The 144,179-nt window shown below is 41.5% G+C and overlaps 1 protein-coding gene across 2 annotated transcripts; it reads left to right on the top strand.

Moving 5' to 3' along the window:
* The first annotated feature begins 2,631 nt into the window (after positions 1-2,631).
* On the top strand, positions 2,632-78,358 carry FAM81A (family with sequence similarity 81 member A). Of its 2 annotated transcripts, none has more exons than XM_025472638.3 (9): positions 2,632-2,790; positions 21,395-21,462; positions 22,956-23,229; positions 45,817-45,935; positions 58,760-58,889; positions 60,775-60,881; positions 67,301-67,436; positions 69,152-69,347; positions 72,967-78,358. In XM_025472638.3, exons 2-9 carry the CDS (start codon positions 21,416-21,418, stop codon positions 73,089-73,091), a joined length of 1,134 nt encoding a protein of 377 aa, XP_025328423.1. In that variant the 5' UTR covers positions 2,632-2,790; positions 21,395-21,415; the 3' UTR covers positions 73,092-78,358. The 2 variants fall into 2 exon arrangements, with proteins under 2 accessions (XP_025328423.1, XP_025328424.1); XM_025472639.3 differs by having other exon boundaries at positions 2,633-2,790; positions 21,395-21,491.
* Positions 78,359-144,179: the final 65,821 nt, after the last annotated feature.

The following is a 144,179-nucleotide window of genomic DNA, read 5'->3' on the forward strand; positions in this document are numbered from 1 at the left end:
AAGTAATACAAAAAAATCCATTTCCTGTAATAAGTCACGATCAATGATTCTGGATAGATTTTGAAATTTAGCCTACAAAAATAGTGGAAAAAACGTGGATAGACTCAAATCATTGCGAACTAAATTTTGTCTTCTCAGGATTCAAAACAAATAATCTGAAAAGGAAAAAATAAAAGTCATTAAGTGGGAAGTTCTGGGTCTGATTCAAGGTTACTGTGAAACTTTGGGATTCCTACTGAGAGATTCAGAGTTTGAAAGAGCTACAATTATTTGTTTTCTCCATAATTAATCCTAAAATTTTGGATTTTACTTATATTAATTGATATGATTTTTTAAAAAGATTTTATTTATTTTAAGGGGGAGGGGCAGAGGGAGAGAAACTGAGCATGGAGCCTACAGGGGCTCGATCCCACGACCCCAAGATCAGACCCAAGCCAAAACCAAGAGTCGGACACCTAACCGATTGCATCACCCAGGTGCCCCTTGGTGTGATTTTTTTTTAAGATTTTATTTATTTATCTATGAGACACACACACATAGAGAGAAGCAGAGACATAGGCAGAGGGAGAAGCAGGCTCCCTGCAGGGAGCTGGTTGTGGAACTCAGTCCCAGGACCCTGGAATCATGACCTGAGCCAAAGGCAGACGCTCAACTACTGAGCCACCCAGGTGTCCCTCCTGGTGTGATTTTTAAGAAGGAAGTTAAAGTCAGGCTAAATAAAAGGGTGTATATATATATATATATATATATATATATAGCCAGGGCCCTTCCAGTTCCAGCCCCTCCCTTTCTTTACCCTTGTGAATGAGGGAGTCTTGCAGCAAAAGAGCATCAAAATTATGCTTTGATAGGCCAGCAGAAGTAGCTGTGGGGAGTTTCCCCCTCTACTGTATAGGTGCTTTACTCTGAGGAATAGAAGGGTCCACTGCCCCCCTCCTAGGAAGCCAGGGATGGGTGCCCTGAAGCTCTGCTTCAAGGAGCAGTGGCAGGATGGAGCTGGAACCAAGGAACAGAGTGGAATAGTAAGCAGAGCGGGGAAACGAGACACGGGAAATGAGAACTTTCATGTGCCCATCTGAGATGCACGCCTTACACACTGGAAGGCAACCCAATGGGGACGGGCAAGAAACATTTCGAACCTTTCTTGGGACTCTGGATGGTGGGCTCTGGGTTCGAATGGGCACTCTCCAGTTATACCTGCACACCCTTCCAGACCCAGTGGCAAGTTATATGTGAAAGTCCACTAGGAAACTGAGTGATACTGTGACCACCATGACATAGGATTCAATTCCATATACATCTGCTGAATGCACACCATGTGCCAGGCAGTGGGAATCTAAGGAAGGAAACCGAACAATAATCATTGAGCCTTTGCAGCCATAAAAGGATGCTGTTAGTCAAATCTCCATATCCGAGATCTCAAGGCCATGCAGTCTCCTTATCACAATGGCAGTTTCACACATGTCTGTGGTTGTTTCCTTACTGCGTGTCAAGCTGTAAGCTCTAGGAGTGCAGAGAGCCGTGTCTTCCTCTTCTTTACCGTTGTGTGTTGGAGCTAAGCATAGATTCTAGAATTTGACAGGCATCCAGTAAATATTGATTGAATGAGTGTTACCATGTATTAACCCTTTGTGTGTGTGTGTGTGTGTGTGTGTAGGGGGGGGTGTCATTATCCTTTTTTATAAGTGGGGAAACAGCCATAAAATACCCCAGACCACACAGAAGTAACTGATGGAGGATTCCAGAACAGTTCAGGCTGACTCCACGACCCCGGGGGGCCTTTACACCGCATCCCGGCCCGGGTTGGGGGGGGGCTCCAGACTGCTGGGCAGGCAGACAGGACCGGCGCCCTGGGTACGTACTCGCGACACGAGAGAGATGGGGACCGGAGGCGGTGAGGCGGGGGAGGTGGGGGTCCCCCACTCTGGTTAAATCCCGCCCACTCAGAGGAAGCAAAATTGAGCGGATCGGCTTGTGCCTCCAGCTCAGAATCCAAATTGAGAGGAAGGTGGAAAGAGTTAGGACGCCCTGGGAAAGGAGCGAGGGAGGGGGGAGGGGGTGTCTGCAAGAGGGGTGGCAGCCGTTCCTCCCTGCGTCGCGTCTGCCGCGGCGCAGCGCGACCCGGGGGCCCAGCGGGGCTGTCGCGGCCACTGGTGGCCTGGGCCGGGGCAGCCGCGAGGCCAGGTTCACCTGCACAGGTGGGGCGTCCCCAGACGGTGGCCCCATCAGAGAGCTGCTCCCCGGTCTGCAGGGGGTGGCGGGGAGCGAGGGGCGCGGGGGCCCCGGAGAGAGTCGCAGGGCAAGCACCGAGGCGGGCATCCTCCGCCGGCGCCGTGTCACCACCCCTCCCTCCAATCCCTCCAAGTCGTCCAGCCCCACCGCGGGATTTATTTCCCGATGAGCGAAATCCCCGCCCGCCAACTCCGCGCGGCTGGGCTGGCAGCTCGGGGCGGGGGGGGGGGGGCAGCGACGCGGAGAGGCTATTTTGGGTGTGGGAACGCGGAGGGAGGAGGGGCGGCGCCGCCGGGCTGGGCGCGGGCGCGCGGGGAAAGCCTCCAGCTCGGGCTGCCACGGCAACCGCGTCCAGGCAACGCGCCCGGAAGCCGCTCGGGCGGCGCGAACCCGGCCGGGCCGCGCGCGGGGCCAGGCGGCAGGCGCGCGCTGATTGGACGGCGCTCCCCGCGGCGCGGGCCCGCAGCCGGGCGCCCCGCACAGCCCGCGCCTGGGCCGCCGCACCCAGCCGCGCCCGCGAGGACATGGGCAGCCGCGCCGCGCCCGCCCCCCGCGCCGGTGAGTGCCGCGCCCCGGGCGCCCCCCTGCAGCGCCCCCTGCAGCGCCCCCTGCAGCGCCCCCGCAGCGCCCCCCGCCCCGGCCCGGCGTGCTCGGCTCCCGGGACGGCCGGTGACCTTGGGGCAGCCGCCCGGGCGGCTAGGCGGGGGGGCGGGGGTGGGGGTGCAGCGCCAGGGCCGCGCGTGGCCCCCGTGACGTGCTGCGGGCGAGGGGGCTAACTGCATGCTGACGCGAGGGGATGAAGTTGGGCACAGAACGCAACTGGCATCGCATTTCTGCGGGGGCCGGGGAGGGGGGAGTTGCGTGCTGGCACACCAGAAGCCGGGAGCGACTGTTTGCGGGAGCTGGGGTGGTGCACAGATTGCCGGGGTGCGGGGGGGGGGGGTGAAGCCAGCCGTCCCAGGACTCGGAGCTGAGTGACCTTGGACTGGATAACCTCTCTGCCCCCCCACCCCCACCCCTTCCTCATTAAAACGCGGAGCCCCGGCTCCTCGCAGTTGCCCAGGGCTGTGTGCCTTTGTACTGTGAGCCGAGAAAGGGCCCTAAAGTATGATTCCGCAGGGGCAGGGTGCACAGGACCTAACCGTGTTCGCTCTGCAAGCGATTTCCACTAATTGGCTCTCAGAGTGGCAAGAAATGGTACCGTTTTAGGGGAGATTATGGACAGAAAGCAGTGGGTGGTCCAGAGAGCGGCTTCCCACGATCGATGCCCCAGTTAAAACCTCTTGGGTGCTCTCAAAAGTCATGAACAAAACCAGGGTTCATAGTCCCGAGTTGTTCCCTCCTGTAGTTGATCTCATAGGAAACTTTGTATCTGAACAGGTAAGATCAAGACCCAGTAGTGGCAGGCAGCAGCAAATTAAGTGAGTCATGTCTTCAACATGCACGAGGTTTTGTGTGTGTGTGTGTGTGTGTGTGAGTGCGTGCGCGTGTGTGCGCGTGCCCGGCTGCGCTCACGCTCTCATCTTAAAGTCCGCGTATGTCAGTGTTAGAATCTCACAGGAGTAACCAGAAATAATGCTAAAGGGATTTGGATCCACGGAAGTGCAGATCTCCCCGGGAAGCAGGGGCAAACATTTGCAGCTTGCTCTTTAAATAGGAGTTGGGTTTGTGAAAGTAAATATGTTCTCCCCCCCCACCCCCCCCAGAACCATCCCTCGGGTTTGCCCATTGTGGGGGCCTTGTGGTGGAGTGTGTGTATGGGAGGAAGGTACCCCCAGACCCGGTAGGCTGTTGTGACACCTCTTCTATTTTTAGCACCAGCTGGTACTAAAAAGACACTCAGGCCCCTTTCTGTATTCTCAATACTTAAACTTCCCTCTTCCAAGGAGAGGGAAGGGAGGAAATGCCCTGTCCCTCTCATGGGCCCTTGGGCTTGCCTCTTCAGGCTTCCTGCTCCAAAGCCACCCTTAAATGTTCATTCCAGTCTGCTTTCCTCTATACAAAAATGTGGGTTGGGAAGAAAACATTTTCGGTGTTAATGAATAAGCTTCTGTAAGCTTGTTTACCTGCCGCTTTAATAATCTTTAATGGTTTACATGTTAGAAATCTGATAGCATTCAGACCCAAGAATATTTCCTGCAGGAATTCAGCCCACTGAAGCCCCACAAATCTTTAATGAATCACACTTCATTACACTCGGAAACCTCGTTGACAAACTATTCCACCTTCTGTCTCTCCAGTCTCTCGTTTCTCACATCCTGCAGCCATACTCCTGAATTTTCCTTTTCTGAAGCTCAGCCCATCTTCTGTCCCTCCCCTAGCACCAGAGCCTGAGTGAACAATTTCCCTCACCGGGAGCAGGGATTGGATTTCCTGCTTCTCGATGCTGCTTCCAAAGCATTAACCCTGCCAATAACAAGATCTCCAGTTTACAAGGTCATGCAGTCTGCTCGTGCCCCATCCCCTCCTCCTTCTGTTCTGGATCAGTGCTTACCAAACCTGGGGGGGCTCCCGAAAATCGCCCGGAGTATTATGAAAAATGTGGCTCTTTAGACTCTCTCAAATACACAAAATGAGAATCGTCAAGATGGGCAAGACCTACAAATCCTTACTTTAAAAACAAACCCAACAAGAAGAAGGAGGAGGAAGGAGGATGGGGAGAGAAAACAGAGTTCTGTGGGTGATTCTGATGTACACCCAGGTTTGGCAAGCACTTCACTGGATGCTACAAAAAAGTAACAGACAGATAAACATGGGCAACTAGCTTGGTTCTCGTCTCTACCTTGTCCTTTGCCCATGACTTTGGGGTTTATGTTGAGGCTCTATTAACTCATTGACCTTGAAGTTCCTCAAGGTCTTCAACCATCGACTCCTGTGGCCTCAACGTCCACTTTACTTTTCAACCCCTCACATTTTGGATTTGTTAAGGCTTGGGAATCTTTTTCACCTTCAAGATCTGATCAGGGCTTTGGCCTGCTCAGCTGGTTGTCTCCATTTACGGCATTTGATTTTAACCATTATTGAGGACTCTGGTCCCTTAATTGCTTGCTGTTCCAATCCCTTTATGGCTCCATTTCTTCACTTGGAGTCTATATGTTGCCAGCCATTTCGGTTCTGTCTGGAATCTTTATTCTTAACATATCGGGCTTCTCATATTCCAGTCCTCAATCCAAAATCACCCTCATTATCTACTTTTTCTTCTCCCAGCTTGCCAAGTTATCCAGGAGAAAGTCACAAAGACCTGTGGACTGGTTCCATTGCAAATTTATGCTGGCTCTAATTTCACCGAGGTCTTGCTTTTCTGTGAAAAAAAAAAAAAAAATCCATCTTTTATTAACTCTCTACTGCATTCCTTTAGAGATTGTGCCAGATTTTCCCATTCCTTCCACTTCCAGTCAATTTCCTATCAGCAGATAGCCTTTTTTGCATTGAAGAGATGAAGGATGTCCACGTCCTGGTTTACTGCCCTCTGCCTCAAGATGAGCTGTCATCCTACCCACCTCGCCACCCCAAACATTTTTCTTTACCCATCTTCGTTCTTCTTTATTTCCTCTTTCTCCAAGGGAAAAAAAGAATGTCTACAAGTCCCCTCCCCATAATTAACCCACATACACTGCACACTCTCTGTTCTCTGGACTTTTTTCTATCCTTCTTGCCTCACATGGGAATTTGCTCCGTTACTCCCTTTCTTTGGTTTCTTGGTCCCTCCTTACTCTGCCCAGCTCTCTCCCCACCATATATGCCAGTCATCTTTCTCATAATAAAAAACACTGTGTTAGAGTCCCAGCTCTGTCCACCAGAACTTTCTGCGATGATGGGAATATTTTGTACCTGTGCTGTCCAGTATGATCGTCACTAGCCACTTGTGATTACTGAGCACATGAAATGTGGCTAGTGTGACCGAGGAACTCAATTTCTAGTTTTTGTTAATTTTAAAGATTTTATTTATTTATTCATGAGAGACACACAGAGAGGCAGAGACACAGGCAGAAGGAGAAGCAGGCGCCCTGCAGGGAACCTGATGTGGGACTCGATCCCAGGACCCAGGGATCACTACCTGAGCCGAAGGTAGATGCTCAACCACTGAGCCACCCAGGCGTCCCTAATTTTTGTTCATTTTAAATTAATTTCAAGAGCACACGGGGCATGGCTGCGGTGTCTGGCGGCGCCACCGGGCACCCGCTGCTCTGTTACACTGTCCTCGGGGTTCCCTCCTCTGACCGCCCACTCGCTTGTCTGGCCCCACCCTTACCTTTGTGCTGAAACTGCTTTCTTGTAGGGCTCCCGCAGAGGTGTCCTGGTTGCAGAGCTGAGGCCTTTACTCTCCCTCCCTCCTTGATCTGCCCCGCCGCCTACTGCCCAGACCTCTCTCTTTCCTTGTCACTGTGTCACTGGTTGTCCACGTGCAACTTGAACCTCATTCATCTTGTTTTTCCTCCTGACTTCTGAACGTGGGATTCAGTGGGGTCCCGTCCTTGGCCTCTCTTCCTCTGCCAGCCTCCTGTCTCCTCTCCCTCCCAGCTGTCAGCTCACCTTGGAGCTAACATTAGCTGTCAATGCATGGTTCCCCGGGGCCTCACCACGATTCACTTGTATCCTGTCCTTCAGTCCTTGCGCCGCCTCTGTGAGGCAGATACTCCCATCAGTCCTATTATGTAGGTGAAGAACTTGAAGCAGAGAGAAATGAGAATAACCTAGGTAAGTGGTTGTGAAGGAGCAGACCTGTGAAAGGAATTGGAGCAATCTGACCTTACAGCCTGCTTTAGGTTAGCCTAACGAGGCTTTCCTGAAGCCTCCAGACGCCTTCAAATCTACATTTGGAGCCTGCCTTCTCCCAGATTCCATTTGGAATCTGTTACCCAGAACCCCAACTATTTGGTGTCTAAACAGCTCTTCATCCTGGCTTCCTTAATCACTTTCCCCTTTTTAACTTATTTTGAAATAATTCAGATTTACAGAAAAGTTGCAAAAATAATTTAAATAATTCTCCTCTTTAATCCAAATTCTATAAATATTAACTATTTTCCCAGCTTGCTTTATCCTTCTTTCTCTATATGCTCTCTCTATACATACACACACACACATATGTTGTTATGGTTTTTCAGAACCATTTCAGAGGTAAGTTGTAGACATGATGCCCCTTTACTTACCTCCTCCAGTACTTCAGTGTTATTTCCCAAAAAACCAGGACATTTTTTTGTATAACAAGCATCCAAAATTGAGACATTGTCATTGAATCTGTACTGTTGTCTAATCTACAGACCTTACTCACATGTCACCAGTGGCCCTAATAATGTCTGCTTTTTTTTTTGAGATTTATTTATTTATTTGAGAGGGAGAGAGAGACACACACACACACACACACACACACACATATGAGTAGGGGGAGGGGCAGAGGGAGAGGGAGAAGCAGGCTCTCTACCCAGGGGCCTCCATCCCAGGACCCATGATCTGAGCCAAAGGCAGGTGCTTAACTGAGCTACCCAGGCACCCCTAATAATGTCCTTTATAGTAGAAGAGAAGGAAAAAAATCTTTAAATCTTTTGCTCTGTTAGTTCTCACCCCTCTTTAATCTCCTTTTGTCTGGATGGTTCCTTCGTTCTTTGTCTTTCACGGCCTTGATGCTTTGGAAGAGTATAGGCTGAGATTTTGTTCTATATCCTTTAACTTGGTTTTGCCTGTGTTTCTCATGGTGGATTTAGGGAGGCACCCCATGGGGGGACAGTATGCCCCTCTCACTGTGTTCCCTAATGATTTCTGTGCCTGTTGCCATCCTCTGTAACCTGCTCTTGGTCGCCAGCGTTATTCTAACTTCTCTTTTCTGCACTCCCACAGGCAGTTGGTCATTGAGCATGGAGGTGCTCCCTGCACGGTGTCTCTCAATTACTCTCTTCCTTTCTGTTCCTACTGCTTCTCTCCTGTCTCAGGAGTCCATGCCTCTGCAAACAATCCCAGCGACCCTCCCAGCCTTTACTTGCACTGCTTTCCAATAGGAACCCCTGTGCTGGGAAATTTCACCAGTCAGTGCGTCCTCTGCTTTGCCCTCCCTTCACCATTTCTCATGCTGCCCTGTGTTTCCTTAACCCATCCTTTTGAGTGTCCAACTCAAATGCTTTTCTGGATGGCCCAGTTCACACTGGTCCTGCCTTCTGCCCAGAGGCAATGCCTGATTTGTACCACTCACGGGGCAGGTTACCAGCCTCTCTGCTCTTGCATGGTGGCCTGCCTGTTTTATTTCCCTGTTGAATTGAAGCTCTGAAGTGTGGGGGCTGTGTCTTGTTCAGCACTGTAGAGGCTCAATGAGTATTTGCTGACTGGACTCATTTACTTGATTAATCATGTAGTGAAATGTGCAGGATGATCTTAGAATTGTCAGCAAGCATCCAGTATGTGATAGTGGGTGTGAAACCCATGCCATACTCCAGGAGTCAGGTAGATGTGGGTTCAAAATAGAGCAAAACGGTGGATAATTCGAAAAGGTACTAACCTGTTATAAGTGCAGTAAGTGATTTTCCCCCGATGACACCTAAGCCTTGGGTATATGTGTCAAGACAAAGAAATGGCATATTCAATTTTAAAAAAAGAGTGAAGAAACCTAACATAGCATATTAAAAATGGCCCATCTATTTCTTCACACCCCAAATGAGCAGCTGCATGTGTGAGGAGCAGTTTTCTCAGGCTTGCATCCTCCCTGGGAGCCCTCGGACCACCTGTTTCTCTCTTCATTGTCTAGCCGCCTCTCCCTCCTGTCACCCATCAGCGCTGCCTTTCTGCCTTCACTCTTTCCCTCTGCTCCTTTGATTCTCCTGCCTGTTCCTTTCTCTTAATAACTCTTCTGCTTTCATCCCTCTCTGCATGCATTATTTTACTTTTTGACTTGTTGGATGTGATTTTATGTTCCATGCATTTTTAATATAAAAGCAGGTGAAAAAAGATAAGACACTTTTGATTTTTGTGTTACTACTCCGTGATCTTCTGTTGTCCCTCCCCTCCACCCCCATTGGTTAAGTGGTTCTTGGTATTTTAAGAACATGGTTAGCAGTGATAATAAAATGGTTTATTGGGGTACCTTTCTGGTCCACCAGGAAATGACTGGGAATGTGTTGGTTGACAGACCTCAGAAGGCCTGAGTTTTTCAGTCTCTGTGAAAGCAAAATTGGCATTTGAAGTCAGTAATCAGATTTTAGGGTGGTGACTTGTTGAGCTTGTTGGAATGACAGTATTTTTGCTTAAGGCGTGCCTGCGCTTGCTGGCTGGTGGTCAGCTTTTTTTCTCATTCTTAAGAGAATGCTTTTGTGCAGATGACATCTTCTCTGGATAAAGTAGCTACCGAAGTGAAGGCAAGAGATTCTGCTGCTTGGCTGAGTGGGGCTTACATACAAAGCGTGTTTATGTGGGAGAGAATGTGTGGGGGTTGCTTTCACATTATGGAATTCTTAAAATTGTTTAACCGGGAAGATGTTATTCAGAAACCCCTGGTGCCTTCAGCTTGTTTTTTGTTGATTTCAGATTTCTTTTTTTTCCCCATTTTTAATTATCTCTGGAAGAGCTCAGGAGTCCTCCCCTGCTCTCTCTAAAATAGTTATAAAATTAATGCACTGATGTCAAGTTGTTACTCCAAATAAAAGAGTCTCTCATAGACTCTTGTGTTCAGCGGAGAAGTCCAGCCCCCTCCTGCTGCGTATGAGAAAAAGGGCAGAAGCTGGAGGCTGGATATTTCTTCCAGGGCCAAATCCTTAGCTTTTCAATCACAGACGCATATAGGGTAGAACCCGGGAGTCGCAACTAGAGTTCTGTCTACACGAATGTACAAAGTCATGCCTTCCTTTCGATGGTCCTTGGTGCATCTGGGGGTGTAGGTAATTTAGTAGGTAGAAAGTTTACACCAGCTTTTAGAAATATTTTTTCTGTTCTGTTGCATTTGGCAGATTCCCTTTTTTAACATTTGGTAATGTGTCTTCTCTAATGCTAGAAAGAAAGTTGCCAAATATAGCTGTTGAGCATAATAAAACACCCTGAAAGTAATATTAAGACACTTCTTTTTGGTGTGGGTGCACGGATGTGTGAGTGCCCGTGCACACTGCAGGGCAACCTGAAGGAATCTGCCAAGCTCACGGCTGGAAGGGATCTTGAGTCAGCAATCAGTATGTCATCTGGGCAGAGCAACTCAGTAATTAAAATGATGGGTCTTACCAAATTAGAAAAATAAGCAAATAAACAAATGTTTATGAGTGTCTGTGAAGAGGTGCTGTGCTGGGCTTCATGGGTGTTACAGATGCATATGGTAGCATGTCTCTGCTGCCCCAAAGTAGCTTAGCTGGGGAGACATAATCCATGAAAATTCAAATAATAATAGAAGATTTAAATAGTATTTCAAAATAGCTATTATTAATAGATGGGAACAAAAATGGATGTGTTTTTGCAAAAGTTCTCCGGAAAACATTAATATTGTTCTAAGATATGGAGAGTGGATTAAAGCCACATCAGTGGCCGTTCTGAGGGTTTTAGGGGTTCAGATAATTCCAGACCATTTGTGAATTCATCTGGACCTGACAAAGGCCACGTGTATGTTACAGATTTACTGGTAATCCTTGCACTTGCTGGCAGCCACCATAAATGTTTTGAGCATTTTGAAGGCTTTTTTGTTGTTTGTTTGTTTGTTTGTTTTAAATGGGTCAGAAATACAGCCCCTCTTCACATTTGCAGAGGGAAAAGAAAACAAGGCTTGCAAAGTGGAATCAAGGCCATTTTCACAAAAGGCAGAAGAAATAGTTGCCTTGGGACCCTGTGGAGAGACTCACACACCGTCTCTGGAATCTAAGACTTTTGGAATGCTGTCCTGGCCGTTCCCACTGATGGCAGCCACTGGACCTGTATACAGTGCCTGATTCCCTACATAAGGGCAATCCAGGGCTCTGATGAGGGTTTCAGCAGGGGGACTGGGCTCAAGCCTCATTATATGCCCACAAGGGAATGGGGTTTGGGGAACAACTCATAGGAAAATGGGAGTTGTTTGGTGAGTATAGAGTTTCGGTTTTGGAAGATGAAAAAATTCTGGAGATCTTTACACACCAGTGTGTATACAGTTAACACTACCGTACTGCACATTGACATTTTTTAACGATGATAAATATTTATTTATTTATTTATTTATTTATTTATTTATTTATGGATTTTATTTATTTATGAGACACACACACACACACACAGAGGCAGAGACACAGGCAGAGGGAGAAGCAGGCTTCATGCAGGGAGCCCGATGTGGGACTGAATCCCGGGTCTCCAGGATCACGCCCTGAGCTGAAGGCGGCGCTAAACCACTAAGACACCCAGGCTGCCCAGTCTTTTTTTTTTTTTTTTTTTTTAAGATTTTATTTATTTATTCATAAGAGACACACAGAGAAAGGCAGAGACATAGGCAGAGGGAGAAGCAGGCTCCATCCACGCAAGGAGCCCGATGTGGGACTGGATCCCGGACCCCAGGATCACACCGTGAGCCTAAGGCAGATGCTCAACCGCTGAGCCACCCAGGCATTCCAAGGATGATAAATCTTGTGTTACCTGTTTTTAACCACAGTAAAAAAAAAAAAAAAGAGCCCAGCAAACTTATTTTAACTGAGCATGTCTTTAACATAGCATATCTTTTAAACCCAGAATCAGGCTTGTCTCTTGGGTTTTGATAACTGTAAGTGGGGAATTTCTTTCTTTCTTTCTTTCTTTCTTTCTTTCTTTCTTTCTTTCTTTCTTTCTTTCCTTCTTTCCTTCTTTCCTTCTTTCCTTCTTTCTTTTTTTTTTTTTTGCTTTGTTTTTGCTCATTGGTTTATTCTTTTATTCAAGGAGTTTTTATTTAGATTTTTGTCATTGTGAAAATAACATTCAGGTATTTTGAAAATAAGGAAAAGTGGAGTATAAATGTACCCAATGCCACTATTTATATTTTGATATATTTCTTTATATTGTTATAAAAAATATTATCATAGGGGCACCTGGGTGGCTCAGTGGTTGAGCTTCTGCCTTCAGCTCAAGTCGTGATCCTGAGGTCCGGGGATCAAGTCCCACATCGGGCCCCTACTGCTCGCTCTGCCTATGTCTCTGCCTCTCTCTGTGTCTCTCATGAATAAGTAAATAAAATCTTAAAACAAATTATAATAGTACTTTTAGTTCTGGAACCCCTCTCCCACTCCCCTCAGGACAGTTGAATGATTTGTGCATTGCTGGAATTGGAAAGAAATGTCAAGGTGTGTCAGGTGAGATTCACCTGCCATTGATTTAAGGTGTCCAGAGAAGGACATTTTGGTGTGAGGATGCCCAATGACTTAGAGACTCTGTAAGGCCTTATAACATTCCTTCTTTTGGTGACTTACCCAAATTTCTCCCAGATCCACCTCATAACCCTAATGCCATTTCCATCCCCAAATGTGCTAGTCCTGTACATTTCTTGCAAGCATGGCTCATTTAATCACCAAAATTCTGTCCAGCTTTAGGGAGAGGGAGCTGTCTATTAAGGAGACAGGATGTGCTTCTTTGAACGGTTTTATTTTCTTTGCACATAGTTTGGAGGCACGAATCTTAACCCTCAGTCTTCACCTGCTGTTATCCATGGTCTTTCTTTGGCCGTCTTTATCAATCTAATACTTTGGGTTTGGAATAAGTCATCCCTGGCCTCAGTTGCACAGCCCTCTTCATCCTACTTGTACTGAAAACAAATGATTTACCCTGATGCCAGCTATTCACATCACAAAGCAATGCTAGCCATGTGGCACAAGGTAGGTTGGGGGAGTGGCATCAAAGGTAGCCACAAGTCAAGGAAGTGTCCATTCATGGAGACAGAGCCCTGTGGTGGGTCAGATAGGAGAGGGGAGGGAGGCAGGTAAGAGTGGCCTGTGCACACAAAGGGGTGGTGATTGTCTTGTCCTTGACCACTCCATCCATCTCCATGGGCCTAGGGTCAGCTGAGCTCCTCACTTTGGGGAGGAGGAAGAAAAAGGAGAGGATGGCAGAGGTAGACCTTAAAAATTGACAGGTTCTTTAAACTCAAGTTAAAATGTTTTGTACCATCTAAATTGTGGTGCCATAGAGCAAAGCCCTGGTTTCCAGGTCCTGATTATGGTTTTATATAGCACTATAAATCCTTTTTCAAATCGTGTTCTTTTAAAAAAAAAAAAACCTTAACATTATAGCTGGCATATAAATATTTTCTATGTTACTTCATAGTCTTTGTAACTATGATTTTAAATAGCTATTGATATTCTCTTAAGTGGATGTGCCATATTTTAATTAAGTACTCTTTTATTGTTGGACATTTAACCAATAGCCATTTATAGGAATATTAACATTTAGATAAGATCACATATTAAGTATGGATAAAATGCTTTATGGCTAGAGATTTGATGAAGATTAGTTACTGTTCTAATTTCATGGTCCTTGGAACGTCTAGGGCAAGACTGAGTTCTGGGTGTGTGTGCTGGAGAGACTAACACTTTGACTTCCTTCCTCCTCATGGTCTTTACATGATTGTTTGTGTAGGCGTGGGAGTAAGTAATTTTCTTTCTTTTTTAATGGTACAATGAAAAATTAAGAAGTAAAACATCATTCATTTAGTTGAAACCCTCTGTATCCATATGTCTAATCCCCTCTGTCTCTTGTGCATCTTCAGCTTTACTAGATATTGAAGATCGCTTTCCAAAGTAGTGGTACTGATTCACATTCCCATCTGGTGTTCGTGTTGTTCCATATATATTCCCGTCAATACTTGATCTTGCTGCACTTGATTTTTGCCAGTCTGATGGGGTGAAACGGTATCCCTGCGACTTTATCTCTTGTGGCAAATTAGATTTATGTTATAATTTGTTTTCACTGGCCAGCACAGAGCCAGTGTTATGAAAAAACTTGTTAGAGTTCTTATCCTGGGCAGCCTTGTTAAAGTTCTTATTCTGGGCAGCCTTTTTCTGGGCTCAAGTGGTTTAGTACTGCCTTCAGCCCAGGGCCTGATCCTGGAGACCCGGGATCGAGTCCCACATCAGGTTCCCTGCATAGAGCCTGCTTCTCCCTCTCCCTGTGTCTTTGCCCCCGCCCCCGTGTGTGTGTCTCATGAATAAATAAATAAATAAAATCTTTAAAAAAAATAAAGTTCTTATCTTTCTGCAGTATTTTTTTGAGATTTTTTAAAAAAAACATAACAACCATTTGGAAATTTATTAAATGACTTGAAAGTTGGACTATAAAATAAATAATCTCTTCCCAGTGAGCAGAACTACACCTTGTGTGATTTGGTATCAGAATCCTAGGTGATTACAGCTGCCAACTGTGTACAGGTGACTGCCATATGACTGGTCTCTGGTTTATTCTGTTCGTTAGGAGCATGTTACAGATCCCACCATACTCCAGGGGTGGGGATCATACAAATATAGACTCCAGGAGGCAGGGATCATGGGGGCCACCTTACATACTAGGCTGTCCCCCACAATAGTTACCATGTTGTGATCATCATATTTCAATGTCATAGGTTTGGATGTTTAGCACTGCTACTGCAGTCAGAGACAGTCAGATTTCAGGAAACAGACTCGTGCAAGTCTGGTTTCCATCACAGTGAGAAAAGTAGCTGGCAGACTAGGACTTGTGCTAATTCCTGCATGATCTCCTTTTATACACATCCAAATGGGAAGCTAAATGAAGTGCTTGGTGAGTGTGGGCTCAGGGCAAGAGGAGTGAGCAGGAATATCTTAGTGGCTAATGTCATTGGACCATGAGAACTTTTTTTTTTAACGCATAACTTTTTTTTTTAAGATTTTATTTGTTTATTCATGAGACAGAGAGAGGCAGAGACACAGGCAGAGGGAGAAGCAGACTCCCCGTGGGGAGCCCGATTGGGACTCGATCCTATGATCCTGGGATCACGACCTGAGCCAAAGGCAGGTGCTCAACCACTGAGCCACCCAGGTGCCCTGGACCATGAGAACTTAATGCGTTCCTCTCCATCAGAGAACTCTTTCTGCTGCTCCAGATTCTTAGATTGTTGGAAACACTGAAACATTTTGCCTCTGCAAACTCTGCTTTTACTAGACATGCTGTGTATACCATCCCCCTTTCTGGTTGCACATTCATTCTCTAGTCAGAATATAATTCATTTGATTGAAGTCGACATTATGAAATGTCTTCATTTCTGTCATCTGTCCTTGAGATTCATTTATCCAGCAAACACTCATTGATCATCACTGTGCCAGATGCTTGGAATAAAGCTGTGGAAAATACAGCTCTTCATGGAGCCCACAGTATGGAGCCAAAGACTGACATTGAACCAGTAATCACAAGTGTGACGACTGTTTGCCCTGTTTTAGTTGTGTCAGCAGTATCTCGGATTGTTCTTAATGATCCACTGATTTTAATCCCATCTTGATTCTTTAGATTTCATTGTCAGAGTCTCACTTTAACCTTAATTTTGAAAGTAGCTTGCATTCTGTCCCGCAAACTTTTATACTATCTACATCATTTTTTTAAAGATTCCATTCATTTATTTGACAGAGACAGAGCGAGAGAGAGTGAGAAAGAGCAGGGGAGCAGCAGGCAGAAGGAGAAGCAGGCTCCTCGATCAGTGGGGAGCCCGATGTAGGGCTCCATCCTAGGACCCTGTGATCATGATGTGAGCTGAAGACGGATGCTGAACCAACAGAGCCACCCAGGCGCCCCCTACCTGCATCATTTCATAAAACAAAGGAAAGGAAAGGAAAATAAGAGACCAAAAAGTTGAACTGACTCATGATTTAAAATAACATTTCAGTGTAAATGTTCATCAGTAAGAGGCTGCCTAAAAATTTAGTGTATCCATTCAGTCAGTGTAATATTATGCAGGCATTAAAAATCATGATGTGTCTTTATATATTTAGATGGAAAGATGTTCGTGATACAGTGCCAATTAGGGAATGCAGGATACACATGGTATAGCGTATGATCTCATGGTTTTTCAAAAAGGAAAATGTATCCCTGGAGAGAGATCTTTAAAAAATGTAAATTGATATATTAACATCATCAATTTCCAGTGGTTTTCACTGTATTCTTTACGCCTTTATGTAGAACTTAAATTTTAATATTATATTAATCATTGAAAGCACTTTTCAGTTTAAGAAAAGGTGTTTCTGGGGATCCCTGGGTGGTGCAGTGGTTTGGCGCCTGCCTTTGGCCCAGGGCGCGATCCTGGAGACCCGGGATCGAATCCCACGTCGGGCTCCCGGTGCATGGAGCCTGCTTCTCCCTCTGCCTGTGTCTCTGCCTCTCTCTCTCTCTCTCTCTCTCTCTCTGTGTGTGTGTGACTATCATAAATAAATAAAAATTAAAAAAAAAAGAAAAGGTGTTTCTTAACATGTTTCAAATATCTTCATACAAAATATGTATGTTACAAATTGCTCTTTTCACATGATGTGCCCTGATTAAAAAACACAAGTGACAGCATTGCTTCAGTGTAGCGAGCGGTAACAGCAGCAACACATGCTGATGCCAAGAGGAATAGCATTGGCCAAATGAAAGGGTTAAAGCAGGTACCCAATAATTTCCCCACTAGTCCCACCCAGGAAACAATATATGTCCTTAAACCAATAAATGCTACTTGCTGAACTATTTATATAAAATTTTATTTTTTAAAATAGGTGTATTTTCTATCAGATGTGCATTAGCCAGAGAAAGGAAAGGAGCCAGCCCTTCCTGGGAGCATATGGAGTGCCCTAAGGCCAGACAGTGTTCTGGATTCCCCATGGTCCTCCTGTGGGTTATGTCTGGTGAAGAAGAGACCCAAGGTTCAAATCTGTCCTCCCTCCTTTCCTGGCCACGTGTGGTTGGGCCAGTTGCTGAACATTTTAAAATATCTTTCCTCTGGGTAAATGGTGATGATAAGAGCATTCCTTCACTGATAGTGAGGATGAATTCAACTGGGGCACATGAGTGTACTCCGGGAGCATCTGACACTGGTAAACACTTGGTGAGAGTGAACAGCTATTATTTATGTGGTCCCCAGCCCAACAAGCTAGGGCCAGCCTGCTAAGATCACATTGTTAACGGGGAAGCTAGGATTCAAAGAAGGGTCTTTCTGACTTCACCGCCCATGGTTTCCATGCTGGAGAAGTGTGCCTGCGATTGCACAAAGCATGAGTGGGAGAGGAGGGAGAGCACAGACATTAGGGGGAAGATAAATGGACAGTGAGAATGGGAAGTTAAGAAAAAGGAAGAGGCAAAGGAAAATGCAGGGAGAGCCATGAGGGTTAGGAAAGGGAAGCCAAGAGGCCAGGGAGTGGAAGAGTGGGGAGAGGGAGAGGAAGGAGAGAGGAAAGCAGAAGCCTTCCCTTCCCCCCCCCCCCCCCCCCAGAGTTCCTGGTGAGTTTGTGGTTAGTTCTTGGTCCTGGGACTTCTTCCCTCTTCTTTGCCTAAGGCAGTTTGCTTTTCCCAGTTCCAGCTCTGGCCCCACCCTCACTGCCCCAGCACTGCCCCAAGGACAAAGTCCCAATCCCTGAGCGTGGGTTAGAGCTGTAAGTTAAAGCACGACTCCCTCCTACCTAATCTTTCTAGACACACCTTCAGCTGTTCTCTGCTCTCTATCCTTTCCCTCTATTTTTAACTATAAGAAAATAGACTTTATTCCCCTACTGCCAGATTACAACCACTTTATTCATGAATGCTTTGCCTATTTTTAAAAAAAGTTCTGACACTCAGCAGAACACATCAGTGCTGTATTTTGATAGTAAACTGAAAAATTAACTTAATTTTTATATAATTGGTATTTAATTTTTCAGTAAAAACTATCATTATCAAAATGATGTATCATTTTCCGTGAAATGATACTGTAGTTATTTCTACCCAGTGTCATCTTAGTGATTTTCTTTAAAGATTTATTTATTTATTTTAGAGGCAGGGGAGGGGTGGAGGAAGAGAGGGAGTGAGAATTCAAGCTGACTTCCCACGGGCTGGGAACCCAAAATGGGGCTCTGATCTCACCTCCTGAAAAGCATGCCTAAGCTGCAGTCAAGAGTTGGAGACCTAACAGACTGAGCCATCCAGGCATCCCCAGTGTCATCTTACTTATAAAAATATGATAAGAATCCTCACAATCACAGAAAGTTATTTTGGTTTAGAGAATAGCATATCCCTTTGCTCTTTGGTGAACTCCCAAACTGTATTGATATATTGCACGCTGTAGGCATTGTGATACTTTTTCTTATTTCTTTCAACTCTTCTCTCCTTACTTTACCTACCTGTCCCTTCCCCTAATTTCCCCAAGTTTTTTAAACTCATAAACTGGAGATGAATGTTATAACAGCAAAATACAGCACAAACAGACCAGCATACAACCCAGATCTGCCTAATAATGTCGCAGACCAACTTGCAGTGCTAGAGCTCAGATTTATAAATGTGTAGGAACTGATGACCACAGGCAAAATAAGCCAGAATTGACAATGGGAAGATCTGGAAATGGTCTTTGAGAAGTTATTTAACCCAGTGAGTTATTTATTTTTAATATTTTTAAGCCTTATTCCTTTGTGACATAAGCCCCATTGTTCTAGCAGACTCAGGATACTAGCCAACCAAGCAAGCTAATAAACAAGTTCCCACCACATTTCATGAAGAGGGCACCAGTTCTGAACAGACCTCAGTGTGTGTTGTGAGCTCATGCCATGTGACATTTCCTGTCATAGAGAGTGCATAGTGCTTGGTAATAGGTTTGTTATTGAAAGACAATCTCGGACAATGCATAGTAGATAGAATCCTTTTTCAGGAGGTTGATGTGGCTGGGCTTCTGTACCTCCAGCAGGAAAATTCTAGAAGGGTGAAATGACCTTCAGAAAAGGGGATTCTGGGCACCTGGGTGGCTCAGTAGTTGAGTATCTGCCTTCAGCTCAGGTGTTGATCCCGGGGTCTGGGATTGAGTCCCACATCAGGCTTCTCACAGGGAGCCTGCTTCTTCCTTTGCCTATGTCTCTCATGAATAAGTAAATAAAATCTTTTTTTAAAAAAGGGATTCCAAAAGTGTCCATTCATTTATAAATCTTATATTAAGTGGCTGTTTGGGATGCAGTCTTAGTAAAGAACTATACTTTTTAACCAAAACATTCTCTAATGCCTTCATTGCTGCAGTTTCTGATACTGGAATGCAGGTCATGCTCCCATTAGCAGACATGTATGGACTGTTCTGGGTCAGCTCTATGTCTATTAAGATTTGAAATGTGCTCTTATGGAACATGTAGTTTAATAGAGAAGACAGACTATTAAACAGCTAAAAATAACAGTATAATAGGTAGTATAAAAACATAGAATAAAGTGCTGAAGAAATACAAATGAAGGAGCTATTTTATTGAATTGAAGGGCAGGTGGGGCCTTAAAGGATGAATAGGAGTTTTCTAGGCAGGAGGGATGAGAAGCGTGTTTCTCATAGAGCTCACCGACAGAGGTGTGAAGGCAAAAGAGTGCATGACATATTCAAGGACGGTGGCGGGTGGAGTGGCAGTGGGGAGGATTAGCATTGGCTGGAGTGGTACCATATGGAACTGGAGGAATGAACTAGGCCAGAGTGTGCTGAGAGCCTAGAAAGTAGAGGTGATGTTGGAGTGTTGAGGAAAGAAGGTGTGGAACAATCTTTCTGTTTTCTACTTGTGGAAATCTTACTCATTTTCATTAGTTCCTCCCTGACCTAGCTGCTACCTGGGAAAAAGTAAGGCCTCTCCTTCTTTCCTCCCCATGTGTTTTTGTTCATAGCTGCTTATCCCATTGCTTCATGCTTGGCTGAGATATATATCTATCTTTCTCTGTAGGCTGTGAAGCCCCTGAGGGGTTGGGATTTTGTCTTATATATTTAGGTTACTCAGCTGCATAATAGATGCCAGATAAATGTTTCTTAGACTGGGCTATTCCATAGATTAATATCTCAACTAAGGTATATTCCAACTTTAAAATGGTAAAGATTCTATGATTCTAAATCTTAATGTCTTCCACACTGGCCTAATTTCATGTAGTCTAAATGACAGAGATTATTATCTTAAGAATTGAAGAACTCCTTTGGCATCATCACTTGTTTGGCATGAATCACTTTTTTTTCTTAAATGTAATTTGTTTAAATTCAAAGTTTTTTTGTCTAGGAAAATGAAATGTTCACATTTTGAAACTCTAAAAATAACATACTGGAAGAGTTGGTGCCAAAACAATGGTTTCAATCAGAAATGCTCTGTGAATCTAGCATCTAAATGAGACCTAATTACTGAATCAGATCACGGTTACTAGGCATTCATTATTTTAAGGCAATTAACATCACTATTGAGAAACCTAAGTGATGAAATATTTTAAAAACTCTCCAGTTTTGCTCCAATTTCTAATGTGTTAGGATGACCAAATGCTCTTTATAGGCGAGATAAAATGGCAATGATGATATCTTTTAATAAAGCTTTAATAAATATCAATCTTATTCTATTTGTGGATAGATAGGTTCTCCTGAATCAGATCCGGTTGATTACGTATTGATTTAAGATGGATTTAGAAATAAGTGCTCTTAATTTGCTATGAATTCACTAAATTTGCTGAGATCATATTTACTAAGGTAGTTTTCTACCTTACATGATTGAATAAGCCTGTTAAACTATCTTGTTTCTGTAAAAGTGGTTTCTCAAGCTTAAAATGCAGTTATGGGAGGAGGAAACTTCAAAAAAATCTGTTTAAGAGTCCTCGTTGATCTAACAAGGCTTAGCAGTATTTTTTTTTAAGATTATTTATTTATTTATTTATTTATTTATTTATTTATTTATTTATTTATTCATGAGAGACACAACACACACACACAGAAAGAGAGAGGCAGACACACAGGCAGAGGGAGAAGCAGGCTCCATGCAGGGAGCCTGATGTGGGACTTGATTCCAGGACTCCAGGATCACGCCCTGGGCGGAAGGCAGGCTCTAAACCCCTGAGCCACCCAGGTGCCCCAAGGCTTAGCAGTTTTAATTTTGATTTTTCTTGATCCTTTTCTCCTTATTTGCTGTTTATTTCATGTATAGGATATAAGACCTTTAATAATATAACTGATCAGTATGTCAGCATTAATATACGATCCACTTAGTAATTTAATAATAAACTTTAGATGTCATTTAAATTCCAGATATAAACTGTTAAATAATTTAATGCTTTCTTTTTTCCACAGATGTGAATTATTAAAAAGAAAATGGCCCAACGGAGCACTGTATTTCCTTCTCTCGTCACCGAGGAAAGGTATAATATATGGAAAATATGCATCTAAGGTATACTTTTCCTTTCCACCAATCCCCTGAGGGCTGCTAGTGGGTGTGATGGTTATTATAAATGAAGCCTTGTGGCTGTTACATTACCCAAGGATGATTTTGTTCAAGGGCAAGAGAAGTACAGTTGCGCCCCTCTCCAGCATCCAATTTGTAGGATCTGCTCAGTGATGATAAGTGGAGACTTCGTAATAGCCCTACAGTACAGCTGTACCTCTGGTCACTAGGAAAATGCAACTCTGGACGCTTGGGGGCTAATGTCCCACTAACCCTCTTAAATCAGAAGTTGCAGACTGGGGATCCATAGACCAGAACTGGCTCATGGAAGCACGTTGTTTGGCCTGCATTATCATATACTTCTTTTTTTGTATATATATTTTTTGGATTCAATTTGCTAACTCATAAATACTTTTTAAATGACTTGTTAACATTTAAAAATCAGGTGATTTCACATACAAGTCTGAATTTCCTACTATTCTTGAAATAAGAGATAATCTGGAAAAATAGACCTGCATTCCCCATTGGTCATTCATGGATGGAGCAAAACTGTGGCTGCTTTAGTGGAGGAATGCCCTTTCCAGGTCTCCAAGGTCCCCTCCCTGTCCTATCAAATATGATATGCATCATTTGTTTATGTCTTCTGCTTGACCCTTGTAGGCATTTGAATTTGTTGTTATGTTAAAAAATAGCTGTAGGGGAATGGAGGGGAGGGCATGTCAGGAGACTTTGTGAATAGGTGTTTTTTTTTTTTTTTTAAGATTTATTTATTTTAGAGAGCCTGTGCATGTGTGAGTAGGGGGAGGGGCAGGAGGAGGGACAGAGAGGGAGAGAGAAAGAAGCAGACTCCCCACTGAGTGTGGAACCCAAACTAGGGCTCCGTTTCACAGCCCTGAGATCATGACCTGAGCCGAAGTCAAGAGTTGGGACACTTTTTTTTTTTTAAGATTTTATTTATTTATTCATGAGAGAGACACAGAGAGAGGCAAAGACACAGGCAGAGGGAGAAGCAAGCTCCATGCAGGGAGCCCGATGCGGGACTCGATGCGGACTCGATCCCGGGTCTCCAGGATCATGCCCTGGGCTGAAGGCGGCGCTAAACTGCTGAGCCACTGGGGCTGCCCAAGAGTTGGGACACTTAACCAACTGAGCTATGCAGGTGCCCCAATAAGGTTGGTCTTAAGAAGCTTATATTGGAATTGGGCATATCTCTGTATGTCCAGTTCCACCAGCCTCTTGCTTTTGGAGGCCATGGAGCCTTGTTATCAGCACAGTTAAGTCTCTGGGTATCACTGTTTAAAGATAACTGGCTCCCTGAGAAAACTCTTTGTGGCAGAAACCCGGCCTCAAACCCCATTTAGCTTGTAGGGATAGATAATTTGCATTTCCTTCTTTGGGAAGTTTTGAATCTGACTTTGAAAATTACCTTTTCCCAATTGACAACCCTAATAATGTGGCTTCCTTCCACAGGCGAGTTAGAACCATGCCCCGACATAGCCAGTCCCTGACCATGGCACCATACTCATCTGTAAGCCTAGTGGAACAACTGGAAGATAGGATCCTCTGCCACGAGAAAACAACTGCAGCCCTTGTGGAGCACGCCTTCCGGATTAAAGACGACATCGTCAGCAGTTTGCAGAAAATGCAAAACAAAGGTGGAGGTGACCGCTTGGCCAGGCTTTTCTTGGAGGAGCACATCAGAAACATAACTGCCATAGTGAAGCAACTCAATCGGGATATTGAGGTGAGTTAGGTGTGTGAGAGTCAGGGTGGCTGCGTTCCTCCTCACAGACCTGCTCCTCTTCCCCACATGGGGTCAGCAAGTCAAGTTCCTGCCTCCTAGGCAGTAATGCATTCACATCAGAGCTTTCCAGTCTTGTGTATTCTAGTGATCACCAAGGAAACAAGCTTGAGCAAATATCCTAATTAAATTTATTTCAGTATTTGATAGCAGTTACTGTCAGTGTTATTTATGTTTAATCTAAATTTACCTTGCTGACTATTAAATCACTTTGTTTTGTTTGGCTCTCAATGGAGAAAGAGAAGAACTAGTCAAATAGTTTCTCTGTAAAACCCTTCGTATCGTCGAAGATAGCTATTAAGTCCATTACTAGGTCAGCCTTTGCTGCTTCAGATGAAATGTTTCTAGGCCATAATGATTATATATATAATACAGTTTATTACTCAAACAATTTAGGGATTTGAATTGCTTCTCAGACTTTCCTTTTATTGCTTTATTTTTTTTTCTCTGAAATGAGCCCAATAAAAAGCCAATATTGTCTAATTTTTAAAGTTTGTAAATCTGCTATTTATTGAATAATCACAGAGACCACACAGTTTAGTTCAGAAGCGTAATAAGATCATTTAGGGCTTGGGCTTTCATTACTGAACAGTGGTAATATCCTTCTCATGTAATTTTTAAATATATATAAATAAAAGGTATCTGGATAGATTAAGGAAAACCTTTGTTCCAACTCATAGAGATTGTATCTGAATTATGCTTCCTGAAATTAAGCCTCATTTTTTTTTCAGTGTCAAAGTGTTTATTCATTTTTTTAACAGCTTTATTGAGGTATGATTTATAAGGCACAAAAATCTACCCAGTGTAAGTATATAATTCAATATTTTTAGAAAATGTATAGAATTGTGCAACCATCAACATAATTTAATTGTAGAACATTTCCATCACCCCCGAAATTTGTATAGTTCTGTCTGCAGTCAGAACTTCTACCCAAGCAAGGCCCGGGTAACCACTGATCTGCTTTCTGTCTCTAAATGTGTCTTTTCTGGGCTTTCCAGTTTTATAATATGAAGTCTTTTGCAACTGACTTTTTTCACCTCGGATAGTCTTTTTGAGGTTTAGCTATGTTCTAGCACGTGTCAGTGCAGGCATACCTCAGAGATATTACAGGTTTGGTTCCAGATCACCACAATAAAGCAAATATTGCAATACAGCAAGTCAAATGAATGTTTTGGCTTCCCAGTGCATATAAAAGTTATGTTTATACTATGCTGTAATCTATTAAGCATACAGTAGCATTATATCAAGAGAATGTACATACCTTAATTTAAAAACACTTTATTGGAGGTGCCTGGGTGGCTCAGTCAGTTAAGCATCTGCCTTTGGCTCAGGCCATGATCCCAGGGTCTTGGGGTTGAACCTCACATCAGGCTCCCTGTTCAACGTGGAGTCTGCTTGTCCCTCTCCCCTCTCTTCCCCTCCACTCATGCTCGTTCTCTCTCTCTCTCTCTCTCTCTCAAATAAATACATAAAAATTTAAAAACAATGGCAACAACAAAAACCACTATTGGGCTCCATGCTGGGCATGGAGCTTACTTAGAAAAAATAAAAAATTAAAATAAATAAATAAAAATACCTTATTGCTTGAAAGTGCTAACCATCATCTGAGTCTCCAGTGAATCGTAATCATTTTGCTGATGGAGGGTCTTGCCTCTATGTTGATGGCTGCTGACTGGTCAGGGTGGTGGTTGGTGAAGTTGGGGCAACTGGGGCAATTTCTTAAAAATAAGACAATAAGATCAATCAATCAATCAATAAAAGTTTGCTCCATTAATTGGTTCTTGTTTTGTGAACAATTTCTCCATAGCATACGATGGTGTTGATACTATTTTACCCATAGTAGAACTTCTTTCAAAAGTCTTATCAACTACCTATTCTGAATTTTTTGTTGTCATTTCAATAGTCTTCACAGCATCTTTACTAGGAGTAGACCGCATTTCAAGAAACCACTTTCTTTGCTCATCCATAAGAAGCAGCTCTTCATGTTTTATCATGAGATTACAGCAATTCAGTCCCATCTGCATGCTCCACTTCTAATTCCAGTTCTCTTGCTATTTCCACCACATCTGCGGTTACTTCCTTCCCTGAGGTCTTGAACCCCTCAAAGTCACCCATTAGGGTTATAATCAACTTCTTTCAAGTTCCTGCTAATGTTGATATTTTGACTTCTTCCCATGAATCATGAATGTTCTTTACAGCATGTAGAATGGTGAATCCTTTCCAGGGGGATTTCCAGAAGGAATCCTGATCCCTGGTAGCTGTAGCCTTGTGAAATGTACTCCTTAGATAGTAAGACTTGAAACTTGAAAGACTTGAAAGTACTCCTTGATCCATGGCTGCAGAATGGATGTGGTGGTGAGCAGGCATGAAAACAACATTTATCTCATTGTACCTCCCCGTCAGAGTTCTTGAGTGACCAGGTATGCTGTCAGTGAGCAGTGATATTTTGAAAGGAATCTTTTTTTTCTGAGCAGCAGATCTTAACAGTGGGTTCAAAATATTCAGTAAACCATGTTGTAAACAGATGTGCTGTCATCCAGGCTTTGTTCCACTAACGGACAGCACAGGAAGAGTAGGCTTATAATTCTTAAGGGCCCCAGGATTTTCATCATGGTAAGTGAGCATTGGCTTCAACTTCAAGTCACCAGCTGCATTAGCCCCTAACAAGACAGTCAGCCTGTCCACTGAAGATTTGAAGCCAGGCATTGACTTCTCCTGTCCAGCTATGAAAGTCCTAGATGGCGTCTTCTTCCAATATAAGGCTGTTCCATCTACATTGGAAATCTGTTGTTTAGTGTAGCCACCTTCATTTGTTATGTTACATAGATCTTCTAGATAACTTGCTGCAGCCTCTACATCAGCACATGCTGCTTCATGTTGCACTTTTATATTATGAAGATGGCTTTCTTCCTTAAACCTCATGAACCAATCTCTGCTAGCTTCAGATTTTTCTTCTGCAGCTTCCTCACCTCTCAGCTTTCATAGAATTAAAGAGAGTCAGGGCCTTGCTCTGAATTCGGCTTTCTTTGGCTTATGGGAATGCTGTAGCTGTTTTGATCTTCTGTCCAGATTACTAAAGCTTTCTCTGGATCAGCAACAAGTCTGTTTGGCTTTCTTATCATTTGTGTGTTCACTGGAGCAGCACTTATAATTTCCTTCAAAAACTTTTCCTTTATGTTCACAACTTGGTTAACTCTTCGACACAAGAGACCTAGCCTTTAGTCCATCTTGGCTCCGAACATGCCTTTCTCATTAAGCTTTATCATTTCTAGCTTTTGATTTAAAGTGAGAGATAGAGGGCAGCCCTGGTGGCTCAGCAGTTTAGCGCCGCCTTCAGCCCAGGGCCTAATCCTGGAGACCCGGGATTGAGTCCCACATCAGGCTCCCTGCATGGAGCCTGCTTCTCCCTCTGCCTGTGTCTCTGCCTCTCTCTCTCTCTTTCTCTCTGTGTGTCTGTCATGAATAAATAAATAAAATCTTAAAAAAATAAAAAAGTGAGAGATATTTGGGGTGCCTGGGTGGCACATTCAGTTAAGTGTCCGACTCTTGGTTTTGCCTCAGGTCATGATCTCAGGGTTGTGGGATCAAGCCCCATGTCAGGCTCTGAACTCAGCATGGAGTCTGCTTGAGATCCTCTCTCCCTCTCCCTCTCCCTCTGCCCCTCCCACTCATGTGCACGCACGCTCTCTCTCTCTCAAATAAATAAATTTAAAAAAAATTAAAAAGTGAAAGATGTGCAACTCTTCCTTTCCCTTGAACATTTAGAGGCCATTTCAGGGTTATTCGTTGGCCTGATTTCAATATTGTGTCCCAAGGACAGGGAGAAAGATGGAGGAATGGCTAGTAGGTGAAGCAGTCAGAATATATGCACATTTATTAAATTCACTGTCTTATATGGGTGCAGTTTGTGGTGTGCCAAAACAAGCATGGCAGTAACATCAAAGGTCACTGATCACAGATCTCCAGAACAAATATAATAATAATAATAATAATAATAATAATAATAATAATACAGTTTGAAATATTGTGAGGATTACCCAAATGCGACATAGAAACATGAAGTGAACAAATGCTGTTAGCAAAATGGCAGCGGCAGACCTGCTTAGTGCAGGGTTGCCATAGACCTTCAATTTGTAGAAAATGCAGTATCTGGGAAGCTCCATAAAGCAAAACACAATAAAGCAAGGTATACCTGTAGTTCATTTCCTTTTGTTTTTGAGTAGTATCCTATTGTTTGGTATACCTCATCTTGCTTATCTGTTCATTTATTGATGGGCATTTGGATTGTCTCCAGGCTTTAGCTATTATGAGTAAAGCTGCTATGAAACTTGTGTACAAGCCTGTGTGGACATGTTTTCATTTCTCTTGGGTAAATTACTAGGAGTGGAATTGCTGGGTCTTAAAGTAGCTTATGTTTAACTTTTTAAGACATAGCCAAATAATTTTCCAAAGTGGCTATACAGATTCTACAATTTCATCAACAGTGTGTGAGATTTCTTGTTTCTCCACATCCTTGTCAACACTTGGTATTATCTCTCTCTTTGATTATAGTCGTTACAGTGGATGTGTAGTCGTATTTCACTGTAGTTTAATTTGCATTTCCCTGATGACTAATGATGCTGAGCACCTTTTCATGTGCTCATTGGTCATTTGTATGTCTGCTTTGGTGAAATGTCTACTTATGTCTTCTGCCCATTTTTTAAAAATTAGTTTTTAAATTATGGCAAGATATTTACCATTTTAGCCGCTAAGTATACAATTCAGTGACATTGAGTATGTTCACTGCGTTGTATGCAACCAACACCATTTGCCACTTCCAAAACTTTTTAATCATCCCAAACAGAAACAGTGTTTGCATTAAACAATAATTCCCCATTCCACACCTCTCTCAGCTCCTGATAACCTCTACTTTACTTTCTGTCTCTGAATTCACCTATCCTAGGTATGCTATACAATATTTGTCCTTTAGTGTCTGGATTATTCACTTAGCTTAATGTAGCATATACCAGAACCTATTTTCAATTGGGTTGTTTGTCTTATTACTGATTTGTAAAAGTTCTTAAGATAGGCTAGATATAAATCCCATGTCATCTATGTGATTTGCAAATATTTTCTCCCTTTCTGTGGCTTATATTTTCATTTCCCTAATGGTATCTTTTGAAGTACAACATTTTTTTTTCATTTTAATGAAGTTCAGCTTACCAGTTTTTCCTTTTATGGTTTGTACTTTTAGTATTGTGTCTTAAGAGCTATTTGATTAACCCATGTCACAAAGATTTTTTCCTATGTGTTCCTAAAACAGTAAAGTTTTAGTTTTAGTTCTTATATTTAGGTCTATAGATCTATTTTATCTTCCTATAAAAAGTGAAATAAAGGTCTAAGTTATTTTTTCGCCTGTATGAGCACTCAAGGAAAATCTTCTCAGTTGTCCCTTTGTCAAAAATCAACTGACCATAAAATATAATGGTTTCTTTCTGGATTCTATTGATCTGCATGGTTTTCCTATACCATTGCCTTAATTTCTAGCTTAACAGTACATTTTTAAATCAGGTACTCTTAAGTCCTCCAATTTTGTTTTCCTTTTCAAAATTGTTTTGCCTTTTCTAGGTCGTTTGCATTTTCATACAAATTTTAGGATCAGCTTATCGTTTTCTGTAGAAAAGCCAACTGAAATTTTTTTGGTAATTATATAATTATATTAATTATGAAAAAATTTAAGCATGGAAGAATTATGTGATACAAACTGATGAAAGTAAATCTCTTAGTTGCAGGCCTACTGAAATTTTGACAGAAATTGCTTTGAATGTATAGATGAATTTGGGGAGAATTGCTATCTTCACCACACTGAGTTGTTAATCATTGCAGAGAACCAACTCCTGGTTTTATTCATCTTTTTCTATTGCTTTCCTGTTTTCTAGTTCACTGGTTTCAACTCCGTATGATTTCTTTTTTTTTTCCTACTTGTTTTTATTTAGTTTGCTTTTATTTTTCTAGTTTCTTAAGGTTGAAACTTAGGTAATTGGTTTGAGATTTTTAGTCTTTTCTGATAATGGTGTTTAAAGTCATATAGTGTTCTCTAAGCACTGCTTTAGCTGCTTCCCATGAATTTTGGTATGTTGTGTTTGAGTTTTTATTTAGTTGAAAATATTTTAAATTTCCTCCTGTTTGGTTTATGTGTTATTTATAAGTGTGTTGTTTAATTTCCAGAAGTTTGGGATTTATCAAAATTTATTTCTTTTGTGGAGCTCTAGTTTAATTCCATGAGGGCTGAGAACATACTTTTTATATTTTTGATCTCTTTAAATTTATTGAAACTTTTGTTCTATCAATTATTTAAGTCTCTGACTCTTACTGTTGAATTATCTTTTTTTCCTTTCAATTCTGTTAGTTTTTGCTTCAAGTGTTTTGGGGTTCTTTTATTTGGTGCATATACATTCATAATGACATACTGACCTCTTAATCATTATAAAATGTGTCTCTTTCCGGGCACCTGGGTGGCTCAGTCAGTTAAGTGTCTGCCTTTGGCTCAGGTCATGATCCTAGAGCCCTGGGATTGAGCCCTGTGTGAGCTCAGTGGGGAATCTGCTTCTCCCTCTCCTCTGCTGCTCCCCCTGCTAGTGTTCTCTCTCTCTCTTTCAAATAAATATATAAAATCTTAAAAAATAAGTTGTCTCTTTCTAATATTTCTTATCTTAAATTTGATTTTATCTGATTTTTTAAAGATTTTATTTATTTATTCCGATTTGGCAGAGGGAGAAGCAGGCTCCACGCAGGGAGCCCGACGTGGGACTCGATCCCGGGTCTCCAGGTCAGGCCCTGGGCAGAAGGCGGCGCTAAACCGCTGAGCCACACAGGATCCCCCTGATTTTATCTGATATTAATATAGCTATCCCAACACTTTCATGGCTACTGTGTGCATAGTTAATTTACTTTTGTGATAATTCTCACTTAGTTTATACCTAAATGAGGTCCTGATGAACCACATGGGGTTACCAGCTTTCACTGTTCATTGAGATTCTCACGTACCTTTACCAAGAACAGGGCTTCACTTGTAATTGTACCCTAGTTAAAATACATTGGTCTTCAGGGTTCTAAAATGTCTGTACTTCTTACGTTGTTTAAAGAAAAGGATTATATGTTTGTTATTCAGGAGATGTAGTGAATCTTTGTTGTTTTGGTGTCTGAGGACATCCACTCCAATTTCTTTCTTTTTTCTTTTCTTTCCTTTTTTTTTTAGAAGGGGAGAGAAGGGGGGAGGGACAGAAGGAGAGGGAAAGAGAAAATCTTAAGCAGGTTCCACAATTGGCATGGAGCCCATCATGGTGCTTCATCTCATGACCATGAGATCATGACCTCAGCTGAAGCTAAGAGTCAGGCCTTTAACCGACTGAGCCACCTAGGCACCCCTCCAACTTCTTTTGGTTAGAAACTTGATTTCCGGGATGCCTGGGTGGCCCAGGGTATGATCCCGGAGTTCCAGGATCGAGTTCCACATCAGACTCCCTATGGGGAGCCTGCTTCTCCCTCTGCCTATGTCTTTGCCTTCTCTCTGTCTCTCATGAATAAATAAATAAAATATTAAAAAAAAAAAAAAGAAACTTGATTTCCTTTTGGTGTTTACCTTTCTTCCATTGGTTACAGATTGGATGGCTGTTCCTCAGGTGCTGTATCACCTTTTTAGCTAGAGAGAATTGGAACCCATAAATTAGGCCAGAGAATTGAGACTCTCATTCCCTGGAACTTGAAACCTGAGCAGACTGATCCAAAGAGTGGAAATGCTTGGAGCATCTTCCCTGCAGCAGCTGTGCCTGCGGACACTGGCCAGTGTTCCTGCTGCCTAGACTCTAGGAAGCATCCTTTATGTCCTTTTCAGTCTGGATCCCCAGCTTTCCTGTTGGTTGTGTGCCTCTCTTCCCTAATCCTTTCACTAAATCCCATTTTTTTCCCCCAAAGTCAGTTTTCCATTGCCTGTAACCAGAGAACTCAAATGATATCAGAAGGGCATAGGAAGTTTAAAAGATTGCTATAGATACTATACATGTTTTTGAAAGGTGGTATTGGTATTTAGAATGATCTTTCCAATTTCCTTTTTGTGTGCTGAAGTATCGCAGAGGGTGAATAACTTGCCAACCCCAAGTTGGCACCTTTACCAAACTGAGGAACCCCAATTTAATGATTTCAATTTTGGAAAGAGGCAGAGATATATTAAGGGGCTGATATCCCTGCTGTACCCAAATCTAGAGAAGAAGATGGATAAAATCAAAGCTGTTGGGGATAAATCATGATTCTCACATTCCCATCCCTTTAACCAATGGCAAAGAAGTGTTTCATAAAAAAATAACAAACATCCTTCTGTTTCATGCTAGAAAATAGTGTGACCTTTTCTTTCTTTCCACGCCCAGCATTTCCCTGGAGGTACTCAGCTAGGCTCCCTCTGCTCATGTGGGTGGAGGACAGACTGTAAACTGGAGCCAACCTATTCTGGCAGTACTGTTCTCAGGTAAAAGCATAGAATGTAACCGTGTCCTTAGAAAATTCTGGACTTGGGGCATCTGGCTGGGTCAGTCGGTGGAGCATGTGACTTTTGATCTCATGGTCATGAGTTTAAGCCCCATGTTGGGCGTAGAGCTTACTTAAAATAATAAGTAAAATTTTAAAAATTTTTTTAAAAAGGGAAAACAAGAAAACCCTGGACTTAATTTTTGCTGTCATCATAAAAAGTAATAGTGTCTTGGCTGCAACTGTGAGATCCAGGGAATAATTTCCTCTTCGGTAGCTGCTATGTACTAATCCAATGATCAGAACCATTTTAAAACATATCATTTCCAAGCTCAGTGGAGCCCACAATGCTATTTAATAGTTTTTTTAATTTAGGAAGACCTCCCTGCCAGCTCCTCCTTTGCTTCCAATTCCCTTTCCCTGAAGGTATCCTGTGCACCCAGCACTTGCCACTGTTACCACAGCATCTAATGAATAGGACTGGCATTATTTCTTTACAAGTCAGTTTCCCCCAATAGATTGTGAACTCCTCAAAAAGAAAGAAACCTTGTCCGACTCATCTATGCATTGTCCAGCACAGCGTTTGAAGCAAAATGCCATGAATGCTTATTAAGTGAATAAATGCCCAATTCATAGTGAAGCCAGTTGCCGATTTGCTGGTAGCAGAAAGAGAAGAAGAAACCCTAAGGTCATCTGTACAGACTGCAACCTTCTCAGATGAGGCATCCAAAGCCCAGGGAAGTGAAGGGACTTGTCTGAGATCTCAAGAGCAGTAAGTGGCAGTGCTAAGACTAAACCCAGATTGTTAAAATCTAAAAATGTTTTCCTTTTCTTTTCTACTTTGCTTCTTGGAAGCTCTTCTAGAAATCTCATCCTACATAGCCAACTCTCAATCATGATCATGAATGGTTATCAACTATTCTTTGCTTTCTCAGTATTTCTACCCCTTCAGGAAGAATTTCTTCATGAAAATAGGGAATTCTGGCTTTAATTCTCACTGAGTTCTCTCCTGCCTCTTCATTCCTTTGATGCAAGGTCATTAAACTGCTTCATTACAGTTATTAGCAAACATTCGTGCGAATCCAGTCATCAGTCATGTTGGTTTTTGCTAATTCTTTTTCTTTTCTTTTTTTTTAAAGATTTTATTTATTTATTCATAGAGACACACAGAGAGAGAGAGAGAGAGAGAGGCAGAGACACAGGCAGAGGGAAAGCAGGCTCCATGCAGCGAGCCTGATGTGGGACTCGATCCCAGGTCTCCAGGATCACACCCTGGGCTGCAGGCGGCGCTAAACCGCTGCGCCACCGGGGCTGCCCGCTAATTCTTTTTCTTAAGGTGTGTTTTTAAAATGTGATTTTTGGGCAATTTATTATGTAGTGAGTTTTAAAGTAATTTCAATTCTGCTGTTTTTCCATCTGAAACACGTTGTATGGAATGATTATTCTTGCCTGAATCAGACAGCACTCTTTTCCATTTACATATATTTTTGGATTTGTGGTTTTGCAAATGAAACGATTTCGGTTATAGAGAGGAAAAACAGTAAAATCTGATTCTGATAAAAACATAGTTTGCACGTATGAGCATTTACTTTTTATAACTGGTAATAACTATATATCATTATAAAGTAACAGAAGGAAATTTGGAAATTTAATAGATTCCAGTATGAAACACTAATTATATGGCTTTACATATATTATGAGCCTAAGTATGTTTACCCACACATAACTAAAATTAGGATGCTTGATGACATATCAGAATTGCCACATTGTAGCCAGAATTTGTTAAAGTAAAATCATGGTGTAGATTAAAATTTTAAAAGTACTAAAAGGAAGTCTTTATTTATAAGTAGTATAAAATTGGGATGTGGGTATTATGCAAAGGCAATATTTGCATATTTAAAGAAAAGAGGTGTGAAGATATTCAAACTGTATTTAAATGATGTGAGAGATGTATTTTTGTCTGTAGATTCTTTTTTTTTTTAAGTAGGCTCTATGCCTAATGTGGGGCTTGAACTCACGACCCCAAGATCAAGAGTCTCATGCTTTGCCAACTAAGCCAGCCATGTGCCCCTTGTCTTTGAACTCTTTTTTTTTTTTTTTTAAGATTTATTTGTTTGAGAGAGAGAGAGAGCATGAGGAGGAGGAGCAGAGGGAGAGGGAGAGAGAGAATCTCAGGCAGACTCCCTACTAAGTGTGATGCCCAGTGCAGGGCTGGATCCCAGGACTGTGAGATCATAACCTGCGCTGAAATCAAGATTCAGACGTTTAACTGACTGGGCCACCCAGGTGCCCTCTTGTCTTTAGATTCTTTTTTTTAAAAAAATGTTTTATTTATTTATTCATGATAGACACAGAGAGAGGCAGAGACACAGGCAGAGGGAGAAGCAGGCTCCCTGCAGGGAGCCCGATGTGGGACTCCATCCCAAGACCCTGGGATCACACCCTGAGCCAAAGGCAGATACTCACCCACTGAGCCACCCTGGTGCCCCTTGTCTTTAGATTCTTAATGAATTTCTTTAGTGAACTGCCTGTTTAAAATTATTCTTATTGCTGGTTTACATTTGTTTTTCAGTTCAATAAATAAATTTTTATTGGGTATTTGTTTTGTTAAAATCTGTCCCCGTAGATGATTTTGTATCATCAAACTAAAGCTGTAGCCATATCAAGATGTAAAGTTCACTCTTGGCTCCTAATAGAACTATTTGAATTAAGGTATGTTAATACTATAATTTGGCAAATTTACCTTGATAAGTCTTTTTTTTAAAGAGTTTTATTTATTTATTCATGAAATATATATATATATATATATATATATATATATAGAGAGAGAGAGAGAGAGAGAGAGAGAGAGAGAGATACAGAGAGACATAGGCAGAGGGAGAAACAGGGTCCCTGCAGGGAGCCTGATGTGGGACTCAATATGAGACTTGATCCTGGGGCCCTGGGATCAACGCCCTGTGCCGAAGGCAGATACTCAACCACTGAGCCACCTGGGCATCCCTTGATAAGTCTTTATGATTCTCTGTCATGTGGCTCTGACCATAGTACACAGGAAGAAAAGTAAAATATATTGTCTGACCACTAGCCTATGTGATCCTTAAGAGCCAGAACTGAATCTTAATTTTTCTATTTTTAGCACCTACCACACTGTCTAGCACATAGTAGGAACTCAAAAAATGTTTTATAATCAAATGCCCTGAGGACCATGGCCCTTCCAAAACTCTGATTATCTGCCCAGCAGATTCCAGTGTCAAAACAGATGACTCTTGTGTGCTAGTACACAGTAGGTGCTTGATAAATGTTGAATGAAAGAATCTATTGTTTTTAATGCATCTCCACCCACTGTCTCCTTTGGCAGTTTGCCTAATGATGTGGAGTATGTTATCAATTATTTATTCCTCGGAAACATTCCACAAATAATTGTCATCATTATAAATTTAGAAGAGGTAATGTGGTCAACTATGAATTATACATGTCTAGATTATCTGTACTGTCTTTAAGCTTTTATCAATCCCTGGACGCCAACTCCTGATAATCAGTCCATGGTTCTTTTGTTGGTGGTAAGCTTCCCCTTCCATGACACTTTGATGACTTGGCAAGGGGTTGAGACCCCCATGTCCCCTGAGGGTTTTCCCTGTGTCTTTAGACTTTGGGGAGCCAGGCAGTGGAGTTTGCTACCTTGCTGGTTGGAATTGGCAGATCTGCTCCTGGTTTTCACGTGCTCAGGCTTCATAATGTCTCTCAGGCTTGGGGTGGCTTCGACCTAGTTAGGTTATGGGAAACTGTCTCAATCCTTCACCTATTAACTTGATTGTACATATTGCTAGCTTAATAATTTGCAAATGGGCCACTACTGGAGAGTTTTCTGAACTCAAGTGGTAATGCGGAGTTGGGTCTTACTAGCATGTCACAGCAGAGGTGTGGACAATCAAGTTAATGTACAGTTCGATAAACATAGTGTGCATCTAGCACTGTCAGCAGAGAGAGTCTAGGTGGCCAGACTTCATATATTTTACCTAACCAGGGAATTTCAGCCTGCAGCTGTGATCTTGTCCCATTGGAACAGGTTTATCAGCAGAGGGACTTTGGTGATTATCATCTCTATTAGTCAGGATACTCCAGAGAACAGAACCAATAGGTTATTTATTTATTACTTATAAGGTATTGGCTCACATGATTATGGAGACTGAGGCGTCCTTTCATATGCCATCTGCAAGCTGGAAACCCAGGAAAGCCAGTGGTATAGCCCTCAGGCCTAGGATCCAGAAAGCTGATAGTGTAGACTTTACTCCATATCTGAAGACCTGAGCACCAGAAGTGCTGAAGGCAGGAGAATATGGATGTCCCAGCTCAGGAAGAATGGGAATGCCACCTTCCCCCTTTCTTTCCACCATGGCTCTCAAAGGATTGAATGATAACTACCCGCTTTGGGAAGGACATGTACTAGTTCAAGTGCTAATTACTTCTGGAAATACCCTCACAAACACACCCAGAAATAATGTTTAACCAGTTATCTGGGCATCCCACGGCCTGCTCACGTTGACATATAATTAACCATCACATTATCAAAATTCATTTTGTGTTAAGTCTACCCACTAGATGTGGCTTGTCATGCCTTGACTCTAGGGAGAGAAGACAGTGAATTGAATGCAATTTGAGTATTTGTTCAGTTCTGTTGATAGAGGTTTTTCAGTGTGAATTAATAAATTGGTGTTCTGTTGTCTGCCCTTGTCTCTAATATATTTTAGCTTGTCCAAGTCCACCTTTGAGGACCTGATCACCTCTGTCTGGGGCCTGGCTAAATATAATCTCTGAGACTTGAATATGGAAGACCAAGTCCTAGAACATGGAGCTAAGTTCATTGATCTCTTTTGGGACCCAGGCATTGTTAGCAGCACCCGGGCTACCGTAGGGACCCAGACATGCAAGGCCCCTGCTCTTAGGCCTGCTGCATGGTCTAGTAGGGTTTATAGCCAGTAAACACTAAGTAACCAAGATAATTTCAGCCTCAGTCCTGTGCTCTGGTAAGATAGGATGAAGGAACGTGATTGTGGGGCTATTTCAGGAAGGGAGTGGGTTAGGTAACATGTGAACTGAGACTTGAGTGACAGAAGGGGCCAGCCAAGCCACGGTGGTGGTGTGTGTATTGGGGGAGACACACAGGGCAGAGAACATTCCAGAGAGAGGAAGCTGCAGGTTCCAAGGCTATAAACAGAAAGGAGCTTGGCATATTTGAGGAGCAGAAAAAGAACCAATGGGATTAGAGAGTCATGGAATGAGTGGGGCAAGTGGGTGGGATGTGTGGGAATAGGACCTGATCTTTAAGCCTTGAAAGTTATGATGGGAAGTTTGGAGTTTGGAAATGGGAAGCATTATTTAATTTTAAGCAGAGGAACTTAATTCAAACCTTGGTGCTGGGAATACATTAGTGAATGAAACAGATAAAAACCCTTGCCCTCCTGTTGCTTACAGACTGATTTGTGTTTCAAAAAGATCACCCTGGCTACTACATGGGTTGTAGGGGAGCAAGAATGGAAGCAGGGAGATGGGTTGGGGCTGCCATGGCAATACAGGGGCAAAGGTGATTAGGATAAGGGAAGTCACGGTGGACATGGGGAGAAGTGGATGGGTTCTGGGTCTGTTTTGGAAGTAGGTTGGGCAGGACATCTGGCACATTGGAGGCAGACACTTCGTTGAGGACTTGACAAATTTTAGGGACCCCTTGAATGTCCATATGGAAATGCCAAGAAGGCAGTTTGATATAAGGCTGGAACTCTGGGAAGTTTTAAGACCTACTGTGAAGATGAAAAAGCCATATAGGGAAATACTACCTTATGAGGCCCTGCTCCATTGTAGTTGGGCCTTTCTCCAGGTGATACCAGAGTTACACTTTCTTTTCCAAGTCCTCGCAAATCTGGGAAGAGTTAGAGAAGGAGAAACAAGCAGAGCTGTTTCTTTTCTGGTCATTCCTAGGTAATACTAGCTTGTCTGGGTAGGCGAGGTTGTGGGTGGGGAGGCATGGGTCCACATCACCTTTCTGTACACAGCATGATGTAGTGCTGTGGGGCTTCTACGGGAGCGCCGTTTACTACTGTCCTTGGGAAGGGAGATTTTGTAAAGATAGGCCTATCTTAGAAAAAAATAAATGAAGACTAGGGATATCACTTTTTCCAAGTGTCTGTGCTCTGTGAAACATTATTGAATGGTTTTAGGCCATGGACTTACTTACCACTCTGTAGTCTTTGCTGCCGCAGCCGAGTTTCCTCTTTGAAGGCAGGCCTGGGGGACACCTGGGTGGCTCAGTGGTTGAGTGTCTGCCTTTGGCTCAGGTCATTATCCCAGGGTCCTGGGATGGAGTCCTGCATCAGGCTCCCCACAGGGTGCCTGCTTCTCCCTCTGCCTATGTCTCTGCCTCTCTCTCTCTCTGTGTCTCTCATGAATAAATAAATAAAATCTAAAAAAAAAAAGAAAAGAAAAAGAAAAAGAAGGCAGGCCTGGGGCATAGCACATGGTGGGCATGCAGAAAATAGTTTGTGGAATTGACAATAATGGAGTGTCAGTGATAGAGTAGGGATGTAACCTTTTTACAGTAAGCACATCACTTTGATACATTGTTTCAAATGACAAATTAGGGAACATCACTGACTGTATAGAGGGTTTGTTTTTCCAAGGCTTCACCATAGAATTCTCTAATACCTTTTGTTTTCATGTAACTTTTCAGTAACATGAATATTGCATTAAGTGTTGATGTAATTCTTTTCTGTATTATTCAAAGAAAGCACTTCTAATACAATATCTTATTCATCTGCTTAAGAATTTTGAAAGTTCAATAGACTTTTCTTATTTGTAAGCATTAAAACACACACACTATTTCCTGGTTATAAAAATAAGGCCTTTGTGGAAAATATACAAAAAGAGAAAGCAAACATAATCCCACTCTAGAGAGTAACAAAATGTTAATATTCTAGTATTTATGTGTATCTTATACATAGCTGGAATCATGCTGAATATTTATTTTTACCCTTTCTTTTTGCATGATATTAAATTGTACACATTTTCTCTCTTTTTTTAAAAAATATTTTATTTATTTATTCACGGGAGACACAGAGAGAGAGGAAGAGGCATAAACAGAGGGAGAAGCAGGCTCTTTGCAGGGACCCTGATGTGGGACTCGATCCCCAGATGTGGGATCATGCCCTGAGCCAAAGGCAGACGCTCAACCACTGAACCACCAGGTGTCCCATATTTCTCTTATTTTAAAAAGCTCTCCATGAACTTCTCATTGGTTGCATAATAATGTACAGCTACCTTGGAAAATACTTGGTATATCTTACTAGGAAGATATTTTTGGGTATACATTTTTGTCATTTTTGTTATTATTTCCCTTAGGATTAATTTCAAGAGCTTGAGTTACTGGATCAAAGGTTATGAACATTATGAATATATTTTGATGGATCATGTCCCAGAAAGATGTATCAGGAAGGGCCAGCTGTGCATTTTTAATTTCGACATACATTTTAGTATTATACATTAAAAATATTTGCTTTTTTAGTAAATGAAAATGGTATGATTTTTTAATTTTTAATTTTCAGTAAACTTTAGTAGAGTAAGTTTAAGATCACAGCAAAATTGAGCAGAAAGCACAGCATTCCCATATACTTCCTGTCCCCACACTTGCACAGCATTCCCCATTGTCAACACACCACAGTGGTGCATTATTATGGCATGACTTTTGTTTCTTTGCTTGCTAGAAAGATTTAACCATTTATTTATTTTAAAGATTTTATTCATTTGACAGAGAGTGAGAGAGAGAGCACAAGCAAGGGGAGTGACAGGCAGAGGGAGAGGGAGAAGCTGGCTCCCCACAGAGCAGGGAGCCCTATGGGAGGCTCCATCCCAGGACCCAGGGGACCAAGACATGAGTCCAGGGCAGATGCTCAACTGACTGAGCCACCCAGGCACCCAAGATCAAACCTTTTAAAAACTATGTTGGGTTTAATTATTTTTAGTACCTCTTTTGTGTGTTGCTGTTCATTTTATTTGCTTTGTGATTTCTTGACTGAGACACAACCAAGATGAAATAAGATTGGTTATAGTCTTTACCATTTTTACAGCACCTGATGCAATGTTCCTCCAGGAGTCTGTGGGCCTTGAACTTCTGCCCTTCTGTACCTATACCCTAGCTTTGGCTCTGTGGGGGGTGGGGCCCAGGGATTTGTGTATTTAACAAACCACCTGGGGATTCTTATGCTCCTTAAAGATGCTTAAGAATCCCTGGTCTTAGGCCTTATAATAAACAAAGGTTTGAAGCATTACATATAAAAAATGTGTACTACTTTCTATAAACTATAACAAATAAGTGTTACTTCCTATGAAAAGAGAACACCAGCACTTTTTCATCAGTGGGAGAGTGTCAGAACCAGATTAGTCAGATCTGAAGTTTTCTTACAAGAATGTGTTCAGATGACTAACATTTTGTCATTCACAGGTATTGTAGCTGGTTTGCATTCTTCTTAATAGAGTGGATTCATTCAGAAAAAGCTAGAAACTATAGCAAATAACAGATAGGTCTAGCAGTTCCAGATTCCTTTCAATGAAATATTCGTTTTACTGTCACTGTTACTCTCATCTATACTGGCTCCAACCAGGTTTCCAATAAGGAAAGCACAAAAGCTTCACATTGCTAATTTCTGCTTTTTTTTGTCAGGAAGTTTGAAAATCCTAAAAAAATGTATGTAAGTGCAGTTGTCTGCATACTTAAAAAAGAATAGTTGAGAAAAGGCAGCACAAAAACAATTTATGTACATCTGTGCACAAGTCTGTACGTTGTGCTATGTGCACTGCAAGCGTGGCTACCCTCTGTCACCTGCAGTGCTATTATAGTATCGTTGACTGTATTCCCAATGCTGTGCCTTTTATTCTTATGACGTACTCATTCCATAACAGAAAGCCTAGATCTCCCACTCCCCTTCATCCCTTTTTGCCCATCCCCCACACCTCCCCTGTGGCAACCACCAGTTTGTTCTTTATTTATGGGTCTATTTCTGCTTTTTATTTGTTTATGTGCTCATTTGCTTTGTTTTTCCAATGTGAGGACACAGTGAGAAGGAAGGGAGACAGCCATCTACAAACCAGGGAAAGGACCCCCCTGGGACAGGCCATGCTGGCACCTGATCTCTGACTTCCCAGCCTAAGTACTTCGAGAAATAGATGTTTCTTGTTCAGAAGCCAATCTGTGGCATTTTGTTCTCGCAGCCCCAACTGAATAAGACAGGACACTTAGGTGATCTGGGTACAACATAAAATTTCTCCCTTGAGCTTAAATTTTTAAGTCAGTAGATGAGGGGCATCTGGGTGGCTCCATGGTCGTATGTCTGCCTTTGACTCAGGCCGTGATCCTGAGGTCCTGGGATTGAGTCCCACATCAGGCTCCCTGCAGGGAGCCTGCTTCTCCCTCTGCCTCTGTCTCTGCCTCTCTCTGGGTCTCCTATGAATAAATACATAAAATCTTCAAAAAAAAAAACAACAACAACAACAAAAAACAAAACAAAACAAAAACAAAACCCAAAAGTCAGTAGATGAGCGCGAGGCCAGGATGATTTCTTTCATGAATTAGTTGCCCACAAGGCAAAGTAGAAGAGATGCTGGAACATCAGAGCCAAATACAAAGCGAGAGAAACCATGTGGGGAAAGATGAAGACTTGGGGGATAGATCTAGGGCGTGTGAATAATTGGAGTTCCAGAAGGAGACAAGGAAACAGATGGGAGAAGAAACAATAGCTACATAGAAGAATAATCTGAGTCTAAGATTGAAAATTTCACTGAGTTCCAGGTAGAATTGAAAATTAAAAAAAAAAAAAAATCCAGGGCAGCCCGGGTGGCTCAGCGGTTTAGCGCCACCTTCCTCCCAGGGCGTGACCCTGGAGACCCGGGATCGAGTCCCACGTTGGGCTCCCTGCATGGAGCCTGCTTCTCTCTCTGCCTGTGTCTCTGCCTCTCTCTCTCTCTCATGAATGAATAAGTAAAAATCTTTAAAAAAATAAAAAAATAAAAAATAAATAAAAAATTTAAAAAATCCAGTTAGGTACATTCTTATAAAACTGAACTCCAAAATAGGACAAAATCTTAAAAGCTTCTAGGTTATAAGGATCCAAGAAACGTACAGAGCAAGAAGCATTAGACTTGTCAGCCTCAAAGTTCACTGGGAGGAAAGACCTTCAAGTCAAGAATTCCATACCCTTTTGATTTGTCCCTACCCTTTGGATTGAGGAAAGGAGGATTATCAACGTGGCAGGGATTCAGAGTCTTCATCTAAGCACTTGATCTGGGGAAAGACCCTAAGATAGGGGAGAATGAAAAGGAGAAGCACAAAGGTAGTCAATGATCCATAAAACAAGATCTATATTATTTCATGTAAATGGATATTGAAGGGTGCCTGGGACTGGGCAACAGGAGCACTGAGAAAAGGAGAAAAAATTATTGAAATAGAAGAGACATTTTACAAGCAAAATTCTAATTATAGCCCAACTAGAAGTATGGAGTTAGCAAAGCCTACTTGGGAGGAGGAAAGAAAAGTAAAATCCTTCCCTATAAGCCATCTAGGTTGGAGGGTAAAGGAGGGTGGACACAAGGTCTGTTGAGCACCTTGTGCAGAGGAGAGGGGGGAGCCATGCAGGAACAGAGCCTGGAGTAGACATGTGTGGTTATGGACATGGGGAAGGGAAGGAAGCCATTCATGGAATAGCAGTGTCCAGAAACATTCATAGCAAGAGGGAGGACAATGGATGGCAACCTGATTAAACCAGTCTAAATAAGGAAAGGGAGTGAGAAAATAAGCAACATAAATTGTATACGTAAGGTGAGATGAACGGTCAAATGAAAACACAAACAGGGTGTGCCATGATTGACAGCACAGTCTGTGGAACTAGAGTCCCTAGTTCAAATCCCAGCCCAGTTACTTATTACTTGTGGCTTTGGGCAAGATACTAAATATCTTAGAGATTTCACCTCCTGTGAAATGGAGATCATAATAGTACCTACTTCAGAGGGTACAATGTGAAGATTAAATGGGTGAACATACCAATAGCACGCAGAATAGTGCCTGGTAGACAGACCAAGCAAGTGTTTGCTTTATTATTTACAAGGCGTAGTCACAATGTTAATATTAGGTAAGAAGAAACAACATTAAAAGCACTAAATCAGGGATGCCTCGATGGCTCAGTGGTTGAGTGTCTGCCTTTGGCTCAGGGCATGATCCTGGGGTCCTGGCATCGAGTCCCCTATCAGACTCCCCCCGAGGATCCTGCTTCTCCCTCTGCCTATGTCTCTGCCTCTCTCTGTGTCTTTCATGAATAAATAAATCTTAAAAAAAAAAACCCAGCTAAATCAAAAGAGAAGGTTATTGTGAAATGGTGATGGCCACTTTTATCACAAATCCGTATGTGCCAGAAAAAAAATGGCAGCTAAATACGTAAAATGAAAAGGGTTAAAAATTTAAGAAGAACTTGATGAAAATATTTTATAAGAGGAGAATTCATAAAATGTCTTTCAGAGGTGGAGAGATCTACTAGACAAAAATAAATAAGATCTAGAAGTAAATCATGGAATCAGCAAACTCAATCTAACAGACAATATTGAACCTTTTGTTCCTTGAATAGTTTTTTTGCATGGAACGTTTAATAAATATGTGCCACAAATCAAACTCTAATACATTAAAAAAATTTCTTATTCCACAGACCATATTTTTGATCCTAAGCTAGTAAAGTAGAAATAAGTAAGAAAAATGACCAAAAAACTTAATTGCTTGAAAATGAAAAAGCACAACTCTAATCCTTAGTTACTAAATATCCTTAGATCAATGAGGAATTCAAAGCTGAAAACTGTAAAAAGGAAAGCACTTCACCCCCAACCTGTGGACACAGCAAATACTGTTCTAAATAAAGTCTGGAGGGACACCTGGGTGGTTCAGTGGTTGAGCATCTGCCTTCAGCTTCAGTAATCCTGGGGTCCTGGGATCAATTTCCACATCAGGCTCCTCCCAGGGAACTTGCTTTCCCTGTGCCTGTGTCTCTGCCTCTTTCTGTGTCTCTCATGAATAAGTAAATAAAATCTTAAAAAAAACAAACAAAACCCAAAACCTAAAGTCTTCATTATTAAAGAAGACATAATATAAATAAAGGAGCTCAATGCTCATCTTTTACAGTTACAAAAAGTGAATAAAACCAAAAAGGAAGCAAGAAAAATTCAAAAATATGAAGCTGACATTAATCAAAAAGATGAAAATGTTTAAATGGTTGAAAGGGAAAGGATGTAAGAAATCAAGAGCTTTGTCTTTGCAAAGGGGAGGGAAGGTGGTGGTGGTGAGGGCAGTGTGAAGGACAATGAAGGTGGGGAAGAGGAGCACAGAAAGAAGGCATGTACAAAAGAATGAGGAACTAGAAGAAACATCGATGTAACCTTTTGCTTTTGAGTGGCCTCCTGTGACCTAGGCCTCAGGTTCTCCAGTCTGTCCGTCTGTCTGTGTGTCATGCTTCTGTTCAACCTCTTTCCTGTTTTTGGTAGGCAGCACAGCAGAGCGGTTCAGCATACGTTCTGGAGCCAGGCTGCTGGGTCAGTCCTGGCTAGTCACTTGCCATCCATGCGACTTTGGGTGTATCCTATCGGCTGCTTGACCCTCAATCCCAATCCCGGCCCATAACACAGGGGCCCCGAGAGTGTGGGTTTGATTTGGTGAATGGCAGTGTGCAGTGCAGCCCCAGGCTCGCTGTCTGGCACGCGCTCAGTAAACACCAGGGGTGTCCTGGCCATCTCCATCTCCATCATTCCATAGAAGATTTCCCAGGATGGATGCTCTATGAGGCCATGCTGCTGTTGGGCCACCTGATCTTCAAGCAGTTCTGCTGTCGCTGAATGCCTTTCTAAGGGACACCATTCTGGCTGCCATTCCAGCATGAATGCTCTTATCAGATCAGTACTAGAAGGAGATTGGTATTTGCTGTCTTTGCGGCATGCTAGGCATTGTTAAGTGCTTTCTATGCATTGCCTTGTGTAACATTCACAATTCCCTTAAAAGTACAGTGACCGGGACGCCTGGGTGGCTCAGCGGTTGAGCATCTGCTTTTGGCTCAGGTCGTGATCCCTGAGTCTGGGATCGAGTCCCACATCGGGCTCCCCATGGGGAGCCTACTTCTCCGTCTATTACTCTGCCTCTCTCTGTGTGTCTCTCATGAATAAATAAATCAAATCTTAAAAAAAAAAAAAGTACAGTGACCATTACTATTAACAGATGAGGATAAGGAAGCTAAGAGAACTTTGTACACACTTGCCCAGGATCACACAGCAGGAAGAACTGAATCTGGACCTGTTTGACAACTCCTGGCCATCCTCGTCCCTGCTTGCTCTTGATTTATTGCTTCCTGATAGATTTAGGAAAGTTCACCTAAAGCAGTGGCTATCAAAAAACAGCCTGGAGTGGTAGAAAGAGCTCTGACCTGCAATAACAAAGGTCCAGGGCGCTAGTCCAAGTCTGAGCTTTGCCCTGTCCTGCAGCAGTAGTTGGAGGGTGACGGTGGGAGTGGGGTCTCCAAGTGACATCCAAGTCTCAGGGTTTTTACTGGTAGGTCAAGGGACTGGGTCTGTGTGAGGTCTCTGAGGTCTCTAAGCCCCTGGTACTCTGTACACATGTATATCAGGTGACTCTTAGAAAGGAATCTTTTTTTTTAGAATTTTTTTTCTTAATTTAATTTAATTTAATTAGTTTATCTGACAGAAAGAGAGCACAAGCAGGGGGAGAAGCAGGGTCTCCACTGAGCAGGGAGCCCAATGTGTGGCTCAATCCCAGAACCCTAGGATCATGACCTGAGCTGAAGGCAGATGCTTAACTGACTGAGCTACCCAAGTGCCCCTAAAAAGGAATCTCTTATGAATGGAGTTAAATGTTCTTATTTTTGCCAAAAGTATAAAATGCTTTTGTGGCAGCATGTAAATTCTCAGATGACCCCCTTGGTGGTTTTTTTTTTTTGTTTTTCCCAGGTACTCCAGGAGCAGATCCGGGCCCGGGACAACATCAGCTATGGAACTAATTCTGCCTTAAAGACTTTGGAGATGCGTCAGCTCTCTGGTTTGGGAGACCTTCGGGGAAGAGTGGCAAGGTACGTGGTGGGATGTATGGGACTGTACGCATCAAAGGCTGTTTTTCATCAACTCCATTTCACAAAGTATATATTCACAAAGCCCCAAAGCGGATTCTTTGCATCCTTCTAGTACATTCCCCTCCTTTGCCTGTAAACTCTAAGGTAGAAGTTACACCTGATTATGAGCATGCCATGATTTCTTATGTTGCCACAGTTGGAGTTGTGTTCTTGGAGGGAAGTGTTGGGAGAGTGGAACTGACCTTTGTAAGTTGGCAGGGAAGTATTATGTTCATTGACTCCAGTGATACAAAGTGTGTCTCTTAAAATTTTCATTTCCTTGTAATTTATTTTTATTTTGTTTTCTGAAAATACTGGTCTATGATAGATTAGAAATTTAGAAAAGAGATCTTTGATCTCAGATAGTATGAAAGGCGCTGTTCCAGCCCTTTACTACTTAAAGTGTGCTCTGTGGACCAGCAGCTTTGGAATCACCCAAGAACTTGTTGGAAATGCACTATCTCTAAAATATTTATGAGCCTCTTCTGCCCTCTGCTGCTGTTAAGAGTCAAGCACAAGTCTACACAGGAGCAGCGGAGCCAATAAGCAATTAGAATCAGACTGAGGTGAAAATGAGGTTGGATGGAAAAAAGTACAGGACCCACATGGTCCAAGGCCTCAATGGAGCAGAGGAAGGTAGTGTTGGGGGTATATTTGTGCAGATAACACATGAAGGACCTTGGGTGCGAGGCATGTGTGTTTGGATCTGGTGGATGAACATCAGTCTCATAGCAGAGGGCTCCATGGATTAAATGTAGGCCTAGTTGCCACTCTTGTGTGGTTTTCTATTCTTATTTGGGTCAACTCCAGTCTTTTTAGTATGACCCTAGGTGACGAACCACTCCCTTCTCCCCCACTGACCTCCTTATCTCTCTCAACTCTGGTGCTATAACTTCCAACAGTGATCAGCGACTTGTTATTCCCTGAATGGGCCGTGCTCTCCTATTTGTATCTTTGCACATGCTGTTCTTACACTCAGCATGCCTTTCGTCTTCCCTTTTTTTCTGACTTCTAGTCAGCTTTTCAAGTTCAGTTCAAATGTCACCTCCTCCAGGAAGTCTTTCCTGGTAACCCCACTCTCCTAAGCTCCCCTGTTATTCCGTTCTATCGAACCTCTCTGTTGTCTTCACCGTCTTGGGGCTGAGTATGTTATCTTTTATCTTTGTAATGTGTGTGCATAGAAGAATATCTGGAAAACAGTAGATACTCGATAAATGTTTGTTTGGGTGAATTAATGATCTAGGAAATCACTGTAACAGGACTGAAAAACTCAAATCCTTTTTGTGGTGGTTGGCTTAAAAGCAACCCCATTGTGTAATACCTCTCAGAAGAGTGAGGAGTTAGAAGGGCTTCAGACTAGAGGGCAGAGGAGAGACTTTTGGAAACCTTTGAAGATCTGCCTGTATACTTTAGTTGCAGATGAAGATTTGGTGGGGGAGAGTATGTATGATGCCTAGCACAGGGCATGGCATGTAAAGAGCTCATAGCATGAGAGAGCACTTATTACACAAGGGCAGCAGCGTGAAATTATCCTCAGGAAGCTGGAGAGATGACCTTGAAATATTTCCAGGTATTGTGCATTTTTCCTGTGCATTTTCTTTCTTTCTTTTTTTTTTTTTTAAAGATTTTATTTATTTATTCATGAGAGATACAGAGAGAGAGGCAGAGACACAGGCAGAGGGAGAAGCAGGCTCCACACAGGGAGCCTGATATGGGACTCGATCCCAGGACTCCAGGATCATGCTCTGGGCTGAAGGCAGGCGCTAAACCACTGAGCCACCCAGGCATCCCTCCTGTGCATTTTCTTATTAACTTCCCTACCCAGCCAGGTTCCTTCTCAGTAACAAGTACTTTACTCTGAAACAATCACAAACATTGGTTGTGAGCAAACCCCCCCCCCCATTTTTGCTTCGTTTTGTGTCTTTCCCCTGGAATGCTAGCTAATGAGACTGATTGTTGAAATCAACTTAGGTGAAAAAAATATTTAGCAAAGTTTTGCCTTTCTTGCATTGAATTGGAGTATAGACTTTTTTTTTTTTAAAGATTTACTTATTTACTTTAAGAGAGAGAGAGAACATGCGAGTGGGGGTAGGAGAAGAGGGAGAGGGAAAGAGAATCTTAAGCAGACTCCCCACTGAGTGTGGAGTCCAACACAGGGCTTGATCTCACAACCCTGAGATCATGACCTAAGCCGAAATCAAGAGTTGGATGCTTAAGTGACTGAGCCACCCAGGTGCCCCAAGAGTATGAACTTTTTAAGTGATAGTATTACATTACTAGGTTGCTGGGGCACCTGGGTGGCTCAGTAGGTTGGGTGTCTGCCTTCAGCTCAGGTCATAATCCCAGGGTCCTGTGATTGAGCCCCACATGGAGGGCTCCCTGCTTAATGAAGAGCCTGCTTCTCCCTCTCCCTCTGCCTGCTGCTCCCCCTGCTCGTGCTCTCTCTGTCTGTCAAATAAATAAATACAATCTTTTAAAAAAATTACAAGGCTGCTCTTTTATTTCAGGTTTTATTTTTCTAGTGTTTATGGTTTCATTGGTGATGCCATTGATGGGAAACAGGCCTGCTGCTTCCCCTATAATTCTCCATCGAGGTGAGAGACATCCTTACCCCATTAAGAGTGGCACACTCTGAACAGGATTTCCTCATAGGGTTTCCCCTTTCCCCTGAAGCAGAGCTAAGGGAGTTCAGGTTTCCTATTCTACTGGAACAGTTGGTCCATTACTTGGCCTGCCTTCTTCATTTTCCAGTGCTCAGAGGCCACTTCCAATTTCCTCTACGAGGTCTGTGTTCATGGTGTCAGAGCCTTAGAGGAGAAATAGCTGCATATACTGAGGCAGGTGCACAAGTTCCCTCAAGGTAAGCAAGTCCAGGTGTACAGGAGAAAATAGAGAAATTGGACATTAGCAGATTAAAGATCTTTGGCTCTTATAAGCTGTACGAACATTCACAGACAAGTTTCTGTGTGGCCATATGTTTTCATTTCTCTTGGATATATATACCTAGGAGTGTAATTGTTGAGTAATGTGGTGACTCTATATTTAACCTTTTGAGGAACAGAACAGCCAGGCTGTTTTCCAAAGTGGCTGCACCATTTTATGGTGCCAGCAGCCCTGTGCAAGGGCTCTGATCACTCCGCTTCCTCACCAACACTTGTCTGTCTTTTTGATGAGAGCCAATCTAGTGGGTGTGAAGTAGCGTCTAGTGGTTTTGATTTGCATTCCTCTAGTGACTAATAGTGCTGAACATCATTCAGCATGTTTATTGGTCATTCGTACATCTTCCTTGGAGAACTGTTTAGTCAGATCTTTTGCCCATTTTTAAAGTGGATTAATTGCTTTTCTGTTATTGAGCTTTATATATTCTAACTTCAGTTCTCTTATCAGATATCTGAGCTGAAAAAATTTCCCCCATTCTAAGGGTTTTCTTTTCATTTTCTTGATTGGGTGCATTTGATCCTTCTCAAAAATTATTTCTTTCTCTTTTTTGATATTCTCTATTTGATGAGATGTTATCATTATACCTTCCTTTACTTCTTAAAGCATGTTTTCTCTATTTCTTTTATCATCCTGCATTCATAATGGCTGTGTTGAAGTCTGTCTTTTAAACCAGACACCTCTTCCCTCTCACTGGCAGTTTCTTTTGCCTGCTTTTTTTCAGTGTTCAGTTCACATTTTCTGGTGTCTGCATCTCTCATAATTTTTATTAAAAACTGGACATTTTAGATAATATAGCAATCCTGGGTACTGGATATTTTTTTAAAAAGGTTTTATTTATTTATTCATGAGAGATACACATAGAGAGGCAGAGCATAGGTAGAGGGAAAAGCAGGCTCCATATGGGGAGCCCAATGTGGGACTCGATCCCAGGACTCCAGGATCACGACCTGAGCCAAAGGCAGATACTCAACCACTGAGCCACCCAGGCATCTCTGGATACTGGATATTGACAGTCCCTACTTGCTGCTTGCTTTTATTGTTATTTATTTGTTTAGTGACTTGGCTGGATTATTTTAGTGATGTCTGTTTCCCCTGCAATAGAAAGTGTCTGGTGCACATTCACTCTGTGAAGACAGTGGCTGTAACAAGACTCTTTTTGACTGTCTCTTTCCCTGGTCTTTTTTAAAAAATATTTTATTTATTTATTTGAGACAGGGAGAGCATGCATGAGCAGGGGGAGGGGAAGAGGGAGAAGGAGAGGGACAAGTAGACTCCCTGCTGAGCATGGACACCCCCCCCCCCAGTGGGGCTCTGTCCCAGGGCCCCAAGATCATGACCTGAGCCAAAATCAGATGCTTAACCAACTGAGCCACCCAGGTGCCCTTTTCCCTGAACTTTTATTAAGCTGTCTGCCTCTGTAGGTATCACACCCAGCTCTTAGGCTCCATTAGTTGCTGGTAGATTGCTCTACTGTTTTTTATTTTTAAAGATTGGTTGATTGATTGATTGATTGATTTGAGAGAGAAAGAGAGAATGAGCAGGAGGGGCAGAGGGAGAGGGAGAGAGAATCTCTGCTAAGCACAGAGCCTGACACAGGGCTCGACTTCACGACTTAGTCTGTCCCTCAAACAACTTTGCAAAGATAACAGAACTGGTCTGATGTAGTGATACCTGGCAGTTTCTACCCAGTAAGCTGTGTTTGGATTGGAAAATAAAGCCTTTCTATAATTTTTTTTTATTTCATAATATGTTCAAACCTAGATGTCCCCACATATGATTTAAATAATATTTTGTAAAAAATTATGAACTCAAAAAAGAAGGGTCTGTATTTGGTGGTGTTTTTAACCATCATTTGTGAAATGGGGATGATTTGTGAAGATGAAGTAATATGTATCAAGGATCTTGCACAGTGTGTGATACATAGTAAATATTCTTTATATTTATTCATTCACAAATATTTATTGAGCCTTTGCTACATGTATAGCCATGAACTGGGCATTAGGGTTTTTGTGATGAAAAGGGCAGATATCATCCCTCTTGCTTGCAGTTTGTATTGTTTCTAGTAGGGAAGACAGACATCAAACAACTTATGGCAAAACAATTATTTTATTTCATTTATGATTTGAATAATTTATTTGTAGATATTTGGAGTTTTCTATAGAAATTATATCATCTATAAATAATGACAATTTTATTTCTTCTTTTCTGATCCTTGAATCCTTAGTCTCTTTTTCTTGTCATTTTGCAATGGCAAGATAGATGTGATTGTGGGCATCTTTATCTTTCTTTTTACTTTAATGAAATTCTTCCAGTGGTTTTCCATTTTGAATTGCTCCAGTGTTTCTTTTTTTAAGGTTTATTTATTTTAAAGAGAGAAAGTGCACAAGCAAGGTTAGGGGCGGAGGGAGAGAGAATCCCAAAGCAGACTCCGCACTGAGCATGAAGCCTGACATGAAGCTCGATCTGGACCCTGAGTTTTATGATTCAACCTGAAACCAAGAGTTGCTCACTCAACTTACTGAGCCAGGAGGGCACTCCTGGTCTAATTTTTTTTTTAAACATAGGTTTATCAGATTAAATAAGCTTTCTTACATTCCTAATTCACTAAGAATTCATAAATTTGTATTGGTGTTTCCCAAGTGTGTTTTGTATCCATTCAGGTCAGGTATTCTTCTCTTTTGATTTGTTAATGTGTACTTATTAAGGTGGGTAGATATATTAATATACAAAAGTCAGTTTTCTTACTATAAAACAATAGCAAATAACTAGAAAGCATGTTTAAAATCAGAGAATATATAATAACTAGGCAGAAATCTAACAAAAATTGTTCAAGACCTCTGTGGGGAAAATGTTTTTAAATTTGATTAAGAAATAATAAGAAAACATAAGTAAATGGAGATAGATATTATATGCAAGGGTAGGAAGTCTTAATATTTTTAAAGATATCAATTCTTTCAAATTGATTTTCAGTCAGTGACATTCTAGTTAATATCCCAACAGAGTGTTACACTGAGCTTGATAAGATGACCCTAATGTTTATACGTAGGGGTTAAGAGTCAAAAATATCCAGGACACTTCCGAAGATGACTGAGGAAGGGAGAATTGCCCTTGCCTGATAGCAAGACTTGTTACAAAACTATATGCTCTTGGCTTACGGATAGAGAAAGTGAACGATGGAATAGAATAGAGAGTGCACAAATTGAACCACAGGTGTGTGGGATTCTGATATATGTTATAGATGGCATAACAAATCAGTGGAGAAAGGAGGGGTTGCTTAATAAATGGAGCTGAAAAATATATTATCCTTGTCAAAAAAGAGAAAAAATTTTCGTACCTCACACCAGATACAAAATCAACCCAGGATAGGTAAAGGGCCCAAATGCTAAAAGTAAGACTTAAAGACTTTTAACAGAAAAATATAGATGAGTATCTTTTAGACCTTTAGGTAGGGGAGGATTTCTTCTTGGCACGAAAAGCATTGATGGGTTTGCTTACCTTAAAATTTAAAACATGACTCTTCAAAAGACCCCTTAAAAATGAAAATGAGATGTTACAAACTGAGGAAATCTTGTCTGGTAAAGGGTTAGTTTAAGAATATATAAAGACTTCCTGCAAATTAATAAGAATAATGCAAACAATCCAATATAACAATGGGTAAGAGAAGTGAATGACCTTTTACCAAAGCAGAAACATATGATCAATAAATGTGTGAAGAGATTTAACATCTGTAGTTGATGTGGAAATGAAAATTCAAAAACACAGCAAAATACTGTGGTTTTTTTCACCCAGTTTATTGGCATCTGAAATATCTGAAGATGGCAAGCAGTTAAAGAGGATGTAGCTTCTTAGGAGATCTTATATATTGCTAGTGGGAGTATTGTATCACCACAAGTGCATTCCTTAATCCCCATCACTTCTTTCACTCTTCCACCCTAACACCTCCCTTCTGGTAACCCTCAGATGGTTCTCTGTGGTTAAGAGTCTGTTTCTTGGCTTACAGTTAGTTTTCTTAATGGAAAAACAAGGGAATGATGACACAAGATTCAAAATGCTTACTTTCATGGGAGCAGTTATTAAAAATAATTAACTAAATAAAGGGAGCCATGCACGAGCCAATGAAGAGAGTATATTATGAAAAAATGAGTAAGAGATCCAAAATAATAACAATAACAAAAAGTTTTAATTATAAGAAATTCAGCAAAAGAGATATGAGGGACATTCTTAGAGTGTATACTTGGTGTGCCTAATCTCTAGGGGCTCTGGAAAGGCTTCCTTAAGGAAGAGACTTGTTTGCTTAGCTCTGAGGGATGAATAGTAACTAACCAAGGAGCGGGTCAGAGAAGAACATTCCAGACAAAGAACAAAATGGGAAAGAGTGAGGTAAGTTCACAGCTCTGGCATATAACCAGTATGGCTGGTTGAAGAGGGAAGGGGACAGAAATGTGTGAGATGATGCTGGAAGTTAGAGGGTAAGGAGCAACCCTTTTTGGGGATTTTAATAGATTTTGGTCTATATTCTAAAACAGCAACAAGTTGGAGCACCTGGGTGGCTCAGTCAGTTAGGCATCTACCTTCAGGTCACTATCTCAGGGTCCTGGGATTGAGCCTCACATTAGGCTGTCTACTCAGCAGGGAATCTGCTTCTCCCCCTCCCTCTGCCTGCACTCCCTCTGCCTGTGTTATCTCTCTCTCTCTGTTAAAAATAAATAAGTAGATAAATAGATAGATAACAGCAAATTAAATAGCAGAAATTTATACATGTACAGAATTGTATTTAGTTTGCCTTTTTTTCTCACAGCTTTGTTTCTTTGGGGTTAATACCTAGATTGAAAGGCACATAGAAATATATTTATGTTTCAAGATTTGGGGTATATCCTGCCAAGTTACCCTCTAGAAAGCTTGTAAAATTTATTTTTCCAATAGTAGTGTGTGATGTAGCTTGAATCTACAAACTTTCTCCAACACTGGGCATTCAATTCATATTAAAAAAAGATTTCTGGGGTGCCTGGGTGGCTCAGTCAGTTAACTGTTCAACTCTTGATTTCAGCTTAGGTTGTAATCTCAGGGTTGTGGGACTGAGCCCCACATCAGGCTCTGTGCTCTGTAGGTGGTCTGCTTGAGATTTTCTCTCTCTTTTTCTCAGATATATAAACAACTCTTAAAAAAAAATTCCAATACAGAAGAATAGCATAACTATTGCTTAATTGTATACATTGTGTCTATGAATACTGAAAAAAAAATTAAGTGCATATATGCAGTTTTGTCAGATTGTTTAAAATCTTTTTAAAAAATTTTAGGCATTTAAGTCAATATTTACCAAAATATCTGTCCCATTAATTTTTTTTCCTGTTACTTCCAATAAAGATTATAGCATTTTAACAAAATGACTGAGTTAGGTTGTTCAGTTTAAGGTAAATGTCAGGACTAAGAAAAGACTTTTAAGGTTGGAATAATTGAGCTGGTAACTTACTTTCTTCAGTCTCCAAAAAATTAAACTTACCAATGATCTCAGTTTGTTCACCATTGTTTCTTGCATCCCACTCCTTTCGCTGGGGGCTCTTTTTTTTTAAGATTTTATTTTTGAGTAATCTCTACAGCCAATGTGGGGCTCGAATTGACAGGCTGAAGATCCAGAGTTGCATGCTCTACCAGTTGAGCCAGCAGGGTGTCCCTGGATACTGTTTTCTTTTTACTGAAGTACATGATCTAGTGACTCTTTTAGTATGGGGTTTGTAGGTGATACATTTCTTAATGTTTGCATGTCTAAAACTATCTCTGTCTTTATTTTGCATTTATTCTCGGATGAGATGTTATTTTTCCTCCATCCTAAGAAGGTGTTTTTCCACTTCCACCATTATGGCATCTTCTGACACCTATTGTGGGCTGTCAGTCTTACAGTAGGTAGGTTACCTGTCTTTGGTCTCTGGTACTTTTTAAAATGTTATCTGTATCATTTGTTATCACCATGCCCTATTTTCTCTTTACTTTTACTTATCCCACTTTGTAGTCGCCGAACACTCGAAAACTCCTGTTTTTCTTCAATTTTAGAAAACTGGCAGCACTCATGCCTAAGAGAGGCCATTCTCTCCGTTTCTGTCTTTGGGGTCTTCTCAACTCCTCTTTCACTTATGTTAGCATCCTCCTTGTCTCCTAGCTATTTTTCCATGTTTTGAATCTCTGTCTTTGCTGCCTTTCAAGTGAGCTCTTTGCTGCTGTCTTCTAACTCACTGACTCTGTCTTCAGTCATGTCCGGTCTAGAGTTAGTCAAGTTTGTGAAGATGCTGTGGTTTACTTCTAGGATTTCTCATTTTTCTTTTGTCCACCTGTTCTTTCCTCTCTGCCTATTTTGTTTAATAACTCTTGGTATCTATTAATCTGTCTTTGATTTTTTTGGCATCTTAAACATATTTCTTTTAAACTCTGTAGATCAGGTTTTTCATTTGTTTTTGTTTGTTTGTTTGTTTGTTTGTTTTTGGGTTTTTTTTTTTTGAGCTCTCTATAGATGGTGTAGCCCCATTCAGGTCTCTGGTTTTGTTACCCTGGTTCCTGTGTTCTGTCACAAGTGGAGCAGGTTTTCACCCATCTTGCCCCGTGGAAACTAAAACTTCTTACTTCTGTTGGTTTTCAGATATAGAGTCCTTCAAGCTTACAGCACCAGCTGTAGCAAAACATATGCTTTGCTCCATCTTCTGCACCATCTGTCTGTTTTCTACTTTCTCCCATACTTTTTTCCCCCCATTCTTTTTTGTCCTTTTGGATTTATACCTTTTTTATTCATCTGGAGTCATCTTGAAGGTTTTCAGGAGGGAGCCAAAATGAGGGCATGTGTTGAGTCCACCATGTTCAACTGACATGAGCAGGTAGTAGTTTTTTTTTTTTTTTTTTTTTTAAGATTTTATTTATTCGTGAGAGACACACAGAGAGAGGCAGAGACACAAGCAGAGGGAGAAGCAGGCTCCCTGCGGGAAGCCTGATGTGGGACTCGATCCTGGGACTCCAGGATCATGCCCTGGGCCAAAGGCAGACACCAAACCACTGAGCCACCCAGGAATCCCCAAGCAGGTAGTAGTTTTAATTCACAACATTTTAGTACAAAATAATTGGTAAATTGGTTAAATCTTCTACCTTATTAGAAAGCCTACCAAGCACTGGCATGCCCTCTCATTTTTATTCATGGCTTATAAACTATAGATCAATATTTCATTTTTTCAAACTTCTAGAGGGATTTATACTTTAACCTTTATTAATTAATACACTGTTTTTGATAGTTGGTTGCAAATACTTGATATATTTTAGTGAGTGAGATCCTTTTCAGTATGCTTAGTCATTTAGGGAACCTTTTTGAGGCCCCAGTGCAGATATACATCTTAAAGAACACATTCCCAGTGCTTTTAGGAAGATCATAGATTGCTGACTTACTGAAACCATGAGCGGTCACAGGCTTGTTCTTCAACCTGTATTTCTTCAATCTTGTTCTTCAAGTGCGTTTATAATGACTTGTTCAGCAAGTTCCCAGTCTTCTGAGCTTCTTTGTCTGAGTTGGGGGGGATAATGAACAAAAACAAAATGTTAGATCTCCATCAACAATAGAAAAAATACACATGTAAGCTGAATAACAGTATTACAGTAGTGGCATGAGAATTTTTTTTAATTTCTAGATTGTGTGGTATGTGTCTTGAAGAAAAAAAATGTTCCCACTATGCCCTCATTTTGTGTAACTAGTGTGTGACACATAGTAGTCATTCTACAAATACTGATTGACTGAATGCCTGAATTATGATGTGGGGTTCCAACTCCAGCCTCTCTGCTTCTGCTGTATATTGCCTTGACCCTGGCCTCACTTTCATGACAGTGACTCTACCCACATTTCTCTAGCTCTGGGTTTCTTCTGCTCCAGCCTCATTTCTGCTTCATGGGGAGCCCAGGGAAAGATGGTATGATGGTGCATATTCAATTAAGTTGTCATGCATTCTTTATACATGGCTGTTGATTGAAATATTTTCTTCATATGATTGTTTTTCTGATCAGAACATTATATATACATATTGCAGAAAAGTTGTACAACTTATAAAAGAATGAAGAATTTAAAAAATCACACATTATCTAGAGATAGTTGGTTAATATTTTATTCACTTCCTTGTAAAATTTTAATAACTATATATGCATCAAGATTCAGTCAAGAAAACAGAAACCACTCTAAGTATTTTAACAGGAAGGGGGTTTAGTCTAGGAAATTAGAGTTTACAAAACCATTGGCAGATTTAAGGAAGCAAAGGGAAGGAAACTTCTAGTGGCTCCCAGGACAGTAGGACGTAGAAGAGTCACAGAAAGGAGCCATTGACGATATTAGCTGCGTGTATCATGGAAGTAAGTGATTTCCAGGAGCGTACCTGGAGGTGGCTATAAACCTCACTTGTGCAAGTTTACCACTTGTCTGCTCATCCCTGCCAGGGGAGCATAAGGGATTCTCCACCTCTCTAGATAAGTGCCTCTCATTGGTGGGATATAAATCAGAACCCAGCTGACAAGGTTGTCTGGGAAGTAGTTTTTAGGCTTCTACCCCTTTGATACCGAGAGCATTCACAAGAAACAAAAATGCTCTGCTCTGTCAATTCTGAGCGAGCCATTTTATAAACCTTTCCCCTTTTCATCAATCCTCCAATATCTTTCTTCTATGTCTCTTGCATTAGCCAATGGCCATGAGTACCCAGCCATATTTTATTCCAGGCAAAACAAATCCTCAGATGCATTGTTTGAACTTCTGCCAACTGAGGGTTTCCCTTCCTTGATACCCTTGAGGGCCACTCCTGAGTGGGCTTTTAAGTCTTCTTCTGGAAGGGGTCAGGATATCAGTACCTTCTGTAAACCAGGCCTGATTCTTCCTCCTTCAGTCCACCTGGTCATCAGGAACTCCTCAGGAGCCCATATGTATGAGTTGAAGGAAGGTTGACAGTAGCAAGAGTATGTACCATGGGAGTCTGGGCTCATGCAATTTACTTATGCCTTTGGGACCTCTTTAAGCCTGCCATCTATGTATCCCTCCCTCTTGAAGATGGCATGCTGCTTATATGCCGCCTTAATAGCTTGATGCTCATGATAGATTGGCCAGATTGTATGGTTGTCCCATGCTTAGGCTGTAGTTTCTACCAGAACCCAGTAGCAAGCCAATAGCTACTTCTCAGAGCAGAATGTTTGGGTTGAAATGGGACATGACTTTGCTCCATATTCCTAGGGGACTGTTCTGTGACTCACCTATTAGGGTTTGACAGAAATCTCCCACACAGCCACAGATAATTAGAGCACCATTGGAACTGCCAAGTTTTAAGGCCCAAGGAGCAGAGCAGCCTCACTGCAGCTTAGACAACCTGCACAGCCTTCTCCTGTTCTGGACCCCACTCAAAAGCATACAACCTCATAGGCAATGCAGTAAAAGGTTTGTAGCAGTTCTTTGAAATGTGGTAGAAGTTGCCTCTGAGATCCAAAGAAGACCCAAAGCACTTGAAAGGATGGAGGTGGTACCAAAGAGTGACAGGCCACATCCAGCACATCATGTAAGCCTTTCGTCATTGGGCGCTCACTGCACGTTCAGTTTTGTACTTATGAAAGGCTTCGCAAAGCCTTTCCTACTTTGATGGTCACATTCCTACTCTTATTAAGCAACACCCCTGTGGTTTAACTTAAAAACCATAATGAGGGTAGCTCTCTGTATTCATTTGAACTTCCGTGTAAAATAATCAGTCGTCATAGTACAGTTTTGTTGAGTGGGGTCATGCATTTTACAGTATGTCAAGAGGCCTCAGTGCTTGTTTTTAAACTTTAATAAGAGTTAGCTTTGTTATTTTCAGATGTGATGCCAGCATAGCCAGACTCTCTGCAGAGCACAAAACAACTTACGAGGGGCTCCAGCACTTGAACAAAGAACAGCAGGCGGCCAAACTTATCTTGGAGACGAAAATCAAAGACGCAGAGGGACAGGTATGGCCTATTTCAGGTAGCCTTTTTAAAGTAGGTAATTTGTGTTAGCTAAGAATAACGTGGTTTGGAGAAACCAGCGTGGGCACCCAGTATGTGCCATTCTTTTCCTTGCTTCTTCCTTTCCTCTGTTTCCCTGCAGTGGCCCTACAGGAGTATGGCAAGCAAAGCACCAAGATTTTTGGTACAATCCTAATTTTATTTTTTTAGATTTTTTTTACTTGCTTATTAATGAGAGACAGAGAGAGAGAGGCAGAGATACAGGCAGAGGGAGAAGCAGGCTCCATGCAGGGATCCCGATGTGGGACTTGATCCCGGGTCTCCAGGATCACGCCCTGGGCTAAAGGCAGCTAAACCACTGAGCTATCTGGGCTGCCCACAGTCCTAATTTTAAAGATTCTTTTTCCTCATTCCTAAAACAATTAATATATTTCAGAAATTCTAAATTATAGCTCCAAAACTACTCCTGGCGTACCGTAAGTGATCAGACTTTCTTTTATATGCTCCTTGTCCCAATTTTTGGTTCAGAAAATAGTCACTGTACTGGACCTCGTGCTACTTCATCACAGTCTGTTGTGGGAAAGAACTCAGACAAAGCTAGAAGGTAGGCTGCCTGGTGAATTTTAGAGTATTCCACCTTGAAATTCACAGATCAATTTCATAAAGCAAAACTCTTGGCATTTCACAGTTTGCTGTTGGTCACTTTAAAGTTTCCCTTTGCCATAAAGGGGCCTGTCTTCTAAGATTTGCCCCACAGTATCTGCCCTACTTGCCATTATTCATGTAAAGAGAGACCATTCCAGTAAAATGGGGCATCTGGTCAATCTATTGGATTAAAAGTACTTGTGTCCAAAATAGATTCAATAAAAATCTAAATCTACTTACGTGAAAAACACAGATACTATAAAGCCATGAAAAAGAAAACAACAAAACAACAAGTCTAGTAATTTTTTTCAAAGAATGAGGATAGAATGATCACATCAGAAAATAAATGCTTAGGAAATATTAAGCTTCCCAGTAGCCACACCAAGTAAAATACATATAGAAATCTATAAAAAAAGACATACTTTTTCTTTGTTCTGGATCTAATAGATACTTGTTCCATGAATCTCTTTTTTTTTTTTTTAAGATTTATTTATTTATTCATGAGAGACACAGACTGAGAGAGAGAGGAAGGGACATAGGCAGAGGGAGAAGTAAACTCCTCGCAGGGAGCCTCATGTGGGACTCAATCCCAGATCCTGGGATCACGACCCAGGCAGGCACCCAACCACTGAGCTACCCAGGCGTCCTCATGAGTTTCTATATAAGGAACATTGAACATTATAATTTTTGCCACAAGTAAACACATTTCATATAGGACTAGTTTTATATTAAATTTTAGTAGAAAGATAAGGCAAGGGGGTAGATAGTGAAAAAAAGGAGTAGGAGGGATATAATTTACAAATTCTATTTTCTGGTGACTCAACTTGATAGGGAGGTAAATCTGGGACCTTAATGGTATTTGTAAATGATGAAGGTTCCATTCTCTGTGACTAGCCGACACATTTGTGGTAGAAATTCCAAGGTAAAAAATACCAAACAAACTGTATCTTGTGCCAGTAGGTGGACATAGTGGTCCCGGGCAGGAAGTAGGCTTGCTCAGCAGAGAACTATAAAGTTAAGTACTCAGAGTGTAATGAATATTTTGGCAGTGCTCCTGGTCCTGATTTTTGATGAGTGTGTATGATAGGAAATGGAAGTGGAAAGACAAAGTAAGCTCCTAAATGAATTGATTAAATTATATCGAACCTTAATGTCATGAGCTAGAATATAGCTTACTAAATGTTATCTGAGATTACCTCTGAGAAAATGAGATGTGATATTACAAGCAAAGCTTCTTTCACAGATTTCTCAGCTTTTGAACAGAGTGGACTTGTCAATATCAGAGCAAAGCACCAAACTGAAGATGTCCCACAGAGACAGTAACCACCAGCTTCAGCTTTTGGATACGAAGTAAGTAGTCAACTTACAAACTTCTTTTTTTTGGTTAAAGTTCTGGAGAAGCCTCCAGAACTTTAGTACAGCTTTCTGCCTCTTCATTTTTATTTATTGCACAAAACAAAGTGAAAACAATAATGGAAGTTAAGAGGAAAAAATTTCCTTGTTGCCTATTGCCACTTTACATTCCTTATTATTGTTTTTAGTTGTTAGATAATTATCTATTCATTCAGTAAATATATGTTGAGTGCTGAGGATCCGGAAATTAAGAAAAACAGGCTCTGTTCCTATCCTTGTGAAGTTTATAGTCTAGGGAGTTGATGAGCATTAATCAAATACTGACTCGAGTGTCAGCTATATTACTGCTAATGGTGATTACTGCTTTGAAGGAAAGGTACATGGTTGTGGTAGGCTGAATAATGGTCCCCCAAATATCACCACATCCTAGTCTCTGTGAATATATTACCTTAGATGGCAAAAAGGGACTTTGCAGATGTGATTAAGGATTTTTTAAAAGATTTTATTTATTTATTCATGAGAGACACAGAGACAGAGGCAGAGACATAGGCAGAGGGAGAAGCAGGCTGCATGCAGGGAGCCCAGTGTGGGACTGGATCCCAGGATCACGACCTGAGCTGAAGGCAGACGTTCATCCACTGAGCCACCCAGGTGCCCCATGATTAGGGATTTTAAGATAGGTAGATTACTCTGGGTTACCAGGGAGATCCGTTGTTATCCCTGGAGTGTCTCCAAGAGGGAGGCAGGATAGGCAGAGTCATGAGAGAAGAGCATGTGATGATGGAGGAAGAAAAAAGAGTGATGCTCTTTGAAGATGAGGAAGGGAAGAGGACACAAGCCATGAAACACAGGTGGCCATGAGCTGTGGAAAACAGCAAGGCAATGATTCTCCCCAGAGAGCTTCCAGAAGGAACCACCTCTTCTCGCACCTCTATTTTAGTCCAATCAAACTGATTTTAGACGTCTGACCTCTAGAATAAGAATAAATGTGTTGTTTTAAGCCATCAAATTTGGGGGTAAATTGTCCCCACAGCCACAGGAAGCTAATACAGTGGCACTCTGAGAGTGAGGCCTGGATGTAGGGCCTCCTTCCTCAGGAGGCAATGCTTGACGTAAGAGCTGAAGAATGATTGGAATTTCCTAGGTAAAGAATTGGGTAAGAACATCTGGGGTGGAGGAGTGTGGCATCCCAGAAGCTGCAAGATGGCCAAGGTGGCTAGAACAGAAATGGAGGGGAAGCGAGGGCCGGAGAGGAGGCGGGCTTGCAGCAGGGCCTTGTAGACCATGTGTGGGGCTTCTGTCTCTGGCCTTAGCTCAGTGAGGAGCCACTGGAGGGTTTGAGGCATATGGGGTGATAGAATGGACTTGATACAATTGGAAAATGGATCACAAGGGGCTGAAGCAGAGGTGGGAACATCAGTTGGGGGCATTGCTGCAGCAGTGTAGGTGGGAGAGGTGTGCACTAGTGTGATTGGGAGCTATCCAGTGGGCACCCTATGATTGTTATATTTTCCCATTTTGTTATAGTGATGCTTTAAACTGTACTTGCCCACAGTAAAACACATCATCTGCCCTTCTGCTCAGTCACAAAACCATGCATCTTTTCCTATCATGAATCTTCATGAGCTTTGCATTTTCCTGCCAAAGCAGAGCCAGTAGTCACTATATACGTGTATGTGTGTGTACATGTGTTTGGATGAGTGTGTATATATACATATACATATACATTTGTGTATATATGTATATATTTGACTTAATATATTTTTTAAAGATGATTTCAGTGCAGATCTGTGTTAGAGACTTGTGGAAATTTTAAATTAATCATTCTCCTGGTTCTTACATCTCATTGTACCATAATTTAATGCTGTTTTAGGGTGGTTGCTGAGTTAACAGGAATTCTCTTATGGAAAGCATGTTTCTTTTCCTCTAATTATCTGTATTTATATAATCGTTGAGTTATGTCACCACTTCTCATAGATCCTACAAGCTTGCCAAGTACTGAAAAATCTCTTCAATACTCTTCTTTCTATCACAGAGGAAAAAAAAATAAACATCTTGGTATTTTTTCCTCTGTAAATTACTTCCTTAGGAGATATTACTAGTCAGCAGACATGAACATCTTTATTTTTCTTCCTACAAAATTTAAAGTCTAGAAGTCTAGACACAAAGGCTGTTCACAGGGGAGAGGCGGCAAAGCCTGGAGCAGAAGGTCAGATTGGAGACCCAATAGGTAAAACCCTGGTTGGTGAGCTAGGGAAAAAGCCCATTCTACAAAGAGAGCCTAGGAAAACTCACCTGTCTAAATCTTGGCTGTAAGTAAAGGTGTAAAAGATATTCTTTGAAAATCCAGGATGACAATCCAGTATTTATTTATTTATTTATTTATTTATTTATTTATTTATTTATTTATTCATTCATTCATTCATTCATTCATTCAAAAAAAATAAGCTCTACACCCAACAGGGCTTGAATTCACAACCCCGAGATCAAGAGTCATATGCTCTACCTACTGAGCCAGGCAGCTGCCCCCACAAAACAGCCTTTATATCGCTTCAGAGGTAGAATTCACATTACTCAAGCAACTTGAAAACCACAGTGGATAATTTAATCTTAGAATGATCCTGTTTGGTGGTGGCCTGAGATGCATGGTATAAACAAATGCAAATAGTCTTCAAGGCTTCCCACAGGCAGATGAAGTTCCAAGGAACACGAGCATAGAATCAGAAATTGTAAAACAAAACAAGGAAAAAAAAGCTACATAAGCGATAGAGTCAAAAGAAACAGGAAAAAGTGGAATCAGACGTCTAAATACTGCATATATGGGAATTATTGGATAAAATAAGTATATGTGTGTGTACATACGTTTGTATGGGATGTATATGTATTGTGGGTACACACACACACACACGCACATTTTGAAAGTATGACTAAGGAATGAGAGATTATAAAAAATGATTAGCTGGAGTTGAAAACAACCAAAGAGAACTTCTAGAAAATATAATAATTGAAGATAAAAGCTGTAGCCTCTGGCCACACCTGACTAGGGAGCCGGAATAGTGACCCCAGGCAGCCTTGGGGTGCACCCCACAGTACTTCACAGCTGCAGAGCCCAGCTGCAGCCCCGTCTGGCAAGCGGAGCCCAGACTGCTCCCACCTATTTGTTGAGCACTGCCTACAGCCTCACTCAAGCAGGGAACTCAGCCAATAACCCCTCCCAAAAACAGAACATAGCCTAAGGCCTTATCTAACCGTGAAGTCCATGCCATGATGCTCCCTAATCACAGAACACAGCCCCAGCCTCACCCAGCTGTGAGGTCCAGCTGTTGGCCCCACCTGACCAGGGAGCCTGGCCAGTACCTCCCTCAGTAGTGCAGCGCTACTACGAGCCTGCCCAACCATAGAGCATAGCCCGAGGCCTGATTGTGAAGCCAGCTGAGCTTGGAAGTTAGCCAGTAGCAACATTTGTCTGGGAAGCACAGCTTGGGATCCCACTCAATTTGGTGCAATTGTGGAGGTCAGCTGGCAGCCCTTAATCATGGAGGCCAAATAGCAGCACTGCCTAAGCCAGGGAACACAGTCTGAGACCTCAGCCAACTAGAGGTAATTGCCCAGTGCAGTTAGTGGCTCTGTTTGATCATGTAGCCTAGCCCAGCAGCCCCACCTGGCCAGGGACCCCAGCCAGCAGCCCTGCTTGAATGTGGAGCCCAGCAAGTAGGCCCATTTGACTGGGAGACCAACTAGAGTTTCCTCCCACTCCTTGATTTCAGAGCATAAGAAGAAGCCCTGTCCAACCAGAAACCTAACAAGCATATATAGAACTTCCCATCCAACTGTAACAGAATACAATACTCTTAAGTGTACACAGGATATTCTCTAGGATAGATCATATGTTAGGTCACAAAACAAGGCTTAAAAATTAAAGAAGATCAAAATCATATCAAGTACCTTTTCTGATCAGTGAAACTGGGAATGAATACAGTGACATGAAACTGGGAATCAATAAAGGAAGAAAATTGGAAAATACACAAATATGTGGAAATTAACACACTTGAATAACAGATGGGTCGAAGAAAATCAAAAGGGATAAATTTAGAAAATCTTGAAATAAATGCAAATAGAAACAGATGTACCAAAACTTAGGGGATGCAGCCAAAGCACTTTTATGAGGAAAGTTTGCAGTAATAAATGTCTACATTAAGAAAAAGGAAAGAACTTGAAAAGCAACCAAATTTATACCTCAAGGAATTAGAAAACAAAGGATAAACTAAGCACAGAGGTAGAAGAAGGAAGGAAATAATTAAGATTAGGCTAAAACTAAATGAAATAGAACATAGTAAACAATATAAAAACAATGGGAAAAATTAATTAAACTAATTGTTGGGGTTTGTTTTTTTCTCTTTTTGAAAGATAAACCACATTGGCAAAATTTTAGGCAGACTAATCTAGAAAAAAAAGAAGACTCAAATAAATAAAATTATAAATGAAAGAAGCGGCATTATAACTGATACCAGAGAAATACAAAGGAGCGTAAGAGACTACTATGAAGAGTCATATGCGAACAAATTGAATAACTAGAAGGAATGGATAAATTCCTGGAAATATAGAACCTATCAAGACAGAATCAGGAAGAAACAGAAAATGTGAATAGACCAATAACAAGTGAGGAGATTGAATCACTAATCAAAAACCTCCCAACAAAGAAAAGCCCAGGACTAGATGGCTTCATGGATGAATACCACCAAAATTTAAAGAAGAATTAATGCCAATCATTCTCAAACTCTTCTAAAAAATTAAAGAGGAAGAAACACTTCCAAACTCATTTTACAAATCCAGCATTACCCTGATACCAAAGACAGGCCAATAGATGAACATAGATGTAAACATTCTCCACAAAATGCTAGCAAACCAAATTCAACAGCAAATTAAAAGGATCATACACCATGATCAAATGGGATTATCCTTGGGATGCAAGGATGGTTCAATATATGCAAATCAATAAATGTGAGACACCACATTAACAAAATGAATGATTTAAAAAATCATATGATTATCTCAATAATGTGGAAAAAGCATTTGGCAAAATTGATATCCTTTTTGGGATTAAGACTCCCAACAAGTTGGGTATAGGAAGAATGTATTTTGACATAATACAGGCCATATATGACAAGCCCACAGATAATATCTACTCATCAGTGAAAAGCTAAAAGCTTCTCTAAAATCGGGAACAAGGTGGAGGGTGCTCATTCTCCCCACTTCTATTGAACATAGTACTGGAGGTGCTAGCCAGGGCACCTAGGCAAAAAAAAAAAAAAAAAAAAAGGAATAAAAGGAATCCAAATATGAAAAAGAAAAGGAAAATTATCTGTTTACAGATGCTATGATCTTATAGAGAGAAACACTGTCAGAATAAGTGAATGCATTAGAGTTGTGGTGCTCTGTGGACAGTCTTCCTGGTCAGACAGGGGCTGCAGGCTGAGCTCCACAGTTGGGTTGAGCTGCAGGCTTGCTTGACTTCCAGCCCAGGTAAGGCCCAGAAGCTTCTTTTATAGTCGCATGACCCAGGAAGTTGTACCTGCTACTCTTGCATGTGTCCCATTGCCTGAGTTAGTCATATGGCCACACCTACCTGCAAGAGAGGCTGGGGATGTAGTCTCTGGTCAGCCAGCCATGGACACAGCTCACATCTGAGGATTTCTTAATAGGAAAGAAGAGAAAAAGAGATATACCAGATAATTAGGATCTTATACCACGGTGTCCATTTTATTATTACTATTATTATTTAAGTCATATGTTCTTTCCTACTTTTATTCCATTTAATAATAAAATTAATATGGAAGTAATGAAGGGGAAGTAGCAGTGTGGAGTGTTATTTCAAGGTATTTGGAAAGGGTGAGGACCAGCGGAATGGAGAGTGGTTTTCTTTCAGTTTTCTTTTCGATTTAATTTAGGAAATATCTGCATGGGGCAAGAGCAATTTTGAGAACATTCAAGAGAAAGGTAGCCAGGCTAGCCAGGCTCGGGCCTGGGAGATAACAGGGAAAATGAGGAAGAGCCTGGGGAAAGGGAAGAGGCTGGAAGGGTGTCCTCTGAGTTAGGAGCGCTGGGGACCCTGTGAAGGCAAAGATGAGCACCTGGGTGGCCGTGTGTCACCATTAACACCTCAACACCCACCCATCAGCTCTTCACTGGTAGGAAATGTTATCAGGTGCCTGTCCATTGTATACTCCTTCCCTGCCCCCTAACCCCACCCCCAGTTTAGTGCTAAGGGCAATTCTAAGGGAAGGTAAGCTTGTAATTCTAAGGGAGCCAAGGTTAATGATGACACGTTTATGAGAAATTTGATAGCTGGAGACTGAGGTTGTATGATATAACTTTATAGTTGTTTTACATCTAACTTGCTAATTTTCTGATTTTAGATTTAAAGGGACAATTGAGGAACTCAGTAATGAGATTTTATCTGCACGGAATTGGTTGCAACAGGAACAAGAACGGATAGAGAAAGAACTCTTACAGAAAATTGATCAGCTTTCCTTGGTTGTGAAGGAAAACAGTGTAGGTATCGATGTATAGTGTGTTCCAGTGAAGGTGTTTGGCGGAGGCGGGGGTGGGGGGTAGGGAGTGCGGCTGCGATGTTTATGAATAATCCCTAGTAACTCAGCATTGATTCATTTAGCACCACCTTAAGCTGTTCAGCTGTTTCTTGCTTTAGAATCCCTCCTTTCTCTGTATTCGTTTATAAGGAGAGCACTTGGACTTCTTTTATTTTTTTTTATTTTTTATTTATTTATTTATTTTTTTTGGACTTCTTTTAGTTAACAAAAGGCTAAGCAGAAAATTTCAGGACTTTCAGCTAAGATGCATTTAAACCAAGGCCTTCATGAACCAAATTGTCTGCTTGCATTTCTAAATAAAACTAACTACAAATGTCATCCCAGTTTGGTTGAATTTCATCATCTGGAATACACAGTGTGGACTAGGTTCTTCCTGCTGGGCCCCTCGGCTACGCTAGAACCACAGGATGTGGAGTCACGGGGCAGCACGTCAACATCTACCGTTTTTTTTTTCTCTGTTTTCCTTCTCTTTTTACCCCCCTCTCCCAGGGGACTACGGTTTGCAGCACTGCTCAAAAGCCATCAAGAAAGCCTTGCATGTAGAGTATTCTGAACCAGTAGATTCTGAAATTGGTATTTGGCAAGCAAAAAAAAAAAAAAAAATATATATATATATATATATATATATACTTTTTTTTTTTTGGTTTGGTAATTTAGCCTGACCATCTTCCTCTCTCTTCTCTTTTCACTGCTTCCTCCTATTGGGCTTTGATGGAGCAGAAGTATCTGGTGCAGTTTGCATCTCTGATTCTGCTGTGTCGCAGTGCGGAGCAGCTCTCAATGCAGACTGCACTGTACAACATCGAGAGCTAGATCATGCAATAGCACACTTACAGCTCAGTGTTCATAGTCTTGGCCTCCAAAGCTCACCCGCAGATGCAGATTCCCATAAAAACCAGGCATGTTGGAAAGAAAAGGAAAGACAATATTTAATGTTTCAAATATTTAAGTGTTCTTTCATATATTATCAGATCTACTGATTGATTTACTTAGATTCATACTACTACATTTGTAGGCTTCTGTGTCTTTGGATCGCTGTTTATTTTCTCTGTGGATTGGTGAATAAGTGATAGGAAACCCCAAGATAATAGTAGCTTTCATTAGATAGCATCTTATTTCTCTTTCACATAAAAGCTGTCTGGGGGGGCGGGGGTAGGGAATGCAGGGCTGATGTGGTAACTTCTCAGTCCTCAGCAACCCACGATTCTTCTGGCTTAATTCCCTGCCAATTCTAGAGTGATCCTTGTTCTCATAGTTCAGGATGACCACTAGCGCTCCAGTCATTACGTCTGAATTCCAGGAACAGAAGGAAGACACAAGGGGTGAGGATATGCCTCAGATACCTTTTTAGCTTCTCCTAGCAGAGAAGCCACATTCCCTTCTACTTACATCTCATTGGCCAGAACTTCATCTTTATGGCCACACTAAACTTAGGAGACAGCCGAAAATGTAGTCTTAACTCTGGGTGAGCTTACCCCCACCTGGAAATCGGGGGTCTGTTAAGGAAACGGGAGAGTGGATGTTAGAGTGAGCAACAAGCCACCTTCGCGGTTCTGTCCCCTGCAGATGGTTGTTAAATGATACTATGACTGATGTGGGTGCAGGACAGACTTTCCTTTTGGAGTAACCAGGTACAATTCTTCTCACCGACCTCAGGGAGCCAGTGAAAGGGACATGGAGAAGAAGCTCAGCCAGATGTCAGCCAGGCTGGACAAAATAGAAGAGAGTCAGAAGAAGAACATGGAAGTGCAGAGAACAAAACAAGAAGAGGAGAGGGTGCACGGGCGCATCAGCAAGCTGGAGTTACAGATGAATGAGGATATGAAGGAGATGAAGGCAGAAGTTGACGCTGGTAGGCCACAAAGCAAACCACCCTCGTGGGTCATTTTCAGTGTGATCCGAAAACCAGTTGATGAGCCCACCCCCTGCCGCTCCCTGTGAGCCTGGCTGATGGGAATCTCGGAGAAATGTCCTTAGGTGATTTTCTAAGTAGCTGTGCTGTAGTGAACTGAAGTGTCGTTTCAATTCCAAGTACACAGAAAGCCACCCAAGGGACAGGCACACAGACGAAAACTGCTCAGCTTGCACGGGATGTGCACTTTCTCTGGTGCCACCTGTGGGTTCGTTTCTGTTCATAGCCATGATTGGCAGGTCTCAGAAATGAACCTCTATCTTTGAGGGGCTCCTGAAGGCTTATTTCAAGTGGAGGCTGGTTGGTTATGGTCGGGAAAGACAAGACAGTCTTCAAGTGTGATGAGGGGGACCGCATTATCTCCTAGCTCCCTCCAGTTCTAGAATTCCATCATTTCCTTCTGCAAAATCATTCTACTTTGGCCACGTGGAAATAACAGTAGTCAGTTATCCCAAGAAAAGTTCTGTTGTTACCACCAAAAAGTTTTTTATTTTATTTACATAGACACTACGAAGTCACGATTAAATTTACACATTGAAGAACTTCGGAAGATAAAAATGAATTTTCTTTCTTTTTTTCTTGGGGCTGTTAGAATATGGTATGTGAATATTTCATCAGTGTTTAACTCTGTATCATTTAATTCCCTGGGTGGGTTTGTTCCCATCCTATTCAATGTGCCATTGAGGTGGTTAATATTCAGTCCCTCAAAAGAAGGGCGTATGAGCCTCTTAAAAATAAAAATATTTACTTTTTCTTATTCCAAAACCAATATATTTATTAATGGAAAATAAGAAAGCACAAAATATTTTTAAAAATACTCATAACTCCTCTCACCCAGAGGTCATCTTTATATATATCATTTTATACATATATGATGTATATGTGCTTTTTCAAGTGAAAGCTCATGCCATATGTGATGACTTGTCATCTATTCTTTTATATGTTGTATCTTTCTATTCAATAAGAACATTATTTTTCATAAATAATATTTATTACTTAGATGACATGAATTGTCAGTTGAGAAAATTTTCTGAGAGAAAATTCTTTTTTTCCTCTAAAGATTTGTTTACTGGGTTCCCTGGGTGGTGCAGCGGTTTGGCGCCTGCCTTTGGCCCAGGGCATGATCCTGGAGACCCGGGATCGAATCCCACATCGGGATCCCGGTGCATGGAGCCTGATTCTCCCTCTGCCTATGTCTCTGCCTGTCTCTCTCTCTCTGTGACTATCATAAATAAATAAAAATTATAAAAAAAAAAAAAGATTTGTTTACTTTTAGAGAGAGAAAGAGAGTGAGTGGGAGGGGCAGAGGGAGGAAATCTGGAGCAGACTGTCCTGAGCACGGAGCCCGACTCAGCTTGATCCCATGACCTTGAGATCATGTCCTGAGCCGAAATCCAGAGTTGGATATTGAACCAACTGAGCTACCAGGCACCCCTGAGAGAGAAGTCTAAACTTGCTAGTGCAGACAAGACCATTTAAACTTGTATATTAAAAACCCATAGGGGATCCCTGGGTGGCGCAGTGGTTTGGCGCCTGCCTTTGGCCCAGGGCGCGATCCTGGAGACCCGGGATCGAATCCCACATCGGGCTCCCGGTGCATGGAGCCTGCTTCTCCCTCTGCCTATATCTCTGCTTCTCTCTCTCTCTCTCTGTGTGACTATCATAAATAAATTAAAAAAAAAAAAAAAAAAAAACCATAGAGGGGTTGCCTGGGTGGCTCAGCGGTTGAGCGTCTGCCTTTGGCTCAGGGCGTGATCCCGGAATCCCAGGATCGAGTCCCACATCAGACTCCTTGCGTGGAGCCTGCTTCTCCCTCTGTCTGTGTCTCTGCCTCTCTCTATGTGTGTGTTTCTTATGAATAAATAAATAAAATCTTAAAAAAATAAAACCCATAGAAATACAGAATAATATGAAATGCTTTTTTGATGGGGAATTTTTTCCTTTTTTTTTTTTTTTAAGATTTTATTTATTTATTAGTGAGAGACACAGAGAGAGAGAGAGAGGCAGAGAGAGAGAGGCAGAGACAGAGGCAGAGGGAGAAGCAGGCTCCATGCAGGGAACCTGATGTGGGACTCGATCCCATGACTCAGGATCACGCCCTGGGCCAAAGGCAGACACTCAACCACTGAGCCACCCAGGCGTCCCGGGAATTTTTTCCTTTTGTTTTGCTTTTTATCTTGAAAATATTTTAAATTTAGAAAAAGTATAACAGTCCAGAAACTCTATACATCTTTCTTGTTTTTTTTTTTAAGATTTTTATTTATTTATTCATGAGAGAGAGAGAGAGAGAGAGAGAGACAGGCAGAGGGAGAAGCAGGCTCCACACCGGGAACCTGACACGGGACTCGATGCCGGGACTCCAGGATCACGCCCTGGGCCAAAGGCAGGTGCCAAACCACTGAGCCACCCAGGGATCCCCTCTATACATCTTTCATAGAGATTAACCAATTGTTAACATTTTGGAAATTTGCTTAATCTCATTGTGTGATAGGAGTGCATGTGTGTGTAAATATAATTTATTTTCCTAAATCATTTGACAGAAAGTTGAAGTCATGATGCTTTTTTACTCCCTTATTATTTCAATCTATATACCCTAGGGACAGTGAGATTCTCTTAAATAACTATAGTCCAGTGCAATATTGAGGAATATTTTTTTAGTACTCAATTTTCAACTTTCACTACTGTTTCCTTAATGCAGACCTTTCCTGGTCTAAGTTCTATCCCCAAACCATACAGCATAGTTAGTTATCATGTTTCTTTATTTAGTATCTTTTTTTTTTTTTTTTTTTTAAAGATTTTTATTAGGGATGCCTGGGTGGCTCAGTGGTTGAGGTCTGCCTTCAGCTCAGGGTGTGATCCCAGGTCCGGGATCGAGTCCTGCATCGGGCTCTCCACAGGGAGCCTGCTTCTCCCTCTTCCTGTGTCTCTGCCTCTCTCTGTGTGTCTCCCTGTGGAGAGCCTGATGTAGGACTTGATTCCAGAGCCCCGGGGGATCACGCCCCGAGCAGAAGGTACATGCTCAACTGCTAAGCCACCCAGGCGTCCCTATTTAGTGCCTTTTAATATGGATCAGTTCCTTGGTGCTGTTCCATCATTAAAGAACATAGGCCAGAGTTCTGTGGAATGTTGTGTCAGTTTGTGTCTGTCTGCGTCCTCTTACTAGATTCAGGTTGTGCATTTTGGACAGAAATGCCACAGAAGCGGCATGTCCCTCACTTATCGGGGATCCTTTCTCAGGGGTATGTGATGTTGGTTTCCAGGTATTATGCCATTGGCTTTGACCCCTTGGTTAAAGTGGTAGCTGCCAGATTTCCCCACTGTAAGAGTTCCCTTCCCCCTTTGTAATCAAATAGTAATCTGCAGGGAGATAATCCAAAACTGTGTTAACTATCCTGTTCCCTCTCAAACTTTTACTCCAGTGAAGTTTCAGCATCTAGTGGTAACCTTCGCCCAAGTCAACTATTATTCTATGCAGTAGAATTTGACGCAGCATTGGTTTTTTTTGTGTTTTTTGTTTTTTTTTCATATTAACTCTGGTGAAATTTACCTCTTCCTAAAGGGTTTACAGCCATCTATGAAAGCATAGGATCCCTCAGGCAAGTTCTTGAAGCCAAGATGAAGTTGGACAAGGACCAGCTACTGAAGCAAATCCAGCAGATGCAGAAGCCAGAAGCTCCCCTGTGAAGGGAGCCAGGACCAGGACCTCAGAAGGGGTTTTGCCAGTGGGGCTAGAGCTGGATACCTCTGTAGCCAGGCTGTCACCGCATTCAGGATTGTTCTACTCATGGCGTGCATGTGCCAAGCAATGTTTTTTCATGGGTCTAAATGTTTACCTTGAGTCTCGAAAACACTTTCTTTAAAAGTATTAAGTACAATTTTTACCACTCTATTCCATTTCTCTAAATTCAATGGAATATCCTCCCTGCCCCTTGATTGGGAAAGGCTTCTATTCCCTTCATTTTATGAATGAAAAGACTTAACAACTTTCCTTCAATGCTTGACGCTCTAGCCAAGACTTTACTATTTTGAAAAATGTCATGGTGATTTTTTTTTAAATTAAGAAACAAATGAATTGTCACAGGAATGTGTTGCTCCTCACCCTAAATTAAGAGAATGTCCTGGTAGATTAGAATTCAAACTTTTAGTCCATATTTGGATTTTATTACTGTTAATCTGTGCATTTCTTATATGGTTATCTTCTTGTAAATCTTCTGTCTTTTGTAGGGAGAAGGGATTTAACTTTTGGAAAACCACCCCCCCACACACACGCACATACCATTTATGTAATGGAAATAGCTTCAAAATTGATAAAACTGCCATATACATTGCAAATTAAAATGGAAACTTAAGACAATTATCTAGATAATGCAAGGCACAATGTCTACATCAACCACCTAGTTATACCAGGTTTTAATATTGAAAACTTTTTTCAATTATCCACAGCCTGTATAGTGATAGCCATATATTTAATAATGGAATGGTGGTTAATAGTCTGTTTATTGCACAATTAATTGTTTGTTAATCATAATAGGATGTGAGAATTTTTCAGGCTTTATGATCTCTTCTCTAAATGTTTCCAAAATTGGCACAAAGTGCTAACTAAGGTTTATATACACTTATTGTAACTGTATTCTTGTGCCTTGGTTTTACCACGTCAATGCACTGTATCCTATAAAAGTTTTACAGACAAAATAGAAGGCATGATAATACATCAGAATTATGATGTAAAAATGGGATCCTATGTAATTTTTAAATGTTCTAAAAATTTTATCACTGTTAAGACATTGATCATTCAGTATTATTAATGAAATAGAAATTCATACTTTTGTATGGACAGAGAATCAAATTGATATTGCATTTATAACATTGTCAAGAAACTTTCATTTTGAGCAGCTTTGTAGATGATGGGTGTTTTCTTTTCAATCGCCATATTTGATTAATCATTGAAAATTGGCACCAGTGAAATTGTTCACCTGTGTATGTACAAACCAATGGTGAGACACACTGTTCTAAACTGTGAGGGTGCCCAAGAAAAGGAAAACAATTCTTTAAAAATTAAAAAAAATTGTTTTTTGTTTGCCAAGGACTCAGGAAAATTAAAGCATTTTCTATTTTTAGGATAAATCATAAATGAGATATATAACTGGCTATTACTGTTTACCCATTTAAAATATGCTGCTAAAGTATATAATATTTTACCTTCAATGGCTGGACACATTTTTTTTTTAATTTGGACCTGAGAAATCATATAAGGAATGTGTCATCCAACATATATTTCCTTATTTTGTCATAAATCTTTGCATCTCTATATAGGAAAACTATTTCCACTTAACAATGAAAAACAAAGGTTCATGCTCTTTTCCAATCAGAAAGTGAATTTTTTTTTATGGTGGAGTAACCACATTTAACCCAGTTTTCCCTGTTGAAGCACAAGCCACAGCACAGAGAGTTATGCCCCCTCCAATGTCCTTCTCTGTGGTCTCGTGAGGAGGAAGAACCAGCATATGGGACTCCTGGGGAGAGCGGGATAGCTGGACTCGGGTCAGGGGGTGACAGGAACAGGTGGCGGTTGGCTGTCCACTGAAATTGCTCAGGTGCTTCTGACGCTGCCAACCTGCTGTCATGAGCTCCAGCAGGGGTTCTCCACTCTGACAACATGTTGGAGTCACCTGGGGAGTTCAGAAAGCTACCAGTGCCCAGGCTGTCCCCTTGACCAATGAAGCCAGAACCTCTGGGAGGTGGGACACAGGACAGGCATCAGTAGGTACCAGAGGCCCCAGGGGGATGTCAGGGGCTGCTGAGGTTGTAAGCCACTGAGCTACAGAGTACTCTTATGACCAAAGTTTAAAAGAGGATCAGCTTCCACATTCTTTCCTTTACCAGAAATTTGCAATAAAAAGAATAGAATTTCCAAATAAATGTGGCACATAATTTTTAAACTTAAAAGTATTTTAGTGTGAGGCAACCGCCTGGGAACTGGAAAGTCATGAGAAGCTGCTCCTTCTGTGGGTTTCCCAGGCTGCGGTGCCTTCTCACCTCTGGAATAATGCCAGCGGGCAGTTGCCAGTGTGTGCACTGTGCACCTGTGCTGCTGCTAACCTGGTGTGTGTTCCCTTGTTTCATTGTAGCAACAAGTACTATTCGCTTCTCCATTTTACAGATGAGAAAAATGGGTCGCCTAAAGGTTGGGCAACTTGCCCTCAAATCCTGCAGCTAATAAGTGGGATCCATGATTCACACCAGGCAGCCTACTTCCCAGTCTGGGCAACCAGTATGCCACTATCCTACCTCTAAAGAGGCATCCTTGCTTCCCATGTAACTGACTCATCAGGCCACCAACTGCAGCCCCCTCTCTACATGACCTTACAGCTCTACCATCTGAGTCCTTTTGCTTTTTAATGTCCCAGTTCCAAACACCTAAGAGAGGCACCTTAGTAGCTTCACTTGGGTCAGATGTCTTCCTCTGGTTTATCCGGAGGCAAGAGAGGTGGGGTCAGTTGGTGCCACAGGACTGTAGGGTCCCAGGCATTTCATGCCCTGTGCTTGGGCTGTCCTAGGCAGTGGACTGTGGTTCTGTGTATTGGGAGGTGAGTCATGTTGGGTGACTACAGAGCAGAACAGATGAATGATTCCTTCTAAACTCTGGTTATCCCACTTGGCTCTCAGTCTGAAACCCACAAACCACCTATGACATCCTGGAAACTCAGTGGTAACTATATGGAGTTCTTCTGTCACTGCCCTCTTCTAGCTGTGTGATCTTGGGCAGTTCCCTTAACCTTTCTGAATCTCTGTTTTCTCATCTGCAGAATGGAAATTATAATTGTTTAAAAGAGGCAGCTAGGTTATAACTTTTGAAATGCTGAAGTAGTTAATATAATATTGGGTATTAAATGGTCAAATATAGGGTATAGAAGGGAAGATCCTGGTGGTATAACATAGCAAGTAAATGGGAGGGGTCCATGTTTTGGTTCAAAGCATCCTATTACCTGCTGGGATCATTTATGGGAAGTGACTCTAACCTCCAAGAAGGTATCCCAGCCTGAAACACAGAAGAGCAGTAGAGCCTGGATGAAGAGATAAGTAGCCAGGACCAGAATCAGGATAGTCCTTGAAAGTGGGGGAGCTCTGGGCAGATCCTCAGGCTAGTCAGGCTTATCTCGAGCAGGCTGTCTTCCCCAGGACTGAGCCTAGGATGAGGTGTGTCCACTGAGGGGCCAGTGTTGAGAGGGCTGCAATGGGTGGGATCAGACCCAGAAGGTAGAAGCAATGAATAAGCAAATGTGGTATATACGTACAATGGAATACTATGGAATACTATAGCAAAGAAATCCTGACACATGTTATAGCATGGATGACTCTCGAGGGCATTTTGTTTAGTGAAATAAGCAAGTCACCGAAGGACAAATGTATGATACTACTTCTATGAAGAACATAGAAGAGTCAAATTCATAGAAACAGAGTAGCATGATAGTTGCCAGAAGCTTGGGGGTGAGGTGGGGAATGGGGAGCTAGTATTAAATGGGTACAGAGTTTCAGCTGGAGAAAAGGAAAAAGTTCTGAAGATGGATGGTGGTGATGGTTGCAAACAACGTGAATGAACTTAATGCACTTAATGTACTTAATGACACAATGTACCTTAATGTACTTAATGACACAGAACCATACGTTTAAAAAGGATTAGGGATGCCTGGGCAGTGCAGTTGGTTAAGTGTCCAACTCTTGGGTTCAGCCCAGGTTGTAATCTCAGGGTTGTGAGACCTAGCCCCGTATTGGGCTCTGTGCTCAGTGGGGAGTCTGCTTAAGACTCTCTCTCCCTCTCCCTCTGCCCTTCCCCTCTGTGTGCTCTCTCTCTCTCTAAAATAAACAAATCTTTTAAAAAATGGTTAAACTAGGGGTGCCTGGGTAGCTCAGTCGGTTAAACATCTGACTCTTGGTTTCGGCTCAGGTCGTGATCTCAGGGTCCAGGGATTGAGCCCCTTGAGACAGGCTCTGTACTCAGCAGGGAGTCTGCTTAAGACTCTCTCTCCCTTCCCTCTCCCTCTGCCCCCCCCTCCAAATAAATCTTTAAAAAAAAGATATATGTACATTTTACTAGTTAACCATTTTTATTTAAAAAAAATTTAAAGACCATTTTAGAGAGAGAGAGCACATGTGTGAGTGGGGGGAGGGGCAAAAGGAGAGGGGGAGAGAGAGAGAGAGGCAGACTCCCTGCTGAGCACGGAGCCTGACACAGGGCTTGATCCCACGGCCCTGAGATCACGACCTGAGCCAAAATCAAGAGTCAGATGCTCAATGGACTGAGCCACCCAGGCACCCCAAAATGTACATATGTCTTACAAACAACAAAACAAAAGAAATGGATTTCTTAGCCTTCCAGTTGACCCTTCAGATGAGACTGCAGCCCTGGCAGCTTTACTGCACCCTTCTGAGAGATGTTGAACTAGAGGTGCCCAGCTAAGCCATGCTCGCACGTCTGACCCAAAGAAACTGTGAGATGATAAGTATTTGTTGTTTGAAATTGCTACATTTTGGGGTAATCTGTTATATGTAGCAATAGAAAACTGATGCACTGGCACTGGGTAATTTTGACACAACTGTTTTGTGGAAATGCGTATTTCTTGTGCTACAAATGACATGTTCACATATATAATCTCATTTAATACATTTTCTGAGCAGGACATGATCTTAACAACTTATACTGAATGGCATATATACCTTATCTCATTTAATCTTTGTAATTACCCTATTTGGTGTGTACTATTATTTCCATTTTGTGGATGGAGCAGAGAGGGAAAAGTTGAATGTTGACTAATATTACAGTTGACTCTTGACCAACACAGATTTGAACTGCTAAGGCCCACTTACATGTGGATTTTTTTTTTTTTTATAAATACAGTACTGTAAATGTATTTTCTCTTATGGTTTTCTTAATAAAATTTTTTTCTAGCTTACTTTGCTTTTTTTTTAAAGGTTTTATTTATTTATTCATGAGAGAGACAGAGAGAGAGAGAGAGAGAGGCAGAGACACAGGCAGAGGGAGAAGCAGGTTCCATGCAGGGAGCCGGAATGCAGGACTCAATCTCGGGATTCCAGGACCATGCCCCTGGCCAAAGGCAGGCACCAAACCGCTGAGCCACCAGGGATCCCGCTTTGTTGTAAAAATATACAATGCATATAATTTACAAAATACGTGTTAATTGACTATGTTATCAGGAAGGCTTCTGGTCAACAGTAGGCTATTAGTAGTTAAGTTTTGGGGAGGTCAAAAGTTATACCCAGACTTCCGACTCTCTAGGGGTGTGGGGGATAGTTGTTGGTGCTCCTAATACCCTGCATTGTTCAAGGGCCAGCTGTTTATAGAAGTTGAACGTGAAACAAAGATCATATAGCTAATTAAGGGAGGAGCAGGGATTTGAATCCATATCTATATGTCTTCAAAGTCTAGGCTGCCATTTTGCTTCAAGAAAGCCAACACCTACACATAAGTTGATTTCAATATCTAACAATTGTTCGGAGTCAGAATACTATTTAGCTTAGTGGTTCTCAAAGTGTCCCCAGACCAGAAGCCTCACCGTTACCTGGGGACTTGTTAGAAATGTCAGCTATCAGTCCCATGCCAGACTTCCTGAATCCCCAACTCAGATGGGCTCAGCCTCAGGACTTTGACAACTCCTGCTGTTGATTCTAGTGCAAGTTAAATTTGAGACTTGCTGATATAGAAGTGACTGTAATACAGTAGCCCTTCACCCATTTAAATTTAAATATAATCACAATTAAATAAATTCCTTGGTTGCATTAGCCACATATCACGTGGCTTAAGAGCCACATGCGATTAGCGGTTATGATATCGTCCCATTCAAATGTAGAACATTTCCTTTGCAGAAAGTTCTGACAGCCCTTGCTCTTTCAACTGACAGCTCTGATCAAACTCTGTACCTTTATCTGTCAGCCTAGAATGAGATTTGGACCTGGAACTTTCCTTCTGTCTTATCTCTGCAATCTTACGTCAGTTGTCCCTATTAGAATTTCGCAGGTCTTCATTTATAAGGTTTTGTCATACCTGCTGGTTCTGATGAGTGGATACTGCTCCTGGGAGCACTGTATTGAGAAGGATGGGGAGGCTGGTGCCAGACTGCAGGGGAAGGGCCACAGTGTGCCAGCCAAGAGGCAAGGCTGTGTGTTGCATGTCTGCCAGGTTCACACCAGAAGCAAAGAGTTGTCGGCCAGGGGAACTCTTGGGTGATTCTCAGGCTCCCCAGTGAAAGCGACTTGTCAGATTGGGATTAGGGGGAGGCAAAGTGACATTCATGTTGGAAAATTAAAAGGGACACCAAGAACGCTGTGATTAAGAAGTGTTAACACAATATATATTTTTTAACACAGTATTTTTAAGATCAAAATCAATGCAAAAAAATTTCAAACCTTAAGGACCAGATTCAACTATATTGTGCAGAGCCATTTTGGAACCGAGGCCACACAGAAAGAAAACTGCTTCTAAGTACAGGTTGCACGTAATTTTAAATGTTTGACATTTTGTTCATTGTGGATTTTTGTTGTCTTTAATATAGATTTTTAGCAATATTTCATTAACATATTGTCTCGATGACCCGATTTTGGCTGCTTCCCTCCTTACATTTAGCATTTGAAGAGCGTGCCCCACTCATCTCATCCTGATTGTTGCTCTGCCCAGATGTCTAGAAAGTTGGAGCTAAAGTCAGGGCTCAGTTACTGTAGTTAGCTTATCTCCAGCATCTCTGATTGCCTCGGATGGTCTCTTCTCACTTTTTATCCCTAATTGCCATGTTTCGTTTAATTTTCCGACTCATGACTTCATTCTCCCTGGAACTAGGTTGGGACCCAAATAAAGCCAAGACCTGACTCCTCTCTGAGACCCGAGGAAGGGCCTCCAGGGAGTGCAGCTCTCAGGGATGCGCTGGCCTCTGACGCCCCCGCGTGGACGGAATAGAAACTCCCGGGGAATCCGTTTGTGTAGGAAGAATCCACCGCCAAGGAGCGCCTCAGTGGAAAGGCCCTTGCAGGTCACGGACCTCAATTCTCTTATTTTCTGGAACAGAAAACAGAGTGCCAGAGAAGTTAGAAGTAGGGTGGGCAGGGGAGTGAGTATGGTAGTATGACAGGCTGTAACCATAACAGTGATTTAATACCAACTCTGCACTGGCTGGCCCTTGGCAGGGAAAGCAGGCCAAGGTTTCTGCCTTTATGGGATTTTAAATCCAGCTTGAGGTGGGGATGGGGAGAGAAGGTAGGCAAGGAAGAAAATACCAAGTATGTCAGATGACGGTAAGAAGGTCAGATACCAACTGTGTCCGATGACGGCTTTGGAGGAAGACACAGCAAAGGCAAGAGTGGGGAGCGCCAGGAGGGGAGGTGCAGACCCAAACAGGATGGCCAGAAAAGGCCTTGCTTGCTGAGAAGCAGAGACCTGTAGAGATAAGGGAGGACCAGGAAGATACTTGCAGAAGAATTTACCTACATCTTGTCATTTCTAGAAAATAAAGCTAATTTAGGTGTTCGGGGTCCATCTAGCTGCCAATGCTTTGTCCTTCCAGCTGCACAGTTAGTTAGTAAGGGCCTCCTGCCTCCTGCCATGAGAAACTCTGAACGTCTCAAGTGAACGTCACTTGGCTCCTCATTCCCACACCCTGGGTGACCAATTCCCTGGATTCAGTTCCCTGTTTGAAACACCCAGTGAGGTTTCTGCTTTCCTGAAAGGACCCCGACTAGCGTAATGCTTCAGGAGAGTGGACTGTGCCTGTGATTGTCATGCTTCGTCCACACCTCATGCTCTTCCTCTGGTGCTGTGGGGCTCTTTGGAACTTCCTGGCTTGGGCTTTCCCGTAAACCAACACCACCCCTACTGATGTTTTTTGAATATGCCCCACATTGTGCTAGGCACCGATCCCCACAGTCAGCAAGAAGTCTCAGATGGGGCAGCCCCTTTGTCCTTGCCTCAGGCCCCCGCTGGTCCATCAGCACCTCCCAGGCCCTCAGTCGTGCCTTCTAGAACCTGACCAGGAACTCCCATCTCAATAAAGTTGTTATTAAAAAAAAAAAAAAACAAACCCACTCAAAGAGGGACGTCTGGGTGGCTCAGTGGTTGAACATCTTTGGCTCAGGTTGTAATCCTGGGGTCCTGGGATCGAGTCCCACATCAGGTTCCCTTCACAGAGCCTGCTTCTCCCTCTGCCTATGTCTCTGCCTCTCTCTCTCTGTCCCTCATGAATAAATAAATAGAAAAAAAGACACTCAAAGAAATAAAAAGCTCCCATTTAAAAATGTAATAATGCATGTGTAGTCTGGCCATTGGGTTCAAAATACAAGTGGGCTGGGGTAGACATCTGACCAACCTCCTCTTTCTTTTAGGTGACAACCTCCGGTTTCTCTGGAGAACTAGCCTCTTCCCAGTGGTCATGTTGGGAGTGGTAGTTACAAGGCCCCTCCTCCCACGAAGGGGCAAACAACCCCAGCTCAGATTGTGGCCTGGAAATCCTAACCCCGAATCTAACGGTGCAAGAAGCTCTAAGGACTGTGTCACTTGAGAGTTTCCAGCTGACGTCCCTGGAACTGGCCCCATTCCTGTGCTTAGTTTTGGGCACAGCCTCCTAACAGGCTTCTCTTCTGCCTGGGTTAAGCCAGAATGGGTTAAACAGGAGTCACTCACAAAGGGTCAATGTGGCTGATACAATGAGTCAATGTGGCTTAGCAGCGGCTCCTTCCAAATATCCAGAACTTTTAGCATCAATGTTAGTAACAGCAACTAACCGGTGCTGAGCGCTTCCGTGGGGCTGGTGCCGTGCTGAGAACTAGATCTGCTTTCTCTCATTTAACTCAACCCTCACCATGACTTTAGGAGGTAGATACTATCTCGGCTCCATTCTACACAAGAGGGAATAAGGAAGAGAAATTAGGTAAATTTTCTGAGGCCCTCTAGATAATAAGCATGAGAATCACGATTTGAATCCGGGTTCACCTGACTCCAAAATAGAGCTGCTAACCACTGCTCTGTAGTGCCTCCAAAGGAGCCAGCATTGTGGGTGGTTGCCCAGAGAAAGGGGAGACCCAGCCATGACCCGAGGAGCTGAAGATGATGACACATCCCTGCCTTTCTCTGGCAGCGATCTCAAGGGTAAGCCTACAGTTTATTTATTTATTTAAAGATTATATTTGCTTATTCATGAGAGACACAGGCAGAGGGAGAAGCGGGCTCCATGCAGGGAGCCCGGTGTGGGACTCGATCCTGGGTCTCCAGGATCACATGCTCAACCACTGAGCCACCCAGGCGTCTCCTAAGCCTACACTTTAAATGCTCTGTGGCAGAGCTCTTGACCCTGGCTGCATAATGCCATCACCTGAGGAGCTTTAAAACTACTGATGCCTGGGGGCACCTGGGTGGCTCAGTCCTTTAAGCCTCCAACTCTTGGTTTCAGCTCAGGTCAAGATCTCAGGTTCAGGAGACTGAGCCCTGCCCAGGGCTCTGTGCTCAGCGGGGAGTCTGCTTCAGATTCTTTTCCTCTGCCCCTCTCCCTACTCCTGCTCTTCTCTCTCTCTCTCATAAATAAATATATCTTTAGGAAAAACAAAAATAAAACCAAACACTGTTGATGCCTGGATCCCATCCTCTGATATAATTTTGGTCTGGAGTGCTGCTGGGTCATGGGTTTTCTAATTTCCCAGGTGTTTCTAATACGCAGCCATGGTTGCCAGCTTGTTTTTCTAACTTTAGTGGGGGGATACTGGGGCGCCTCGGTGGTTCAGTCAGTTAAGCATCTGCCTTTGGCTCACGACCCTGGGGTGCTGGGATTGAGCTCTCCAAACTCCCTGCGCAGCGGGGAGTCTGCAGCTCCCTCAGCCCCTCCACTCTGCTCATGCACACTCTCTCTCTGAAATAAATAAAATCTTAAAAATAAATAAATAAATAAAGAGGCATATTCTAAACCCGTGGATCCTGTTAAAATGAAGATTCTGATTCGGGCTATCTGGATGGGGCCCAGGAGTCATGTTTCTAATAAGCTGGAGGTGATTCCGAGTGGAGAGTCCTTCCCAAGTGGAAGTCTTACTAGTCAACGTGGTGGCCAGCATCATCTGGAGCTTGTTAGAAACTTGGACTCCTGGGCCCTGCCCAGACCTGAGCGGGAAGGATGAGAGCCCAGGTGATGTTTATGCACATTACGGTGTGAAAAGCACTGTGAGCCCAGTGCAGATTTAAAGGAGGGCAGGTAGGCCGGTAAGGGGATTCAAAGCTGAAGCATCTGAGCAGCATGGAGGGACTGGAGATGTTTAGCTGGGATAAGAAAAAGAAAGAGGCAGGTAAGTGCCTTAGACCTTGGGAAGGCAACCCCAAGGAAGGGGTGGGGGTGGGGACTGGCTTTCTGTGTCCCAAAGGATAAGCTAGTGGTTCAGGAGGACTCATGTCTGTCCATCTTGATGGCTGGTCCCTCTGGGTGATGCTTCTAGTCTTGTCAAGGAGGATGCGCTTCCCTGAATTATGCAGAAGGATTCAATGTTGTAGTCAATGACTCGTAAGTTCCCTTGTGACCCTGCAATTCGGAGTTCTCCAGTTGAAGTGGCAGGACCATCGGGTCACTGGGGGGCCTAGTCAGCACCTGTGGAGCTGAGACATGTTTTGAGGTACAAGTATATGGTCTTGGATCAAAGCTGACAAAAACTAACCTAATGTGGGGAGATGCCCACAAAAGGGAGGCTTGCATCTTGTGCAAGTGTGCATGGGAGATTTTTGGAAGCCCCCAAATCCAGCAGCGGCAACCCCGAAGTTCTCAGGCCCCAAAGCTCCCTCGTATGTCCTGCTGTGATTGGATATGAGGTAGTCAGGTGTGGGCAGGAGACAGGTGGGCAATGAGGAGCCGAAAAACCAGTGCTGAGGCTGAGAACCAGGGGAAGGGTTGCAGGAGGGGGTTTAGCCTGTGCCATCCAGAGAAGAGGGGCTCAGCTCCGGGTTGCCTGGGGCTGGCCCTTTAGACAGAAGCAATTCTGGAAAGGGCAGGGGCAACAGTAGCCTCTTGACTATCTTGTGTGGAAGGACTAGGGTCCAATTCTTTCAAGCACGTGGGCTCACTGTGAGGACCCACCCAGGGCGTGTGCTGGCGTGAGGAGGTCTGGGCCCGGGTGCTCTGTAGGTGGAGCATGACTTGTTAGAGCTTCCTGCTTGGGCTTCCTTTTGCACAGCTCTGTTCCCCTCTGTGTCTGTATGTCTGTCTTTTGTGCCAGTTGGCTCCCCAGACTCTCCAGCTTCCACCATGCTGCGGCATGTCCCGACCCCCAGAGTCCAGGGACCGTGGCCTCATTCCTAGCTCCCCTAGACCAGATGGAGACCTTGGGCAGGTCACGTCCTTTCAACCCGAACGGACTTGGCTTCCATATCAAACACCTGGGAAAACTTTTTTTTTTTTCCTTGATCTTGAAGCACACAGTCCTCTCAGGCAACCTTGTATTTTCTTTATTATTTAGTAGAGTTCTTTATTATTTTTATTTTATTTTATTTCTTTATTATTTAGTAGTATTCTTTCTTATTTGGTAGAGTGAGACATTCAGAGAGACCGTTGTGTGGGGTTTCCAGGAGCCGAAATTCGGGAGCAGTGAGCTGGGCCGGGCCTCAGGGGCCTTCTTGCCTCCTGTGCTTCGGGGGAAGGGCAGTGCGTGGAGGGCTGTGGGGCAGGTTTCTTGGGCCTTACCTGGGACAGGGCTGCTTCAGACCCCCTTAGCCAGCACCCAAGGCAAGTCAGGCGGAGAAGCAGTCATACGTGCAGGAGCAATGGAGGGAGGGGTGTGTGCCTGGGGACTGGCCGTGGTTTCCTGCTTGGGAGGAGCTGAGGGGGGGGCCAAGGCAACCAACATAAATGAACTCCCTGTTGTGAAACGTGCTATGTCCCTCACGGTTATGATTTCACTTAATCCTCCTAAAATGTGAAATTTTTAGAGGAGAGAAACTGACTCCCAGAGATGTGAGTGGCCCTAGGTTAGGCACCCAGGGAGAGGGGGAGGTGGGGTCCTGGGAGCCCTCTTCCACCTCACCTGGGTACCCTCACAGCTCCTCGTGCCCCCTGCGGCGGGGGAGGGGGGGTTACTCGTGTTCAGGTGGCTCAGGTGGCAGTTACACAGGGAACTGTTCCCTTTCAGGTAAGACAAAGGGGCTATTGTTCTCTCAGGCCCATGACCAACTCAGGCTCTCTGGCTTTTACTCCAATTTTTTTTTTTTTTTTTTAAACTGGTTCTTTTGATCCTAGGAAGCCGGTCTTTGCTTTAAGTTACCTTCCAGTTTGTTTTGTGGCTCCTTTGTCTTGGAGGGCTCACCAGGAAGTAATTTTGCTCCAAGTATTCCAAAGATGCACCCCTCCTTTTATTTTATTTTATTTTATTTTATTTTTTTAAGAGATGAAAGTTCCCTTGGCCTGCCACTTGAACATTTTCCAGCCAACACTTTGTGGTTGTAGGGGCGAGGGCTTTCCCCCTTCACCTCTGAAGGGGAGGAGTCCCTGTCTCCACCGGGATCATTTTTTGGCCTGGTTCTTCGGTTCACGCTCTCAGCTCTGCTGACCACTAGATCCCACTGGCTCGCCCTGAGGGCACCTATTACTAATAGGCCAGTGATACTACCACAAAGTCTGGAAGCCAACATATTTATAGGAAACTTCTTGAAGAAGCTACAACTACTGTTTTTCTAAATCAGGGGGTGATTGTAATGCTCTGTTAGCTGATCTCCGGTGGGTCTGAGCAGGCAACATCCTTACGTGATGTCCTGTTACCTCTCAAATCCCTCCAGTGGCTTCCTCTGAAATACCTGCAATGATCTAGCAGATCCTGTGTTTTGTGCCCTACCCTTTTACTGTTTCTTCTCTCTTTAGAGCTCACCCGTGCCTTTTCCTCTGCTCACGGTTGGTTGTGTGCTGGTCCTCTGAGGCAAGCCCCTCCCTACCTCAGGGCCTTTGTACTTGCCTTTCCCCTAGAGAGCCACAGCTTTCTCTTTTTCTGGTGCTTATTCAAATGTGATCTTCCTTAGGCACTTTCCTGGTAATTCCATACATTTTTCCTCTCTCTGGCCCTTCCTCCCCTTTTTATTTGCCGTATCCCTGACCCTTCTGATGGATCACTTGTTATCTGTTGCCTATTGATTTCCACGAGGATTTAAGCTTCCTGAGGCAGGTTATTTGCTTACTTGTAGAGAAGAGTGCCAAACTAAAAGTGCTCGAAAATATCTACTGGATGAGTAGATGAATGACCGAGTCTCTAAGGCAATGCCTTTGGGGCCAGTTAGGCAAAATAAATATATGAAGCCACTGGAGGAAAAGTCAATAGAGGGTGGGGAATTGAAGCCCCAGGCCCCTCCTAAAGGCTTTAACTTTAAAACCACAGTGATGACAATCAAAATAGTCCTCCCTGCACCCCCACCCCAACCGAACCCCTCTCTGGGCTTAAGGCTGGTGGCCAGACTAGCAGGTGCTCTGGAGCCCAGACTTGCTAGAATTGCGGTTAACAGGGGACTCTGGAGAGATGGCCATGGTTTTCCTTGAGGTATCTTCTGGGTATTTCTGTGAAACTGTCATTTTGTCCATTCTAAAGACCTTGCTGAGGGGTGCCTCGGGGGCTCAGCTGGTTGAGTTAGTGACTCTAGGTTTGAGCTCAGGTCATGGGCTCAGGGTCTTGAGATGGAGCCCCATGTCAGGCTCCATGCTCAGTGAGGAGTCTGCTCGACTCTCCCTCTCCCCCTCAGCTCCCCCACCAAGCCCCCCCTCCAACGACCCCTCAGGTCCCCCTACCTCCAATAGGTAAAATCTTAACAAAACAAAAGCTTGTTGAGACCTCATTCATTCATTACATACTTGTAGAAAATTTTCTCCTGTTGGGTATGTTTCCCAAGGCATTTTATTTTTTGAATCAGACCCTGGGATTCATGTTACTCTGTGGGGTTTCTTTTTTTCCTTCCAGTTAGAAGATATTTTTTTTTAAGATTTTGTTTATTTGTGAGACACACCCACGCACACACATACACACAGGCAGAGTTACAGGCAGAGGGAGAAGCAGGCTCCATGCAGGGAGCCCGATGTGGGACTCGATCCCGGGACTCTAGGACCATGCCCTGGGCCAAAGGCAGGTGCTAAACTGCTGAGCCACCCAGGGATCCCCAGTTAGAAGATTTAGAATTGGATTTGTAACCTTTTTATTAAAGGCCTAAGACTTCCTGGTATGCATTCTGGATTCCATCATTTGTCTTGTCCTTCCTGTTCCTTTGCTGATGCTTTCTTACTCATCCCTAGTTTTTGTTACTTTAGTATATTTTATATACTAATTCTTTTTAGGAAAAGCATGGGTGGAGGTAAATAAATGAACACTAACTTAGGCTTCCCGAAATTTAACACCTCCAGAAGAAATAGAAGAGTTTCCCCCTGCACCCCCACCCCAATGAACACCTTCCAACTGGAGACTGGGAGAGGACTACATTTGAGATCTAACAGGGGAGGGGAAATTAGAGGTTACAGAGGAGGTCTGATCTTCTAGAATAGTTAAGATTTGGAATTTAATTCTTCAGGAGTGATTTCAACCAGCTCTAGAAGATCAGGCCTCAAGCAATACAAAGAGCATCCCGCACTGACCTGGCCAAACACAAGCACTGTGTACAGGTATGTTAAAGAAAGTGCAGCTTCTCCTATTTGGGTGTCAGAGGTGTCTAAGGGTCCTTTCTCCTGCTCACGGTGTGCTCATGACTCACACAAAGGTGGGGGTCCTGCCCCGCAGTGACCAACTCTACTACACCAGCGAGACAGTCACTCATTGACTTATTGGTCCTCCCACTGTCCCCTTCTCAGGGGCTTCCTATTTGTGGTCTGGACAGATATAAGCAGAGTCCTGAGCCACGAGCTGGGTGAGCAGAGCTGTGAAGCTCCCAGCAACCCTGGCACGAGGGCTGGAACCCCAGTGGCATCCTCAGAGGAGAGGTAAAATCTATGTCTAATCTGATTCCATCTACTCAGGGAATGCATCCTGTTTCCCACCCTGGAAAAATGACCATACCCAGAGTAATGTTGAACTTCACTTGCTTTATCCTACTATCTATCTTACCACTTGTATCCATTCTGTGTTCACTTGTTGCAAGAATGCTCCCTCGTCTCCCTCTGGGAGAGCTATAATGCTAAACCTTGTAAGACCTTGTATGACTGTTGGAAGCTCTTTATGACAATTAGTGAAGGCATGACTCATGCCTAAACTCTTGTTTAAGTGATTGTCTCTTCTGGCTGGTTCTCTTCCTGCTTTCATTACATACACACTCCTCCAATATTAAAAAGTATCTTCCAAAAGTGGTTGGCCCATCTGCTGTGGGGCTGAGAACAAATGGTCAAGAAAGAAATCTTGAGACCTTTTCAGTGCAGAAAGGTGCTTCTCTTATATAACATGAGGATAGGACCTGTGAGCAGAAAGAGCTGCACTAGGATTGTGAGGAGTGACTGCAACTGTATATACTTTTTATGAGTGGGACTTAGGAATAGTGTAAATCTTTAAGGAATTTGGAAGCAAGGCTTCCAGGACCTTGAGGGGCTAGCTGCTGTAAAGATAATCAACATATGTTTGAAAGATGATGGCTCGCTTATATCTTGGGTGAGGGTGTTTACAGTTGTCAGAGGGAAGTAACTAACCAGAGCAAAGCATGGTGGTGAACATGAAAGGGCGTCCTGTGGGAGCTGTAAGTGTTAGAATCTGGATACCTCAAGAATCCTACAGGAATCCTTGAAGACTACAACCCACAACAAAGTCTAGTCTTTGTTTCTTTTTCTACCATCACACCTCCCTACCTTTTCTTTGGGCAGGTATCTAAGTGAACTAGTTTAACTCATATCCCATCTCCCGAGGGCCAGAATTCTATAAATATTTATCTAGCACCTTCTAGGTGCCACATACTGTTGTAGGGCCTGGGGATACAGCAGTGAACAAAATGAAGTTTCTCTGTTCCCATGGAGGAATAAATAAGATCTATAGTGAAGAGGACTATGGAGGTAAATAAACCAAGAAAGGGGAATAGAGTGTCTCTCTGTGTGCGTGTGTGTGTGTGTGTGTGTGTGTGTGTGTGTGTGTGTATAATATGAAAGTGGCGGGGGGAATCCCTGGGTGGCTCAGCGGTTTAGTGCCTGCCTTCCACCCAGGGTGTGATCCTGGAGTCCCGGGATCAAGTCCCACATCGGGCTCCTGCATGGAGCCTGCTTCTCCCTCTGCCTGTGTCTCCCCCCCAACCCCCGTGTCTCTCATGAATAAATAAATAAAATCTTAAAAAAAAAAAAAAAAAGAAAGTGGGTGACCAGCAAAGTTTCCCCTGAGAAGGTGACTTTTCAATAATGCCCTGAAGCAGTGAGCCACTCAGGTAAGTGAGGATGAGGTTCAGGTCATGGAATGAGCATGTACAGAGGCCCTGGGGGAGCCAGGTGTTAGTGTCCCACGTGTGGCTCCCAAGGAGGGCAAAGAAGTGTGCTGAGGGCTATTGGCAGAGGCAGGTTACATAAGGCCTTATTGGGCCTTGTAAGGAATTTGGCTTTGGCTGAGTTGGCAGCTGTTAGAAAGTCATGAGGAACGTATCTGGTTTACATTTTTGCCTGTTCCCTGTAACTGCTATAGAGAGAACAGCCAGGGTCAAGATTAGAAGAAGGAGCCCCATTAGATGGTGGTGTGGTCTTAGGGTGGTCCTACAGAGGAGTCCGCCAAGCTCTCTGTGGCCTGCATGGCATCCTTGGACTGCGGCTAGTCTGCTGTTTCAAACTATCAAAAATATGAAAGATGAAAGTTCTAAATTGGGCTGTTCTCATTTAATTTTAGAATAGAGTTCAATAAAAAAAAGTTCAATAAATGGTGCTATTTAGAATGATAAAAGGACTATCAGTGAATTGTGTTCTATTCTGCAGAAGTGTCTTATACAGACTTTTTTTTTTTTACTGCTTAATTTTCAACTAACTCATGAGTTAGATACCATTACCCATTTTAAGTTACATTTTAAGTAAAGTAACACACAAGATAAGCTAGAAATCAGGCTGAACCCCATGGTATGAAAAGGCAAGGCAAGACAAGACAAGACGCTTGCTCTTCTCTGCCTTGTCTCTGAGTCCATGCGTAAGGCCCCTAGCACATCAGAGCATAGAATTCCTATCCTCTACCCAAGCAGGATCAACACAGCACATTTTGTTCTGTGACTATTTTCTTTCACTAACTGATGGATTCTGGGTGCCCTTTCCATACTCCTACATGGGATCTATCCCCAGTCTTTTTATTGTCTACACTAATTCCAAGGTATGGATGTGTCCCACTTATTTAAAAAAAAAAATTATCTTTAATCTCTACACCCAACATGGGGCTTGAACTCACAACCCCGTAGATCAAGAGCCAGCCAGGCGCCCCTGGTTGTATCCTATTTGAAATAAGATCTGAGTCTTAGAGGATAGGGAGATTTATAAATGAGAACTCCAGTTCAGAGGAGTACAGCGGTAAATACTAGGTCCAGGTCCTTTGACTCCATTCTTAGTTCTTCATTAAGGATGGCAATTCAGGAATAGCATTAATGCATGGAAGTGGGAAGGTGGCGGGAGTATTTGGGGATGGTGAGAAGCACAGTGGGCTAAGAAGTTCCAGTGAGTTAGTGATGAAATCAGAAAGGCAGTTTGGTAGGATCTTGAATGTGTCCAGAAAAGGAATTTAGACTTGATCCAAAGGCAAGGAGAAGAAGCCCTGGAAGATGAGGGTGGGGTTGGGAATGCCTATAACCAATGTGCCCATTCTGTGGCTTGTGATTTATGCAATAAGTAAAAGGGGTATGTGGGGAGAATGAGAATATTTGCATTGACTGAACACTCTGGAATATAATTGCTGGAAGGCCACATAGAATCAGTTCAGCCCAACTACTTTGGTTTGATAAACCTGGAGGGAAGAAGGGCCTTGATCCAAAGTACACAGTTGGTGACACACACCGGACCATGTGACGGAGTGATGCTCTAGCCTCACTGTCCTGTCAACTTGCTGATGACTTATAATGTCATGCCAAGTTTGCCGATGCAGCTTGGAAAAAGCACTAAGTTTAGCATCAGGAAGTTAGTGTTCCAATTCCAACTCTGCCTTTTGCTAAGGCTTTCAGACCCTCCCATGTTGGCAGTTTCCATATAGTAAAACGAAGATGCTGGATTAGAGCCTATGGCTCCTCCCCCAACCCCAAGAGTCTGAATCCTACTTCTCTGTCTTAAAAAAGCCTTTTTGCATCAACTAGCTCATTGAATTCTTAACCCAATCATGGGTGTAGATGGAAGAACAACTGTTCCTTGATATTACAGATGAAGAAACTAGGGTTTGGACAAGGATTAAGGCGTTTGTCCTAGGTTATTCAATGAATAAAGTGCAAAACACAAGTTTCATATTCTTCCGTGTCCTTTCCACTAAAACACACCACTGAAAGAAATAACTTCTCTTTAGTTATGTTTGTTCAGATTTCCTCCAAATGATATTCACCCACAGCTCAGTAGGGGTTCACCTGGGTTTGCCCCAGGAGGTACTCAACATTGTGGATCAAATGAGAGAAAGATAAATCGAGGGGGAAATACCTTTTTTGGAGAAAATAAAACACCTGGTTCTCTGGCACCTCTACAATTCACGTTGTTCTTTCATTCCTTTCCAAACTGTACATCTGATCCTATCCACAGGTCTTTGTTGCTCTGATTTTGTCCACTAAATTCAATGGGAATATGTATTCACCATGTCATCACAACCTTGGTTAATACCTGTATTTTTTTAAGAGATTTTATTCATGCGAGACCTACAGAGAGAGGCAGAGATATAGAGGGAGAATCAGGCTCCCTGTGGGGAGCCTGATGTGGTTCTTGATCCCAGGACCCCGGGATCATGACCTGAGCCAAAGGCGGACCTTCAACCACTGAGCCACCCAGGTGCCCCAAGTTTACTTTTATTATGTGTAAAGTTGAGTCCCAACTTCCCATATGTTTAAGAGCCATTTTTGTTTCCTTTCTATGAACTCTTCATGTTCTTCACATATCTTTCTTTTGAGTTTGTTTTACTTCTCAGTTTCTAGTTCTTTACATATTGGGACATTAGCCTTTTACCCTTATTCTGTGATAGATATTATAGCTCTTTTCTTCAGGTTGCCTTGTTTTTTTTTTGTTTTGTTTTGTTTTTTTAAGATTTTATTTGAGGGACTCCTGGGTGGCTCAGTTGGTTAAGTGTCTGCCTTGGCTTGGGTCATGATCCCAGGGTCCTGGGAACGAGTCCCACATTGGGCTCCCTGCCCAGCAGGAAGCCTACTTCTCCATTTCTCTCTTCCTACTGCTCCCTGTGCTTGTGCTCTGTCAAATAAGTAAATAAAATCTTTTTAAAAAATAAAGATTTTAAGAGAACAAGCATGAGCGGGGGGAGGGGCAGAGGAAGAAGCAGACTCCCCTTTGCAGAGTTGTCAGATTGGCAAAAAAATGCCAGGTTGAGCACTTGCTGGCAGGACGGTGGGGAAATAGGCATTTTCATACATGGCTGGTGTAAGTGCAAATTGGTTCCCTATTGAAAATGTCAAAGTTACAAATGCACACATTCTTTGTTACAGCAATTCAGTTTCTGGGGCTAATCCTACATTGTATGTGTACTTGTATGAAATTATGTATATGAGAATGTATTAGTTGTAGTATTCTTTTCATAGAATTAGAAACGACCCAAATGTCCCTCAGTAGAGGATTAGCCATGTGCATAGATACAGTGGAAAGCTATGCAGTCATAGATTAATGTGGAAAGATGAATTTGTAACTAAAAGACCAAGCAAACAAAATTCCACAAATATCAAGGTGGAAAACAGCTATATACTTACATCTTGTGTAAAAGAGAGTTGGCAGGATGTATATCTCTCTGTCCTCCTAGATGAATTAAAAAACTTATGGAAGGATACATAGAAAACTAATAAAAGTGGTTTTGCATCTGAGGTTGTGGGAAGGGGGTGGCAGAGGAAAAGGATGGGTGGTGGCAGGATTTCTCACTGTATATCCTAAATATTTCTATGTTGAAACATGGCACATATAGAAAAGAACAGACCACATAATGCTCTGCTTAAGTAAATCCTAAAGTGTACACGGAACCCATCCTCCAGGTCAAGACCTAGAATGCTCCACCACCCATAAGCCCTGTTCATCACAACTTCTCCTGGAAAGGTGCCCACTAGCCTGATTATTAGGATGATCCCTGTCTTGCTGTAGAGTTTGATCACCTAGATGTGCATCTCTAGATGTTGGTGTTTGTTGCATTCCTGGATTCACAGTTTACAAACACTCTTGTATTGCACTTCTTTGCTTAGATTCATACATTTGTGTAGAGCTGTGATTAACTTTTTTTTTTTTAAGATTTTATTTATTTATTCATGAGAGACACACACACACACACACAGAGGCAGAGACAGAAGCAGAGAGAGAAGCAATTTCCACGCAGGGAGCCCGACCTGGGACTCGATCCCAGGTCTCCAGGATCAGGCCCTGGGCTGAAGGCAGTGCTAAATCGCTGAGCCACCCGGGGCTGCCCTGTGATTAATTTTTATTGTTGAGTGTGTGATTCCCTTTTGTAAAGATGCCGTAATTTACATATCCATTCTACTGTTGGTGAACACTTGAGCAGTTTTCCATTTGGGCCCGTGATAATGTGATTTATGAGAACTAGTATTTGGTTGTTCAGATGTCAAAACATCTAATTCTTCTAAATATTTGGTCTTTGTCTCACATTCTGGCACATAACTCCTAAAATACTTGGTATTTTCTGAGTGATAGGAGTATCTTTTGTTACTATATTTGTTTTTTTGTTGTGCTCCATTCTTGAAATCCCTTTAGACTCCCTCATTTAGGTGAAATGAGCCCCTTTCTATCACAGTAGGGTTTGTTAACAAGGTGGCTTTAGCAATGCACTGAAGGATGGGAGCTGTTGACAGGAGAACCAGTAGTGAATAGAGGGTTGGAACTTTCATTCTCACTCCCTTAATTGCCAGGGAGGGAAGTAAAGTTGAATTAATCCTTGATGAACAAAGATTTGCAGTCAGGCTTATGTAATGAAGACTTTGTTTAAATAAAAAAAAAAAAAGGATGGGGGCAGAGGGAGACATACCTGGTGGCTCAGGGGTTGAGCAACTGCCTTTGGCTCAGGGCATGATCCTGGGGTTCCAGGATCTAGTCCTGCATTGGGTTCCCCGCAGGGAGCCTGCTTCTCCCTCTGCCTTTGTCTCTGCTTCTCTCTTTGTCTCTCATGAATAAATAAATAAAATCTTTTAAAAAAAGAAAGAAAGTGTGGGTTCAGCAAATTCCTGGGTTGGGGAAATGGAATACTTCATATGCCACCACATTGGGCCCCAAACTCTATAAGGACAGAAGCTACTTTGTTTGGGGCCTCACTGCATGTGCCTGTTCAGGTGCCTTTTAGTACCCTGTGTAATGAACCAGTAATCCAGTGAGTAGGTGAGTTTCCAGAATTCTGTGAGCCACTCTAGCCAATTAATCACACCCAAAGATGAGGTTGTGGGAACCTCCCATCTGTAGCCTGGGCTTGCAGTTGCATCTGAAGCAGGGGGCAATCTTGTGGGACTGGGCCTTTGACCCGTGGAATCGGACACTGACTCTGGGAAGATAGTGTTGGTGTTGCTGAATGATCTGCTCATGCAGGAAATGAACAGGTGAGTTTGGCGCTGCCATGGCCACCAGTTCCCATGGAGAAGTTCTGAGGTGACTGGACAAATTGAGAGCATGGCTCCTGGCTGGCTTTGCCAACAGTGTTGCCCGGCAAACTCAGATAAATGCTTCATAAGAGAAGCCAATAACTCAATGGGTTTGGAAAAGTGAAAGGGAGAAATTTCAGGTGGCAGCAGCCAGGGGGAGGTGGCAGGCTTCAAGTCTTAACAACCGACCTGTGTGCCCACATGATGGACACCTAGAATTTTATAGAGGGGTTGAGGGGGGTACCTGCAAGAGAGCAGTCAGGGAGCATGGGTGGGGACTGGTGTGTATCCAGCCCATGATCCTGGGCAGGGAAGGCAGTGTGGGGGGTGTGGCCTTCTAGGCTTTCTGTTGCTATCAGGGCTTTTCTGGTCTGGTGGTTGGGATATTCCAGTCCTTGTAAAATATGTTCATCAGTGCCTCAAAGTGTGATAAGAAATAAGCACAATGAGTTTTAGTTAGAGCATGGGTTAAACAGTCTTCCCTATTTCTGGTCTTGGCTGTTGGAGTCTGTAGTTAGGGAGCTCTCTTGCTCCACATCAGATTTGAGTTGAATTGTAGGATACCCAGCTGGTGCTGCTGGAGGATTGTTTGGTGGTGTGGGACAGCCCTTCCGCGTATGTTAAAATTGGGTGTGCAGGGATCCCTGGGTGGCGCAGTGGTTTAGTGCCTGCCTTTGGCCCAGGGCGCGATCCTGGAGACCCGGGATCGAATCCCATGTCGGGCTCCCGGTGCATGGAGCCTGCTTCTCCCTCTGCCTGTGTCTCTGCCTCTCTTTCTCTCTCTCTGTGACTATCATAAAAAAAAATAAAAAAAATAAAAAATAAATAAATAAATAAAAAAATTGGGTGTGCAGAACTTAGAGGGACTATGAAAGATAAGGCTCCTGGAAACCATTTTATGCATGTATCTTGGTGAATATGTAACACGTTTCTCTTGCTTATATACCTGGGAGTGGAATTGCTGAGTCAGAGCAGGAATATCTCGAATTTCTGTGGATACTGCCAAACTGTTTTCAAAGGGGCCACAGCAATTTATAGTCCAACCAGCGGTGTAGGAGAGCTAGTTACTTTGCATCTTCACCGACACTTGGTATTATCAGTCTTTCAAACATGAGCCATTCAGGAAGTCTGTCATGGTATCTCATGCTGGTTTTATTTTTTTTTTGTAATAAAAAAGATTTTATTCATTTATTAATGAGAGACACAGAGAGGCAGAGACATAGGCAGAAGGAGAAGCAGGCTCCCTGTGGGGAGTCCGATGTGGGACTCCATCCCAGGACCTCAGGATCATGACAGATGCTCAACCACTGAGCCACCCAGGTGTCCCCTCTCATGTTTTAATTTGTGCTTTCCTGATTACTAATAAGGCTGAACACATTTTCATATGTTTTGGCCATTTGGATATCCTCTCTTGTAAACATCCCTTACTACTTTTCCCCTTTTAACTTTTTTTCCCCCTCCACAGAAAGGAATGTTTTGTTCTACTACAGATATCCTCTTCACCTCTGTGAGTAGTCTTCATTGTCCTCCTTTCTCACTGTCCCTCCCTTTACCTAGTAGCATATTATGCATGCTGTTCTACACCTGCTTTTTTTTTTTTTTTTGAGTTTTTTTAAAGATTTTTTTTTTTATTTTGGAGTGTGTGTATGGAACAGGAAAGGAGCAGAGAGGGAGGAAGAGGGTAGAAAAAGAATCCCCCGGCAGACTCCGTGCTGAGCACAGAGCTCAATGTGGGGCTTGATCCCACAACCCTGAGATCGGGACCTGAGCTGAAACCAAGAGTCAGAGGCTTAAGTGACTGAGCCACCCAGGCACCCCTGTACCTGTCTCTTATTTTACTTTTTAAATTTAAATTCAGTTTAACATATTATTATTTTCAGAGGTAGAATTTAGTGATTCATTGGTTGCATACAATATCCAATGCTCATTACTTGAAGTGCCTCCCCTTTAAGATTTTACTTATTTGAGAGAGTGAGCATGTACACATGTGAGAGCGTGAGACTGTGAACAGAAGATGGGGAAGAAGGAGAGAGAGAGGGAGAAGCAGACTCTCTGCTTGGGGAGCTTGATATGGGGCTCAATTCCAGGGTCCTAGATTCATGACCTGAGCCTAAGTTAGACACTTAACTGACTGAGCCGCCCAGGTGCCCCTCAAGTGCCCCTTTAATGCCCATCACCCAATTACTCCATCCCCCCCCCCCACCTCCAGCAACCCTCAGTTTGTTTCCTATGGTTAAGAGTCTCATATGGTTTGTCTCCCTCTGTTTTTATCTTATTTTCCTTACCCTCCCCTATCTTCGACTGTTGTTTTTTCCTCTTAAATTCTAATGAATGAAATCATGTAGTATTTGTCCTATTGATGGACTTACTTCACTTAGCACAATACCCTCTAGTTTTATCTTCATTGTTGCAAATGGCAAGATTTCATTCTTTTAATGGCTGAGTAATATTCCTGTGTGTGTGTGTGTGTGTGTGTGTGTGTCTGTGTTTGTGTGTCACATTTTTGCTATCCATTCATCTGTCCATGGATATTTAGGGTCTTTCTGTAGTTTGGTTATTGTGGACATTGCTGCTATAAACGCTGGAGTGCAGGTGCCCCTTTGAATCACTGTGCTTGTATCCTCTGGATAGACACCCAGGAGTGCAATTGCTGGGTCATAGGGTAGCTCTATTTTTAACTTCTTGAGAAAACTCCATACTGTTTTCCAGAATGGCTGTATCAGTTTGCAGTCCCACCAACAGGGAGAGGATTCCCCTTTCTCTGCATCCTCATCAACATCTGTTGTTTCCTGAGTGGTAATTTAAGCTATTCTGATTGTTAGGAGGTGGTATCTCATTGTGGTTTTGATTTATATTTCCCTGATGCTGAATGATGTTGAGCATTTTTTGTGTCTATTGGCCATTTGTATGTCTTTTTTGGAAAAATATCTGTTTATGTCTTTTGGCCACTTCTTGACTGGACTTTTTTTTTTTTTTTCTTTTTTTGGGTGTTTGATAAGTTCTTTATAGATCTTGGATACTAGCCCTTTATCTGATAAGACATTTGCAAATATCTCATCCCATTCTGTAGGTTGCCTTTTGGTTTTGTTGACTGTTTCCTTTGCTGTGCAAAAGCTTTTTGTCTTGTTGAAGTCTCAATAGTTCATTTTTACTTTTGTTTCCCTTGCCTTTGGAGACCCGTCTAGCAAGAAGTTGTAGCAGCTGAGGTCACAAAGGTTGCTGCCTGGTTCTCCTCTAGGATTTTGATGGATTCCTGTCTCACATTTAGGTCTTTCATCCATTTTCTTTTGCCATTTTTTAGATCTTCATCACTGAAGTATCTATCTGAACCCTTAGTACATCTTAAAAATTAAGTTTTCTTATTGCTTTGTTCTGAGGGTTCTTCACATGTTCTGACTACAGGTTCTTTTCAGATAGTCTTTGTAAAGCTCTCCCTTCAGTCTGTGGCTTGTATTTTCATTTTTCTTTTTTAAAGATTTTATATTTTATTCATGAGAGAGAGAGAGAGAGAGACAGAGACACAGGCAGAGGGAGAAGCCGACTCCATGCAGGGAGACTGATGTGGAACTCGATCTCAGGTCTCCAAGATCAGGCCCTGGGCTGAAGGTGGCGCTAAACTGCTGAGCCACCCAGGCTGCCTGTCTTTTCATTTCTTAAGAAAGAGCAGAAGTATTTAATTTTGAAATTAAATATATTGATTTTTTTTTCTTATGTTCTTTTCATGCCCTATTTAAGACCTTTTTGCCTAACCTAACCTTATATTTTCTTTTTAGGATTTCCTCTAGACATGATAGTTTTAGATTTAACATTTGGTTTTATGATTTTTTTTTAAGTATGTAAGTATTTTGTTCATATGGATATCCAGCGGTTTCAGGATTATGTATTGAAAAGATCATCTTTTCTCCAATGCATTAATTTGGCACACTGTGTTTTTAAAACTGTTCATATGTACATGAGCTTTTCTGGACTCTATTCCATTGATCTTTTTTTCCATTGATATTTTCTCTCTATGTCAATGTTTTGTGTTGATCGCTGTCCCTTCATGATAGTCTCAATCAGATAGATTAGCCCTTAAATTTGTTCTTTTTTCAAAGTTGTTTTGGCTAATCTGAGTCATTTTTTAAAAGATTTCATATATTTATTCTTAAGGGACACAGAGAGGCAGAGACCTAGGCAGAGGGAGAAGCAGGCTCACTGCAGGGAGCTTGATGTGGGACTTGATCCCAGGATCATGCCTTGAGCCAAAGGCAGATGCTCAACCATTGACCCACCCAGGAGTCCCTAATCTGGGTCTTTTGCATGAATTTTAGACTCAGCTTGATTGATTTCCACAAAAAAAGGCAGCTGAGACTTAGATTGGGAGGAACTGCATTGAATCCAATTATTATTTGGAAAGCTAATGCTAATTGATGCTTTACCTTTTTGCTGACAATCTTAGGACCTTAACATACTTTGAGTCCATTTATACCTCACCTGACTTACATGCTTATTGGCAAATATTTTTGTTCTATATGTATTTTGAACTGCAGAAGTCATTGCTATTTTTATATTTATTTTTTTATTTTTATTTTTTATTTATGATAGTCACAGAGACAGACAAAGAGGCAGAGACACAGGCAGAGGGAGAAGCAGGCTCCATGCACCGGGAGCCCGACGTGGGATTTGATCCCGGGTCTCCAGGATCACGCCCTGGGCCAAAGGCAGACGCTAAACCACTGCGCCACCCAGGGATCCCTATTTTTATATTTAGATTCATTTGTTTTTATTCTGCTTTGTTCCTTCACTTTTATGCTTCCATCTGATCAAATTTTCCAGCCTGAAATTTTTCTTCAATGGCTCCTTTAGTGTAACTGGCTTGTAGCATTCTTCCTGTTTGTCTAAAAATTTTCTTTACTGTTATTCTTGCAGAGCTGATTTAGTGGTCACAAACCCCTTTAGTTTAATTTTTTTTTTTTTTAATCTTGGAAACTCTTTCTCCTATTATGAATGACTGCTTCACTGGGTAAAGTATTCATGGCTGCATAATTTTCCCATGTAGCAGTTTAAATATTTCCTGCCACTTTCTTCTGGCCTGCCAAGTTTTAGTGGACAGATTTACTATTTACTTTATGTGTCTACCCTTGCGGGTTGAGGACCTTTTTGTCTCTAGCTGCTTTCAGAATTCTTTCTTCATCTTTGTATTTTGCAAGTTTCACTATGATATGTCATGGTATTGACCTGTTTTTGTTGATTTTTTTTTTTTTTTTTTTTTTTTTGGAAGAGCATTATATGTGCCTCTTGGACTTGAATGCCTGTTTCCCTTCCCAGATTAGGGAAGTTCTCAGCTATAATTTGTTCAAATCTTCCACCCTCCCACCCCCACTGTTGTCTTCTGGGCTTCCTATGATCTTAAGATACTATTTCATTATGTGGAATCACTGAGGCCCCTAAGACTACCTTCGTGATAGTTCTCTTTTTCAGCTTCATTATTTTCCATAATTTTATCTTCTATATCACCTATTCTTTTGCTTCTTCAATCCTCATTGTGATTATATCCAGTTGATTTTTGTATCTCAATTATAGCATTTTTTATTTCAGCCTGACTAATTTTAGGTCTTTATCTCTGCAGCAAGGGTTTCTCTGGTGTCTTCTAGGAAGCTTTTTTTCAAGTCCAGCTAGTATTCTTATGACTCTTTTTCTAAATTCTTGTTCAGATACATTGCTTATATAGATTTTTGAGCAAGTCCCTTGCTGAACCCAATCCCCACACTCTCTCTACTCCTCTCTCCCTCTCCTTCATGGCACCACAGTTTTCTCTCTCCAATTCACTTCCATGTACCTCACACCTGCCACCGTGGTGGAGATCCGTCTCCCAGTCTTCAGATCAATTTCTTGGGTGTTTCAAGTGATCTAACCTTGTGTTTGAGGATTGAGGAAAGCCCAGAGTTCCCCTACTTCTCTGCCATCTTAATTCCTCCCCCCTTTATTTTTATTCTTCAAGGGTAACTTCATTAGTTATAGAATTTTACTTTGGCAGTTATTCTGTCTGAAGTTTGGTATCTTTTGTATTCTGTCATGTAGGGTCCAATGTTAGTTCTTAGTCTAATTGTTTGGAAGCAGTAAGCCTTTTTCCTATCTGGTTGCTTCCAGATTTTAGGATTTTTCTCTTTGGATCTGGTTGTCTACAGTTTTCCTATCCTGGGTTTATTTATTTTTTAAAGATATTATTTATTTATCTGTGAGAGACAGAGAGGCAGAGACATAGGCAGAGGGAGAAGCAGGCTCCATCCAGGGAACCTGACGCAAGACTGGATCCTAGGACCCCAGGATCACACCCTGAGCTGAAAGCAAGATGCTCAATCACTGAGCCACCCAGGTTTCCCTGCAGTTTTCCTATCCTGTGTTTAGAAAAGGGTTATGTTTAATTTTGCTTGGGGTTTGTAAGGCTTCCAGTATGCGTAGATGTCTCTTACCAGTTCTGCGAAATTCTCTGGTAATATCTTGTCAAAAGTGGCTCCTATCCCTTTTTCTTTCCTTTTCTTCTGGGTCTAAAACCAAACATAAGACCGTTTCACTGTATCCTTTCTCTTAACTCTTGTCTGTTTTTCATCTTTTGACTCTGTGCTTCTATTTGAAGGTTTTCTTCAGAACTGGTGGTCTGCTTGTATTAGCTTTCCAGAGCTTATTGTTAAATTTTGTATTTAGGAAATTTTGTGAGCTGGTTGGTAAACTATTAGTGACACTTATCATGTCTCATCTCAAGTTTTTATACCATAGAAACTGGCAAACACTATAAATGTAAGGATTCTATTAATTTCTATTTACTAGCATAGCACTTTCAATACATTGGCCTGTTTACCCAAAAAGGTTAGGAAACCAGATATGGCCTGGTTTACTGAAAATTCTAACCAGTGGAGATCTTCTATGTTTACTACATATGGGCAATTTAATTTAAAGAATGAATCCATGACTACCGAATGGCATTACACTAAAATTACATAGCATATAACTTCCTTACTTTAGCTTGATTATACATCACAATCTTGATGACTAATATCACCTATAATTGTACAAGCTATAGCTAAAATGGTGTAGGAGATTGGGTTGAATAAGTTCTGATCTAATAACAGGCCTGATTTTTATTTTTAATTCATAGAAGTTTTCCTGTTTCACCTTCTCATTTGTATCTTAAAAGACTAGAGAACATGGTCTGGCAATGGCAGTGGTGAGAGGAGAGAAATGTTTCCTTTTGTTGTAGATAAATAACATGCCAGCTTAAAAGTCAATATTCTGAGCTGATAATAGAAATCTAAGTATTACCATGCTACTGATATCACTGACGCCAAAAGAACTTGAGTTTGGGGATTTCCTGGAAGTTGAAAAATAAACCACTTTTTTATAGATTTTCCCCCTACATTGGAAACATTTTAAATGAGTATCTTAGGGATTTAACCTTCCTGGTTCCATGAAGACAGCCATGGATGTTTTCTCTGCCTCTTTTTTCTTTGTTTTCTAAGGACTCTTACTTGTATGACACTTAATTGGCAAGAGTGCCAACTTCATCTAATATTACTATTTGTTAAAGATTACTCATGTACCTGCCATTCTACAGTAATGTTTTGTTTCTCCTGATTAGGTATATGCATGAATGTGCATTGTGCATAAGAATACAGACACTTGGGATACCTGAGTGGCTCAGTGGCTGAGCATCTGCCTTCAGCTCAGGTCGTGATCCCAGGGTCCTGGGATCCCTCTGCCTATGTCTCTGCCTCTCTGTGTCTCTCATGAATAAATAAATAAAATCTTAAAATACAGATACTTACTTGCACAGGGGCTTGACATTAAATGTATCAATTTTTTTTCTCCTAAATGTACCAGTTCTACATTAACTGGCAGTAGTATACATCTATTCTTATAATTATAACTATTAAGTATTACAGAGTCTGAATTTGCGATCTTGAAGCTTTGAGCCTAAAGCTACCTATGAATCCCTTTCAGCCATTAACAGCTCAAGGTGTCCCTCCCAAAAACCCTCTACTCCTAAATACCTGTGCTTGCAATCTCGATGTCTTTACCACTTTTATGAAAAGTATAATTTTAAGGAAGAGAAAGTGGATCTCCATTTCCTATTTGACATAACTCCTAGATCTGGTTTTTATCCTTAATTGAATTCTGTTTTAAAAATTATTATTATTTTTAAAGATTCTATTTACTTATTCATGAGAGACACAGAAAGAGAGGCAGAGACATAGGCAGAGGGAGAAGTAGGCTCCCTGCAGGGAGCCCATTGCTGGACTCGATCCCAAGATCCTGGGCCAAAGGCAGACAGACGCTCAGCTGCTGAGCCACTCAGGTATCCCTTCTGTGTTACACATTAAATGGCTTCTCTTGAAAGTTACCTGGATCCTTTAGACGTTCAGCCTTGAGTGACAGTCCTTCAAGATCTTTCTAACCTCTCCAGTCTGAAAAGAACAGGTAACTTCTATTTGCATTACTAGATGAGCTTATATGTATTCAATAAACTTGCATTTTAAAACGATCATTACCAAGAGTGCCTACAGTGAATGCAATCAGGAGGAAGCCTCAGACAAATTCAAGGTGAGGGACCTTCTACAAAGTAACTGGCCTGCCCTATTCCAACATAGGTCATTAAGCATTTCCCCAGGTTTTGCATTTAAGATGAAAGGCAAGAGCTGTGACAACTAAATGCCATGCATGATCCGGAATTTTCTTTTGCTAAGGACTTAATACAATTAGCAAATAAATAAAGGTCTGTATAATAATAATAATATAAAAGTCTAAGATAATAAAAAAATCTAAGCATTGCCATACTTTTTCAGCTGAGAATTGGCAATTCTATTTTCAGATTGGCTGGGAGCAGTGGGGGAGACTTTTTCCCTAGGCATAGTCAGACCCAGCCCCTCCCTCCTCACTGAGCCTGTCTTCATGTCAGGCCTCAGCCACTTCAGACTCTGTGCTGGGAGGAGCTGGACCAGGCCACAGCCAGTGTTAGACATGTGATAATATGTCTAATCCCAAGCTTTGTGCCCTCACACCCGTGTCCCAGTGGTCTCCTCTCCACAGTGGCTGTCAATAGCATAACATTCTGCTTAGCCTCAAACTAACAGCATTGCAACTACTGTCAAAACATGATGAACTACAGGAAGGGAGGCCAGCCATAAACCTCTGCCTCTCTTCCCCAGGGTGGAGTGGGGGGGGCAGGGGGCGGTGCAAAGTTTTGCATTAAAAAAAAAATTAGCATTGTATAATTTAGTCTTTAGATTTTAGTAATTGTGTAATTATACTATGGTAACTTAAGACAATGTTCTTATTTTTAGAAAATATAAACCAGGGCAGCCTGGGTGGCTCAGCGGTATGGCACCGCCTTCAGCCCAGGGCCGGATCCTGGAGACCTGGGATCGAGTCCTGTGTTGGGCTCCCTGCATGGGGCCTGCTTCTCCCTCTGCCTGTGTCTCTGCCTCTTTCTCTCTCTGGGTGTCTCATGAATCAATAAATAAAATTTTTAATAAAAAAAATATATAAACCAACGTTTTTTAGGTGTATAAGGTACCATGTCTGTAACTGACCTTTAATGGTTCAGAAAGCAAACAATAGATTTTAAAAATATTTATTCGTGAGAGACAGAGAGAGGTACAGACACAGGCGGAAGGAGAGGCAGGTTCCTTTGGGGAGCCTGATGCGGGACTTGATTCCAGGACCCTGGGATTACAACCTGAGCGGAAGGCAGATGCTCAACCACTGAGCCACCCAGTGCCCCCAAAGCAAGCAATATTTGGGGAATCTCTGAAAGGTATAGGGGAAATACTTGTAAATTTTTTTTTTTTTTTGCAACTTTTCTGTAAGTTGAATTAGGTAAAAGTTAAAAGGAAAACTGCATTATCTTGCAATCTCATTGAAGCTATTTTTAGGAAAGCATGACAAACCCAAATTGAACAAAAATGCCTCTGAGGAGTCCTACAATTGGGTGGCAGATATAGGAATACCTGTGCTGTCCAGCTAAGTTTGCACATGCAGAACAGTGACAGCCCAGCCATCTGTGCCACAATCCACCTTTCTGCCTAACGGCCACTTAATGTGGCTTGTAAAAAGATAATCCTAAATGTTGAACACCCTCTTTACATTAACCATTTCTCTGTTCAAAACACTTCTGCTTAAAAAAAAATTCTGCTTTGTGGAATATCTAAGTGTTTTAGAATTAAGGAAATAGGGCATTGATAGTGACAGAACCTGATGATACAATGACAGGAGGAAAAAGTTTGTGTCAAAAAGCACTCCTAGGTTTCTCATAAAAGCCATCAGTGCCATTTACTGGAGAGACACTGGAAGAGAAATGGATTTGGTTGGAGGAGGAGGTGCTGGTGAATGGAGGGTATATCAAAATCCTAAATGTAGACCTTTTTTAGACAATATTTTGTTTATTCATGAGAGACCCAGAGAGGCAGAGACACAGGCAGAGAGAGAAGCAGGCTCCCTGCAGGGAGTCTGATGTGGGACTCAACTACAGGACCCTCGGATCACAACCTGAGCCGAAGGCAGATGCTCAACCACTGAGCCACCCAGGTGCCCCAACTGTAGACATTGTAAGTCCGAGTGCACGAGACCTCTAAAGAGCAAGGAATGCACAGAGCTAAACTCCAGAGGAGAGAGGCTGGACTTGAAGACATGTGTTCATCACGTGGTCACAGAATACTGGGGGTAGCTGTATGTGTGTGTGTGTGTGTGTTATGAAACAAAGAGTGGGGAAATGCCAGTAAACATCCATTTTTTTCCACATCAGGTGGGTTTCCAGGGATTCAGTACTAGACCTGAGGTTCTGTGGGTGACCTCATCCTTGGCTCTGTAGTAAAGCCTAGGATGTGCTATGGGAGGCCTGAAGGGAAAGGGTCACAGGAGCGAGGCTGCTCAGCAGGTTTCTGGCAGTTATTGCAGATGTGGATTTTTGAAAGCTGACCTTGTGATAGAGGGCAGGAACTCAATCCATATTAGGCATGAAAGTCACTGAATATTGTCCCAGCCTGCACATATGCAGCGTTGACTTACCAGAAGGGATTATAAAGGACTCTACATAATAATTTCTATTCATCTCAAAAGTAAAGCTAATAAATGACCATGACCTTTGCTCTTGTCGTATTCTTGCTGCTTCCAATTAATTCCAAGTCAATATATTTGATAATACCTCTAATTCCCAGGGACAGATGGACTATAAAGCATGCACACACACCAAAAAACACAACCTACTAAAATATTATATTTTTTTACTTAATCTAGACTAAATATCCCCTCACTAGAAATGACTAGAGTGAGAACTAAATCCGAAAGAACTTTCTATTCAGTCGCAGATAAAAAGTTGTAAAATATTTGAGCTACCCAGATGCCCTGAGCTCCTAAGTCTGTTAAGTGTCTCCTTCAGCTCAGGTCCTGATTCCAGGGTTCTGGGATTGAGTCCCATGTTAGGCTCTCTGCTCAGTGGGGAGTCCTCTCCCCCACCCCCCTTGCAAATAGTCTCTCCCTCAATTCTTAAAAAAAAAAAAAAAGTTTAGGGACACCTGGGTGGCTCAGCAGTTGAGCGTCTGCCTTTGGCTTAGGGCATGATCCCAGTCTGGGGATTGAGTCCCACATCGGACTCCCTGGGAGGAGCCTGTTTCACCCTCTGTCTATGTCTCTGCCTCTCCTCTCTCTGTGTGTCTCTCATGACTAGATAAATAAAATCTTAAGTGAGTTCTTGAAACTTTTTTTTAAGATTTCAGATCTCTACTAGGGGAGTGTTCAGAGAAGTCACTTCTGCCTCTATTCTAAGAAACCTACAAGGCTAGGTAGGCTGTGTGACCCATTCTGGCCAATGAAATCTTAGTGGCTTAAGCATTTAAGAACTGTTGAGGGATCCTACAGCTCTCCCTTCTCTGCCACAGAAATATCAACCAAATTTATCTGATCATAGAATACCCTTCGTAACAGCAAAATATACATCTTTTTTCTTTTTAAGATCTATTTGACAGCATGTGATGAGTGTGCACATGAGTAGCACAGAAGGCCTAGGGAGAGACTCTCCAAGCAGACTCCCTGCTGAGCACAGAATCCAATGCGAGGGCTCCCTCTCCTGACCCATTAGATCACTACCTGAGCCGAAACCAAGAGTTGGATGCTCAACCCACTGAGCCACCCAGGTGCCCCAATAAACACAAAGTGTACTTACAATACCAAGGTAGGCCAAATTCTGGACCATAAAAGGATTCTTAATTTAAAGGAATTCAAATGTTAAGGTACATCTTATCACACTGAAATTAGAAATCCATAACAGTGCGGTGCCTGGCTGGCTCATTTGGTGGAGCATGTAGCTCTTGATCTTGGGGTTGTGTGTTCTAGCCCCATGATGGGTGTAGAGCTTACTTAAATAAACATTAAAAAATAATGGAAAGTTAACAAACATCTGCAAATACTTTAATGCTTCTAAATAACCCTTACACCAAAGAGGAAGTCAAAAGTAAAATGAGCAACTTTTGAAATAAATGAAATCACAGTAAATTGATGTATCTGGAACATAACTTAAGCCATACTTGGAGAAAATTTGTAGCACCAAACCTCTATTAGCAAAAAGAAAGGTCTCAAGTCCATTCAGCTTCCACATTAGGCTAGATGAGGAGCAGGGAATGAAACTCAAAGTATGCCTAAAGATGGAAGTAATATCAGAACAAAAGTCAATTATAGAAAAGAGAAACATTCATTTGGGGAGTATAAAAAATAGTGAAAGGGAATAAAGGGGAAAGGAGAAAAAATAAGTGGGAAATATCATAAAGGGAGACAGAACATGAAAGACTCCTAACTCTGGGAAACGAACTAGGGGTGGTGGAAGGGGAGGAGGGCGGGGGGTGGGGGTGACTGGGTGGCGGGCACTGAGGGGGGCACTTGACGGGATGAGCACTGGGTGTTGTTATTCTGTATGTTGAAAATTGAACACCAATAAAAAATAAATTTATTATTTAAAAAAGAGAAACAGAAAATCAAAAGCCAAAACCTGGTTCTTTGAGAAGGTAAAATTGATAAGCCTATAGACTGATCCAGAGAAAAAGACCTAAATTACCAGTACTGGAAATGGAAAAGGCAGCATCAGTACAGATTCTACAGCTAGTAAAAATACACTAAAGGACTATCATGAACAACCTGAGGTCAGGGAGTTTGACAACTTAGACTAAATGAATACGACGTCTCAAGAGAAACAAATTAAAGCTCACATGAGAAGACTGATAACCTGTATATCCCTAAATCTATTAAAACAAATTAGTAGTTTAAAACACACACAAAAGCAGTCTCGAAAAAAAAAAAAAAAAAAGGCAGTCTCGAAGCCCAGGTGATTTCACTGGTGAATTCTACTAGACATTTAAGGAATAGCATCCCTACACAAACTTTCAGAAATTGAAAAGGAGGCAATAGTTGCCATTTCTATAAGGCTAGCGTTTCTGAGCTGCCAAAGCAAGGCAAGGACCTTGCAAGAAAAACTATACCACAAATCTCTCACATGAACATAGAGGCAAAAATTCTTAAAAGGTTAGCAAATCAAATCCAAGAGTATGTAACAAGGATACTACATCAAAACCACATGAGACTTGTCTAGGAATTCAAGGTTAATGTTAAAATATCAATGCATTTCACCATATTAAAAGACCAGGGAAAACACACGATTATCTCAGTTAGATACAGATAATGCATTTGACAAGGTCCATTCCTACTTTAAAAAAAAAAAAAAAAAAAAAACTCTGCAGGGTGCCTGGGTGGTGCAGTCTGTAAAACAGCGGACACTTGGTTTCACCTCAGGTCATGATCTCAGGGTTGTCAGGGCCTTGTATTGGGTTTGGTGCTCAAAATGGAATCTGCTCAGGATTCTCTCTCCCTCTCCCCCTTGTGCTCCTGTGTGTGTGCACTCTCTCTCTCTCTCTAATAGATAAATCTTTATTTAAAATGTTCAAAAGATTTTATTTATTTAACGGAGAAAGAAGGCCAAAGAGCTCAAGCCGGAAGAGCAGCAGAGGGAGAGAAAGAAGCAGGCTAAGCAGGGAGCCTGATGTGGGGACCCAGGACCCTGGGATCATGATCTGAGCTAAAGGTAGACGAGCCACCCAGGCACCCCAATAGATAAATCTTTAAAAAAAAAAACAACTCTCCCCATACTAGGAATCCTCAATCTGACAAATGATTTTTTTTTTTTTAAGAGAGTGAGAGAGTATAAGCAAGCACCAGTGGGGGGTAGGGAGGGGCAGAAAGAAAAGGAGAGAAGAATCTCAAGCAGGCTCCATGCCCAGCACAGAGCCTGATGTAGGGCTCTATCCCAGAACCCTAAAATCATGACCTGAGCTGAAATCAAGAGTTGAATGATTAACTGACTGAGCCACCCTGGTGCCCTCTGACAAATGACATCTTAGTAAAACAAAGAAACAAAAAAACCAAACCTATAGCTAACATTGTATTCATGGTGGAAGATCGAATGCTTTCCTCCCAAGGTTAGGAATAAGTCAAGAGTATGTGCTCTTACTGGTTTTATTTGATGTTGTACTAGAGAGTGCTATTGGGGCCAGTGCCCCTTCAGAAAGGAGCTCTGGTGCCTGAGCAGCATGGACAGTGAACTAACCGCTAAGCGGTGGTTGATCCAAAGATGAGGAAATGCAGGTAACTATGGTAGACCTTATAGATCTTAGTTGTAAGGACAAGCAGGGGTGACCTTTCTGACTCTTCCATCCAATGGAGAAATATATCTATAGAGAAACTATTTTTGGTTTTCTGCTTCTTACATATGAAAAATTTCTCTGTATCTTTAATGTCCATGAATAGATTTATGCAACCCTGGAGAAGAGAATGAGCATTCACTTGTTCAACAGACATTCTCCGAGGACCTGTGTGATACATATAGGGACATGTATGATAATATACTATTAATGGTGTTGACATTAACATGACTAGTAATAGTAATGCTAACATCTACCATATGCCAGAGATTCTGGAACCGTACTTAATATGATTTATTTCATATAGGATTTTATGACCAGTATCTTAGAGGTTCAGGTACTGTACCTCCAAGCTGATAGAAATGACTAAATTTGCTCAAGAGTGGGGGGAGGCAGAGATAAAATTGGAACACAACTGCATCTGAGACCCAAACTGGTGCTGATAAATGCCACTCAGCATGGCCTCCTTCCAGCCTGCTAGTAGCTTAACTGGGATAGACTCCAGCCCTTGCCTATGGCCACGCAGAGAGGCAGGGGGAGGGAGAAAAGAGGACTGAAGTGTTGAGAACAGTTGGGTCTTAGATTCTTTCCTGGATAGGCTTCTTCCTCACCAACAGTTCCTTGTTCCTGGTTAACTGAAGAATTCTTGCCCAGCACAGTGGGGAGCTGTAATTTAAGAATTCTTTCCAATCGGTTACCTTGACCCAGAAAGTGAGTGCCAGGGGGTTCTTTGGGCAGGGAGCTGGCTAACGCAGATTCCCTAACTTGAGGAAAGCTTGAAGAAATCCCATGATGCGAAAGAAGTTACAGTGAGCTGGTTAAAGGGGTGCTGGCAGGAGGGAAGCCCTGGGAGCACAGAGGAATTCGAGGCAAGGGCCTTGGTGAAATGCGCTGGCTCCCTGGCCCAACCTGCCCCTCCCACCCTTGCCCTGGGAAGCCCTGCTATTGGCATCGCTCATTCTTCCCAGTGCATGCAGGGTGCTCCCCCCCACACACACAGCCCTCCCCACAGCCTCACAGTCCTTGCATGCTGGAGCTGGAAGGATGGCTTTCAGACTGGGCCTTGATGACGCCCTTGGAAGCGCTTCCAGCCGGCCATGTTACTTACTGCCTGTACCTCCAAGTCTCTTCCAGGTGCCTTGATCCCTTTGGCCCTTGGCTATCAGACTAGCCCAGCATTCAGTTCCTGATTGTCATCCGGGGCATCCCCAGTGTCCAGAGAAGTGACTCATCTGATCCCTGGCCTCCCTGTGTCCTCTTCCTTTCCACCTTATTAGGAGTCCTCTTGGGCAGGTCCCCTTGCAGAACACAAAATTACACGGAAGTTCCTTGCTGCAAGGGTGACCTTTTACCTTCTCTGTGTCTCCTCTCCCCCTCTCCACCTGCTCTATGATAGCATTGCAACTTCTTGTTCCTCAATTCCTTATCTGCCCAGAGCCTGTCTTGCTGGCCTACCCAGCGTGGGCATCCTGTTCCACCATTTCTCTGCTCTCATGATCACCCTCCTTTCTTTTCCCCCTTGATTTTCCTGTCAGGGGCCTCGTCGATTTCCCAGCACAGGTTAAGGCACCTGTAATGTCCTGCACGTGGGCACATGAGCTGTTGAAATAGACATGGCCCAACAAAACCTGGAGCCATGTTGCTCGACTTCATCACAAGCTTATATGATCCATCTTTGGCCAGACCCTGCATGTCTCCTGCTTTTCTTTACCCCTAGTTGTTCTCACGGTCTCCCCAGCATTAGGAATTGGCCCTTGCAACTTCATGCATCCTGTGCCATCGCTCCCTTGGTGACCGTGCCTTCCACTTCCCTGGAGAAGACCGTGGTGTCCCCTGTCCACTCAAGTACTTGTGGTCCTCTTTGCCAAGAGGCCTGTGACCTCTGTTCTCTCTTGTGTCTTAAATTCTTCCCAATCCCCTCGAATCTGCCACAGTCTAACCCAAGCATCCCTATCCCCGTCCCCAAACACAAATCAAACCTCTGGTTCTTTCCTCTGCCCCCCAGCATGCCTGTTCACAGAACATTGCTGGTGCTTCCGTTAAGCATTTCTTTCATTCTGACTTTTGTTAGAATCTGTTTTTTGTGGCTTGAATCTCCTCTTTTAACCTTTCAAGTACAGAGATTTTTGGATCAGTTTTGTATATTTTGTTTATTGCCCCCCACCCCCAGACTAGATGGTGGAAGCAGTATTTATCCTTCTCTGTGAATCATGAATTGCTGTGCCCTGCTGGAACCTACCGAGGTTGGTCTTGAGACCACCGGTGAGCGTGGGGATGGTGACAGGACAGCATCACATCTTGGTGCAAATTACCGCAGGAAAAGGAAACCAAGTGTCCTTCAACCTAGAACCCTCACAGGACAGGAATGCTGTGGGGTGGGGGTGAGGGGTGGGGGAACAGCTGCGACTTGGTAGCAGTTGTCAAATTGCTCAAGTTTCTATACTGACTGCTTTTCATCATCAATCAGAAGAAGCGAGAATGAGTCCTATGGCAATAGTTGCTTAGAGGAATCTCTATAGTGGGGATAATTCACAGCATGTTTAGAATAAATGAACTTTTAAATGTGTCAGGGAGGCAAATGTGTTGAGCTGAATGGAGGAACGTTAAAAAAAAATACAACAGGCAGGCATTGTGTTCAAATCAAGAAATGTAAATATCCTGGATAAACAGATCTCTTCATGATGAAAAATCAACTTCAGTAATAATGTGATTCAATATAATTTTATTTGAGTTCCTAGTATGGGCAGGGCACAGCTCCAGGCACTAAGGATGTAGGCAGAGGGAGAAGCAGGCTCCTCACAGGGAGCCCCATGTGGGACTCAATCCTCAGACCTGGGGTCATGCCCTGAGCCAAAGGCAGATGGTCAACTCCTGAGCTACCCAGGCATCCCTATTTTTGTTTTTTGTTGCTTTTACTTACGGTGTCAGAGATTTTATATATATATATATATATATATATATATATATATATATATATATATATGAGTTTTATGGTTTCATGTCTCACATTTAGGTCTTTAATAATTTTGAGTTTATTTTCATATGTGGTGTAAAATAATGGTCTAGTTTCTTTTTTTTTTTTTCGTGTAACTGTCCAGTTTTTCCCACACCATGTATTGAAGAGATTATCTCTTTCCCACTGTTATATTCTTGCCTCCTTTGTCATAGATCAATTGACCATATTAGCATGGATTTATTTCCAGGGTCTCTAATCTGCTCTGTTGATCTATATGTCTACTTTTGTGCCAGGACCATAATGTTTTGGTTATTATAGCTTTACAGTATAGCTTGAAATCTGGGATTGTGATACCTCAAGCTTTGTTTTTCTTTTGCAAGATTCCCTTGGCTATTTGGGGTCTTTTGTGGTTCTAGTTTTGTGGAAAATGTTATCAGTATATTGATAGATTGCATTGAGTCTATAGATTGCTTTGGGTAGTATAGTTTTTTTTTTTTTTTTTTTTTTTTAGTATGGTCATTTTGACCATATTCTTCCAATTCATGAGCATGGAATATCTTTCCATTTGTTTGTGTCCTCTTCAATGTTTTTCATCAGTGTTTTATAGTTTTCAGAGTACAGATCTTTCACCTCCTTCATTAAGTATATTCCTAGGTATTTTATTCTTTATGTTGCAGTTGTAAATCAAATTGTTCTTGATTTGTCTTTCTGCTACTTTGTTATTAATATATAGAAATGTAACAGATTTCCATATATTAATTTTGCATCCTGAATTTATTTTTGTCCAGGTACTTGTACTCCTCTAACGGCTTCACATCTATCTTTTATTATAACTCTATGACATATGAACTCCTTGATGAGAAACTAAGGCACACAGAGGTTAAATAGCTCATCCAGTTAAGACCTACTGCTCAGAAGTAGCAGAGTTGGGATTTGAACCGGCATTCTGCTCCTGCACTGGTGCCTGTACCACTGCATTGTGCTGAGCAAGGAGGGCATGCACTGAGGTGGCCCCTCTGAGGCTAGGGCTCTGAAACTCCTGTAGTGGCTCCATCAGAAGTGGTGGCTCCTTCCTCACTAAATTTAATCACACCCAGTATTAACCCTTTAGATGATGCAGAATGGCTTCTTAGTGGCCCAGTGCATTTAAATCCACTTTATGAGGTAGCATTTACTGAAATTAATGTATGACAAGCAATACCAACTTTCTTCACCTCAAAGTATCAAGGTCACCTCTGTGTTGGAACATTTACTACTTTCTCATGACCTTTACTTCTCCTTTTGGCAGAAATATTTCAGAAGTTTCTAGAACCATGTAAGTAATATTTTACCCCTTTTATAGATTAAGAAGCTGGAGTTTAAATCAGTTATTCTCCAGCAATTGATTAAATCAGATGACCTTTTGGCCTGGAGAAATTGCACTGGCAGGGCTAGGACTAGACCAATGGGAAGGCTGCGACATGGAGAGGAAGCCCAGTACGCTCAAGGACCAGTGCCTGGATCATTAGCTGGAATACTTTAGGAAGGTCATAGTTTATGCTTTGGGGATACGGATGGGGAAGAGTTCTGAAGCATTGTGGCAAGTGGCAATGAGTAGGTGTTATAATTTATTATTTGACCTGCAGATTCCTATCTGTCAGACTTTTTCCTCTTGGACAACAAAAGCACATTAAACATATTAACTTATTTGCTCAAGGCTGTGAAGTGCAACATCCTAGTTTGTCCAAAACTCTCAGCCCGGGCCCAGTTCCCATGGGAGCTTTAAATAAATATTGTCTCAGAAACCTGGAAAATAGAATGAAGGGGGAAATTGTAATCCCTGAATGATCAAACTTAAGCATTTTCCTGGTGGTGGATTTTACTGCTCTAACACAGTAAAATTTAAGACCAACCAGTCAAAGAAATTATTCAGAGGACAAGGTCTCCATTTCTATTAGCTCCACGCCCCTGGTCCCCACCTGACTATGCAAACAAGCAGGTGAGAAAAAAATACTGCTGAAGAGCAAGTCTATGAATGAGCAATATAGACTATAGGACATCTTTGGCCTGGGATCTCATGCTGCCGTTCATGTGATGTTAACGTGAAAAGAGCATTACCGAGATATTTTATTCACTAAAAAAAAAAGACTGGAAGTAGACCAACAAGATTTTGCTTTATGAGGAGATGAATGAAATTTGTCCTTAATTGTCCTAAGTTTTTACAAGCCTCTCTTTTCCTCTCTCTCCCTCTCACCTATCTGTATTTAGATATATTGCCACCCAGACTGTAGTTCTTGGACATTGAGTTTCTCTCCAATCTTACTATAAAAGGTTAAAAACATCATCCATGATCTTAAATTTGACCCCTTAGAGTTTTTTCTCTTTTTATTACAAAACAAAATGGAGAAAACCACTCATTTTTATAGAGTTTTTGGGTATATAGCTTATAAGTGAAATTCTAAAGGCTATATTGTACTCTGAAATTCATGATTTCTTCTCCTTCTCAATAAGTGAGCTTCCAGACCTCAAGAATATAAAATTAATTTCAAATATTATGTAGTACATCCTCCTTTCTCCACAAATCTATATCAAGTCAAGTCTTCTCTGGAAAGACAAAGCAGTTTATTAAACAAGATTACTTAAATGCTAAATATAATTTCACTTTTAAGAAAAGTGACATTCCAAAACTATTTGCTTGAGTAAAAGCAAAAGAAATTTTTAAGTTGTGTAACAGAAGGAATCCAGAAGTAGAAGCTGGGTGATCTGGATCCTAGTCCTGACTCAGCCAACAAAAGCCTGTAAAAGCTTAGGTGGGCCATCTAACAAATTTATGAGTCACCCCATTCATAAAATCTGGAACCACCAGATAGCAAATACTTTAACTCTGTACTGTACTCCACCTGAGTTACTCATAGCCAAGTCTTCAATCTTTTTTTTTTTTTTAAAGATTTTATTTATTCATGATAGAGAGAGAGAGAGAGAGAGAGAGAGAGAGGCAGAGACACAGGCAGAAGGAGAAGCAGGCTCCATGCCAGGAGCCCGACGCGGGACTCGATCCCGGGACTCCAGGATTGTGCCCTGGGCCAAAGGCAGGTGCTAAAGTGCTGAGCCAGCCAGGGAATCCCCCTAAGTCTTCACTCTTCATATTCACTCTTGCATGACCCAGGAGCTGCTCAGGACTCTGCCATATTCATATAAAACCAAAACCAAAGCACTTCCTGATAGGACGTCCCCTCTCCCCCCCACTTCACAACTGAACTTTCTTTGGAGTTGCTTGCACACATCCTCTACTTCTCTACCTTGCTTCAGCCCCTTAACCCATTCTCAATTAATCCACCGCATCTGCTCTTAAGGTCACCTATAAACCTTTCAGACTTTTTCTTTTGTAACTTTCCAGCAGTACTTGCCAGTGTTGACCATCCCCTCCTCCTTGAAATGCCTTCTCTGGGTTTCTAGCACATCACATTCTGTTGACTTATTTTTTCAGAGGTTTCTTCCAAAGGTCGCCTTGGAGTTTTCTTTCCTGGCCCTTCTTCAAATGTTAGTTCCTCAAGGTTCTAATGCCATTTCCTCTCACTCATATTCTCCCTGGGCATTCTTACTCAGTGACTCTTGTATCTAGAATTCCTTTCCAGGTCTGTCTCCTGAACTCCAAAACTGTACGTTCAGCCACTTACTGAATATCTCCACTTGGATTTTCCACAGTCATCTCAGACTCCATATGTCCAAAACTGTGCTCACCATCTCTCCAACCAATGTTGACCATTTTCCATGCAACTTTCTCAGTGAAAGGCATTGCCATCCATCCAGTTACCCAAACTGGAAACATGGGAGTCATTTTTGACTCTTCCCTTTCTCATACACAGTTGATGACAAGGTCCTGTCAATTCTGCCTCTAACTATCTCTAGAATTTGTTGTCCATTTTCCCCCCACCTTCAGGAGAGGAAACGTGAATGGTGAAGAGCACATGGGTAAAACCTGGCTCTGTTGTCACTGATATGTGGCCCTCTGCCTCAAAAGTAAATGAAAATAGTAGTAAGGCTTTTCTCATGCTCTGGGTGTTGGAGAGGAAACAGTTTTCTCTATCCATCAAGGTTCTTCCAGGTGGCCCAAGAATTAAAATGATATAAGCCAGACTACTAGCAGAAAAAAAAAAAAGTTACGTGTGGATGGAGGCCCAATAATAACCAAGGCAAGCAGTTTTTATGCCTTTTAGACAGAGGCAATAAGTCTCTGAGACATTGACAGGATAAAGAACACTTACGTTAATAAGCTTCAGTTAGGAATTCCAAGCAGAATTTGGCCTGGGGTAGTAAATTAGTAAAAAGCAGCAAGATTGTTTATATAGGCTTCTTGGCTCTGAATTTCCTATCCCTGGTGATAAAGATGTCTCCTCATCTCCTGGTACAGAAGGGCCCCTTTCACATGGGAGATTTATTTCCTGCTTTCTAGAGGCAGAGTGGAGTGGGGCTGTCAGCATGCTCTTTTTTGCATTGGTTTCTTAAGTAACTTTTGTTTAAAATAATATGCCAAAGTGGCACATTTCAGAGCAGCCTGCCCTTGGCCCCTCTTCTGAAAAATCCCTGGAAGTGTCACACTTTAAGAGTTGAGCTAGGAGACTATTTTGTCTTGCTGATCCGGTCTTAGTCCTGACAATATGTCTGTTCAATTAAACTTATTTTAGGAGGTGGTGGTGCAGGTATGTTCAAAGTTAACTTACCTTCTTAACTAATCAGGTATTAAATGAGAAGCGTTTCTTTTCTTTTTTCTTTTTTTTTTTTTTTTAAGATTTTATTTATGAGAGGGGGTGGGGGCAGAGACACAGGCAGAGGGAGAAGCAGGCTCCTTGCAGGGAGCCTGACGTGGGACTCAATCCCGGGTCTCCAGGATCAGGCCCTGGGCTGAAGATGGCACTAAACCTCTGAGCCACCTGGTCTGTTGAGGAGCTTCTATGGAAACACAAGAAAAGGGATGGCTAATGATTGGAGCAAATTATAAATCAGTTTCTGAGTTCTGAGGGCAGCCCTTAAAGACTTCTAGATGCCAGGGTGGAGGCATCTTCAGAGAGAGTGAGGGCAAGCAAGAGGCAATCTGACAGATTTCCCTGGTTTGTAGTTCGAATGTCTCTGGTGATCTTTTTGAGTGGCTCACAGAGCAGCAGGCATGGAGATTGGTTATATGTGAACTGTTGTGATGGTTTCTCTAAAGTTTACCTAAAGTTACTCATACTCAGTTTGCAGGGCTTCAGGGAAAGGGGCAGCCTAGTTCTCAATGACCCCAAGCCAAAAGGATGAGAGAAAATTGGAAATGTTAGTTTGGGAAGCCGTAGCCAAATATTTGAGGAAACCTGATGAATTCAAAATCCAGTTCAGTTTATAGGCAGACCACAAACCTTCAATGACCATCAGAACTAGAATCTAATATCCACAAAGTTAAAAAAAAAAAAATAATAATATCCACAAAGTTGTGTTACATACTTTCTCTAAAATCACCTGCATTTCCTCCGAAGAGAGCCAAATGAAGACCAATTTCAGTAAGTTTGGCCTGATTATTTACGTAAGCGCAGTAAGAATATCTATTGATCATATAGGCTCTTTTAAATAGATTTGTCAGAACTTTTCATAAGAAATTTCCAGATTGAAATTTTCACAGCCCTGCAGGGCTAAGCCAAACACTTGCCATCAGACTTTGCTGCAATACCTATAGATTTGGGTTAATTCCTCTTTTCTCAAAATCCCCCAAATGTCCTGAGGCTCCTGTATCTGCCAGGAAGCAACATTCTTTACTCACCCAGTAAGGCTGCTAGAAACCCTGTAACCAAAGTATCAGGTTGTGTTTTCTGGGTGATTTATTGGCTCTATAAAGTCAACCTTAGTTTCTTAAAGTCGTCTGGTCATATCTATGTACATTCTCAAATAATGACATTCCAGTCAGTCTTGATGGTATAAGCCAATCAATTGTTTCCAATTGTGTCCTGTTACAAGAAAAAACAGATTCTTACTGAAAGTAGGCAAGTAAATGTATTGCCATGAAAATATAAGAATACTCACTGAGAGTTTCCATATTTCGGAGGGATCAGGTAGGAAGAAAAGGATTAAGTGTTTCAGTTCTGCTTACAAAGGTATAGTTTCTCACACTGCTGTAGGTCATAGTTAGCCTAACATAAAGTTTTCTTAAATCTGGGGAAAAAAAAATCCACAAAGCCTTCTAAAAAAAAAATCAATGTTTTAAACAAAAAAAGTACTAAAAATGATATTTATTCAGTCCCATGTTATTAGTTCTTGTTCTGCTTGAAATAATTTTTTGATTCATTCTGGAAATTCTTACCAGTGTTGAGTTTTATGATCTTAAGGTTATCAGAAACCTGTATTTGTCAAGAGTCCTTTCTGAGAATCTCTCTGAAGGCGAAACACATTTGCAAAAGCATCTGAGTATAAAAAGGACTGTAGAAGACAAAAGACTTAAAAATGGCTGTGGTTAAAGAGCTGATGAGAATTCTTTATAATATAATTAACAAGGAAGTTCAGTCACTTCTGTGACCCATAGCACTTCAAGATAATCACATGTCAGAGCGTACCAGATTTTTAGTTTTATACAATATGTAGAACACTTATTTTAATAACATATCCATACAAATATAATTTAAGAAAGTTTAGCATCACTTATCTGACAATGCCTCACATATAATTTAACATACCACATAAGCCTAATTGATTTAGTATCTTTCTTTTACCATGAGAAAGTATCCTTTGAAATATTCTAGGGAGCCTCTGGAAAACTTTAATTATATTGTGGTCGAAACCTTCATTTTAGAATTTGATTTTGGGAATTATGTAAAAAAAAAAAAAAAAGAAAATGTTTTTGTAAATACTTAATCCAATAGGATCACAGTTCACTGCGAAACAGTTATCTGTTCAACCAAAGTGACCATTAAAGACTTCCCAGGCAAATATAGAAAGTTACATAGTTCTGAGCAAAACCTTAGCTCTTTTAGGGATGCCTGGGTGGCTCAGTGGTTGAGTCTCTGCCTTTGGCTCAGGTCATGATTCTGGGGTCCCAAGATCAAGTCCCACATGGGGTTCCCCACAAGGAGCTGCTTCTCCCTCTGCCTGTGTCTCTGCCTATGTCTCAAGAATAAATAAATAAAATCTTTTAAAAAAACCCAAAACCATAGTCATTTTAACATTAGGAGACTTTATTTTTTTAAGCGATCAAAGACCTGATGATAAAGATATCATGAAGCCCAGGAAATTATTTTGATAAACATAAAATCCTTACTTTCTAGGTAGAAAATTTAAAAGAAAGACGGAGGAAAAAACCTTTTACAATCTCTTTTCAAGAATAGGCTAAAAAAAAAAAAAAAAGAGTAGGCTAATAGTTTAAAAAACTTTCTTTTTAATAGATGAAGGGAATTTAAGTTCTAATTTTATGTAAGTATGCTATTAATATTGTTACCAAAACCCAAGTTTAGCTGCTCTACGCTCTAAAGTCAAAACTTGAGAGACAAGTGTTAGTTGGAAAGAAAATTTGCCTTATTCAGAAAGCCACAAGCTGGGAAGATAGAGGACAAATTTTCGAAAACCATCTCCCAAACCCTGAGCCCAGCAGGGACTTTTTTTTAATTTTAAGATTTTATTTATTTATTCATGAGAGACAGAGAGAAAGAGGCAGAGGGAGAAGCAGGCTCCCTGCAGGAAGCCCGATGTGGGACTCCATCCTGGGACCCCTTGGGACCCCGGGATCATGGCAGGGGAAGCATTCTTAATGTGATCTCAAGCCGACTTGCTAGTAGGCCAGGCTAGTCTCTAGCATGGTGAAGCTCAATCCTCTAGGGACATCTGGTTCCTTGTTTCCCCAGGGTCCCTGTTCTATTGAAATCCCAAAAAAATTCTATTTGGTTAAGCTATAAACTAGAGGACACAGGCCAGAGAGATATGGAGTCTTTAGTCTGCTTGGGAAACAATTATATAAAAAAGCTTATTTTAAAAATGCTTGTAATAAATTTATTGAGTCTTATCTGGTTTGACCCCACATAAAATTTCTTTTCCCAATTCCTTGTTCATAAACCAACAGCTTCTCTTTTTGCATTCAGATTTTGCCCTTTGTTTTCCTTCTTTAAGTAGTCAGCCTCACTTGAGGACAAAATTGCTTTTTTTTTTTTTCCCCGATAAAAGTGTAATTTTATTCATCCTTTCGTTTACTGAAAGCACATGTTCTACTTTTTTTTTTTTTTGCATATGGAGAAGTTTTCCTTATTTTAAGTAGCTTTAACCACATGTATATTTTAGCCCCTAGGAACTTTAATTTTCAGTGAAAACCAAAAGTAAACAACTGTGAACTGTCTGTTCCACCAATATTCTTTAGATTGGCAAATTTATGAATACATTTCAGAATTTCTAGAAACATGCCTCTTTGTAGTGCAATCTTTTAGTAAAGCACAGATAATGTTTACTAACAGACCCCAATTTATCTTTAGTTTTTCTGAAAGGGAAACCAAAAGCAAATAAACCTATGTTTAATAATATTTTATCTTGTTTTGAAATTATCTAGTTATTCAATGAATTTTTCTCATTTAACCTAACTTCCTAAAACTTTAAAACTTTTAGGTTGCCAAAAAGATTTAGGAAAACTAAGTTTACCTACAACCTCTCTCTTATTTACATTTATTCAGTTTGCTTGTTTGTAACACTTATGCTTAGGTTACCCATAAACCTTCTTGAGACCTCAAAATCAATCATTCTCCGAAGGTGTGTATATGTGTGTGTGTGTTTTAACATTTTATAATTGAAATAGCATCAACTTACTTGGATTTAAATAAACCCAGGAAGAATAAAAGCTTTAATTTAATACTGATAAGTCTAAGGACACATCTATTTTAATTAAGCCAAGAACCTTAAATTAGCTTTATTTTTTTTAATTTTTATTTATTTATGATAGTCACAGAGAGAGAGAGAGAGAGAGAGAGAGAGAGAGAGAGAGGCAGAGACACAGGCAGAGGGAGAAGCAGGCTCCATGCACCGGGAGCCCGATGTGGGATTCGATCCCGGGTCTCCAGGATCGCGCCCTGGGCCAAAGGCAGGCGCCAAACCGCTGCGCCACCCAGGGATCCCTTAAATTAGCTTTAATACCAAATATTTTCCCACGTCACACAAACTTGAAATACATTTGGGCTAGTTTCTGTCTTAAAGTTTTAGAATGCCCAGTCTTTACAAGTACTTGCCTTCAAACCAACTAAATAGAGCTCTTGTACACATGTTAGCAATACCATCCAGAGGTAGAAGAGTACCTCACATTTACTATATATATATATCGATCGATCAATCTGTCTATATAGACACACAGAAATATCCCATACAGACAGTTGAAAATAAAGATCTTATATTTGTGGAGAGGACATTATAGGCCTGATTCCTAAGTGCCTCCTTCCTTGCCACCCCCAGCCCCCCACCAGCAACTTTTGTTTCCTTCTAAGAAGAAACTTCTGCCTAAAGTTTGAATTTTTTCTTTTTTCAAGATTTATTTATTTTAGAGAATGCAGGGAGTGAGTGGGGAGGGGCAGAGGGAGAGGCTGTGAGAGTCTTACACAGACTCCACCCTGAGTCCAGAGCCCAACCCAGGGCTCAATCTCCTGACCCTGAGACCAAGATCTGAGCTGAAACCAAGAGTCTGGTTTGGGGATTGATAAAGATAGGTAAGCTTTGACTTGTTTTAGAGTTGCATTTCTGGTTTTGTAGAGATTTATAAAAGGAAGACTGTTGTTTTTAATTTTCCCAGAAGAACTGGACTATAACCTGAATATCAAGGGACTGACTCACCTTTTAAACTAAACTTGCAAAAAAAATAAATAAATAAATAAAAATAAACTAAACTTGCTTCTTTATATCAGGGAGATTTCTAAGGTGGGAATAAAAAGATTTATGCCTTTGTAAAGTCTGTATAAAACATTTTAACAAAAGTTGTTTTTTTTTTTTTCCTGAGTACATAATTCAACTTTGGCTTCTATTAGCCCCTAAATTTTGGCTTTTTATAGATCGTTTGTAGAAAGGCCTAGGTTGTGTGTGTGTGTGTGTGAGAGAGAGAGAGAGAGAGAGAGAGAGAGAGAGAAGGGGGGATTCTTGCAGGGGAGGGGTGATCTTGCTAAGTAGCCACACAGTATAACCATGGGCTGAAAGAACTCACTTTAGCATCCAGTCAAGGTCTCTGTGAATGGGATTGTAAATAGCCATTAATCTTCCTTATTTCTCTAAACTTGGTAGGATCTTTGGAAAGTAGAGCTTTAGAACTTAAAATATATGCTGTCCAAGAGCATGAATTCTTTGCAGTTTTGGAGATGGTCTAGGCTACCCCTGCGAAGGACATTGCATAGGAATGCCTAAAGTTGGCAGAAGCTGATTACAGCAGAGCAAGACCTATGGCCTGCCCAGGAGCTGCTCAACTAATTCCTCAGCTTTCAGCATTTAGAGCAGCTTTGTACATTATGAACCTACAGATTTGGCCCAAGTGCTCTCTGTAAATCTTGTAGGAAAAGGTAATTTAAAACAGGAAGATGGTTGCATTTTAAAGATGGGGAATTTTTGTTGGATGTAGATGTTAATTTTTGTCCTAAGCCTTATCTCTGTCTTTTTTATTGTCAAGAGACACCCAAAGGCTAGCTATTATACCATTAAGACATTTGAGAGCTTTCTATAATTTTTTCTTTTAATTATAGCCAACCTAAAGGGTCCATTGTCTGGCTGTTGATGAGTAGGGTTTGATTAATTTTAATAGTGACTCAAACCAGTAAGCCTTTTTGTGGAAATACCTGAGGGTCAGTGACTTTCCAGGCTTAGAACATAGATGCAGGAGGCATCCCTGGCGAAGGCATAAATGAGGTAGCCTCCATGATCCAAAATTCACTTCCCAAAATAGCCTATGAAAGCAAAGACCTTTATTGCACAGGTATGTATGGTGTCCCTGGTTCTCCAGAAATGTGAGATGCCTGTAGTCATCTACACGAATATTAATCTATGACACTGGGCAGGTACTGCTGAAATGGGATTTTTCATCACTAACAAGCAACGAGGGCCAGGACAACAAAGGTCCCTCATGGGCTGACACCTCCTAGGATAAACTCCCCTGAGAGCCGGTGCAGCTGCACAAATCGAGTGATGCTTGTAATTGCACGTCTTGGAACCCCAGTCTATTCAACTAGCTGTCAAGATGCACCCTGGTAAGTGTACCCTCTGGGAGGCAGAGGCTAGAGAGAATATCGTCACTGGCCACAAAGCCAAACTCTTAGAACATACAACAAGACAAAAGGAACAACCTTATTTGGTTTTTACACAGGAGATCCATGGCAAAGTTTGTCTAAAAGGAGAGCCAGTCTGATGAGAAAAATTAACTCCTCCATCTGTGAGCTGGTTTAAGCAGCAACCTCCTAGGCCTATGCCTGTGTCCTGCTCTATGGCAATTTCTTTGTATGACAAATGACACAAGAGACAAAGACAATCTCTAGGAGGAAATAAGTCAGTAAAATCAAGAGTACTCTACCAAATTTACCAAGAGTCACTAAGCCTAAGCAACTACTTCCACAATATATTGTGCTGCTAATCTAAATAGAGAAAAAGATTCTCACCATTCTTGCTCCATTGGATTCCACAGACAGAGATCCCAGGAGCCTATTATGGTAAAAAATCTTACCTCTGCTCACGTCTACCAGATTCCCAGGATCTCAAAACTGCAGAATTTTCAGAGCAAGTATCCAGTGGAAGTTTATCCTGCAAACTAGGCCAGTTGTTGGGGAGGAAAAATTTTCCTCTACCCGTCAAGATACTTCCAGGTCTAAGAATTAAATCAACACAAGAAAGTTTAACAGGAGAAGAAAACTCACAATGTTTTGGTGTTTTTTTGTTTTTAAAGATTTTATTTGTTTAGGAGAAAGAGAACAAGTAGGGAGTTAGGGACATAAGAAAGGGAGATAAAGATTCCTTGCTGAGCAGGGAGTCCAACCTGGGGCTCGATCCTAGGACCCCAAGATCATGACCTAAGCCAAAGACAGATGCTTAACTGACTGAGCCACCCAGGTACCCCCAACACCAAAGTTTTATTATGTTTGTACGGAGGCCCAATAATGAAACCGAGACTCAAAGAAATGACCAAGGCAAACAGTTTCTATACTTTTGGACAAAGAATCTCAGGAATTGACAGGATAAAGAACACATATTCATGAACTTCAGTTAATAAGAAATTCTAAACAGAATTTGGGTAGGAATAGTAATCAGTAAAAAGCAACAGCCTTCTTGGCTCTGAATTCTCTATCCCCAATAAGAATTTCTCCTTAATTTCCTGGTACAAGGAGGTCACCTGTCACATGGGAGATTTATTTCCTATTTTCTGGAGACCAAGGCAAGAAGGGTCAGTGTGTTCTTTTTTCACCAGTTTCTTCCATTAACTTTTTAAAAATCAATATGCCAAAGTGGCATACTTTGAGGCGGTCTGTCCCTGTGCCTAATCAGGGTAAATGGTCAGGATGTGTAAAATACTTGGAACCATGGCTGGCTGTTAGGCAAGTGTGATCATGTTGCTCTCCGGGTTATTTTTTTCACTGTGAGTTAGTCTAAGACATTCTCCCTGCTTCTAGTCTTACCTCCATCTATACCAGCCAAAGGCTGGGCACTGTAACGCTTATATTGCCTTGCTCTGCTCATAACTGCACTCGGCAGTGGGGACAAATTTTGAACTCCTTGTCTTAGCTTAGAAAGGTTTTTCATAAACTAGCCACCTATTCAGCCTCAGTTGTTGCTGTTCCAATTTGAGATCTTCGATCTCCTGTGATTTGCCCTATTGAAAAATCCCCTCTCTCTTCTTACCTTTAGAGCTTTTTATGTGCTGTCCCTCTATCTAGAAAACTCCCCGTTTCCTCCTTTCTCTAATCAGTGCTTCAGGTCTCAGCTTCAGTCATTTCCTCTGGGAAGTCTTGCCAGGCCTCCTCTTTCTTCCAAGCAAAAGCCAGTGTGCCTATAAAACTTGTGCAGGGAACAAAGGCTCCTTGTCTGTCCAGGGGAATGCTCCCCTCCCAACCCTACCCATGTTGTACCTGAGAGGGTGACAATTGAACAGGTATGCCCTGGAAAGCTAATTGAGGGATGGTTTTAACCTTCTTGTTCCTTCTTTGTTCTTTTCTTGTAGGACCTCTCAACAGGGCCAGATTATTTCTTTGTAACTAACTGGATACTCCTTGAAGACCCTCTTTTTTTATGTATGGGAGGCTATTTAGGGTTCCCTCCCAGACAGAAACACAGTGGCTAAGCACATTTCTTGGTCTTCTTTCTGTCACTTACCTGAGAACAAACTCAGCTTGGTCTCGAGTTGTTCTATTCTAGCCCTTCCCAGTATAGGAGCAGATGTGGCCATCTGAAGTAGATTCTCTTCTCCTATTCCTAAATTAGAGTTTGTGGGCATTAGGTCAGTTGATGGAGGCCAGGCAGAGAGAGGAAAGGAAGTTAGGGTAGACAGATGTGCATATCAAGCCCAAGAGCTGTAATGGGGCCCTTGCCACTCCCTGGGTACCCCAGGATCACGTGGCTAGATCTGGTGCTCAGTCCTTGTCTTATCCATTTGAGAGGGCAGATGTTAGGCACTGGGTATGTCCCTGCTTGTTTCTGAAGGCAGCACTCTGAGGTCAGTGTGGGCACTTTTATTCATCATCATTGCAGTAAACAGGACTAACCCATAATCTGTTGATGCAGAAAGAGGGTGGGCAAGTACATCTCCTGGCCTATTTCTCCTGGAATTGGCCAGCACCTACTTAGCTTTGTACTGGATGTATAAGCACTCAGGGGTCTCAGGGGTGTTTTCTAGGTAGGAAAAGAAACTAAAATGAGGGCCCAGCCTTACTCTCTGTCCCTCTCACTGCCATCCACATCCTCCATTAAGTGGCTAAATTAGGGGGCACCTGGGTGGCACAGTTGGTTAATCGTCTGACTCTTGGTTTCAACTCAGATTAGTGATCTCAGGGTCATGGGATTGAGCCCTGTGTTGAGCTCAGCACTCAGTGTGGGGTCTGCTTGAGATACTCTCTTCTGCACCTCCCACTCATGCCTGCACACACACACTCTCTCTCCAAAATAAATTAATCTTTTAAAAAATTTTTATTTAAGTGGCTAAATTAGGTAAAAATGTAATTGCTTTGTAGAATAGTGTCATTTTTATTATATTTCCATATAATATGTTACCATTTAACTTTCAAAGTTTGACTGTAAGTTACTTGATTTACCAGGGAACTACTTGGTTATTAATATTTCTGAATATGCTCTTTTCTTTTTAATAGGAAGAAGAGGGAGGGCAAACAGTTTTAATATTTTTTTCCTCCTTCCAAACTTAGGTCAGCTATTGGTAGACTTCTTAATTTTGTGCTATTGAGCTGAACATTTTATATGCTCTTACCAGATCTGATGACACACAGAAATCTTTTAAAAATTGAGATAACTGACCTGTAGCATTATGTTAGTTGCAGGTATACAATATTGATTCAGTATATGTAATACTGGAAAATGATCACTACAATCAATCTAGTTGACATCAATCACCACACATAGCTACACATTTTTTTTCTCTTGAGAATTTTTAAGACTTACTCTCTTAGCAACTTTCAAAAATACAAGACTGTATTATTGACTATAGTCACTGAACATTACGTTCCCAAGATTTATTTTATAACTGGATGTTTGTACCTTCTGACTGCCTTTACTCATTTTACCCACTCTGGACTCGTTGCTTCTGGCAACGACCAATCTGTTAAATCTGTTATCTATATCTGAGTTTGGTTTTGTTCTCACATATAATAGAGATCTTATAGTATTCACCTTTCTCTGATTTATTTCACTTAGCATAATAACCTTGAAGTCCATCCAAGCTGTCACAAATAGCAAGATTCCATTCTTTTTTATGGCTGAACAGTATTCCCTTATGTATATACATCACACTTTCTTTATCCATTCATCCATTGACGGACACTTAAGTTGTTTCCACATCTGGGCTATTGTAAATAATGCAGCAATGAACACGAGGGTGCATAAACCTTTTCAAATTGCTGTTTTTGTTTTCTTTGGAAATACCCAGAAGTGAAATTCCTGGATCATACAGTAGTTGTATTTTTAATTTTTTTTGAAGAATCTCCATATATTTTCCACAGTGGTAAAACCAATTTACATTCCCATCAATAGTGCATGAGGTTTCCCTTTTCTCCACATCCTTATCAATACTCATTTCTTTTCTTTTTGATTTTAGTTATTCTGACAGGTGTGAGGTGATATCTCATTATGGTTTGATATCCATTTCCCTCATTCTGAGTGATGTCAAGCATTTTTTCATGTACCTGTTGGTCATCTGTGTGTCTTTTTGGAAAAAATATTTATTCAGATTTTCTGCCCATTTTTAAATCAGATTATTTGGTCTTTGCCATTGAGTTGCATGAGTTCTTTTTTTTTTTTTTTAAGATTTTATTTATTTGAGAAGAGAAAGAACACATGAGCAGGGAGGGGAGGAGCAGAGGGAGGGACAGAAGCAGACTCCTTGCTGAGCAGGGAGCCCAACTTGGGGCTTGATCCTAGGACCCTGGGATTGTGACCTGAGCCAAAGGTAGATGCTTAACTGATTGAGCCACCAAGGCGCCCTGAGTTGTAGGAGTTCTTAATATGTTTGGGATCTTAGTCCCTTATCAGGAACAATATATCTCAAATATGTAACTTGTAAACATTTCATCCCATTCAGTACATTGCTTTCTCACTTAGTAGATGGTTTCCTTTGCTGTGCAGAATCTTTTTATTTTGATGCAGTCACACTTACATGCTTTTGCTTTTGGTATTTCTGCTTTTGGTTTCAAATTAAAATCATTGCCCAGACTTAGGGCAAGGAGCTTACTGCCTATGTTTTCCTCTAGGGATTTTATGTCCTCAGGTTTTAAATTCAAGTCATTTTTAAAAAGATTTTATTTATTTATTCATGAGAGACACACAGAGAGAGGCAGAGGCCTAGGGAGAAGCAGGGTCCCTGTGGAGAGCCTGACACAGGACTCGATCCTAGGACCCCGTGATCACGACCTGAGCCAAAGGCAGAGGCTCAACCACTGAGCCACCCAGTGCCCTACATTCAAGTCTTTAGTGCATTTTGAGTTAATTTGTGTATGGTGCAAAGTAGTGTTCCAGTTTCATTCTTTTTGCATGTGGCTGTCCAGCTTTAGCAACATCATTTATTAAAGAGACTGTCCTTACCCTATTTTATATTCTTGGCTCCTTGTCATAAATTAATTAACTGTATATGTATGGGCTTATTTTGGGGTTCTCTACTCTTTTCCATTGTAATCTGTGTGCCTGTTTTTCATGCCTACACCATACTGCTTTCTTGCTGTAGTTTTGTAACACAGAAATCAGAGTTCGTGATGACTCTATATAAAACCCTAAAGACTCCACCAAAAAAACTGTCAGAACTAACAAATTCAGTAGTTTCAGGATACAAAAATCAATATATAAAAATCAGTTGCAATTCTATACGATAACAAGCTATCCAGAAAGAAATATTAAAAAGACAATCCCATTTACCACTGCATACAAAAGAATTAAATACCTAGGAATAAATTTAGCCAGGATGTGAAAGACCTATATACTGAAAAATATTAAGGCATTGATGAAAAAATTGAAGAAGGCACAAATAAAAGATACTCCATGCTCATGGATTGGAAAAATTGGAATTGTTCAAATTACCTAAAGCAATCACAGATTCAATCTACTCTACATCAAAATTCCAAATGGCATTTTTCACAGACATAGAACAAAGAATTCTAAAGTTTATGTGGAATCACAAAAGACCCCACATAGCCCAAGAAGTCTTGGGAAAGAAAAACAAATCTAGAGTCATCACGAACTCTAAGAGATCCCCCCCCTAATTTTCTTGGACAAATATGATAAGAAAATCAAGAGCACAAGAGCCAGAGTCTTAGGAGAGGATGCAGGCACCAGTTTGAAAGCGGCATGTCTGAGTTCTGGATAAAAAGCATGTGATCCAGAGGTCCCCAACTGTGTCAGCTGGCAGTGGGCACCTTCCTTTTTACCCACCGAAAGCACAGTTCTCCTCTCCATAGGGGAGTCTTTCACTGGGTTTTCCTCTGTAAGTATTTCAGAGACTACCCGTGTGATGTAAATCAATCTCCCTATCTACCTGGGGGTTGTGCTTGCCTCACCTATGCTTCTTGCTCCAGACAGTCTCTGGAAGGCTGCTTTAGTGGTCACTCAACAGCTTTTGCAAGTAGTTGCCATCCCTGCCTCAAACAAGGAGATGAGTTCTTTCCCTAATAAAACCCTGGGGATGACAGGAGGGGTCACTTCAAGGCTCACATTCTCTCCTGCCTCCTATTGAGGTCAACTTGCTTTCTTTAATCCTTGCCTTTGTCTTTACCCGCTAATGTTTCTGACACTGATGTCCAATGTGTGGGGTTTTTTTTTCCCATACCATCAAGCAATTCTTGGACACTAAATGGGTGTCCTACAGTTGAATTCAATGTTGACACTATCTATCTGGAGATTGTATCAGATTCCATAGGTTAAGGGCTTAGTCCTACAAGACTATCCCCCACTTACTTCAGAAACCAATTGCAAGTCCAAGTTTGTCATCTGTGCTTCTGACCTACCAGCTATAGATTGGAGGTTCCAACGATCCCCTCCTTGGGCTCAATTCATTTGCTAGAGCAGCTCACAGAACTCAGAGAAACATTTTATTTACTACATTAGAAGTTTGTTATAAAAGGCTATATCACTAGATCAATTTGTTACAAAAGCCTATATATAAAAGGCTGTATAACAGCCAGCTGGAATTGATGCATGGGGCAACATACGGAGAAAGGACACAGAGTTTCTATGCTTTCTCCAAGAGTGCCATGTCCCCCCAATCCCCATGTTCACCAATCTGTAAACTCTGAACCTATCATCTTGAGGGTTTGTTTTGGTTTTGGTTTTGTTTTTTTAAAGAGAAAGAGTATGTGCATGTGGGAGAGGAGCAGAGACAGAATGAGAAAGAGCGAGACAATCCTTGAGCAGACTCCTCACTAGAGTGGTGGCCCCAACATGGGGTTCCATCCCGAGAATCTGAGGTGGTGACCTGAGCCAAGGTCAAGAGTCAGCCACTGAACCGACTGAGCCACCCAGGCGCCCCCTCCTCTTGAGTTTTAATGGAGGCTTCATTACATAGGAACAATTGATTAAATCATTAGCTGTGGGTGATTAATTCCCCCTCTCTTCTCCCCTCCCTGAAAGTCATATGGGACTTAGAGCTCTGACTCTAATCAGAAGGCTGGTTCTCCTGGTTGGCAGGCACATTTCTAAAGTCACCTCATTCACATAATACAAGACACCAGATCAATTTTAGCACTTAGAAAATGCCAAAGGTGTTAGGAGCTTGGTGGCAGAAATGGGGATGAAGGCCAAATAAATAAATTTTTATTATAAATCACAGTATCACACCCAAGAAGGAGGAATCCTCCCCCTTTCCCTCCTCATCCTGCTAATATGTAGTTGCATCTTGCAGGCTGACGTTGCTTCAGACTCAGCCACCTTATCCTGGAGCACGATCTGGCTGTTTGCTTTGCATCTCCAAAATTGCCCTGAAGTATTCCAGAATAAAAATTCACCAATGTTTAATTTTGCCTCTCCTTTAAACATGAAACTGCTGGCAGTTTTGACATAGTGGTTTCCCTGGCTTCTGGCAACCAAGCAGTCAGAATTGGTGCATCAATCATTTTGGGCGGCTGCCCCGGAGGCTTGATTTGTCTGGAGTGGGGTGCAAGTATCACTGTAAGTCCACTTGCATGAGGTTGAGGAATTTCGCTGAACTCCTTCCAAGGAACAAGATGTTCAGGTGCCAGGGCCGTTGGCCCATGGGGAAATAGGAAGTGGAGATGCAGAGTACGGCACTGGTGCACTGTGCCTGTGTCCAGTGGGGGAAGGTGATGGAAGTGAGCAGCAGCAACTGGAGTAAACAGTAACAACCAAACCAAAAGAGCTGATTATTTTAGTTAGACACACAATCTTAAAGAGGTTCGACTAGTAGCGTTGAGCCTAGTTACACCATGGGGCGAAAAAGTAAAGAAAGCATTTTTTTTCCCCCTGGGACATATCTTCAAAGTGGTCTCAGCATTGTCAGCAGAACCAGCTATGTGGGCCTGTGACCTTCACCGACACACAGGGCCCTGCACTTGGTTTAATGCTCTCCATTACCATCTCGAAATTCTTAAGTTTTTGACAAAGAGCTGTGTGTTTTCATTTTCACCGGACCCTACAAATTATTAAGGCAGACCTGGGCATTGATAAGAGATCATAAGAGATGGTGCCAATACTCATTGCCGCTTCATTTGCCAGCAGTAGCTAAAATGAGCTGTCTTGGTGGAACATTGGAGGCTCTGGCTGCTGGTGTCACCACAGGGTCCCCTGGCAGGGCTGGTTCAGCATGGTCTAGCTCAGCACCACTGAAGCATGGGTGATTTTATTTTATTTTATTTTATTTTATTTTATTTTATTTTATTTTTATTTTTTTATTTTTTTAAAGATTTTATTTATTTATTCATGAGAGTGACAGAGAGAGAGAGAGAGGCAGAGACACAGACAGAGGAGAAGCAGGCTCCGTGCAGGGAGCCTGATGTGGGACTCGATCCCGGGACTCTAGGATCACACCCTAGGCTGAAGGCAGGCGCCAAACTGCTGAGCCACCCAGGGATCCCCAGCATGGGTGATTTTAAAAAGCATAAGTAACTTTAGGGAAAGTGGGTGCCAAGGTCTTTGACATGGTCAACAAGGCCATGAACAGCAAACACCAGGTACAATGGCAGCTGGAGTTTGTTTCAGGAAGCTCTTGACTAGCCAGTGGAGGATTCAAAAGAGCAGTTGATGAAAGGGGAATATGGCATCCTAGTGAGCACAGGAACATTCTGATGATTGATTTTTTTTTTTTTTTTTTTAAGATTTTATTTTTAAGCAATCTTTACACCCAATGTGGGGCTGAACTCACAATCAGAGATCAAGAGTCGCATGCTCTTCTGACCGAGCCATCCAGGTGCCCTTCTGGTGATGTCTTTAAAGGACAGAGAGGTGGTCCTGGTCCACAAAGTTTGTAAGTATTGGAGGTAGACTTCTAAAATTTTCACTTTTATCTCGGTTGGTGCAGCCCAAGGAAACCTGGGTTCATGGGTTGTACAAGAACAGTGTAGATGCAATACAGATCTGTTCACCAAATTCTGATTCTGACTGAGGTAAAGCTAGAAAAAAAAAGAACCCTAAGGCCTAGTTCCTATATTTGTAGTGGGGGTAAACATAGGTCTAGACTCTGGGCCTAAACTAGTAATGAGTAATGAAAATAATGCTATCAGTTTATGTTAACCTGCCATTCTTGCTTCTAAGTACTTCACGTATTTTGACTTAATTGAGCAGGAGAGCTAACCTATGAGATAGGTCAGGTGGGAATTATCTCCACTTTACAGATGAAAAAACAAACTGAATTTGTCAGCTGACCTGTATTCTGGAATGTTGCAGGTAGAATGCAGTTTGGTTTGTGTTCTGGCCTCTTTAGACCAGTTATGGAAGTGCTTTCTTTATTATTATTATTATTATTTTTTAAATATTTACTTATTTAAAAGAGAGAAGGAGAGAGAGCAAGCTTGAGTGGGGCTTGATCCCAGAACCCTGAGATCATGACTGGAGCTGAAGTCAGATGCTTAACTGACTGCGCCACCCAGGTGCCCCACAAAGAATGCATTTAAAATCCTTACCAATTTCACCAAACCCAAAGTGAGATAACATGCAGAATCCAGTATGTTATTTTTGGGTTGAGACTTCACAATATAGAAAACTGTAATGCTTCATGGTTGCTGGGGGGCAAGATCCTATTAAGGAAAATTATCCACAACTACAAATGAGACAATGAGAGAGCAACATGTCCTTTGAAAATCATATCAGACACTTACAGCATTGTCTAATATCTGCTAAGTCATCTGATTCAAAGACACGTAGTCTTATTATTTACCATTGATTGGGGCCCAGACCATAAAATTAATGCTCTTTGTAGATTTTTGTTCTGAATAGATGCAAATGACTTCTATTAGAAAAGATAGTCTGAAAGTTTAACAATTTATTTATCTTGTAAAACGTGAGCCAGGAAGTTTGTTTCTGTATTACTCTTGCCATTGGTTGTGTATTTACCTATCCTCTTTGGAACCAGCTCTATCCTGCTGATTTCCTTAGTGATGTTAAGTACATCTTTAACACATGCTTGCTATAAATTTATGAGAACTATTTTAAACTCTTGAAATTTATAGTTTGAACCGATTCACTAAAATTTCACTTGAAATAGTGTATGTTTTGGGTTAAAAAAGTACCATAAAAATCAAATTTGTTCATTACTATTATATTCTATGGTATATATGAGTATTCCCCAGAAAGAGTCTTCAAGGCTTGTAATAATCATATTTGTATTGCATCAGTAACCTTGAGTATCATTTTTCATAGTAAATGTACTTTTAAAAACCTTCAATATGAAGGATTTTGAGTATATACAAAAGTAGAACAGTAAAATGAATCTCCATGAACCCTTATACACCTTCAATAATTATCAATCCATTGGCCAGTCCTGCTCTAGCCATACCTCCACTCACTGTTAATTTGAAGTATTCCCAGAAATTCTATCATCTTATCTATAAATATATTCTTAAGACACATAAGCAAAACACTAAGTTCTTTTTGTAAACATTTATTTTTTAAAATTCATTTAAAATTTATTTTTAGTTATTTTTAAGTAGGCTATACATCCAGTGTGGAGCCCAACATGGAGCTTGAACTCACAACCTTGAGATCAAGACCCGAGCTGAGATCAAGAGTCAGATGCTTAACCAACTGAGCCACCCAGGTATCTCAGTAAAAATTATTTGAAATTGAAATATACTTGATACACTGTTACATTCATTTCGGGTGTACAACATAGTGATTTGACAACTCTACACATTATGCTATGCTCTCTACCCATGTAGCTACAATCTGTCACCATACTACCCTATTATAATACCATTGGCTATATTCCCTGCACCATACCTTGTATTCTCATGACTTATTCATTCAATAACTGGAAGTCTATATCTCCCTCTCCTCTTTACTCATCCCTCTATGTCCTTCCCCTCTGGCAATCATCAGTTTGTTCTCCGCATTTATGGGTCTGTTTCTGCTTATTATTTTGTTTGTTTTTTTAGGTTCCACATATAAGTGAAATCATACGGGATTTGTCTTTCTCTGACTTATTTTACTTAGCATAATACTCTCTAGGTCCATCTGTATTGTCACAAAAGCCAAGATCTCATTCTTTTTTATGGCTAAAATTTCATTATATCTACATTCCATGTCTTCCTTCATTCATCTATTGATGGACACTTAGGTTGCTTCTATATCTTGGCTACTGTAAATAGTACTGTAGCAAACATAGAGATGCATATATCTTTTCAAATTAGTGCTTTTGTTTCCTTCAGGCAAATACCCAGTAGTGGAACTATTGGATTATATGGTATTTTTATTTTAATTTTTGAGGAACCTCTGTACTGTCTTCCAGAATGGCTGTACCAATTTACAGTCCCACCAACTATGTACAAGGGTTCTCTTTTCTCCACATTCTTGCTGACACTTGTCAGATGGCTAAAATAAAAAAGACTGAAGTAACAAGTGTGATACCTCATTGTAGTTTTGATTTGTATTTCCCTGATTATGAGTGATGTTGAGCATCTTTCCATGTGTTTGTTGGCCATCTGTAGTTCTTCTTTAGCAAAAGGTGTGTTCAGGTCCTCTGCCCATTTATAATCAGATTGTTTTTTAAAAAGATTTTATTGATTGATTGATTGATAGATTGTGGGCATACAAGTAGGTGGAGGGGCAGAGAGAGAATTCCAAGCAGACTCTGCTGAGTACGAGCCCAATGTGGGGCTCGATCTCATGACCTGAGCAGAAATCAAGAGTTGAATGCTTAACTGACTGAGCCACCCAGGCACCCAATTAGATTTTGAGGGAGTTTCTCTCTCTCTCTCTCTCTCTCTCTCTCTCTCTCTCTCTCTCTCTCTGTGTGTGTGTTAAGTTGTACAAGTTTTTTTTTTAATATGTATATTTTGGATACTAGCTCCTTATCAGATATGTCATTTGCAAATATCTTCTCCCATTCAGTAGGTTGCCTTTTCATTTTGTTTATGGTTTCCTTCACTGTGCAAAAGTTTTTGTTTTGGTAGAGTCCCACTTGGATGGGGTCAAGTCCTGGTTCTAGTGTTAACTAGCTGTGTAATCTTCAACTTCTCTGTCCTCATCCAGAAAACCGGGAAAATGCTAATCCTTATAATAGGCCTTTAAGATAGGTAGTAAGTAATGTTTCTGAAGGCCCTAAAACAGGGCTCAGCACATGGCAAGCACCAAGTAAATATTAATGAATAACAAAAGGGAATGATTTTGTTTTTCAGGTTTTCTTTCAGACCTTACCCAGATGCATGCAATTTACATTCTCATAATTATAGTGTGCAATTTTGTAATTTGTATTTTTTTTTACCTGTAATTAGTCTTTATCTTCTAATTGCTCATATTCACTTCTCTATGAGTCTCACATTGATTGTTTTTACATTGTTTAATATTTCATAATGGGCTACTTTATTCACCTCTTCCTCTAATGAAGATATTTAGGTTATTTCCAGTGTTTTGCTATTGTAGAGAGGCTACATCTTATGTAGAAGTGACCAAAGAAAGTGAGAAGTTCCAGAAGTGTTGTCAGGGTGCCAAAGGGAAGAAGGGGGAGTGATTGAGAGTGGGGAATGTGGTAAAAGAACATGTGAGCTCCCCACACTGCCCCCAATTAAACAAAAAGTAGGTGCTCCTTTAATAGGAACAGATGTTGAAGCCACTGAACCTGGAATCCAAAATGCTCTGAGTATGGACACCCAGCCCATCAGTATTGTGGCATTTAGCACTCTGCACCTTGGTGGCTTGGCCATAGCCCATGGGTCCCAGCTTGTCTTGTGGAACTATGGAATTTGGAGAGCAAACCCTAACCACGTGGAAGGAGTTGTTCTGTTTGCCTAAACTGCCACAGAGGTGGGGTTGATAAATTTGCTCAGGAAAAATTCTACCATTCCCAGGAGAAGTAGAAGGAGAGAGAGCTTGTGAACCCATGGAAGAATCTAGAATTGAAGCCACGAGGCAAATAGTTGGCTGCTCTGACCCTTGATCTCTAGAAGCCAAGCTCTATAGTTTTGCCTGAGGATGGCCAGGACCTGGTAGTCTAGCTCCATGTACAAAACTGCCTTTGACATAAACTCTATATTTGGCAAATATCTGTTCCAAAATCTTTCGTTCTAGTCTTCTGCTCTATGTATTGGCCTTGGCCACATTCTTCATATATTCTCATATTAGGGTATCTAAAGCCCAGGCAAAGGAAACCCTCACTGAGTATTATATTTGTTTAAGAAGTGAAGGGTTTTTATAAAAATTCATGCATAGTTCCTTTGAACTCCATAATTTGTTTTCTCTTTCTATATAATGTAACCCTGGTCTCCTCAAATCACACTAACATTTGTTTCATTTATCCCCTGGCCGACTACTGCACACTACATCCCCCTGTGCCTCAGTGAATGAGGCATGGGAAGGTGGGTGGAACAGAGTGGAGGGGCTCTCTCCATATTCTGTGTCATTTCCCTCCTCCTGGTTCTCTCTTCTCTTTGTATAATACTTACTAGATTCTTTTAAAAATATTTTATTACTTGAGAAAGAGCACAGGGGAAGAGGGGCAGAGCGAGAAGAAGAAAGAGGCTTAAGCAGATTCCACACTGAGCATGGAACCCAATGTGGGACTTGATCTCATGACCTCAAGATCACAAACTGAGCTGAAACCAAGAGTCGGACGCTTAACTGACTGAGCCACCCAGGTGCACCAATACTTACTAGATTTTTTTAAAAGATTTTATTTATTCATGAGATATACAGAGAGAGAGAGAGAGAGAGAGAGAGAGAGAGAGAGAGAGAGGCAGAGACACAGGCAGAGGGAGAGGCAGGTTCCATACAGGGAGACTGATGTGGGACTCAATCTGGGGTCTGGGATCAGGCCCTGGGCTGAAGGCGGCACTAAACCACTGAGCCACCCGGGCTGCCCCTTACTAGATTTTAAAGCCTTTTTATTTTTGACAAAAAATACATTCGGACTGCTTTTATCTTTTAATAAAAAGGTATGTTCACACTAACAGGAAAGCTGCAAAATTAATGCAAAAAATCCCATATACATTTCATTCATATTCCCTAAATGTTAACATTTTGCCATTTATGCTTTCTCATTTTCTCTCTCTCCTTCTCTCTCTTTCCACCCTGCTGTACACAAATATTTTCCTTGTATCATTTGAAAGTAGGTTTCATATTTCTACCTTTTTCTCCCTACCCCTTAAGACTTCAGTGTGTATTTTGTACCAAATACAGGAAATTTTACCTTGATACTATACTTTCATCTAACATAGTCCATATTTTAATTTTGTCAATTGTCCTATTTTATATATATTATATAGTGTTTCTTTATAGAATATTTTTAATTTGTAGAAGATTTTCTACCTAGTACTTTTCCTGTTCTGGTGCAAGATCATGTGTTGCATTTAGTTGTCAAATCTCTTTAGCCTGCTTTACCTGGAGCACTTGTTCAGCCTTGGGCTTTGGAGAGATTTTTTAATTTTACAATTTTTAATTAATTAAAAGTGGGCTCTATGCCCATTTTGGGGCTTGAACTCATGACCCTGAGATCAAGAGTCACACAACTAAAAAAAAAAAAAAAAAAAAGTCCTACACTTTACCAACTAAGCCAGCCAGGTACCCCAGCTTTGAAGAGATTTTTAAAGAACACAGGATATTTATTTTATAGAATGTTGTCTCAACCTGAAGCAGCCTGATGTTTCCTCATATTAGGTTCAAGTCTGGCTGGGACATTGTATAAGAAAGTATGTGTCCTTCTCAAGGTGGGGCATCTGGAGGCATACAATATCTGTTCCTTATTGGTGTTAATTAATCAAGTCAAGGTGTTGTCTAGTGTCTCCACTGTATTATTAATATTTTACCCTTTGCTGTTAATAAATAATCTGGGGCGGGCACCGTAAGGTCATGCAGATACCTTGTGTTTTTTTTTTTTTTTTTTTTAAACTTCCACTCTTTGTTTAGAATCCATTAATGATCCGTGCACGAACCAATCTTTTACTGGGGTGGTTGCAAAATGATGATTTTCTGATTCTATCATCCCCTTCATATTTATCAATTAGTCTTCAACTGTAAAGAAAGGGTCTCTGTCCTCTCATTTGCTTGTCCGTCCTTCCATCCGCCCATCTGTCTGTCCGTCCATCCATCCATCATCTCTCAAACTATCATATCTATTTATTAGTATGAACCCATGAATTCCTAATTTAGTCAATCTGTTATAACCTGGGACACCTGGGTGGCTCAGTGGTTGAACGTTTACCTTTGGCTCAGGTCGTGATTCTGTGCCCAGGAATCAAGTCCCACATCAGGTTCCCTGCATGGAGCCTGCTTCTCCCTCTGCCTGTGTCATGAATAAATAAATACAATCTTAAAAACACTTATTATAATCTATTACTGTTCTAATATATTTTAACACTCCAATTGTTTCAGATCAGTCCCTTCTAGCTGACTCTTGTGTTTTTAACACACTTTCATCATTTTCTGGAGCACTTTTCTTACTTTCTGGCACAGCAGGATATTTCAGTCTCATCTTATACCTTTCTTAACCCAGCCCTGGAATCATCCACGGCTCCAAGTTGCCACGATTCTTTTTAGGGAAGAATGATATTTAGAAAGCAAAATGTAGGGACTAGGTGTGCTAATAGTTCTTGGGGTATCGTTGTTTCTAGGCTCTTTCAGTGGATTGATCTAGGGGAAATGTATGTATATAATATTTGACAATAGTTTCTAAAATTTATACATATATTTACTATTATATAATATATATGCTATTTTATACATATATTTACTATTATATAATATATATGCTATCTATATGATTTTTTAGAAGCCATGATTTCACTTTAATGATTTCAATTCTAATTTTACCCCAGGGTTCTTTGTTTTTTTTTTTTTTTAAGAGTTATTTAATTTATTTTAGAGGAATTGTGAGCAAGGGGAGAGGGAGTAGAGGAAAAAGGGAGAGACAGAGAGAGAGGCACACTCCCTGCTGAGCACAGAGCCTGACATGGGGCTCAATCTCAAGATCCCAAGATGATGCCCTGAGCTGAAATCGAGAGTTGGACACTTATCTGACTGAGCCACCCAGATGCCCCTACCCTACAGAGTTCTTTAGCTTTTCTCATTCTACATTTATATTTCCTAGAACCACAGTGAGAAACCCAATCCAGTTCCTAAGAACATAAACATGTTTTTTATATTTTTTTCATTTCCTAAGACCTATACTTTTGCATAAAAGAATTTTCATTTGCATGTTTAGCCACTGTAAAAAAGCAAACTTACTAAAAACAATTCAAGATTTGTTTGTAGTTCTATTGTCTTTAGCCTACATGTACCTAGTCCAAGTGCTGCATTCAGTCACTTGGGTTAGATCTTCCAACTACCACCTTCAGTGTGGCAATGTTAGTCTATTAAAGTAAATCCACTTATTCCTATTTGTGTTTAGTTTTATTCCCCTATCCCTTGCTATTTAATTTTATTTTTTTGACATAGGGTGTATTACCATATTTATTTTTTATTTTTAAATAGATTTTATTTATTCATGAGACAGACACACACACACACACACACACACACAGAGGCAGAGACACAGGCAGAGGGAGAAGCAGGCTCCATGCAGGGAGCCCAACCTGGGACTCGATCCTGGGTCTCCAGGATCATGCCTTGGGCTGAAGGCAGGTGCTAAACCACTGAGCCACCTGGGCTGCCCAATATTTCTAATAATCAAAACCATTCCACAAAGATATACTCAGAGTTGTGTGCCTTCCATATAATTTTCATTGTTTTCCTCCTCTCCATTCCTTTCTAAGTTAACCACTTTATTTTTATGGTTTGTCTTTTCTGTATTTCTCAGCAAAAAAGAAAATCATATACATGTATATTTTCTTATTTTCCTTTGCTTTTTTGAACTGAAGTCTACCTGACCTATTAGTTTCAAGTGTAAAGTATAGTGATTCAATAGTTATTAACATGAAATGCTCACCATAAGTGTAGTCACTGTTGGTCACAATACAAAGTTATTACAGTATTAATGACTATATTCTCTATTTTGTACTTTTAATCCCTGACTTATTTATTTTGTAACTGGAAGTTTGCACCTTGTAATGCCCTTATTCCATCCATCCCCTAATGCTTTACCCATATGGCACCTACCACTCTTTTCTCTATAATTATGAGTCTGTTTCTTTTTTTAGATTGTACATATAAATGAAATCATATGATATTTATATCTCTTGGTCTGACTTATTTCACTTAGCATGATACCCTCTAGGTCCATCTGTGTTGTTATGAATCATAAGATTTCATTCTTTTCTATGACTGAGTAATGTTCCATTGTGCATATCACAACTTCTTTATTCATCTATTGATCGACACTTAAGTTGCTTCCATATCTTGGATACTTTATAAATTATAAATAGTGCTGCAATAAACATAGTACTGCATAAACCTTTTTGAATTAATGGTTTTATTTTCTTTGTAAATACCCACAAGTAGAATTATTGGATCCTATGGTACTTCTATTTTTAGTTTTTTTTAAGAAACTCCCTATTGTTTTTTTAGAGTGACTACACCAATTAATATTCCCACTACCTGTGCCTAAGGGTTCCTTTTCCTTCACATTCTCTCAAACACTTGTTATTTCTTGTCCTTTAGATTTTAGCCATTCTGAAAGATGTGTTTTTGATTTATATTCCCTGATAATTAGTAATATAGAGCATGTTTTCCTGTGTCTGTTGGCCAAGTGTATGTTGTCTTTGGCAAAATGTCCATTCAATTCCTCTGTCCATATTTTACTTGGATTGTTTGTTGTTTAACATTGAGCTGTATTAACCCCTAATGAGATTTATCATTTGCAATTGTCTTCTCTGATTCAGTAGGTTGCCTGTTCCTTTTGTATGTTTTCCTTTGCTGTGTAAAAGTTTTTAGTTTGCTGTAGTCCTTGTTTTTGCTTTTTTTCTCTTGCCTGAGGAGACTTCTCCAGAAAAATGTTGCTAAGGCCAATGTCCATGGGTTTCCTATCTATGATTATTTAAGGAGTTTTATGGTTTGAAGTCTTACATTTGGTCTTTAATTGACTTTTAGTATATGTATAGTGTAAGACAGTGGTCCAGTTTCATTCTTTTTCATGTAACTATCCAGTTTCCCCAGCACCATATATTGAAGAGACTGTCTTTTTCCTCACTGTATATTCTTGCCTCCTTTGTTATACGTTAATTGGCCATATAAGCATGTGTTTATTTCTGGACTCTTCTGTGGCATTAATCTATGTGTCTATTTTTGTGCCCATACTCTAATGTTTTGATTACTATAACTTTGTGTTATAGTTTAAAATCTGGGATTGTGATACTTCTAGCTTTGTTCTTTTTCATGATTGCTTTGGCTATTCAGGGTCTTTTGTGATTCCTTACAAGTTTTAGAATTATTTGTTCTAGGTCTGTGAAAAATAGTATTTTAATAGGGATTACACTAAATCTGTAGATTGTTTTGTGTGTATGGACATTTTAACAATATTCTTCCAAACCATGAGCATAGAATATCCTTTAATTTGTGTTTTCTTAAAAAAAAAAAAAAAATTTTGTGTTTTCTTCAATTTTTTCATCACTGTCTTAGTTTTTAGAGTATAGGTTTTCATCTCCTTAATTAAATTTATTCCTAGGTATTTTGCTCATTTTCTTGCAGTTGTAGTAAATAGAATAACTTTCTACATTTCTCTTTCTGCTATTTTGTTATTAGTGTACAGAAATGCAACAGATTTCTATATATTTGTATTCTGCAACTTTACTGAATTCACTTATTCTAATAGTTTTTTGGTAGAGTCTTTAGGGTATTCTATAGATAATATCATGTCATCTACAAACATTGACAGTTTTATTTCTTACCAATTCAGAGGACTTTCACTTATTTTTCTTGTCTGATTACTGTGGCTAGAACTTCGAGTACTATGTTGCATAACAGTGGTAAGATGTCTTGTTCCTGATCCTAGAGGAAAAGCTTTCAAGTTTTCACCACTGAGTATAATGTTAGCTGTGTGTTATATATGGCCTTTATTATATTGAGGAATATTCCTTCTTTTTTAAAACGATTTTTAATTTATTTATTCATGAGAGACACAGAGAGAGGCAGAGGGAGAAGCAGGCTCCATGCAGGAAGCCTGACGTGGGATTGATCCTGGGGATTCCTGGATCATGCCCTGAGGCAAAGGCAGACACTCAACCACCCAACCTCTTTCATTACTGATTTTATTTATTTGCGTCCTCTTTTTTTTTTTTTTTTTTTTTTCCTTGATTAGTCTGGCTAAAGGTTTACCAATTTTTGTGTATCCATTCAAAGAACCAGTTCTTGGCTTCTCTGATCTTTTCTAATTGTTTAAAGTCTCTGTTGCGTGTAATTTTTATTATTTCCTTTCTTCTATGAATTTTGGGATATATTTATTTTTCTTTTTCTTATTCCTTTAAGTGTAAGGCTAGACTGTTTGAGATTTTTACAGTTTCTTGAGGTATGCCTGGATCTATAAATTTTCCCCTTAGAACTGCTTTTGCTGCATCCCAAATATTTTGAGAGGTAGTGTTTCCATTTTCATTTGTCTCCAGGTATTTTGTAGTTTCATCTTTCATTTCTTTGTTGACCCATTCACTGTTTAGTAGCACCAGTTCTTTTCAAGGAATGAATTCCTAGTTTCAAACCATTGTGGTCAGAAAAGATGCTTGATAGGATGTCAGTTTTCTTAAATTTATTTAAATTTGTTTTGTGGCCTAATGTGATCTATCTTGAAGAATCTTCCATTATTTCCACTTGAAAAGAATTTGTATTCTGCTGTTTGGGGATGGAGTGTTCTAAATATATCTGCTAAATCCATCTGATCTATGCCATTCAAAGCCACTGTTTATAAATCTTTCTGTCTGGATGATCTATCCATTGATGCAAATGGGATATTCAAGTCCCCTACAATTATTACATTACTGTCAACTTCTCCATTTATGTCTTAGTATTTGCTTTATATATTTAGGCGCTCTTTTGTGGAGTGCATAGATATTTATAATTGTTATGTACTCTTGTTGAATTAATCCCTTTATCATTATGTAATGCCCTTCTTTGTTACTTATACAGGTTTGTTTGGTTTTTTT

This window comes from Canis lupus, chromosome 30 (genome assembly GCF_003254725.2).
Source record: "Canis lupus dingo isolate Sandy chromosome 30, ASM325472v2, whole genome shotgun sequence".
Taxonomy (NCBI): Eukaryota; Metazoa; Chordata; class Mammalia; order Carnivora; family Canidae; genus Canis; species Canis lupus.

What these genes read in the sequence shown, in the direction of transcription:
- FAM81A (XM_025472638.3), top strand. Translation starts at nt 21,416, where the DNA reads ATGGCCCAACGGAGCACTGTATTTCCTTCTCTCGTCACCGAGGAAAG. An exon ending in TCAAAGACGCAGAGGGACAG is followed by an intron (nt 58,890 to 60,774) that starts GTATGGCCTATT and finishes CTTCTTTCACAG; the next exon opens with ATTTCTCAGCTTTTGAACAG. An exon ending in GAAGGCAGAAGTTGACGCTG is followed by an intron (nt 69,348 to 72,966) that starts GTAGGCCACAAA and finishes CTCTTCCTAAAG; the next exon opens with GGTTTACAGCCATCTATGAA.